This window comes from Haemaphysalis longicornis, unplaced genomic scaffold (genome assembly GCF_048455015.1).
Source record: "Haemaphysalis longicornis isolate Haplotype H1 unplaced genomic scaffold, Haemaphysalis longicornis Haplotype H1 scaffold_3, whole genome shotgun sequence".
In the NCBI taxonomy this organism is placed as follows: domain Eukaryota; kingdom Metazoa; phylum Arthropoda; class Arachnida; order Ixodida; family Ixodidae; genus Haemaphysalis; species Haemaphysalis longicornis.
Genome location: NW_027526335.1, coordinates 124538689 through 124682867, shown reverse-complemented (window position 1 = coordinate 124682867; position 144179 = coordinate 124538689).

Below are 144179 nucleotides of genomic sequence, written 5' to 3'. Positions count from 1 at the left end.
CCCCGAGAGACCACTGCGCCTTCTATGGATGTGTCTGGGAACCGGCTCCTACACTAGCGCACTGAGTAAGAACAACACAGGAGGAGGGGAAGCGGTGCTTCCAAGTGCGTCCAGGTAACGCCACAAGCGCTTGGCCTCGGTGAAAGCAATAGTGACATAGAAATTTTACATCGCTTTTTATTTCTTGTATCAACGCTTAATGACCTCGCAACCACAAAAGAGCCTTTTAAATAATTCAGCAAGCGATAATTACTTCTAATGAATGGCCTGAATATCGCCCGTTTCCGTTATGCGCGCTTCCAGCCGGAGTACGCGTGTGACAAAACCACGGTATGACCTCCGGTTTTTTGCTAACGTCAAAGCACTGCGGAGACCGGTGGCAGCGTTGTTTCGACCGCCCGGTCGCCGTCTGAGCTGCTGAGCCAGCTAAAGGCGTTTAAGCCTACCATGGTGGCGGATACTTTACGACCGCTTTCAATAAAGGTTATGATAGCGATATCTATTGCGATTCCGGGCTATATTATCTGCTTCTTCTTTGCGTGGGCAACTTAATTTTTGGCAAGAGTGCCTTCCTTGGCAGCAGTTATGCCTGTAGCTCCGTATACGTGCATCAGTTTATGAACATGCCAGCGCCCAGACGCCCCTCGCCGGGCAGCAAGTTTGAAGTGACATCATGAGTTTCTGATAAGCGTTGGAGGCACAAGGCTGCGTCACTTCTTTTTCCTACCACACCGTGATGTCACACCTATGACTCTTTGCTGCGCCTCGCTCCGCGTGCTCTTCCGTCGGCGCGATAACTAAGATAAAATTGAAGTATATTCCATGAGTCGCAAGCCGCTCATGTTTCAGCCATGGTATATTGTTGAATACAGGAAGCGAACCGTGTACTAATATTAAAACCGAAAATTTGTGTCAGTAACCCCATTAGGCTAGCAATCGGCATCTGTCGCAAGAGAAGAAACTGCGCGGCCGCCGCGATCGGCATTTCGCTGCGCAGACTCGGAATGAATTGTGGCCGCCATCATTCCGTCTATCAAATTCCGCTACCCTCTCTTTCGCCGTTGCAGCTACGAAGACTTGTAGTTCGCGTTGGCTTTCATTGTGACATTATCCGCTCGCTCTCCCGCGCTTGCCACAATGGGCTGTTTCGCGTCAATATATGTACATTTGCTTCGCGGCCCAGCGTGACGCACGACCTACAGCAGACGGATGAAAAGGCTCGACCTAAAGAGCTCCGCCTTTAGAAGTTGCAGAGGATCTTTAAAGATAAAAAGGCGAAGGCGTGCGAGCGGTTGAATTTTGAACAATGAAGACTTGGTGGCACCCAGCAACACAGATGCCCATCAGCATGCCCGAGAGCTGAGACCTCGGGCAAGTCAAACATTCGGCGACCAGAGGCAGGTCTGTCAAGTGTTGTTCTTGAAACAAATAATGCATTATATTACATTCGAAACAAGCCGGGCTGTCTGATGGGGTCCTAAAATGAGGACTTTTCACAGGGGTGACAACTTTACAACTACGGTTATTCCTCCTACTACTACTCCTCCTTGTCCTCCATAGCACCAAGAGTCGTGCAACTTTCAGCGTAAAATATTTCATATTTCCAAGATCCAAACAATGCGCATTAAACCACATTGCCGCATTCAAGTAGTCGCCCGCGAAGAACCGTCGAAGCACGTGGAAAAGAGCCATGTTTTAATAACAGAAGTAAAAGTAGAGGTGTGCGACTTTTGGTAGTATTAAGCACCCGCTATGTAGCCAGAACAGGCACCAGCTGAGTGGCTACGGCGTTATGGTGCTGAGCCCAATGGCACTGCGTGTTCGATCAGGGCTGCGGTGGCGGCTTTTCTGACGGAGGCGAAAAGCGAAAACGCCCTAGCGTCGATACTTCGGCCTAATGCGGAGCCCTCCACAACGGCGCGTCTCATAGCGCGGGTGTACCTTCGGCACGTTAAACGCCACAATCAATCAATCAATCAACAAATCAATAAATAAATAAATAAATGAATAAATAAATAAATAAATAAATAAATAAATAAATAAATAAATAAATAAATAAATAAATGAATAAATAAATAAATAAATAGGCAATTATTGATCATTAATTTATTATTTATTATTATTAATAAAAAACCAATGAATCAATAAGTTAATCAATCACCTCCTTTCTTTGAGTTTCTGCTCTCTTTTGGCACCATTTCGTTCATATTTATAGAACATCGAACGCGTCTTCAGCGTAGCGTTGGCGTAGGGTAATGCCTGTCAACGCTGTCAACGCGCTTACCGGGATCGATTACGGTCTGCCCTGCAGCTTTTTAGGTGACGGAAATAGTGTACGCGTTTGCGGACGCCATCTGGATGCGTCATTTCACCAGCTATCTAAATAATGCTGTCCTGCTTAAAACACAGAGTGGCCCCAGCACTAAAGCACTATGGACAGCCGGGGTGTTCACTGACGTTCCCGGGAACAAAAAAAAGTGAGCAGCATCTGTGGAGCTTCTCCTAACTGAGCGCGAGAGAGCCTGCGGGAGGCTTGGGTATAAGTTAGAATAATGGTGGCGGAACCGGTGTGCGACTCTGGTGGATTGCTTCCCGCTAAGCTAACCTTGTTTGGCATGCAACTTCCGGAAACAGCCGATTCCTTTACTCCGAAAGAATTCGGATACTTTGATAGCGATATCATGGGGGCAGTTTGCTCTCTAACCACCTTAGTACCGTGGCTCAGAGAACGGAGCACTTTGTAAAATTTTTTATGCTAGCTCTTCGGTTTTTTTGGGAACCTTAATTTCAGTGAAGCCTGATAAGTCACCCCTGTCAAGTGACACCATCGGGGCTATCCGTGGCTCACTCAGCACTAACTTCTTGACCACAAATCACCAGCGCCCTCTCCCCAACCCGCCACTTATCAAGCCGTTCACACCGGTAGGCTCTTGTAGTAGGATTCGTAGGGAAGCTCGGATTTGCGCGTTATTTTTTACATTGTGCGCCGGTCTTCAGGTAGATTATTCTGGTGAGTATACATGCGTGTCTGTCGTGTTCTTCTGTATGTGTGTACAAAAATGCAATCAGTGTGCGTATTTATTTTCGCCTTGCATTCGGAGCTCGTGTTCGTTGTTCATTGAAGGCATGGATTTTGATGGTTTGTTTTTGTGTGTGTGATCCTGCGGGTAAGTGTCTATGTACGCGGACGTGTGGCGTTCGTAAGTATGGGTGTATACGCGGTGATTTTGGGTGTGTGGTAGATTGTGTTGACTCGTCACCTTGATGTGTTGATGCCAGCATGCGTAGAGTGGCTCTAGTCCTACAGGCACTCATTTTATAACCGCCAGTCATTTGTTCTTCGCACTCTATTGAAATGTTACGCCAAGATAAGCCCGGGTGATTCTCTCTCCTCTTGCATTCCTGATCGCTGGTAATAATGTGGGTCCAGAATTTGAAGAAAAATATGTAGGCTATTTGGGTGGAAACTCACTTTTAGCAAATTGTCATTGAACACGCAGCATTCATTATTTTGTTTTGTTTCACGTTGTTCTGCTCTTATCTCGCCTTTCTTCGTCACCAATTTTATTCCGCAAATTATGTTCTATGTTTTTTTTCCTCGGGAAACACAGTGAGGGCTCCAGATTAGATTTTTAGATGTTTCTCTTTTTTATATTTTAAAGCTTTGGCTTTTTATATTTGTGACTTCATCCCGTCAGGGTAATGGGCGGATAAACATTTGAAACTTTTGTTACTTATTTTTAGGAATCGATTTCCTGAAATTCCCTTCTACAAGTCTCACTTTTTAGTTTTGTGTTGGTAGGTTCACTGTTTTATTGCGTGTCTTGTCTTTTGGTGCACTGTGTTTTTGTCGGAGCGTGTATATGTGTGCGTGTGCGTGTGTATATGTGTACATGCGTGTGTGTCTGTGCGGGCGCGTCTATTCGCGTGTGTGGGTGTGAGTGTCCGCGTGCATCCGCCTTTGTGTGCGAGGGGTAAATTCCACCTGTCGAATGTAACTTCAATGCTTTACGTAATACTGAGCGCTGTTTCTCTGCTTGTCGAAGGATGAGTAATATAAATTACACCGCCCACCGGAAGGGAGGGGGGGGGGGGGGCTAACAGCAGCACCAGCGCTCGTAAACCAAACATTTATTCCTCATTTTCTTATGGTTGGTTTTCTCGTCAACCAAACGTATTTTCTCATTCGTTTTGGCCATCGACCCCAGTGGCCTTCGACAACGTTCTACAAGTGATTCTTTAAGGCCTCATGTGTACGAACTGTGGGGAGCGCACATACAAATACGGTGTTTAATTCTTCATCCAGCCTACGGCAACAGTGGGCTTCGGAAACCTTATATGCGAGAAGTTCCAATCCATACCAAAGCGCACAACACAGGAATCCGTAGTATCCCCACACTCTTGAACATCAGCATAAAATACTTACTCGCTTACTAAAAGCCATCTCGAACCTAAGCATTATGTATACGTGGATGACCTAATGCTTTGTGCATCCACTGGGCCTTCGGGCGACCAGCAAGACTCACTTCAAGCAGCCCTCCAGGTGAGCCACCAATACGTGCTAGCCCGAGGGCCCGAGTGCACACCAGAAAATTCTGCCCTTTTAACCCTGCGCAAGAGCACTCACATGAAACTTGCATATCTTTACCAAATCAAAAACTAAACATTATTGACCAACCTGTCCCCAATGTGCCACACCGACACAGCTCACGCCTCAGCATATCAAAAGATGGTTCAAGTGCGCAGACTCACCTCGCCTTGCAACGGAATCTCAACCAACTCGTGCACCTCATCCGCGGAGTCTCCCATCAACGACTTGGGCGGTAAGGAAGTGACACACTACGCATTATTTACGCCATCCCCATTGAGCAGGTTACGTCCGGACACCGTACTTGGCACTGAAACCTGCGGAGAAAAAAACTAAACATCGCCATACGTACAGCCTACAAGGCCTCCTTTGAACTACCTCCGTAAACAGCTACTCCAAAGCTTCTACAGCTTTATCTCCATATTACGTGGAGGTACTGGAAGAAGCTGATCGCAGCTCCTAATTCACGCGGCTGAAGCTCACGCCACGCGGCAGGGATACACTTACCCGGCTCGGCTGTATCCCCCCACCTCCCCCCCAAATGCGAACAGAAGAACCGCATCTCTGTAGCCATTTGAATCTCCATTAAAGTCGCACCCACTCCTAGATATATCCACCTAATCTATAACAAAGCTCGCCGAGAAGCCAGGATACGAGCCCTTAGAAAACATTTTCCAAACTGCCCTTCACTCGGTACACGGAATCGAGCCCCTCAGTAGCGTCTAGAACTTGCCCATGCCGTGAGCGTAAACGACGCCAACGGCGCTGAACTGACGGGCGCTGCAGTTGCCACGACATCTATAGAGGCAGAGGAACAACTTGCCATTGCTTTAGCCGCTACCACTGGTAACGATTAGCTTACTGTAAATGTAGACTATCAAGCCGCCTGCCGCAACTTCCTGCTAGGTGGCATATCCCCGGTGACCCTCAAAGTTGTTAGGTGTGCGCCATCTCCCGGAAATGCACATCATCCAGACCCCCGGACCGGAATCCTTCCAGGGAAACGGGGCGGCACACGCCGCTCCCCCATTCATACCCACTGGGCAATTTCTCAAAAAGGCGAAGGCATGCAGTCCCTTCGCAATCCGAAGACTATTGCTCTTCCAGTAAGCATACCATTCCTATAGCAGTACCGTCATGAACACCGCCAGTTCCTGCCACCACACGCCCGTCTATACAGAGCAGAGAGGCGACTACCTTTCGCCGATTTCACCGGTACTATACTCCATGACATTCTGACCCCCCCGTACTGCGCTACCTGTATTTTTGTCCCCACCCAGGCACCCGGTTCCAAATGGTATGAGAGTGTCAGCAAGCCCCATCTCTTGCGTCCAGTCCTTATACAACCTACAATAAGTGGGTGGGCCAGCTTGCCAGCACCAGCTTGCCTCCACGTAGCCTGGTGGAGAGGGACAGGGCAGCCAAGGCGGAACAGGGCTTCCCAGACAAAAGGAGGCCCCCCACCAGGCGGGCGACCAACCATCAGCGCCTGAAACTCGTCGCAATAAAGTTTTTCACTCACTCACTCACTCACACATTTTTTGCCACATAAACTACCTGCAACAATGAATATGTTTAGAAAGAAAATATTCTAAAGCTTTGCGTTGGAGGAAATTGCATATTGAAGGTTAATGAAGCCTGTGTGTATTATGAAGGTTTCACTACATTCCCTTGAATTAGCGGGGTTTCAGATCATCAATAATTGAATGGCTGGTCAGGATTATTCTAACCCGATACTTTTCAAGTTACGCAGTGAAACGTGCTTCTGGAAGGTTTATTTCGCAGCTTGGGCATGTCGCGATCTGTGCCAAAATATCGGCGCTATTCAGCCGATAACCTGACAAAGTAAGGATGCTTACGTGGGGGATTGCGTCACTCTCTAAGGGGACTTTGCCCTTAGTGTGTATCACCAAAAGAGTTTTTAATATCCAGCTTGTTATTTTGCGCAACTTTTAGCACTTGTAATGACACCTGGGAGAGCGCCAGTGTTTTTAATTTTGTTACTGATAAACTAAGCACCAGCGCGCTTTGTTTTGTCACCAGGTGCGGTATACCACCGCATAAAAGGTTCTGGCAGCGCAGTGTTCACAAGGTTCGCTGCTTATTTTTTTTCTTTGTTTCGGTTATTTTTGCCCGCAGCGTCAAACTTCAGCTATTCCGCGCCTTTTGTTTGTAGGGGGTTATTGAGCGGGCGCATGAATATTCAGCAGACACCCGCAGCCCACCGTGTTCCTGGAACTCACGCATTTGTCTTTCGGCGCGACAGCGTACTCGCACCCTGTCGGATGTCGTCGTCCCTCCCTTTGTTTCCAGGATCCTGGAATCACCGCACCGGTTCGGGATGCTTTGCATGCATGTTTGCTAAAGAAAATAAAAAAAATGTAGGCGTGTCGTGATAAGCAGACATGGTTGTATGATAAGCCTCGTTGCAGGGAGATGAAAACAAATAAACTTCTGTACAACCTGGTAGAATAGAACAAAAGTTTCGGCCATTTCCGAGTTGCAATATGAATGTGTAGCAAAGTTCGTGTTAGAAGAACTATGCTGACAGAGAAGGGACAGGGGTGCTGGGGCTGTTGCTTCCGTACACATACTTTGGTTATATCCAAATATGACGAAGAGTTCAAAGGCGAATAACAGGATAAATTATGCGGTTGAACGCGCGGACGCTCAACCTGTGCTATGAGGCGTGCCGTAGTGGAAGGCACTGAATTAACTTGGACTACCTGGGGATCTTTAACGTGCACCGAAGTCTCGACACCCTGGCGTTTTCGCTTTTCGCCTCCATCAGAAAAGCAGCCACAGCATCCGGGATTAAACCGGCGTCCCTGTGCTAAGCAGCACAACACTCTAAGCACAAAGCCACGGCGGCGGGTTCAAACGTAAAGAGAAGAAACCATAAACGGTAGCTGTCGGTGTCTTGCTCGAGGATATGCTCATAGGCTTTCTGTTTCTTCAGCAGGCACTGGGCTCCGAGCTACGAGTTTAGTCGAAAGCTTCCACTTGGTAGACTTTTCAAAACACCAGCTTTCGTTCTCGTCATATATATATTGTTTAAATTGTCCTCTCCCAGTAATCCTCGTTCGTAATTTGGAATAAAATTTGGGGAGTTTTAAGAGTTTCTAGGGGGTTTCTTCACAGGACCAAATCGCGTGTGGTAGGTCTGGGTATTAATGGCAAAGACAGACTTGGTTATAGTGCACCTCGGGGTAGCAAAGTGATGGGAGGGCCCGTGTGGAAAGGCGGATGTTGGAAGTTTGCGCCACACTACTGCGTGGCAGCGGAAGAGGGAGGCGCCGGGTGGTGGCAAGCGAGCTCTGGACAGTCGGCAGTGATCGAGTACCGAAGGGTTGGTTAAGAGGGGGTTCCTATTCCAAATTATGAACGGGGAGCAGTGGCAGGGCCGCGCTTCTCAGCACAGATCCTCTGACCCATGCCTGACAAGCCCAGGTGTCCGAAGACGTCGAAGAGATCTTTTTAAATCCTGCCGTCACCGGAAGGACACTGATGTCGACCTGAAAACGGTACCACCCGTGGCAACGGTAAAGTTTTATCTGATACGATCTCACAATAATAGGTCTGCTACCAGTGTCTGCACCAAGAAATTCTTCCACCTTATATTAATTATTGAATTTATAAATAAATTATAATAAATATAATAATAATTTATAAATAAATGAATAAATAAATTGTTGCTCTAGACACCAAAGAAATCTTAACCCGTTTTTTTCTATAATACAATTTACTGATAAATGAGCGTCAGAAGAAACTTAACCAGTCTTAATTCCTGATGCGCTCATTGAAAGATTCACTCGTAAGAAATACAGCGCGAGAAAACTCACATATAGGGTTTGTTTGCCAAAATTTATAGAGAAAGATTCCAATGAAAATCTACTAGGCATTGGGAAAACATTTCCAACAACACCTCCAAACGAATCCAACATGTGTGGAGCCATCATCGAAATGAACTTCTTGAACTAAACCTTTTATTAGCAAAATCGCAGGCTGTCCCGAGATCACTGGTCTGTCCCGGATGTGTTTCAGTGTTCTCGTTCCACCTTACATTCTTATGGCAAGTCCCCGCACCAAAAGGGTGCAATCCTTAGTATGTTTCTATTGCACGGGATACTATTCTTGATGCATCCGAATCGTCTATCATTTTTTCTTGAATTGTAATTTCCTCACTAAAAAAAGTAGTGAAAGCGGACAGTAAAAAGAAAAGTTCTGTCCCGCAAGTCCCAAATTTACCTATGTGTTGAGTTTGGCCGGACTTTTATCCACCATTTGCTTTTACGGCTTTACCGCTGTCACTTCTCAGCAATAAATACAGTTTGCCGATTGAAACTGTAAAGAGTCGCGCTGTGCTGTGGCACCAGACTTGCAGCAGACACTGGCACTGACGTGAGCGTCGTCTGCATTCACCTAGGCTCGCTTATTTAACCACTTGTGTGTGTCAGGAGCTCAAACACCCAACGATTGGTGGTCCCAGCATGTTTTTCCAAAGTCGCTCGTAGAAAAACTGAGTTTTAGCTGAATCAACACTCTAAACAGCTCTTTTTTTTCACGCCTTGAACTAGCGTAATTCACCCAATGGCTGCTGTGTCGTTCCCCCAAGTTTAAAAATTATTTTGCACATGTTCTCATCGGAGTGTCTGAAATGCGCAACACGAAAGTCAATTCTGCTGCTCCGTCTGAACATGTGCCCGATTGCACATTCTGAATCTGGTTTCATTGAATCCTGGTCCTTATTTCGCGGCTATGATGATTTGCATACGTTGAATTGAAAAAAAAAATACATGGAGATTTTTGTAGATTTTTTATCCCAGGTATTATTTGCCTATGCAGGTTGCTGGTGTCCTACAGAAGGTGCGCTGAAGTACGTCAGAAAAACGGCGGGTAACGTTAAGACTCCACACTGACCCTTGCTCCCCCTCTTGTTACTAATACGGGCTGCAACTGTACTTTTCTACCTTATATCTGTTTTGAAACCACTGTAACCTCGTGCCGGGGAATTCCGGGCCTCTACCGAGTCCCAAGGAACTTCGTTATTCTCTCGTATTGCCTGTTTCTTTATTAAAAAAAATTCGTAAATTAATTGCAACCAAACGCAAACGCAGCTTAGCGAAAGATCTAAAATACGAGCTTGGATAGTCTCAAACCACTTTTTCTCTCTGAATAATCGACTCGAGCCATCAAATTGTGGTTTAGGTCATAATGTCACAAGTCACAATATAACAAGACACACGCAGTAACGAAGATTGGAAATTTTATAAAACCCATTTGCTCGTCTTTACGGCAACAGTAGTCAGTAGTTGTGCGAAAATGGGCCCTGTGATGTTCTCTGAGTCCTCTTCTTGATCTAGCCCTCCGATACAGTGAATTGTGCAACATTTTATTTTTTCAAACGTGTGGAATCACTTTTTAGGTAAACAGAATAATTGAAAGGCTTTGAAATATTGGGCTCCGAGGTAGCCGTAATACGCAATACATTGATTGGCCAGGTAACAACAAATATGGTACGCTCTAACGCAGATTCGTTGCTGGTGCTCAAGTAGGCTTCAATTGATTCGTTTTACTGATTACGGGGAAAACAACTATCATGCTCGCTCTTCTTGAGATACGGCCCTCCAACTCGAATCAAATGTCTGCCTATAAGGAGTTGTCCACAGGGTACGCTCCATTGTGTGAGTAACACCATTTTAGGCTTTGCCGTACAGAAACAGATTTATTTAGCATTCATTTATTTCACGAGTGCTACCAGACCTATTGCCAGGCCTTAGGCAGGGCTGGGCATTTGGTACAAACAAAGATCAAACAGTATAGTAGACAACGAACAGAAAATGCACAATAATCATTAGGTCACTGGAATTCTTCTAAACGTGCCTATCGGGATACAAAAGCTTTATTGGCCTATCTAGAAGCCACAAGTCTTTATCAAACTTTATAAATAGTTAAAAACCTACGTGTTCTCCTTCATCACTATGATCATCATTGTCATGTCATTCATCTGGTGTAGTAAGCCATGCGCTTAGCTCGGCTAACATCGCTCGCCTTATTAAAGATTGTTCTCACTCTCTCTAATCAGTACAGAAAATGTTTTTCCTTGCGAATTCGGAACACCAAACGATCAAACAAGAAAGCATGCAATGAACGATACCTGAACAACTTTCCGCACAATTTTGTTTCTTGCCATGATTTGACGAGAAAAGCCGAAAGGTGAAAGCTGTTGTTTATTCCCTAGTGTATAAGTAAGTGATGAAACCGTGGGACAATCAACAATAGGGAAGGGTAGCGCGTTCCATTCGGAAACAGTGCGGGAAAAAACGTTTTTAATGGCGTTGGTCCTCCACAAAAAATCTTTAACCTTTTTATTGTTATAAGAGAGCGTGCATTGGTGGCTATCCGGCTGATTGTATAATGTTTTATCTATTCTGAATTGACGGTTGTAGAGTAAGTAAACATTTTCATTCCATCTCGGTAACGCCTTGTTCTAAGATGATCACGTTCTGCAGCTTTTAAGAGAGGTTACGAGGACGTGCGCCAGCAGTACAAGTTGTAAATAAACCTAGCTTATTTTCTTTGGACTTTCTCAAATTTATTGATGTAAGTTTGAGTATGTGGATCCCAGGCAACCGAAGCGTACTTTAGAATAGTACGGATGATTGTTGTCTTTGCTAAGAATTTAAGTCGACGCGCTTCCGAGAGCTCACCCCAAGAATCCCACTTTATTCATTTCTATATTGTAAATGTATGTTACGTGGTCCTTGAAGTTAGGATCTGATGTAAATATTACTCCCAAGTATTTGTAGGAGGACCCGACAGACTGAAGTGGCTTGTTAATTCAGTAAGTGAAGGCTAAGTGATTCTTTTTTTTGGTAGTGGTAATTAAAACTGTCTTTTTAAAAGAAGAGTAATCTGCCAAATTTAGCACCAAGGTTTTTTCGTTTAGATAGCGATGTGTTTAAGTCCTCCTGATCGATTGAATTGCATACAAAACAGTCCTCTGCGCAAAGCTATATCTTGATGCGTATGTCGCTTACAATGTCATTTATAAAGACGAGAAAGAGAAGCGGTCCTAATCCTTGCGCAATGCCTGGGTCCACATGGTGGGAGGCAACCAACCAACCAACCAACCTGAGTCCACAAGTGCTGATGTCGATGCTGCATCGTTGATGTGAACATATTGTTTCCGTAGCGACAGGTATGGTGTAATCCAGTTAAGTAAGGTATTCTTTATTATAGGTTTTGTTTAAGCAGTAATTAGAAGTCGGGGACGCGGTCGAATGCTTTTTGAAAATTTAGAAATATTACGTGAGTTTGGCTTTGCTCATCTAGAGCGGTCACTATTTTGTGAACTGTTTCCACGAGTAGGGGTACGGTTGAGAATCCTCGCCGGAAGCCATGTTGCCGTCCGTCAATTATTGCGTTCTCGATTAAAAAAGGTGGAAATCAATTTGAAAATTATGTGTTCAAGGACACAGATGAACGGCGGAAGCGAGTCCATGGCCGTGGTTGCCCGAAATGAGGCTGACGAATTTAAAGTCACGCGTGTTTTTTTCGCGATGATGATCATCACTGACGCGTATCCAGCAGGAGATTAGACATGCTCCCGAGCCCGAGATAATCGATAGGTGAACAATAATAGGTCCGCAATCCTTACACCTTGGTTTTCTATCCACAGTCAATCCTTTGAAAGCAGTCGTCGAATTTGTTACTTTTTTCCATTTCCATCTGTGCATGCGCCGGCTTGCAGCTGTCAGCGCAGCCTGTCGTCGCCAAGGTGAAGCAGACGACCCCAAACTCTGCACCCAGCTCGCTCAAACGTATGCAGCCTCGCAGGTCTGTAGAAATCGTAGCAAGAGTGGAGTCATGCCAGGCAATTTTAAAATTTTGTACGCTGCGGGAGCTCTGATGCAGCGATGCGAGTCGTGACCTCAACTGAGTCTTCCGCTTCTCTTGGGCTGTATTTTCTGTAATTGCCGTTCCTAGTGAGCGCATTTCTTTATTTGTGTCTGCTCGCAATGCGGTTGTTCTGCTTCTTCCCTAAGCACCGCTTTCTCCTAGCAATAGCGAGAAGTGGTGAGCAAGGGCGATTCAGCGTTTTTATTTTCAAGAAGACGAAACGACTCATATTTTCGTTTGGCGGAAGCCTCCCGGAGTAGTTCTATTGGTAGTAGCCGGCTTTCAGGAAGGTCCGGTAACGATTCACCTTTCATGAAGTCGGGAACAAAGATGTGCTAGTAACATTAGGGTGGAGCCTCTACCGTTCCCTTAACGTCCTTTACTTCAAGTGTCTCGTCGTCTGCCTGGACGGACGCAGCCGAGTTGGTCTTGCCTGCGGCAGGCTACGGCGCAGGCAAGTCTTTCGGTAGGGCGGTCGATGATACTTTATTGTTTCGGATAGGTCAACCCCTCGTTGACCTATCCGAAGTGCCATCGTTGACAGACACTTTAGAGACTCTAGTACACGAAATGCTCAGGGTATTGGTCGTTATCGTTGTCTCGTGTTCTGGTAAAGGCAACAATCACTTCCCCGCGTCGCACGCGGGGTTGAGCGAAACGTGTTCTTGCTCCGCCTTCCTAGAGCAGTTGACCGACAGACGCGTTCCTGTCGTCGCGTTATCATTGTTCGAGGTTGCTGTCGTCGTGATGTAGGAAAAACTGTACAGTGCGTTTTCGCATCGTTTTCTCTGACTGATGGACGTTATTGTCGACGTATCTGCCCCATTCACGTTGTAAGTACCTAGAACGTTCGGGTGGCTGTGGACTGTCGTCTCGACATGGTACCGACACCTCTTGCCCCCGCATGGCTTATCGTTGATAGTCGAAACCTGCAGCTTCGGCACGACAATTTCCGGGGTTGATGGGCGTGAGCCGCAGTGACAGGGGTCGTCTGGATGGATTGCTGGGCGAACACTGTTCAACGGTTGAGGGTAATCTGGCTTGCCGGCAGTGCCGTTTTCTTATGTCTCATGCCGGCCATTTTTGGACGCTTCAAAGCAGAGCGCAGCTCGTTGATGGCGCGACGTATATTTCATTGGTACGCCAAGGCTTCAAAGTAGTGCTGTTCAAGTTCGTCCCGTTCAAGTAGCTCTATGATTATCCGGTCAGTCTCGCAAAGTTCGCGTCTTTGATCGCAAACAGGTCAATGGCCATTCGCAAACCATGCGAAAATAGAGATGGGGCTTGCAGTAGCTCTGTCGCGGCCTTGAGCAGTCTCGTCCAGCACCACGAATGATGCGTTGCTTCCGGCGGAGCTTATCTATTGCAGACTTACGGTTGGCCATCACTTCATTCGTCGGTGGGCATCCATAATTCGGTTAAGGCCAGCCATGGCGTCCTCCGGCTGAGGGCTGGGCTAGACAGTTCATGGCGGTCAAAAGCGGTCAAAATCACGATGTTCTATGAACCTCACGCCGGAGGTCATGTCGGTGGTCTTCTTCGTAGCGCGCGTTCATTCTCCCGTGCTTAGCGGCACCAAAATATTAACGGAAGAACGACGGAAGCGCGACCGCGGCCATGGCTGTCCCAAATGGGGCTGATGACTTTAATGACACGCCTGGTTTTTTCACAATGATGATCATGACAGGTGCGCACCCAGCGGGAACTTTAACAAGGACCTTTGCGTTGCGCAAACACAGACGAAAGATATGGGCGTGTACGATGCGGGTGGAGACGGATTTTTTGTTTCTGGTATGGGAATGATTTTTGCGTGGTTACATTCAACTGGAAGTCTGCGTATGACAATGAATTCATGAATAAAAAGGGTAGATACTCTGAACAGCACTCGGCACACCGGAAAAGAAACTCATTCGGTATTACATCAGCACTGGGCGATTTTCGTGCGTACAGATAAAAAAAGGACTAGCACACCTTCCATGGAAATTCCGCAATCATCGATCGGTATAATGTGTTCATATTTAGGGAATTGTGGGCTGATATCGTCATCACGTGTGACCCGAGAGCATAAGTACCGATTAAGCGCATCAGGAGTTTTAGCACAGTCGGTTAACAAAGTTTTTTCGATGCTGATTTTGGGTGTTCTTTCCTTTTTAGGCGATAAGTGCTGCCAGAGCTTTCCTGGGGCTGAGACGAGGGAATTCTTTAGTGTTATTTTTGTCTAGTACTCTTTTGCGTTATTTCAATTTATCACCTATTATGTGCGTAAGCCAAGAAACATATCGCTCGTGGGACCATTTTGGCGTTGGTTGTGTTGTTTACTTGCCTTTTTTAGCTTCCAAGCAATTTGCACCATTTCTTTTGTGACCGAAGGATTGTGCTTCCGCAGCGCTTTTCGCTTCACAGGGACAAAATAACGGACGCATTTGATTCATTAATTATGAGGTTTAACGCGACTATGCTGCATAGGCGATGAGGCGTGCCGCAGAGAAGGGCTCCGGATTATTTTTGACCACCTAACAATCCTTAACGCGCGCCCAAAGTTCGAACACACGGATGTTTTCGGTTTTTACCTCTATCTGAAAACGAACGCATTTCAAAACCAGTAACGCGAAGAAACCCCGCAGTTCGTTAATAGAATATTCACTTGATTTACACATTGTATCAGGAAATTCACAAAAAACAGCCATCTAGTGAGTCCAGTATATCAGTCACTTGCAAGCGGGATCACTGGGACCATTCTTTCTTGTTTTTCTGTTTGTGGGGCAAAATTTACTTCGAACCAAAGGTGCACAGTTTCATGGTCTCTTATGCCTTCGAACTCTCAATTTAAAGGTTCCGACGCACGACGGCTGCATTTACAAGGAAAATGTTCAGAATTCATAGCGTATTGTTTCGAATGGAGGTAAGTTGTTCACAAATTGTGAGAGGTTGTGAAGTACTACAATATCACCGAAAGGTTCAGAGGCACTTTAAAGGAGACCAGAGAAATGGTTATTCCTGTTCACAGATGGAACATTAAAATCGCCCCCAAAAAACATACCTCAGCGCCTATTTCTATAGGTATACACGAAGTCGTTAGGATTTTCTAAGAAGGTGTTGTCGCTGTTTGTAGGCCGATAGACAACCCTCCTAGTCGTAGGTTGAACTCATCAACAAAAATTTTTACAACGACCCATTCAACTCCTGTAATTTCAGGCAGCCAAGCAACACGCAACGTTTCTTGAAGAGAATTGCAACGCCGCTGCCAAGCGAGTCCCTGTCACGTCTTCAGAATGCGTAACCGCGAGGAACTATTCCAGAGCCGGTGATATCACTATGCAAGCACGTTTCCGTTATTATTACGATGCTGTTACGATGTTGTCTAACTCGCCAATTTAGTTCACTATGCTCCGGGCATTTATGTTATACACCGGAAGTCTTGTTCCTTTTTTAACGCACCAATGGTGTCATTGTTATCTTTGGGGGTTTTAGTGCCGCGAAATTACAGGTATTCTTTCAGTCTCATTACTGTCCCATCAAAAAGATTGAATGTGAACCTTAATTTCGTCGTACTGGAGCCTTACTTTGGCGCCTGCTTTTCTCTCGTCTACCATGCAGTCCCAAAGGTGCTTCTTTGCCTACCGCGTCGCTGCCGAAAAATCTTCCGAGATGGAAATATTCTTCCCTTGAGCTTGTGGCAGGTACTACGCACGTTTGATTTGTCCCGGTGATCAATGAACTTCAGAATGATAAGCGGGTGCTTCTTTGCCTGTTTACGGACTATCCTGTGCAGTCTTTCAACGGGAGATACTTGGACGCCTAAATGTTTAACAAATACGTCTTCATTTAGCGTAGACAATAATCTACCCGGTGTTTCGTCCGCAGGTTCTTTAATGCCACAGACTATTAGTTAATTTGGTCGGCTTCTGTCTTGGAAATCAATTAGCTTCTTTTCTAGATTCTTTATTATTAACTAGTCGTACATGTTGTGGAAGCGTTCTCCGAGTAACGCTTGCTTTGCTGCTATAACTCCTGCATTCGCAAGTTTGAACTGAGTGGTATATAATCGCTTCATCAAGTACTTTTGGTCACCAAGAAGTTCCTCAGCATCTTTTCAGTAATGTCCACACAAACAGCAATGAGAGCAAATTTTTTAGCGTACAAGCGGGACCTTGAAAGGGGGGCAGGGCACGCCAGCTGGACAAGGCAGCGGTTAGTGGGTTTAACCGAAGAGTACGTGTCATTAACCTGCGTGAGTAATTACAACGGTGCTGTCATGGCTCGCACGGGGGACCAGCTTTCGTGCTCACTGAAGGTATCCCGGGGAGGCGGCTGTTGAAGCAGTCGGGTGGAACGGAGGATGAGTGTCATTGTTTCCGGTGGAGGCTTGTCAAAGAACCCAAGAGCGGCAGCGGTCGCACTGCGTAGTATCCACAGGTCAACGAAGCGGGGAGTGCGGGGATGACGCTGCTGGTCGTGTAATGAAGGGCGCCGGCAACCGCAGTCCCCGATTGAAGAATCTGCATGAACAACCAGAACGGTATTGTCATGGCTAAGGCGTGTGACCAGCTGGCGTGGCCTTGATGTCTGGTTTTCGACTCTTCTAGTGTTCGTGAAATTGTTTGTTCAATGATTGATTGTTTCATTCATTGCCTTCTTAAATGACTCCAATAATAGGGTTTACTAGCCATTTTATCAAGGGTTGATCTAATACACCTCTGGAAACAAGCGATACTCTTTGAGTACATAACACGATATTAGCCCTCACCATATGTGCACAGATATCTTGTGGTTCACCGTCCTAGGGATTCTACTCTGGTATCCCTTACGCATACAGCCTTTCAACATTTATTTTTGTTTTATTTTGCCCCAGCCCTTCACTCCCACCGAAATACAGTGCGATATAGAAAAAAAGAACATTATTGCTTGAAGCCCAATCTACTCGCCCTGATGACGTAAAATTTTTGCGTACATATTATTGCGTCCAGGCACGGTTCCTATTTCCGCGAAACGAACACCTTCACTTTAGAATGGCCTTTTGCGTATTGAATTTGCCATATTTCAATTTACTTGTTCTTCGATTTGTTCTTCCAGTCTCGTATTTGTGATATGGCTGTACCGGTTCTTCAAGAGGACGCTGTGCATGGCCTACATCATGATACGGCACGCAGCGAGGCCTCGCGTGGGTGTTCTTTCCGCCTCATAAGAATATGGGGTCCCAGCGATTTGTATGCTATCAATCCTGCAAGCGCGCCTCAATGCATTAACAAAAGCGGGGCAGCGTTATGAACGTGGCACATGGCCACGCTGTGGATCGCATCATAAATATTTATGGCTATCCTGACAAGAAAGGCAACGCGGCACTTTCTAAATTTCCATTTGGAATTTCGAGTAGGGTTGCTGGGTTGCTGGTGTGCGCTTCTTGTTTCGATCGGGTGGCGTTCTTTTCATAGCTTCGTCTGGTGCCCTATATTTTTATACTCCCATTTAATTTTTTTCTCTTCGATATGTCACGGCGGTATGATATCCCACTGTTGTTCTGTTTGAAAGCTGTATCACAAAGCTTTATTTAGTCTCTGTGCCCCCAAAATATCGCTTTTGCTTTTAGTCGTTTATGCTTTTGAGATGAATATTACGTTTGCATTAAACTTTAATTTGCTCTTCGTGCATTTTTGGGAAAATAGACTCGATATCCCCTTTCATATGCCAGAAGGTAGGCGCGTTAGAGATTTTACGTAAGCTCCCCTTGTGATTTTTTTAAAGCTAAGAGTAACTTGTTTTATCGTCAGCTGTTGTTGTCGGCGGATATATATTTGATGAGTTTCGGATATCGTTAGTGAGGATCAAGCTACACCACTAAAAAGCAGAAGTATGATAATACTTTGCGGAGCTGGTTTGAACATGTGTACCAGACAATCCATGAAAGGCGTCAATATTGTAGCGAAGCTAGTTTTTAATTCCGCCATTGCTTTGTCAGAGATATGACATCCTTACCTACTTCGAAGAAATATTGTTTCTGCCGTTTCTGTTAGTAAATTTTCCGTAAACGCTACTCAATTGCAGAGTCAAAGGAATTCAATGTGGTGACTACGTTTCCGGCCACCAACCTGCGTTGTATTATTTAAGTGCGGGATGTTACGTACACACACATTTTAGAACGAACAGTATTCTTTCTGTTGAACTACATGAACCTTTACTACTTCAGATATGCATGACGTCACAATGTCTACAGTGATGTCCTTGTGTCGCAGTTGCCATAAATATTGTCAAATGCTGTTTACAAACCTATCCCCAGAGTGCAACAATCACTCGAAACTCCACAGAATTGTGCGCTTTTCTCCCGGTTCCGAGAGTAATCAGCATTCTGTGTGGTAAAGCAGTGGAAACTGGCGTCGTCCTTCACTTTTGCATTCATTGCGTCAATTTTGTCGCCTTCGCTCATGTGAGTGGATGAACCCTGTGTGTGCTTGGGCTACTGAGTTCACCCCAGGGTATTCTTTTTTCATCATCGGGGCTGTAAACTTCCGAGTTCGTTTTTAAACTGAATTACGCTAAGCGTCGTTGGCCGCTAGCGGCAATACAGGCCGGACAGCTGGCTAAACCAAAACAATCCATAAACTTTCCTTGAGTGGTCACACAGACTTTCCTTTCTTCGTTTGGTTGTGTCTTTCTTTCGTTTTCTTTCTGTTTCCTTCTTTTTCCTTTCCTTCTTTTTTTTTCTTTCTTCTTTCGTTCTTCATTTCCTCCTCTCCCCTGCTTGACCCCACAGCTGAACGACAGCTAAGACAAACCCGCCGGACAGCCTACCTCGCGGCTATGGCAAAACTTTTCTGTGATCCCTACCGTCCCTTCGCACAAGTTCTGGAGGCGGTAAACTTTAACAATACGACGAATTAAGACGGGGCGGTGCATTCAGTTTTTTAAAGCAAAGATCTAGACCAGCGGGTTCACAGTCGCGGAAGATATGACCTTCATTTGACCGCAGCTGCACTGTTCTGTTGGAAGCGCACCACGTGACTCGCCTCGCGTAGCTCCGTCGACGGTCACTTCGGCAATCGCGTTCGCTAGCCACCCTCCGCCGCACCCGCTGCCAATGCTAGTGTGCCGCATGCGCTCTCCCCAGCTGGTTCGCCGCCTGACCACGTGAGTCGCCGCTTGCACGAGCGTGACTATGGATGAGAGCGATGCCGGTCCTCCGCTCTGAGCGTCGCGCTTGAGCTGGCATCGCGCAGTAGCTGGCTTTGAGCGGTCTTCGGCAAGCGCGTCTCACCACAACTCGATACCGCCCGGCGAGCTGCTTCACTGGAGGAAAGCCAAGCGCGCGAAGGAACACGCATTAAGCCGCCTTCTCCCTTACCTTTCGTGTATTGAGGGTTATGTCAATATTAGTTTATATTGCGGTCGGCAGCATCTGATTTAAAATCTGATGCAGAAGACCTGAAACTGATGGCTAATTTGAAACGGTTCCCTTTTCCTAATGACCTAGAGTGATTCTGCAGTGCAGTGTTGAAGCCTACACGTGTGCGCCGCCTGCAACCACGCGTCCACACAGAAACAGAACAGGAGCAAACTTCACTGAATTCCGGCAAAGCGATTTACCCATGGCTCATGTCTATAATGGTTTTACACGCACAGAAGTCGTTTACGAATATGGAAAAAGTGATTTTTAATGCTTCTTAACCTTGGTTCGACAGTTCTGCGTTTCCTTTTGAGATTTAACATCATTTGTTTCCCGCCAGTAGTGGCTCCATCACAAGAAATAGTCGAATTTACGAAAGTAACGCCATCATTTGTGGCAGTTCCTGTGATGACTTCACTACCCCTGGCAGAAAAGTGATTTAATCGTGTTCGATTAACAGGAAGGTGGTAGGAAAACGTGGGGCAAGCTGTACTTTTAAATAAGGCTCCACCACATTTTCTATAGCTTGAGGTCCATTCTGTGTTTTTCGATATTTTCTTGTGCAATCCTAAATTTTTGCGACGAAGTTCGCATGTAGAAGCACAAAAAAAGCTGTTTGGGAAGCAATAAGGTATTTTGAGTAGAGTAAAAGCTGCACTGTCTGCATCGCATTATTTGTGTGTTCCTTTAGGCGTCTATATTAAATATTACTGAGCCTATTTAGGGAATCTTTTATTTAAAAAAACAGCCAGTCATGGGTGCGACAATGTTATCAAGCTCCGAATCACGTAGTAGGTATTGGTGTCTGTTACTGACGCTAAACTCAAATTTAAAATTTTGGGACACCAACCAGCAAAGGCGTACTTGTTTCAAAAATTCAACTTTGTTATTGTTATTCTGATTTTCGCGGGGAGGCGAGTTTACCAAAGCAATATAGAACGAATAGGTAGCAATTGGTGCTGCACCATTTTAAAAGTTCTGAAGGTGAAGTCTCTATTATAGCAGGCGTACAACAACGCAAAGTCAATAAAAGCCAAACCGTCTTAGACGTCACAGACGCTGAGAAAGTAGCCCCGTTCTGTTGTTCCTGGCTCCCCAGTGCCAGGAAATTCACTAAGCTTACCCAGCTGAGACGGAGCATATATGCCATTAAACATATTATCGGTTAATCACTAAAACCTCTTTTCCCGTGTTTCTGTAGCTGTGTGGGCTGATTACGTTCAAACAGCAGGACGTCCCGTCATGGAGGTTTTTTATGAAGCTGGAATACCAGGGGCGGCGAGGATTCCTTTCTCCTAAGAATAGCAAATGAAAAGTACACGCTTACAAAAAGACAAACCACTTCCTTCGCTGCTTTAATTTGTTACGCAGCCTTGTACGCAGCGAGCGCCAAAGGCGGATGGGTTCATGGGGCAGAGACTGCTTCTAACGGGGGGCTCACATCACGCTCTGCAACGCACGATGGCTCTTTATCTGTTTTAATAAAGGCTGTAGAGGATACGTTTTGTATACGCCATCTTTAATATGTTCGTGACGAAGTTGGTTGAGAAACTTTCGAGGGGAGAATGCAAGAGAAAATGTATCACAGCAATGAGGTTTAGATGCAGGAGTGGATCCTTATTCCAGAAAGCCATCAGGCGACCGCATCTTCATGGCCCCGGTTACCAAGAACGTTTGACCATCTAGGCTACCGGTGGTCATCAGTACTTCCGCTGCTCAGGGGAGGGGAAATTACTAACAGGTGGTTGTTTGGGGTTTTTTCTGCATTACACAATGATGCGTCTGACTGTGTCGAATTGGTTACCGTAATTACAGCTGGTATAAATAACGTTAACGCAACGCTGTCGGGCATGCCAACTATTATACCATGCTTATATAGCATTTGCTCTGCTGCTATAGGAATTCTACGAAAGACAGGTTTTTCGATATTTGTCCAAAGACGTGCTTTTGAAAGAGAGCAAAACTCCCCCTTTTGGTCCAGGGGCTACCAAAACACGCCGTGCTAAATAAAGGGTGCCAGAATTTTGGCACAAAACGGCAGGCACAAAACCCGTCCTCCTAAAATTGATGCCGCACAGGTGGACTGGAAGTCGCTGTTTGCTTCAATCCGTGGCGAAAGCAATGTAACAAATAACAAATACCGGTATTGTAACAACTGTGACCACTAAGGCAGCAACTGTACAATGTGTTGCATCCAACTTCACAAAAAAAACATTCATACGAAGCAAATTTTCGAATATCTACTGGCGTTGCTCTCAAGATACCATATGACAAATTAATACAAATCTGAAAAACATTCACATTCCGAATATTTTTGCTTCTCGGATAGCAGCCCGCCTATTGAACCGCCAACAGCTTTTAAAAACTAACTGCGACCAATGTCAATGTCTTTCTGTCTCCTCAGGGTTTTCCCCAGGGTAGTGTTTTGGGACCATTGCTTTTTCTGTTGTATAATGACAATTTAGTAACAGTTGATGAACCTAATGTTCAGTTTATATCGTTCGCTGACAACTATGTATTGTTTCGAGAAGCCACAAGTACTAATGGTAAGATCTAACTCAACAAAATCATTGATGACGTGTGTAAGTGTTGTGTAGAATGGGTTATGAAATTGAATTTGGAAACAAAGTTTATATCTTTGTGTGACGAAAAAGAAAAACCGCAGTCAACATGTGTGTAAACTAGGATCGTCTTCACTCATACCGGTTCACAGCTATAAGTACCTAGGCGCTACACTCACAATCAACTTATCATAAAACTTGCACATAGATAAAAATTTTGCTTATCTGCCTTCCGGAAACTATGCTTCTTAGGATACAAGCAACGAAAGTCCCCTCCAAACGTTAAGCTCCTTAACTGTTTTTGTTTTATTGGACGGAAAGTGGGACAATGCGAGTATCGTGTGGAACCCCCATACCAAACAAAACATTAAAGAACTTGATAGGATTCAACTAAAGGCCATTCGGCAGCAGTCTATTCTAAGTTTTTTGACCAGAGTCTCCTTCAGACCTAATGCTAGCTAATAATACTTCTAGCCTTCAGGATCGAAGAAAGAAGTCCCGCCTTGATTTTCTGTCTCCCTTATATAATCGCAAACATGACCTTGATCCAGACCTTTTTCTTTTTCTCCGACCAACTTTTTTTCAACAACCAACCAACCAGACATGACCAACGAAACGCAGTAACTCTGTACTACGCGAGAACGGGCACATTGAAATATTCCTTTCTACCGCGAAGTATTTCAGACTAGAACCATGCAGATAACTAAATCATGTCCTTCCGGTACTGGATGACTGTGTGTATGTTTTATGGTATTGCTCTTTGCGTTGTACCACGCCCTCGTGCTTGGACCGATCTGAAGAAACAAATTGAAGAAACAAATTCAATTCAAGATTTCACTAATTCATGCAGGCACTACGTTATAACGCCATCTGTTGAAGATAGAAATTACTTCTTGTGCTGCAAGGTCTTCAGGCAGTTTACTCGTGCATTCGTCGCATGCAAATGTAGTCGTCATACCCGCCAGGCAGAGTTAATTGAAACGCTTAGCCTATCTGGGTATATGAGTTTACGCACGCGCGTAGGGGGGGGGGGGGAAGGGGAGGGGGCATACGAAACTGGGTAATACACAAATTGTTAGGTGATGATACATTGCCTTGTATGTCAAGATTGCAGCAGTGGCGAGTTTAAACAACGTGCTGTAAAAAGTTTTTCGGGCCGTAAGACCAAAAAGGTTCAGATGCAGTGAAGCGGAGATTTAAGCAGAAATGCTGCGTCTCGAAACGGAATGTGTAGAAACTCCAAGCATGGATATTGGGAAACGTTTTCGCCTTCAAACTACCACTTTATTTCTCAAGATGTAATTAATGTCCAAAAGAGGTATTTGACTGATTGAGAGAAAAAAAGAAAAATTAGTACCCTGCTTCGAACTTTTCTCCTAGCCCTTACTCAATATTCCCCGCCCACGTCTTATTCGTGGGACCAAAAGACGAGTAGCGTGGGTGGCACCGAAAGTTAAATGCTCATTTCAAGAAATATCGAAATTAGTGCCGCAGTTTTCCGTAAAGAATGGCGTTGAAAAAGTGGAATGGCCAATTCACCAATCTTCGCCTCTACAGTACTAATTACTCCTTCCAAGCGTTTGCCCGACGTAGATTACAACAGGCCACGCAGTTATATCGATTGTATACGCCTTGCTGATTTCTGATACGTAGGACGTCTGTTTGAAGAGTGGCTCAGGCGTGAGCCGCCTTCATTATAGACATTGCCAGACTGCCGTTCGCTCTTCTCCACCCTAGAGGGTAACAGGGTCTTCCATGTGAAGGCGACCTAAAAACGTCATATAGCAGAGTCGGAGTGTTTCCACTGTAGAGTGTAAATAAAACTTGTTCTGTAATGGATTCACTCTAAAGGTTCCCCCGCATTCGGAAGAATCTGTTAGCTGACCAAACAAGCCCTGGTTCCAATTTAGACCCCTCGATCAGCTGCCGAGACGCCAAGCAGTGTGTGCGCTGGCCCAGCGGGTGTTCTCTTAGATTTGCCGGAGGCACACTCATTGATCGTCTGCAAGTTCGACGAATTATATCAGTACGCGCCCAGGCCAACGTTACATAGAATAAATATCTTTCGCTCAAGCAAGCAGGATATCCTAGAACAGCTGTTCTCCTTGGGAAGGCTGGAAACTTTTGCAAGTACTTGGGAAAAAAAAGCGACGGGGATGGCATGCAAGAAAAGGGAGGAGAAAGTGGAAAAAGTGTAAATTTGACAGAAACTTTGCAATCAACATATTATAAATGCTCAATTGAAACCACAGCGGGGACAGAAGTTCGTATCTGGAGGAAATTGATGCACACAGGCGCAGCCCGTTTATAGTACTTCCTACCTGTAATAAATAATGACTTCACGGCCAAGGGCAGGAGTACGGGCAACAATACGCAGACTTCTGAACCAAGATAAAGTAATGATTACTCACGGCGTAGTTTTTTGTCTATTTATAAATCAAGTACTTCGCACCTGATGAGCAACGCACTGCGTAACGTTCAATTTCTATTTATTCTGTTTTATATCCCAGTTATTATTATTAATATGGTACAATCACTTCTTCCATCTATACATATATTTACATGCTCCTACTGCTGTTACTATAGCCTCGAACTTTCTCGATGAAAAAGGACAGAGCGAAATAAGCAAAAAAAAAACGCGAAAGATGTTGGGAAAGTGGCGTCAGGGGCTCTGTTCGAGAAAGTACCGACTGCAGAATTAGACCTAGCTTGAGAAATTGCCTCTCGTTACTACAAATGTTGAATGCGGTAAATCTTATTATAACATTGACAGTTTTCGCAAAGCGTTTAGCGGTTCTCGTAAAACAGATTTGATGCATATAAATTCATGGAGCATGACAAACAAGCTGGATGACATGAATATCTTCTTTGAAATAATTAGGCCTGAACTTCACCTGGTGTTTTTTCTGAAACTTGGTTAAGTAAAACTGATACGAATCTATTCTTTAACGGATACCGATTCAACCACCTTTTCAAACAGGCCAGGAGCGGGGATGGAGTGGCAATTTACCTTAAAGAATTTATAGTGCATACGGTCATTGACGATTTTTGTACGAGTAATACCGATGTTGAATGCTTAACAATTCGTTTGTGAAAGACCAGAGCGTCAGTGGTTTATAGAACCCTAAATGGTCACAGGCAACATTTTAGTATTTTTATTGAACGACTCCTTCAGTTTAGTAGCAGGAATAACAGCTCTTTTGCAGTTATGTGAGGCATCAATATAGACATGAGTTCGGCGGATACGTGGTCTCTGGAAATAAAAAAAGTGTATGGGCATGTCATGCATATAGAAATTTCGTAGAACTACCGACGAGGGTATTTTATGGTAGTCCTACCCTGCTAATATCTGTCTTTTTAATATCAACATCGATGAGGTTCAGGCTGGCGTGCTTTCTTTTGATTTCAGTGATCATTTGCCTCAAACATTAAAATTTCAGCTTGTTTGACTTTGCTTCTTTATTGTACTGTACCAAAGACGGCTGCATCGTCTGTCAGGCTTGGACTGCTTTAATACCAACCTGCGTCCTCGTACTACTGAGAAAACAAAAAAATCTTTGAATCTTTGAATCTTTATTTGGTTGAGTTGGCGAAGAAAGCAGCGTCTCAAGATTCATGTGTCCATAACACATATAAAAATCTGAACAAATTCCGGTTGGTTGCCTTTCACCACTATACTTCTCATTGAAATTTCTGCTGCCCGCTTTAGCGGTTAGGTGCGATCAAACGTCTCCATTAGCGGCGAAGCATCATGTGGCTGCGAACAAATGTAAGAGTCGGCGCACCACTTATTGATGTGCGATACGGCTGTGGTTCGATATCTATCGATGTCAACAGGTACTCCCAGATTTACGTACAATGAGTTCGTCGGGGCTTGCCACGTCATTAACATAAACCATATGGTCACCAATATCTAAGAATATAGACCTAAAATTATACCCAGGCCGGTGGATCCGCCACTGGCGATGACAACAGCCATCAGAAGTTCAAGGCTGATTGAGCCCTTCCGTTTTGGCGGCGACGACAATATATCGATACCTAATTCTCTCATACATTCCTAACTAGTTGGAAACGCGGCAATGAAAGCTGCCGTGCAAGCTCAAGGTTAATGCCCAACACGAACGTTTTTGTGACGTTTATATACTGACCTCCTCTGGAACCCCCTTCCCCCAGCCCCCTTGCGGTCCTGGTGAAGAATATGTTTGAAGGCTGGGAAAGACTAGTGTCACTTCATGGAGCAGTTCTTGCTCGAGGCACCGCGCCAATGCGTCAGGCTAGTCAAGACCCAGCATTTGCTGCAAGAGAAGCCGAACGCAAGCGACAAGGCCGCCGAGACGACGAGAAACATTTCATCCCCTCCCCCATCAGCATTTGTAGTGGTTTACAACGCTCCGCTGGAAATCCACTTTCCAGGGCAGGATGGCGACCATTTTGTTTTATTTTCTAGTAAAGAGAGAGATGACTTTATTTGATGCCCGAGATGGGTTCTGAAGGGTGGACGACTTGGACTGTCTCCCTCCTTCTTCCGGCAGCCAGGATTCCTTACACTTAGAAGGAACAAAATTAAGACTGCAGAACAATGGGAGACTGTTCTGCTCAGCTCCACACCGGAGGAACAACAGACAGCAGTCCAGATGGCCGAATCGAATCCGCCGCGAGGTTTTCTAGTAAAAAGTTAAAAAAAAAATGATCCCCCAAAAAAAGCATAGGACCCCCTCCAGCCGAAGTACCGTAAAAGGTGAACCCTGGAAGCCTCCTGAAATGGGGGTAGTAAAGCAAGTATCTCCAAAAAATGTAGTGAAAAACTATCATGCAATACAAACATCAAAATAGATATCAGGAATGGAGGAAGGCCAGTGCTTTCGCTGTGGGTATGTTCAGCAAGATTTGCGTATTTTTCGTATGGAGCCATTCACCTGGGAAATCTCGTTCGACGTAATGGGATTCGAGGCTGGATCCTGGCTTAGCCGTCGCCGAACCTAGACATTGCTCGAACTGAAAATTCCTGACTACGCTGTACCTGAGCCCGTCTGCTACTTTTTAGTTTTCTTCGTCAGAGTTTCCCTATCTATTGCTATTACTCAGCCCTTGTCATGCTATTTTGCCATCAGCCGAGATCGGTACCTTTTTTTTACAACTTTCACGGTAGTTTAGACACAATATTTTGCGTTTGAAAGGCGCTCGGTTGTGTTGTCTTTTTATTACTGTCGTCTTTTATCTTGTTCATGAGGAAGAGAAAAACATTACAAAAGGCACGAAAAAATTGAAAACAACCTAAGCGCTTAAAAGTGTTCTCGTTGCAAGAGTTCGCGTGTGTTCATTATGCCTCCTATTTTGAACGTTGTTCCAGTCGGCGTTTCAGAGTTTGCCTGGGATATTAAGGCCATCATGCGGGAAAGGCACCATTTTGATAAACGACCTTGAGGCGTGTATTTGCGCCGGGATTGGCTATATACCTGAGGGTTTATTTTCTACCCTTCAGAAAACATGTTCGGTGCACCCAGGACGCACAAATTCGGTCTAACCGTCTCTACGCCTAATGGAGATTGATTTATTTGTTTCGTTCATTTGCAACATGCTCATGGTTGATGCAGAAGTTGAATAATACATAAATAGGAGTAATACGATAATTCAGTAGGTTGAAATAACGTTGGAGATAAAAAAAAACAGCCAAAATTAGCTGCAAGAAAAGAATATATTTCCGAAAACTAAAGGGTTGCCGCAATTTGGGACAGCAAATATAATATAAAACAGAAGATTGGTTGCAGAGGGGGTTCGGTGAAGGAAAGTAATTATAACAGGTGAAAATCAAGTGTGATGCAACATAACCCCGTCAAATGATCGAAATAAGGGGCTCTTGTCAGAAGAGTTTCGATTTCTTAATCCTGGGTATTGCGTATGGCTCTCAGCACAGGTGCGGTTGGGTGCAGCAGATTGCCGACGAGACCGGCAGCGAAAGGATTTTAAAAAGTGTCACTGTGGCAAAAGATAGAAATGTACATATACTAAGCCAAACGTGCGCTTGCGACACGGCAACGTTTCCCCGGGCGGCGTTCTTGAGCTCGGGATAAGTGGTTTCGGCAAATTCGGTGAGATTCTCAACGGCCTTTTTACACTTCGTTCAAAGGCAACCACCACAGCAGTTAATACCCGTTTAGTGTTTGCCGCTAAGAATAATCTAAAGAATTATAAGTACGCCTTTTTACTGCTGAAATTATCAGCATATAAATCTTCAAAACCCGCAGGCAGGTACAATATGTTAAAACAGGAAACGCTTTAATACACTCCTGCTTTTTTTATAGATGGCGTTATTTACCATTCCTTTATTAATAGAACCAACCACTTAGAGCTTACTGAACCAAAATATATTATTCGCGTAATAGAGCAGGATTTGTGAATATTCATTTTCAATATCGATGAATCAGCAATTCATTAGGAGCAAAATTGGTGTGCCCTTACTGCAGGGTTGTGGTCTCCATCTATTCGTTTTGGGCGATATATAGTGATTATTTTCCCTGAATATTTTAGTGATCAATATTATAATTGATTGGTTCGGTCAGCCTACACACTCTGTGTCCCAAACCCGAGCGTACGACGCCTAAAAGTACCATATAGTTTTTTTCATTATATTGTACAGCGCCAAATTCGTGTTAAAGTCGTCCGATTCATTCAGTTCGGTTCTATTCGCCCCGAGAACATTCTGGACCTCTCTTGAACGAAGAGGCGGTAACGCGATCACCCGCCAGCTCGCCGGCAAGAAAATACCAAAATAAAAACTCCGCCGCTCAGCTTTCACCGAACCTTCGAGTTCTTTCGAGGGGGCATGCGTGGTCTTGCCAGTGCTAAAGCGGGCCGATGATTCCAGAAGAGAGAAAGAAGGAAGCTGTTCGGACGACGGCGGCGGGCACGTTGTGTGTTGTGCCCCCTCTCTCTCCGTGCCGGCACAGTTATAAAAAGAGAAGCCGCGCTTAAGCGAACCAGCTACGTTTGGACGTCGTGATGTGACAACGGCTTCTGACAATTTGTGCACCACACCATCGGCGACCCGAGTCCTGGAGGACTCCAACCTACTCCCGGGCCTAGAATCACCGTGATCGTCTCGGACGGCCTGGCCTACAACGAAGCCACGCTTCCCAGGTAGCCGAATCGGCTCCGACCGCGGTGCATCGTCCGGCCCGGTCGGAGAATATTGTGGGACTCTATCTCTCATATGCATCAAACTGTTCGTCTCCTTTTTAGTTAACTGCTCTACTTCGTAATATCTATTTGTTAACGCTCCTCATTGTATCAATGAACTGCTTCTTGCATTTGTATTTGATCTAAGTTGTCTCTCATTAACGTTATCTTACGTCGTGCTTGTGCAGTGTGTTGCCCGTCTATGTATAAATCTTTGTGCTATTTTCGTTCAAGACTCTCATTCTTGCCGCTCTAGTCGGCGGAAGCCGCACATCAGACGGCCACCCCCTTCGTCACCTGTGCCCTGTAGATTCGGTGGGGTTGTTTGATCACTTTGGTCGACTCCCCACATCTTCTATTAGCGCACCCGAGTAAGGAAACGGTGACAATTTAGGTCGCCAGAAATTGTCACCGGATACATGAATTAGGCACTGTACAATAAAATGAAAAAAATTATACGGTACTTTTAGGCGTCGTACGCTCGAGTTTGTGACACTCTGCAACAATCATCATCATTGTCTTCTAAACAACTGAAGTATTACTCGTAGGCATTCCTGTAACAGATAGCTTGGTGTGGGTTTGTGCACAGCAGAGCAAAAGAAAGTGCGTACTTCCTTGTCTGAGCCCACCGAAAAACTTTCCTATACTAGAATGACAGGTACACTCGTGTTGGGACGGAAAATTGCTGCCAAAGATCCCATACACTAAGTCTCTCTGTAATCCATTTGCATTTTCGCAGCGTTTGTTTGTGCGAAACCAATAAATGCAGTAGATGCCCCATTATGCAAAAATTCTTGTGTTTAGGTACAAAGAGGATTGGGAGGAAGCCCTCGAAAGTGGCGAACTCTCTGTCCACCTTCTGGCCGTCCAGAGGGCCTGCGAAAGGGCGGAGGGCCACGGCCTTCCTGTCCCTACGTGGGAGCGGCCCGCAACTGCAACCCCAACGTAGTTCCTCAGGACCAAAAATAAAAGTTTTTGTCTGTCTGTTGGTCTATCTTCGGGGCCCTGAAGTTTGCTTATGTGCTTTCTAGGCGAACGCTTGGCAATACTTATTCAAGCCTGTTTGCATAACTATTCTCGGTTTTGTTTATTTGTGTTTTGGCGCGAATTACTCCACGGAGCTTCTTTTCTGATAACCAAAGTATGAGTCCGCTTCTTCTCTTTCATTTCTTCGTAGTACGGCACGATCTAAGCCGAGTAGCAGAATGGAACATGCCACAGCTTCTATAGAATCAGGGTTCTGCACGGCTGATGCGATCCTGTTCTACCCACGTGCTACCGCGTTCAGGTGTCACGCGGCACGCTCTATTCTGCAGCCTTTGAATTTCCATGTCATATTTTTGGGAGTTTTGTGAAGCGAGCACATTGTCCCTCAAAGCAGCCGATTCCTCAAAGCTGCCCCAGTGTGCTTGTGCCGCGATAAAAAACGGCAACTTTTCTTCTATCCTGGCAACGCGCAGAGATATTAGAGAGTTTTCGCACTCCGTATGCTCCGTCTGTACCGTGGTTACCGTGTTCACCGCAACCCGTCGAGGCACTTATGCATTCGTCGCGGTCGAGTGGACTAGTTCCGCGGGCCGGCCCTCGCCATACCCGTGCATTAGTCATGGTGGGGTGCGCCTCCTCGCTCTTTACGCGCGTGCAGGTGCACTCGGGGCCCCGTCAACGCGGTGACTACGAAACAGACGGAGCATATAGACTGCTAAAATTCTCTATTAAAATAGCTAAACATGAACCTGCTGTTGTTAACGTGTGTTAGTGAATGTGATACTATCCTGCCACTATCGTACATAGCCTGTGATTTTTACTTTTGAGGGGAAGTTTTTTATTAAATCAAGAAAAAGAAAGAAACAGCACACTCAGTAGAACATTAGGCTGCTATTGTGCCGACTGGGGCTCAAATCGACCTGATCTTAGATTTTTTTTTGTATTTGCTACAGCGGCTGCAATTTTCTTGACCGCATCCCTCGAACAGCAACTAAAACAGCGCTTCATAGCACGATGTGGCAGTTAAGGTTCTGGCCTCAAGATGCAGCGCCCGATGATCCTAAAAATAGCAAACTACAGAAACAGAATAAAAGAATAAAAAACATGACGCAAGCTTGGGCCTCGTTTGTACCCGTGTTCTACAGAAACCAATTCAAATACACATATACGCGCCAACACTGAGCCTTGGCTCTTTCTAACAAGATGTGGGCCTAGCCGACGCACTGTGGCCTTCCATGTCGAAAGGGTTATGGGAGACATGTTGAGGACTTTGGGAGTAGCTTGAGTTGCTAGTTACAGAGGTTGAAAATATAAGGGTGCCGAAGAACAAAATAATAGAGAAGGAGAAAATGCCGCAAAGAAAAAATTATCACGATGATGTTATTGAGAATGCACGATCACACCAATAAAGGACCACTACAGTAATTGCATAAAGCTAATCACAAGAGTAGCAAGGCATGTTTATCCAAATAGCGTACATGCAGGCGTCACAAGAAATATTGATCGAACCTCTCAGCCATAGTAACAAAGAGGAGAAAACGACACATTCGGAAATAGGTTATGGCGATGATTATGAAAAAACACAGTCGCACAGCTGCAAATGATTTCACATCTCGGTACCGTCTCTACTGAGATAGACCCTGAAGCATCGGCACCATCGCAGCTGTGAAACCTGGTCGTCCACAGAAGTACAGCGGAGAAGATGCAAGGAACAAAAAATTTCGCATGGCAAGCAAACAGGCAACCGCTCGGTATAGGTAAACCTCCACGAGCTGGCACCACCAGCTTGTTACGACACAAAAATTGCGCGCCAGATTTATGTCCCTTTTTCAGTTTCTACAGTGCCTTTCCGTAACAGAAGGTCACATAATCACGACAGTCCAACGATTACACATAAGGATTGAATAGCTTCAAATAGCGTATAATATATTACAATTCCCCCATCAACGCCTTCTTAATTGTCTTCCTGGATTATCTTTCCAGCGTCAGTTGTTTAGGGTGAAACTGAGACAAGGCACCCCAGCCTGAAAATGTGCATTTTTGGTATGGATGGTTAATTTAAAAAAAACTTGCTTCCTATAGCTCTATAGGAACCCCACTAATCTATTTCATACTACAATCCCGATGCTGCCAGAATGCCTGGAAATTTTTACAAATTCCTTTTTTAGCGCTTCTTTGAAGTAGTTTATTTTCGAAGACCCAAATAATTGCTGGTTTGGCCCAGCAGGCCACCTTTGAAAAACGCCTGTAAGAATACCATCCTTAATAACATTCATTAAGAATAAACCTTGAGGGAAAAATTACCAAATAACTAGTAAAACCGACGACGCGTAGTATGAGGACAAAGGCCACCTATTAGGTTATTTATTATTTTAAGAGCATGGGTTCCCTCGCCTTCTCTGCTTCCGGTAAAAAAAAGCCAACACGCCATAAATGCCTTTCGTGGTAATGAGCCAGTTCTCCTTATATTGTTACTTTTTCTTTCATCCCGTCTCTTTTTTCGTCCTTCGTCTAAGCACTTTTAGTCGCCTCCGTGCTCTCCTCTTACCCAGCGGCACAGCTCCACTGCTGGTCTTTTTTTTTTTTCTCATAAGGATCGCTCCCTGAAAAGGAGACGCTGGCTAACGTCAAATGACACTGGGGCTCCTCCCGCACTCTGCGCACTCTCGCACCCGGCCTCCATCTCTTCTGCGGCTGGTCAAGTGCCATTCAGCGCACTGCACTATCCCAACACGCGTACGGAAGAAAATACGAAGCGAAATAGCGGCAGGCTATGTCCATATTGAAAATTAAGTCAGCACACGAGGCGAAAATTAACAGGGCCTTTTCATTAACGCCACCAACCGGGTACTCAGCAGGCACAGAGACTGCCGGGTTTTGTGGCCCCGTGCGGTCAGATGAGACATTCCGTATGCAATTGCTAAACGCTGGGGGCGATCAGCGAAAGCCGACCTAGGAAAGATAAACTGGATATCCCAAGAGAGAGAAATTGTCTGCTGGATGTGTTTCGTGGTGGAGCCCACGACGGTATTTTTCTTGGCTGTGAGGTCTTCTGTACAGCGCAAGTCTTGACAGCGAAATCCTCTCGGTGTAAATTTCTTGTTGGTTGGTATTTCCAGCGCAACAGATATTCGTGTCTTGTTTGTGGTGAGGGTTGGAAATTAAATTAAATTGTCTCGGTTGATGTACTTGACGGAGGACAATGATGCGTGTGCGAAAATGCTTTTTTATGCTTAGGCGCGAATAATTTGTTGACAATTTTCGTTTATTTCCTGTTCTGTTCGGGCATTATGTACAGGGCCATCATAGGCTAGATAACAGGTGGAACGGAAATCGTTTTAAGATGCTTTTTAATGGGAATACGTCCCTTCTACTTCCCTAGTGGTTAAGAATCTCTGTGAGATAATCTTCGGTTACTTCCGTACATTGCGAATGCCCAAAAGAACCATGCAAATACCTGCATGACTCAGTTTGCTATACGTTAAGAATATGTAGGTGTACCCGAGCAGGAAGCAGCTGCGATTTCTCATCCGCCCTGCTTCCCATAGTTGACGTTACACTAAGGCGCGTTTGTAATCATAACAAGTTTACATTCGTAAGATAACAATCGTATTGCTTGTGAGAAACACATTGTCGATATGGTCTTCTCGAAATAGTCGGATACATTCGTGATCTTTAAAAGGTAGCATGTGTTATTTCCCCTCCCAACCCCTTCCTCCATCTTATCACATACGGAGTTTTTCTGAAACGCATGTCGGTAAAGTTGAAGTTAATTCCGCAAGACACCTTTCAGCACGGCAGAATAAAATAGGGATTTTATAAGTAACTGGGACAAGTGAAGTTTAATTGTCCAAATAATATGAACTTGGGCGCGAATTGGGTGAGTGACTATGACCAGCATGTGATTTGACTTTGAAATTGGAATCGCGCCTTTCTCAATTGTCACGTGTTCACAAATCATTTGTTGGCCATCGCCATTTGCACAATTTGCGTACCTTGCAGCCCTATTCGTCCGTTGAGGAGTGTTCTGGTCGAAGCCAACACTTTGGGAACTTCTTACTGTGTTCAAGCACTTCGACAACAGCTTTCAGACCCCAAGTAAACTGAACAAAACAATGAAGCTAGGTTATTTTTGGCGGTCGTTTTAAAGTTGGCATTTGGTGATAGATCAAACTAATACTTACGGGATCTTTCTGCATTATTATTGACCTTGTTTGTCGGTGTCCCGCTCCGCTCCGCGGCTTCCGTTGCTATTATACCACAGCAAAACGCATCGAATGGGAAAAACAATCCTGAGGGAATGTTCTCCCTGGTGCACTATATGAACGTTCACCTCAAAATTCTCATGCATGTGGTCGCTACCTCGTGTGGGGTTCTTGTCTCCAAACTTCCGTTTCGCATCGTTTCAGATTGTCTGCATTAGTTCAGTTTTTTATTTACGCAGTTCACTGAATCCGCCAAATAAATATGTAACACTTGGTTTGCGAGCGAAATAACATATTGATTGCCCCCTCTGTTTCTTACTGTACAGAACACCTTGCGTGACCTAACCGAATGTCTTTCAACATATCTTCAAGGAACTGAGATATCATGGTAAAGAATTACGATGCTATCACGTCATCCAAAAACCTAAACTTTCGTGTTGTTCCCCCAACCGGCCAATGTGCTGTGAGAAGTTGCCTCGCCACGAAACGTACATCTGTGACGCTGCTAAATAGTGTGAACAGTAAAGTTTTTTGAGTACCTAGAAAAAACTCCCTGGGTGCACTTTCTTCCCGCAGTGCTACTGAAAACGAAAAAGAAAACGACACACAGGCTAATTGGTTCCTGTCAAAACAATGAGCTGTCAATTTCTAATATCTGGTGCAAAATCAATTTCTGGTATCAAATATTTGAAATCGCCCAGAAAAGTCAGCATGCTTTTCCACTGCCGGATGTCTAATGGAACGCGGGCTTGGTCGGTTGAATCTCGTCGCTGCCAAGGGTTCTCGTTAAATGCGTAACTATTTTATTAATAATAATGAGTTATTATACACTCATTTCCGAGCAACTGAAACCTGGTCTCGCAAGGAAGAAGCAGATGGTGCAAGTTCGCTCAAAGCAGGTTATTAATATGAGGTACAAGTTTAAATTGACGCATAAACAGGCAAACGAGGTAATTTCAGCCGGCTTTTGTCATTCGGGCACAAACACTCCGGCGCAGTCTTATACAAAGCTGTATAAAAAGAATAAAGATTCCAGCGAATTCCTTAAATATGACTATACGCCTGATTTAATCTTTTTTTCTGGGTTAGGCTAAAAATTGTTCCTTCTAGATTGCCTTGATGTTATTAAGATTAACGATAAATTCCCCTATAAGGCACACTACGCACCCAACTGACAGAAAAAGACAGTAACGTTAAGTCGTTTACGGTGGGCCAGGTTTCCGTGTGTTGAACTACCATTCAAACGCTATCTAAAAATGTTACCAGGAGCTGGGAATTATTTCGTTAAGTCGAGAATTTTGTGAAATCGGGACTGCCATTTTATCAGCAGTTGAATTCATAAATTCGATGTCCAAAGGGAGTGTATCCCAGCAGCTACCATGGCAGCGTAATTGCGGCAGCCGCGGCGTTCGCCTGCCGATAATTTCGCAATGGGATAAAAGTACTTGGTAAAAATAATAATTTGGCTGGGGCTTGCCCTAAATTTGTCGCACTCCAGCAAAGGCGTGAAAACAGTGCTTTTAAAGCAAAGCTTTTTACCTCTTACAGCCAAGGGTTCTTCCGTGGCCTGCAGGACAAGAAACTTCTAACGCGGCTGGGGAGGCGGTCGGCGCTTTTCACTCACGGAGCACACTGTAGATGGCGCGGCGATAAGGCGCTATTAGCGTTTGCCATGCTCACCCCGGCGTGCGCGTCGGGCGGGACCCTTCCGCCGGCTTTGTCGTCTGCTTTAGAGACGGTGTTGGCCCTGTTTTGGCGTAGCTTCACGTACATTGCACGCTTACTTCTCACGGCTTAATTAATTTGTTCGACAGCCCCTCTTGGGTAACCCGGATCCGATGAAATTAGGTGTTTGTGCGGCAAAGGCACATTTAGGATTGGTTGTCAGGGCGAGAAAACAAAATATAGAGACCACACACAGACATCTGGCCGCTAGAAAAACGCTACCTTTTGCGCACTGCTTGCCAAGAATGGGACTCCGTTCTCTAAATTGGTGAATACCAATTCGCCTGTGTTTCAAGAAGTATTACAAAAGGCGAAAGGAGCAATAGGTTCTAATAAATAGTGATTATAAAAGTTCGTCAGCTTTCTCGCAATTCTCAAACCTACTAAACCAACCAGTTTTAATCGGCATAAATGGGAATCAAAAAAGCTCACATGCCGGATTGTTTCGGTGTCTGTGCTTGTGTCGCGCGGTCGTGTACCCCCAAACTAGCCCATCAGGATGGCTAGGTTCTGCTGTGTCACCCTTCGAACCACCCTCCTCTCCGTTTTCTTTCTGCCTACGCACGGCCGGGATACAGCGGCGGCGTCCGCCGCTGGAGCCCGGCCGAGACCTACGCTGCGGTGTTCAGGACAGCGCCCCCGTGAATCTCAGGTAACGGATGGCAGAATCTTTGGTTTCGTTCTTTCTAGAGCCGAAGTGTGAATTCAAGTGACGTCACATGTGGAATTGTTGTGGCGGTCGTTCACAGCTTTGGTTTTCAACCACCTTCACAGCGTGGATTGGAGCCAATTTTTTGTCACACTTCATCGCTGAGCGGGATATTTTAGGGACCAAGCCCCTAAGGGGCTGGGCCCTATGTGCTATGTCGGCATCCAATGTCGTCGTCGTAACCGTCGTCTCACGTAGTGACGGCACTAAAACACCGGGACACTCGTTTACACCTCTTGCTTTTAGGTACGCGTGCTAAAAATTACACCATCTTCCCACGTGGGAATCCTGAGGGGATGCAAAGCCGTGGAGTAGTAGCGTATTAAATGTCTTCTTTATTTATCGAGTAGTGGGGAACGTTTTGCGGCTTCTTGTTCTCGATGCGACGAATCCGCTGTTCGACGCTGGGGTTTCGAAGCGTTTTCACGTTTCCGAACGCCATCTGGATCAGCTACTCGCCGCTGGCGTTTCAAAGCGGCGTCTCGATCTCGAAGCGAGGAATCCGCTGCTCGATGCTGCCGTTTACGTTCGACGTTCCGAGCTCTCATCTGTGCAGCCTTGTCTTCGGAGGTGCTCGCGGTTCTGACAGTGTGCTGGCTGGCGCTAGTTGAAGGTGTGCCAGCCAGTTCGCTGACGGAATCGTTGGCGTGTATTTCCTGTCATCGGACGGCGCAGTACCGAAGAAGCAACTGAGCGGAGCGCGGACCGGGTTTATTTTCAGAGCAGAGGTTGTAGAGAGGAGGAGCAGCGCGCATGCGCGTGATTGGAAAGCTGGTGTAGAGAGGAGGAGCAGCGCGCGTAGCGCACAGGTGGTGTGGAGAGATGGAGGGGAGAGAGAGCGGCGTTATCACAGCTGTTGTGGAGAGGAGGAGAGGTGCGGACACCGGACCGCAGACGACGGAGGGTCGACTAAGAGATGCTTTGCATCTAAAACACCGGGGGACTAGCTTACGCCTTGCTCAGGAACGATTCGTAACGCCTACTAAAAAAACACCCGGACACTCGTTTACGCCTCGCGCTAGAATGATTCGTGCTTCAAAGACGCGAGACTTCTTTACAAAAGCTGTATACCTCTACCACCACGGGTTCTTCTCCGTTGGAGAAAACGCCAATGCGCCAAGAATACTCTTATACAATGCATGCTTCGCCCCTCCCAAGGTTTTACGTTGGTGGAGATGGCGTGGAATTTTTTTTTTACCTTCCATAACCTTGAATGACGTAAACGAAGCTTCCTCCAACTTCTCGTGCGGGGTAGTCTTGAGGGTAATGTAGGGGCGAAGCACCTTAGTGGCTAGGGCTGTCGGCATCGTAAGCGTCGACTCATGTAGTCACGCCACTAATACACGGGGAAACTGGTTTGCGCCTTCTGCTAGAACGTAACGCGTACAAAAGAACTCCAGAACACTCGTTTAGGCCTTGCGCTAGAGAACTTCGTGCTTCAAACACAAGATACTTTTACAGCAAAGCTGTGTACATCTACCCTCGAACGGTTTCATCACCGTTGCCAAAAACGCCGACGCGCCAAGAATACACTTATATACTGCATGCTTCACCCGTCCCCTAGTTTCACGTTAGTGGTGAAGGCCCGGGATTTTTTCTTCGACGTAATTTCAGCCTCAACGACATGGCTGATGGCGTCCTGTTTCTTCAAGATAGTGGAAAGCATTTGGGCGAGACGCCCTAATATGCGGATGCGGGGCTACTGTGTTTATGTCGTAATTCTCCGTAAAATACGAAACTAGATGCCTAATTTTTTGTCTGACTTGGCGCAATAATTTTCGCGGCGTTCGGACGAAACACGTTCGAAATTTCCCCGTTATACATGAGTCTCGTTCTCCAAATACTTAGTTAAAGCAGGAATTGTGCTGATTCCATTTCGCTAGTCCGAGTTCATAAAAGCCCTGAGACGTATAGACACTTCCGGGCGAATCCCAATTTGTTCGTTAGATTGGAAAATCCGTAAGAGCAAGTCTCGTTAGATCGAGTTTTGACTTGCATATCCTTTTAACTTTTCATTCACTCCTTACCTAAGTCCCGTGGGAGGGTGAAATACAGTCTCAGGGTGACCTGCCCACCGCATCTTTTATCGACACGGCTTGAAATGCGAAGTGCTCTCTCTTTGTTTACTTTGCGATTTCCTAATAATTCCAGTATATAACTCATTCATACAAATTTCTTTTCACAAGACTTCTATGATATTCGAGTTCCAACGTCCTGCCTTTCTCACAACAGCAAAACAGCAACCAATGATTACGTTGATCAAAGAATCCCTGCTATTTACCGCAACAAGAAACAGAAGACCGGTACTCGTTACGAAAGGGTCAACTAGGAGCCGGGAGACCGACAGGAGAGAAGGCGCTAGACTTCCGTCCACCATCACCGAAGTAACCCTCTTTCCTTGCTTCATCCTCGTAATCTTTGCCGCCCTTTTGCTTGCCTTTCCGGTTCCACCATCCTCTTCTCGGCCAGTTTCTCATCCGGTTAGTCTGTCTCCTTCACGGGATGCGTCGATCTGCGCGTGGCCTGGAGGTGTTTGCTTTGGCTCACTTCATCCTCGGCCACATCGCAAATCCCCGCTCCCCCCAACGACAACTAACCTCATTCGTTCGTCATTTGCTCCTGCCCTGCGGGAGGAGAGAACTGGCAGGGGCGGGCAAGCAAAATACCGTAATTACCCGATTCTAACACGCACCTTTTTTCCGGAAAAATAGGTCGAAAAATCGAATGCGCGTTAGAATCGGATACGAAACCGAAACTGCCGAAACAATGAAAATTTTGTTCCGCCCATCGCCATCGCCATCTCAAGATGGCGCCAAAGCTTTCAGCAACGATTTTTCGCACGCAGGAAGCCTAGGCGCCCAGGCTTTTCTATCGACGTTCACACAAATCGTCGAATCGTTCCACTTGCGTACTTGATGACAGCAATGGCAGCAGCGGCTCTCACGCGTTCAAAACGAGTGGTCGGCTGAAGCGTGCGCCTCTGAAGAAGTTCGCAGGATGGGCGTGCGAGGCGTGGGCCACGATCCCATCGATCATGTTCGAACGTCCGTTGTGAAGTGTGGCATCGCGAACGCGCTTGACGGCACCAAAGACGAGATGTTGTGGTCAGCGGAGAGCGACGAGGAGTGAGATGAGTGAGATTACTTCGAGAAATAAATCGCCCGTTTCTCTCGCATTTGTTTTTCTTGCTCACAAAGTTCCGTGCGCGTTACAATCGGAAGCGCAAGTTTTTTCGTTTTTTTTTTGCCAGGAAATTCGGGTGCGCGTTAGAATCGGGGGCGCGTTAGAATCGGGTAATTACGGTAACTGGCATGGGCGGGCAAGGAGAAATCGCCCAGAACAAAAGACCCTGTCGCCACCCAATTTGTTTCTTCGATGCTTCCACGCATGTCGCATGATGCAACAGAACGATGAATAGATGCGAAGAGAAGAGCATCGGTGGTATAGCGCAGACCGTTAACCTCGCTGTACTATATTTGATCTCTTCCCGCTGTGCGGCGGTTCTTCTTGAGGACGCTGGTGTCGTTGCGATATAGTAAACCTGGAGCATCCATATTTACGTCTACAATCACGCAGCAGGAAGCAAGCAGTGCGAAAACACCATTGTGAATTTTTGTGCTCCGCAAAGATCAGCCCAAAAATGTTCATTTTTGTGCTGATATAGGTGAAGATGCTTTAAAACTGTTCTGCCGCTCTTTGGCAATCAGTGCCCTTGCACCATTACAGCCAGTCTATTGATACTGCTAGCATTAACTGCGCTCTTCATAATCTTATCCAACTGGGTTACGTGAAATGCCGCCCGAAAAACCGTAAAAGTAAAAGTTATGTTTTGGCATGTATGGCGTGGTAGAACCCAGGTTTTCGCTGCTTTTTCTAACTTGGAATATTTATTTATAATGTTGTTACTGTAAGAAACCGCAACATCTTTTGTGGCATCTCCTGCTTCTTCCTTTTCCCTCAACGCTGCTTTACAACAGTTGATTAATCCTTTCCTTGGCTTACACAGGAAAAGGGCACAACAGTAGGTTTCCCCCTTTTCTCTTTTTTATACATAGGGGCATAGGAGTATTTGTTGAACATTCTGCGCTTCTGTCCACGCGCACCTGAATTCAATTTTAGCAATCTTGCTGGCTGGTCAGTTGTGGAGGGTCTATCTCCGTGTCTCCCACAAAGCAAACGGAATCAAAACGGAGATCGCATAAATAGAAGAAAGGAAACAGAAAACACAATTTCCGAAACCATCCCAATCCCAGCGTTCGATGACCTCAATCCGGCCCCGAATGCACCGGAGCACACGCTTTTATTTATTAAAGGGTCCGTTTTTTCAACCCTGGTTTGCATTTTGTTTCGTTCTACTTTCCCGCAACCTCGTCACTTGTGTGCCCCGGATACAAGAGTTCTTGACGAAATTGGAAACGCAGCCATAAGGGCCACCTTATGAATGTGTGTCCGCCTTTGCGTGTGCTCCTGTGTATGTTTTTTTCGCGTGCTTTAGAACGCCTGTGTGCGCTGGGGGGCTTTCGTGTGGCTGTTTGTGTGTGTGGTTTTCTCGTTTCCATGATCTGTTGCACAAGGCAACAGGAGTAAGCTTCCAGAGGCCTCAAACCAAAGCATCGGTGGGCTTGGAAGAAAATGGGACTATATAAACAACTAATAGAAATCGAAATTAAACTAGTTAGGATAAGTACCCAGAATACGAGTCTTTTAGACTCACAAAGTGTTCAAGAAATTCCTACTTCCAAATAATAACTCGCATTATTATTTTTAATAGATATTGGTTGAAAGAGTGGTTTAAAAGAAATAATTTTTGCTTGATTTTTTCTAAGAAAAGCAAATAATTGCATGAAATACAAAAAACAGACCTCACAGAAGAGAAGACCAGCAATTAAAAGTGATCGAGTAAGCAAACAGGGTGGCAAGCAGTCACACAGCCGAAAATTACGACATAATTAAAGTTCCGTGTAAGGGGGGTGGTATAGTCACGAAGTGAAAAATTAGGATACCCTAATAGTGTGGAGAGCATTGGGGACTAACAGACGCATTCCTAATAGCTGGAAGCTGGGCTTCTGGGAATGATCAAAGAGAAAAACGCCACGAGACGGACTGCGGATAAGTTCCCGCTGGCGGAGCTATTGGCTTGGAGGCTTTGGAGCGTTGGGGAAGATGCTGCAAGGAGGAGGTAAAGTGTTCGAGCTTTCTAACTTCCTGGTGGGCACATAAGCAGTAAGGAGAACGCTAGTCGTCCAGTATTTTCTCTTACTGCCATAAAACATAACTGATACGGATCCTGAGGACCACATGCAATGACACAAACACTTTGAATTTCTTGTACGCCAGGGTGCCCGGAGAAACATTTCAGATGTTTATCGATTCTGTGGTGTCGGTGCATGTTTATGTCGATTTTTCCTTGAATGATGAGTGCGTAGTATCCTCGTTTCAAGATCACATAGTACAGTATGCCCTAGCCAGGATGACGATTCTCTTCTTGGCTGTGGAAAGTCGCATCAGTGCACGAAATGACATGCAAATGTCCCTTGAGGCTGACAGTGCTGACAGTTCTTTCTTGTCTTACATGGCGCGGTAATCAGGTGTACTGTTGCATGAAGTACCAAATTATACTTAGGACGAGCTCAGTTATACGTGGGAGATCGTAGGTGTGATAACTTGTAGTCTCAGGGATAGCCTCGCTCTTCTGGGACGTTGTTAGGGCACAATGCTGAGCCGCTTGATGGGTTGCGTTCTCTTCTTCCAGAGTAGTAACTCGTGAGCATTGCCCGATAATTACTAGGCCCACTTGGCGAAACTAAAGCGGCATTCCATGTCCCTGCAGCTGAAAAATCTATGCGAAATACCCGTTTTCTGCGGAACCTGTCAGCAAAATTCTAATTGGTCTGAACCCCTTATCCCAATTCTCATTTGCTTCGATGGCCTTGCATACACATTCAGGTTGATTAGCCAGAGATAGTTCACAGGAGTTGTGGGAAGCTGATGATTCAACAATACCTCTGATTCAGCAATACCTCTGTGGCTATTACAAGGGCTCACAAGGGAGGAGGAGTCACGTTAGGAGCAGAGTAGCAGGCACTACTTAGCCCCACAGTACGCCTCCTCTTTACCGTCGTTTGCTGCAATCGTGGTGACGCAACCATAGCTCGCATTTCTCAGGTACATAGCTCAGTGGAATACCTTGCTATCATAATTAATGCTTACCCAAGCAACGAGTGAGATAACAATACGGCGACCATTCCACTCTGCTACTTCGTCTACCTTGGGCATTCTTTCTTTGGGCCAACCTTATTCTTTCTTTGGGCTTTCTTTGGCCTGCCTACTCCACCACACGCAAGGTAACCACGTGTGAAGCACGGTACGAGCACGAAAAAAACAGCACGTACGAATGTACCTAAGAAAGGGTTCTAGTTACCATGTCACAAAGAACAAGGAACACCTATGAACACCTACGGAAGGGTTGCTGCGGCTGCGCAGTCTCTGGCCATCAGGCATAACATTTACAGTAGACGTGCTGAAGAGGTACCAGCGGATGAAACAAAAAAAGAGAGAAACTACCGGCACGAAACAGGTTACAGCTATAAGGCTGGCAAAGACAAGTCACATTGGAAAAGCGCTGCTCACCAGCTACCTCTTCTACGGGGTAACAGCTACGCTGTAAACATTAGTCCATTAACACTTTAATTATTTGATTTCAGTATACCTGCTGTCAGGCCTGGAGGTTGCTGACATGGTGCCAGTGCACTCACAGGGGCAAACTAAAACGTTGAGGACAGCTTATGTTCAATCATCTTCTCTGTTCCCTCTTGCAAGATTTGGCAAGTTCAGAGTAAGCTTGGTGCTACAACACTAGTGCACAAAATGTGCAGCGTACGTCTGTACGTAGTGAGACTATTCGATTACAGCGTACAGCATGGCTAGATACCACACCTGTAGCATTAGGAAAGTAGAATAATTAGTAGCTAATGCATAGTATGTACTTTGAGAACAGTGGCGCGATTATTCGCAATCTAAACTTTCATACTGAAAATAACTAAAAATTTCTGGAATATTTTTTTATAGCCTGGAAGGATCGTTCGCGTTGTTTTTGCAGGAATTCAGAAATAGTCGATAAACAGAGGGCCACTTCCTTCAGTAGCACAAAGCTTTACTCCCTTCCGGAGTGCTGCCGAGTTGGCCGTAAGTTGTTTAAACTGAACAATGGCACCACACAGAAGTCGCATTCAATGAAATTGATTGCAACAGTACGCATCCCCACATTTCAGACGCCGACGTTTGAAATAGAACTCGCTGTTGCAGACAAATGTGTTGCGCGCGGTACCTACCCGTAAAAGCTGCACGTGTCGACGCTTTCAATTTACATCTGGGGCATGTCGTTCGCGCACAAATTAATGCTCTCGGTGACCGGGCGCTGTGACAGCGTAGCACCCCCAAGGACGTCACACCCTTGAGATGAAAAGAAATCATGGTTACCGGCTCAATGGTCGGATTTCAGATCATGACTGAACCAGGTCGCAAAAGAACTTCAGAAAACATCCCCATACCGAGGTCGACGCAGTGCGTGTCTCTGCGGTCCCATGGTGAAGAGCACAATGGTCCTAGGTTATCATGCTTTCTATTCATGGACGAGTGGTTCAATTGGACAGTCAACGTTACCTGGTGGGTAGAAACGCACGCTGCGGAACGCGCGACGGTTGGACCGCTGTGACAGGTGTCCCTTCACACGCCGATACAAAGCCTACGCTGTCGCACAAAGTTCCCTAGCTTTCAGCCTGTCTGCTTAACTGCATTTTCTTTAACAGAAACTATTGGACATGCCGCGGATAAATTCCAGTCGAGACCACGGAGTCCCTGACAGCTAGTGCGCTCGTCGAATACCGAAGAGTGTTAGTTTTATTAAGGTCGTTAGGTTCACTAATCTCGTTTAGGCCAATAAGTAGAAATGCACAAACACAGAATGTGGGAATTGGGTACATCTTCAGATATAGTTCTTTCCACCAGTTTTGCCATCAGCTGGACCATTTTGCAGGTTGTTGCCATAGCAAACAAGCAGTGGCAAGTATTATGCCTGACAGGACACAGGATTTCAGAATAGTTTTCGACCCACGGTGAACTAATTATGAGAAAAATGTTAAAACAATCCCTCCCGAACTCACGTCTACACGCCCACGCCACCGAGAGAGAGAGAGAAAGAGAGTAGACACAGACAGAGACTGACTTCAAATACGTTTTCGTTGAGGCAATATTCACAGAAGACCCATCGAGGAATATCTCTGTGCAGTGCATAGTTCTGTAGACCCAGACAATATTGACAGTGTTTTCACGGAATGGTTGGTTCCAAGCTCTAAAATTAACGGCGTTGACAGGGACATAAACGGCAGCTCAAAATACTATCAACGATCAACACTGACGCGAGAATGCCTGAAAAAGCCAGATATACAGTACGCGTTCGATATACATGGCTCTGGTAAGGCGCCGTTTGTGAAGTAATCAAGCCCTTTGGCTGAAGAAAGCTCCGATTCACCATTTGTTTCGTGGCATTTTTTGCCTGCGGGAGGGTTCATAAACCGGACTGGATGTATTGTAACGAATTCAAGGCTAACGAAATGCTTTAGTAGAATACAGTCACGCATAAAGCCGTTCTACATGGTACGAGTTTTCCTGAGAATTTGCAGATGCGGCGCCGCTCGTTCGGCAAAACGACCTGTTTTAGATGCGGAGCATCTCATGCTCGGGCCTGTGTCCCTCCCTCCCTTGTCGTCGTTGTCCGCCGCCCGCACACCCACTGCGCATGCCTGGCCAGGCACCGCTGAGTATGATTGTGGCAGGATGCCCCTAGCGATTGGCCAACCAAAAAATCCATCAAGAGATAGCTTGGCGTTCAACCACCATCGTCTTCTTACCGTACCGCCGACACTCATCTCCTCTCCGGCATTCCTCCTCTCCTCTCCGAAGCTCCTCTCCTCTCCAGCATTGCGCAACGAATGACTACACCTGCGGCTCCGCGCGTGATAATGCGAAGCAGCTTAGGGTTAGAGACGCGACGGTAGCCGTTGCATACCCCGCTGGGGGCGCCTCTGTAGCTCCGCGGTATAAATGACGCGCGCGCTCCGCTCCCCTCATTCTCCTCCCGCGACGCCGTAATCGAACTGAAAACTAAGGGAACTTGAATCGACCCCATGGCTGCTTCGCACACTACTCAGGGCCCCCTACGGGAAGATGGTGAAATTTTTTCTTTGCTGCGGCAAAGTGCCAAATGTTCGGAACGGTCCATCATCCTCGACGAGCGCCGCTAGGACGGCGTAGAGGGGCCGTACCTGCGGCCAATAGGAACACAGCTAGGTGACTTCACGGTATCATTTGTACGCTGAGCAACCATATGACGTTGCTTGAGTAAACGCGGCATATATGCGGCCGCACCAAAACAAACGCAGGTGTGTTCACAACACAATGTCACGCGCCGTTTTCAACGAAGGCATATTAATCGGTGTACGGGCAATCCGCGGACATCAGAGCAGCTTGTAAGTACATAAGAAACCAAGAATAACCGTCCGAGGTACACCACAATAGGCTAGGCATGCACAACAAGCCCAACAAGTGAACCCAAGGTTGCTTTCTGTGCTTGTCTTCTCTTCTATGTATGCGTATGATGATAAATATTTGGCGATTTTTGTATGAAGCCGCAAATCAAGTCATATTTACGGCAAAACGGTCTGAAACAGCTTCCCGGAGAGTAAGATAAAACCTATTTGATAAAATCACAATAAGCTTTGCTCGTGGCCCACTTAATTCGTTCTGCAAACAGTGTCTCTCTGAAATGCGAAATATGCGTCGTTCCCAGGCCATGTATACGACATTTTTAGGCATTGCGAAGTTCGCAAGTGCGAATGCTCATTCCACCGAATTCGCAAGCGAGAACGCACCATGTAGAACGGGCTATAAGGCTTATCTATGCCGACATGATCATAGCGGCACTGTCAACGCGGTTGGCAGTTCAAACCAAGTGAGAACTTGATTGTCTTTGAAAAAGCGGCTTGTTTTGTTGTTTGCCCAATTCATTGCAACAGGAAGGGCCCTCCAGTTTAATTTTTTTAATAGCGGAGCTGCTGCGCAAATGGTTTGTGTATGGTGTCCGCACTTAAAAGTACCAAGAAAAAAAAGGCCGAGCGCTCTTGCGCGCGTGCCTCGAGCGCACGTTCGGCAAACAAGGCATACCCACTTGGGCTGATTGGCCAATATTGGCAAAAAAATTGCAGCGTCCGCCGAGTGCCTTAACTGCACGTTCGTCAATCCACGCATACCCATTTAGGAAGATTCAGCAACGTTGGCCGCAAAATAAAACTCCAGTGTTCGCCTTATCGTGGCAAGTCCTCGAAAGGAAAAAGGCACGTGATAGCATACACCCTTCGTTTGTTCGTCCTCGTGTCGTCATGCGCATTCGCATGCGCTCTGTACCGTAGAAGAGCCTCTACTTGAATGTCGAAGCTGCACTAGGTGTTCATTGACGCCACATGGAGAAGGAGGAATAAACGTCTCTGTAAAGCCGTCAGCCCCAGGAAAGAGTCCTCATTTCAGGGACCGTCGAGTCCGTCCGGCTTCTTGGACTCTCTGCAACAGATGAAGCTGGTCGTCAGGGTCAGAGCTCAAGTGCTCTCTCGCAGTGCTCTGTGAGGAAAATGGCAGGGAGGTACGGGTCGGTTCTTATCACAGCCACATATGATCTAGTAGAGGGTTCCCGGAACCTCGCAGAGGCGGCATTGCGAGGAGTACTGGTTAGGGGTTGGCATCTGGGCTCCAGTGTGGTTGGGAAAGGTTTTGGTTTGAATTCCTCGGAGGAGGCGTTCTTGTTTTAAATGCAGAGCATTTCAGTAACTCACGATGTCACCCGCGTTGACGTCCGTAGTCGTAGTCCGAACCCCTCCCCCTACACTATATAAAAAAAATACTATCCTACGCCTGGTTTTGATCTCTCGACCCTGCGGGCGGGACGCAATGTACATTGTGCTCTACCCACTGCGCCACAAAGCCGACACAGAATGGGAGGCTACGAAAGCGCCTTATATCCTTGACTTATTCAAACTACGTCAAGAAGCTGCTGATACAACGCATTCACTACCAGCAACTCTCCAAACACTAAACGTTAACGCAATACACCCACCCCCTATGCGACGCATTTACTCGAGTCCCCCTCGCGGGGAGATGGGCCCAATTTTTAGTGAGACGTTTTTGCGAATGGGATTATAGTGGTCGTTCTAGACAGTAATTCTGGGTTATGTCTTTTAACGGCAAAAGGGGAAGACCCTCCACTGCTCGCCGAACTTCTGGCTTGCCGGGTGGGTCAGCTTTCAGGCACGCTCACGGGCAGCTTCCTTGCCAAACTCGGCGGAGCGGGCTGAAGCACAAATAATTTTCAAGGGATGCCCAGGAGCATGGTAGAAAAAAATTTTTCTGTCGGGCCGTGGTATGGAACCGCTGGAGAAGGTTCTATATGCTTCTTGGTTCTATGTGATGACTCTTTCCGCAGAGGTGTGTGCAATGGCTAGGGAGATGGCCGCTTCTTCTGCCTGTAAAGTGTGAATGGTGGGAATTCTTCCGCATGTAAGGACGCCATGGGTAGTAAACACCACAGCTGTCATACCTCTTCGCCCGGGAGGCGACTTTGGCTTCGCACAGCGTGTTGTTGGGCTAGTTGGTACTGCATTTCATGTGTAAAAATTGCGAGTCAAAGAGAAGATAATAAGGAAGGGAGAGGAGGGGCGTAGACTCAGAACTGGGTTTATTTAAAAAACAAACATGACTATATACCATCTATTGCACATGCACGCAAAGCAGCCAGTTTTTTTCCTTTTCTTTTCCAGGATAGTGCATTGATAAGGCAAAAAAGAAAAGAGAAACAAAACTGGCTGCTCTCTGCGCATGTGCAGTATATAGTCATGTTAGCTTTTTCAATAAAGATAGTTGTGAGTCTGCGGCACTCCTCTCCCGGCCTTATTGTCTTGTCTTTGACGGGCAGTTTTTTTTTACTCTTGAAGAGAAGCGGGCTTCTATACGTAACTCGTGATGTGTCGAAAGCGTGTTGCGTGGCAGTGGGACCACATCAATGAACTTGCGAATGTCAAGGAGAAGCTTACTCGCGTAGGCCTGGGGGTGCTGCAGAGGAGAGCGCAAGTGCAGCTGACACATGCCCGGCCGCGTACAGTTCGCACGGCGGAAGAAGAGGCTACGCTTGGTAAGGCTCTGGGGGGAAACGCATCTCCTGAAGATCATAATTCGTGCTTGCAGATTGGCGTACGAAAACGTCGACCAAAACGACGATCTCATTCTGGCCTTGGTCAACATAAAGTTATTGAAATGCCACGCCACCAACGTCAACCACGACAATACTAAAACTCAACCTGGTGTCCGTCAGTAATCACCTACAAAAGCTTCGCAATTCACGTCTTCGCGGGAGTGTAAGCTTCACTGAATTTTTTAAGTGCGAATGCACTTTATAAGCGACCCCAAACCATCCACCGCCGGCGGCGGCGGCGGCGGCGTCCGCAGTGCTCCTCTAGATTTAAAAAAGAAACAGCATCCGGCGCCAGGTTTCGATCCGAGGACTTTGCGGCCGCAGCGCGACGCTCTACCGACCAAACCACGGACGCGACGCTGATATCAGTGTTAGTGACGCGCCTTATATCTTTAACGCATTCAAACTACGTCGTCAGCGGCGTGCGTTGGCGACTCAGCGGCGTTATAGCGGCTTGATAACTGCGTGGTGTACACGTGATACTACAAACCCGATGGAAGAGATGGAAGAGAAGGCGGCGAGGCGATGGGCTGCGGGGGCCGAGCGCAAGCGCCGCAAGCGGGCCGACAACCGTGCATTCGCACTTTCACATTCTCCCCCTCGGGGAAATGCGGGGGAATTTTTCACAACGCTCACCATGTAATATCGTGCGAAATATCGTGAAAACATGTAGGCCTCGTGAAATACTTTTCTAACGCTTCTAAATTTATCTCGGAGCAAATATTTGAAACGTGTTAATTGTAGAGGGGGGCGTGGTTCCTTGACAAATTAGGCATGGAACTACGAAGGCGTGGCCCCAGCTAGACTTCTACTTCTTTACTAATAAATCGGATACAATCACCGTACAACGTACGCAGACCATAATTGCAGGAAAAGCAGGTGCGTGTTCCCAACAGTACGAAGCAGTTTTCTCATTGCTTCTAATTCGCTTGTTTAGGGATGACCACCTAAACGGGCGCGTATTTTAAATTACCCATCCTCCAGTTATGCGTGCATGTAAATACATCTACGTTCTGCCTCATCCGTGGTGTCGCCTCTTTCGCTTTCAGGCAGGTGTCAATGGAGAAATCAATTCATCAAAACTTGAAAAGTGTTTCGTACCGCTTGTATCCGGAGAAATAACTTTTTTTCACGGGGAAGGCGGTAGGGGGACTAGGGCACGCCCAATCTGCATTGTGAGAAATATTGCAATTGCAGGCTGGGTTAACAAGTAGCAGCGCATTGTGCGAAACACGCAAAAAGGTTTATGGGACGAGAACAGGGCCAACGGTACAGCAGTCGTCCCGTCCGGCCTTCTGCATTTCTGAAACGGTGATACAAAATTGTCTCCAAGATCAGGGGATAGACCTTTGGATTTTTTCCATTCGAGAAAAATTGCTGTCTATATGATGAGTTTACGACCCGCTTTATCTCTTATCAGATCTACTTCTAGGTGCCCTAAAAATTGATAATTATACGAGGCACTACGGGGATCAATACCTGCGCCATGACGGAACGTTCAGTTTTGCAAAAACTTAGAACAAGAAAGATTGACTGAATGGAAACTGGTGTTACGGTTCTTGACCAATAACTCCGGTGACCGTTCCTTCCCCTTTGGTCTTGCCGTAAGGATGTCAAGAACCGATATCGCTTGAGCGCCTGCGTGTACCGGTGGTCAATCGTAAGAATTTGAAGCTCATGGGGAAATTTCTTTTTTGAGGGAGGGGTAGAAGAGAAAGGACACAGAAGTTTTAAACACTTTTCAGGATCATTGCGTACAAACAGAACAATTGGCAGTTCGAACTCTTGTGGCATCTGTAAAAGCATCTTGCGTTTTTGATTATGGTTGAGTTTAACGCAACCCATCCATCCTCGATATGATCAAAGTTTTCCCCAGTGAGCGCCGTTCAAGAACTATATGTTTCTTTCGTTTCATTTTATGGCGGAAATGTGTCATGTAAGTAACAACTGATTTCGCCAAATTTTCACATTCGAGGAATATTTTAATACTGGAGCACCGTACACTCCCTGAGTAGCAAGAATAAAGAACAGGAAAAGCAAGAACTTGATTCCCCCGTGGTCCTTGCCTTCACGGTGACCGTTCAAATATATCCTGCTGAGCTATCAACCCCTACATTGCAAAATAAACGCATTACAAAACTATCGTAACTGTAAATACCGAAATTAAAAGTAACGTTGACTTGCTAAATAAAAAAAAAATTCAACTGCAGTAACATTAATTAAGTAGTTGCAGTACTCACAAATCGAATATTGCATGATCGCCTGTCAGGAGTTTGTGCAGGCATGAAGGCTATTGCCATATGTAGTTCGGTTTCCTACCTCGCAATATGTTTTGCCGTCGGATTGCGTGCGCCAGAATCTGCTTCACCCGTCGCTTATGCGGGGGCACCTGCCGCCTGGGTCTTTGCCGCATGCTTTCGGCGAGGTCCAGCGCTTGGTTGCTCTCATCTCTCAGAGCGTAGTGATCGCTCACCGGTGACGTCGTCTGGGGGTCGTCTAGGACGGAAACACACGCTTGACCTGTTCGCTTGCTTTCTGCTTCTTTCTACGAGTTGTCACAGTGAGAGCACGGGAAAGGAGCGGCGGCTTCCGCGTAGGCGTTGATGCCCGCACTGAGCCGAGGCGGAAAGGGATCGCCTTGACGCTTGACCTATGCCGGCTGTGGTGCCCGGTTAAGAGCAACGCTACGTTAAAGCAACGTTGTACAGTCGCGACTTTAAAACTAATTTTAAAGCGAGAGCTTTTATGGCTAAGGTTGCACGTATTTTTGAAGTCCTAGAACAAAACTTCAGGGGTTCTACATGTTCTTGAAGTGCAACGCAATCAATTGCGTTATGCGTTGGAAGACAAACGTACTGGTGTGCGTGCTGTTGTTAGCACGTGGTCAGCACTAAAGTCGTACGTCGTTCCATACATAACTAGAACTTCAAGTGCATACGTATAATCACCTAGATCTGCATCTTAAATAAATTAGTTAAATATGTGCATACTTTCCAAAGCAGAAACATGACTTGTTCCGTATGTTAAATGCCTCCTCCACTCAAATCTCCAGTTAGGAGTTCTTTAAAAGAAATTTTCGAATGTAAAAGCTTTGTGGGATGCTCCAATTAGCCGAGTCGAGCAAAAACGTGCAGTGGAGGACAGACTCAGAATACAATCTTTAGACAACTAGTCTGTGCTTTTCGTCATTTAGGAAGGAATTGGATGTGGATTAGTTACAAAGATTAGATTCTATGATTTGCAAAATAGGCTGATAGCGTTTTAACCAGATAGCTTTGCAAATTTATATATCTAAGCGGCCACAAAATTTACAATCCAGCCTAATTTAATATGAAATGTTGCATATAATTTATTGGCAATGTACTACCACTACACAACCATTTCCAGCAAAGGCTGCCAGCAATTATTTACCGCATAGTTAAGAACCAAAATATAAACCCTTGGTACCTTAACACAGTCTAACCTGCATAACCTGCTCAACCCCATGAGATTCTCTGAAAATAACAATCTGCTATTACCAAAAGTTAAAACGACTATGGAACATTTACGGTGTGTTTTATGGGAATTACACTCTGGGATGAAATACCTGCTAATATTAAAACCTCTACTTCATCTTATTCATTTATAAAGCATGTCAAACACCACACAGTTGCCTTACTTATTGATTCATCAATTATATGAACGCTCCCTAAATAAGTACATATTCCTCATATCGCTATTCTATATTAATGATGTAAATATTAGCAATGTGTTTTGATGATCCTTGGCGTGCAGAATTCTTTTTGCAGTACATTTATTTATACGATTTCTTTTTCGTGTCTTATATTCTCACTCATGCTGTGTTAGCATGCGTTCACACTTGAATTTATTCTAATTTACTAACGCATTATTTCCACTCCCTGTAAATTTGTACTTTTCATCTGTTTGATGTAATATTAGGAGGTCCCCCTGACAGTATTGTAACTTTGGGACCTTCTTCTGTGTTAAATGTTGTTGCAATGTTGTTGTTGTTGTTGTTGCAATAAAGGTTTAATGGTTTAATAATGGACAGAAGTATTTTTGTTTGCTGCTGCCAAGCCTAAAATGCCCCAGCTGTAGAAAGCAATGTACTGGAACGTCAGAACTTACGCGAAAGCAATTGTGCAAAAGCAATGTATTTTCAGATTTCGTCCAAATGAGCTGCCATGGTCATCACCTCATTTTTGAAAAAAAGCACCCAAAATCTCGAAAAACTTAGGTTACAAGGAAGTAAAACAGTACACTGAAATTTGCAGGGACGGGAAGCAAATGGATATATGCTTCGTGCGCAGAACAACGCCACAACCGCACCGAGCTTAAGTGAAATCAAATATATAGAAAAGCAAAAAACTTGCGACATGTGTGGGCATAGAAAGCGCTCAAAGATTATACTAACCAGAATTATTGCTTTTTAAGAACGTCAGAAAAGAGGAACAATACGTGTTTTATCTGAAAGCGACGCCGATGCGAGGCATTACCCCATCTCTGCAAGTGTACGCGCCGAAGCGAAGAATGGTAGCGTCAGGGTTAAGAAGAAAAGTATACGTCAAGAACAACAACGAGGCAAACGCAGGCGACAAGACTGCAAGTCGTTAATTTCCGTGCGGCTTCAAGCGTCGGAATCGCGGGCCTGAAAGGATGAAATGGTAACGAATGAACCCGTGGGATTCGGAAATACCGCCAATGGTGGACTACCCGGAGGAATGCAGCCGAGCTCAAAGGGTAACTTTTAGTCTCAAAACGAGTGCATGGAGAAAGTCGTGCGAGTATGGTAAGCGGGTTGGGAATAGGAAGGTATGGGCGACAGCGCGAACAATGAAAGGCAGATACGGTGCATCTAAAGGAACAAAAATCACGCTTCCTGATCGGTAATTGCAAGCCGGGAAGCCGCAGAGTAAGTACGCAGTAGATACCAATGCGAAAGCAACCGTAATATTCTTTGCAGTCGGCAGTAGTGATGGTAACAGCGCATTGCCAGGATTTTTTTGCGTAAAAATAAAAGGATTCTCTGTTGGAGAAATGGTTCCGTATGTCTGTGCGGGTCATTGCAATGAAGTAAGTTTTGGAACACTTAATCACTTCTTATTTGTAGTGGATCCGAAACAAAATATGCCAAATGGAGCATGGCAGACGCGTTGTTTGTGTCTGGTGTTATCGAAAGGCTTCGTAATTTTGCCGTTGGATACGATGTGCTTCGCAAATCGGTTTAATGATTTCGAATTGCTCGGATGTGCGTTCCTGGCGCCCTGTAATAGGAATTTACGTGTAGGCAGCTGAGTAGGTTGTGTGGTAGAGCCCACTTTTATTTAGGTTCCGTGTGGACTTGGAGCCTAAAGCAGGGTGCCGCTCCAGGATGAGTGCCAAGTGTGTTCTAAGCACTAGTCGGTTGATTACGAGTATAGCAATGCTGATAAAGAAGAAGTTTATCGTGTCGCTACAAACGAAAAAACTGCACCATCTTCCCACGTGGGAACCCTGAGGGGATGGAAAGCCGGGGAGTAGTAGCGTGGTAATTTGTTGTTAGAGTAAAGACACGTGTAGTAGCGTATTAAATGTCTTCTTTATTTATCGAGTAGTGGGGAACGTTCTGCGGCTTCTCGTTCTTGAAGCGAGGAATCCGCTGTTCGACGCTGGCGTTTCGAAGCGTTGTCACGTTGCCGAACGCCATCTGGATCAGCTACTCGCCGCTGGCGTTTCAAAGCGGCTTCTCGTTCTCGAAGCGAGGAATCCGCTGCTCGACGCTGCCGTTTACGTTCGGCGTCGCGAGCTCTCCTCTGTGCAGCCTTCTCTTCGGAGGTGCTCGCGGGTCTGACAGTGTGCTGGCTGGCGCTAGTTGAAGGTGTGCAAGCCAGTTTGCTGACGGAATCATTGGCTTCCATTCGCAGTCATCGGACGCCTCAGTACCGAAGAAGCAACTGAGCGGAGCGCGGACGAGTTTATTTGCCGAGCAGAGGGAGTGAAGAGGAGGAGCAGCGCGCATGCGCGTGATTGAACAGCTGGTGTGAAGAGGGTAGAGGAGGAGCAGCGCGCGCTAGCGCACAGGTGGTGCGGAGAGGAGGAGGGGAGAGAGTGGCGTTATCACAGCTGTTGTGGAGAGGAGGAGCGGTGCGGACGCCGGAAGACGGAGGGTCGACTAAGAGATGCTTTGCATCTAAAACTAAATTTTGAAGGTTGCCTGTCCGTTCGCTCACTTTTTTGCAGTTGTCCTCTCTCTTACTTATTACTCGGTGTGCTGGCGTGTGCAACCACTTATCGTTACCGCCTGTTTAAGATCACGAAATGGAATGCCTCACGCAATGAAATGCTCCCCGTGAAGCCATCTCACCGCTCAATGAACCATTTCACGTTTTCGCAACACTAACAGACCAATTATCCACCATGATTCCTGGTTTTGTGATTTTTCCTGATCGACCATGGTCAATCCTGGACATTTTTTTTCTGTCACTGTGTGCGAACAAAGGTCACAGAGTAGTCAGAAACAGTCATATTTTCTCAATTCTGTGGAAGTTTCTGGTGGAGAAAGAGCGGTAATAAGGCTAATCTGCCTACCCGTGTGCGGATCAGGCTGTTTTTCGCTAGTTTAACGCCCGTAATAACTTGCGCCAGCACATAGCTCAGACATCAGTGTAAAGGGGCCGTGAAGACAAACAACCAGTATGTTTTTTCAAAAGGTTTGTTCTTCAAATACGGCAATTGTACGAAACATCTGCAACCAAGTCAGTCTTCTCTTCAGGAAAACAGATGAAGCGGCGGCGATTCCCAAACCGGTTTCTCCCTGCGTTCATGTGATGTCACAGGGACTCGTTTGTGGGGTTGACGGCGGCTGGCGAATGCCTCTGCCTCTAAACAGGACTCTGTACATGTGAGGGTGCTTCTACATTCGTTTGATGATATCCCGTGTACGCGAGCACGCAGTTCAGAAGGGATGACCCTGTTTTTGGCAGTCATGTGTAAAGCTCAAATTTAAATGTTTAAAAGGCTGTAGCTATCGGGTAGACCATTTATTGTTTAAATTAAAAGGCAATAAATGACTCATTGAACGGAAAAGCCGACGTCTGGCGTCTGCAGCTGCGAAACCACTCATAAAATGAACGGCGCTGCAAAGAGAATGGAAGGATGAAATCGAGACTAAAATAAAATGAGGTAAGTTTGGGCGTAGGTGGGAGTCAAACCCAGGCCTCCGGAATGAAATAAAGCATGCGCCCCCACTCCACTTCGGCTCAATGGCTCTAGCTAACTAAAGGATGATCTAGTAAATGCGTTGCAGAGATCGCTTTAAAGTGCGGACCATCAGCACACACAGCTCGATGTTCAAAGTGTCGCTTGGCGGGTCGTTAGGCTAAAGATAAGGGTAAAGTAGCACTAATAGTATGAATAGGCATAACAACACACTCTCGAAGTGTCGCTTGGCGGGTCGTTAGGCTAAAGATTAGGGTGAAGTAGCACTAATAGTATGTATAGGCAGGACAACACACACCCTCAGGTGAATTGGCCAGTGACGGTGTGAGCTGCCGGCATACGCTCACGGCAGTTTCCCGAATCCTCGTTTTGTTGTGACGTCAACATAGCCACCGACAATTGCCGCATACCTACTCAGTGGGATTGGCCAATGACAATGACAGCGTCCGTCAGGGGATCACGGCAAAGCCATCAATCCTCTTCGGCTGCAAAGTCAACCTACCCAGTCCAGCAAGAACTTAGCGGTGTTCTACTTTAAATTAGTGCTTTCACGTTCAAAACTCATCAGAAGCGATTGGGCGTCCTCAGACCTTTTTAACGTAGGGGGAACACACCCAAAGTTAGCGAGATAAGTTCTTCAAACGTTCCCTTAGCATAGGCTTTCTCTCCGTCGGTCAATAAACGATTCAAACTGAAACAAAAACTTCTATTGCTGTTATCCCAAACTTAAAGAATTTTAAGTAATAGTGATCCGAGTACACACCTAGCAATAACGCAATTTCTTTCGTTTGGCAAAGCTACCTCTGTTGTCCCTCATAGAAGCCTCCAGCCCTTCTATTTTTAATACCAGTAGCACCCACTGCGCATCTTCTCGGTGGGGAACACGTGCTAATGACTGCAGTCTGTACCGCAATATTTTGGGAACACTCAGCAGAAAACTTTCTGATTTGTATTCGGCACACGGTACGCAGTCTCGCAATCGCTAATGACTTGGAAGCATAAGGAATATAAGCTGATACAATTTGTTCATTCATTCTTAGAAGCCTTACTTTGGAAAGAGCGTTAGGCTTCAATCTTTTCGGCGTGAGATAAGTGCATTTAAAGTGAAATTAATTCTGTTACTGTATTTCCTTTGAAATCTCAACAAGTACACGTTTCATTGGTTACTTTAAAAACACCAGGAGCTGGCAGCTCTGTGCCAGATCCCGTAAAGCGACTTCAAAGAGTAGCGCTTATTGCTTTTTTACCTCCAGAAAGTTTGCTTGAAACCAACAATCTCAAAAATAAAGTGTGCGGGTCGTCTTATAACGTAGACTCCGCCTTCTCCTTACCATGAATAAGCCAGGGGAGAAGAGACAAGCGGGCGTAAGACAAACATTGGGCCCCTAAGCACCCGCGTTATTGCAGACAGGATTAATATTGACTGCGGTGTCTACGTTGCTTACTAATTTTACTGGTTGATTGCTTTATTTTCGGCTTACTGGTACCGTAATGGCAGAAGCCCATCATGCTGTTCCAGTAGTTTAAGTTTAACAGAGTGTGGGTTTTGGCTAGTAGGTAACTGTGATCCATAGCTTCACCTAACACTTGTGACTGTTGCGTGTTTCTGGGGCTGTCCGTTCCTCGCGCAGTACGACTCTAGATTAGGTTATGGGGGCCGTACGAAGTGGGAATTTGCAAGTTTCTATGGAGAAAAGCGGATCGGTCTCGTTACGCGGAAATGTTAGGTAAATACGGAATTTGACTTGTGCTTGGATTCGATAATATTAAAACCGACGGGTATCAACCTGCCAATTCTCCTACACTTACAACAACAACAAAACAAAAAAACATGTGGGCGTCAGACTGCACAGAAATGTTTCCACTGCAATAACCTACAGTTGGGCACGCCACATTATTTGTAAAAATTCGTATTGTTTTTATAAAAAATTCAACGATATTCTTTAAAGGGTTTAGGAGAGTTTTATATAAAATCTCCCAATGTGCTGACCGCATTTGTCTACAAAGAGGGTACTATAGCCGGCTTGCGTTTCACGTCCTTTTTAAACACAATTCGAAACAAGACTTGTTGGATCGATAGAAAGATCTCATTTTCTCTAACGTAAGGTCTTACGTGTAAAAGTAAAGTTTGCTATCATGGCCCTTACTATAGTTTAAATGTAAAATCATGCGCAGACAACTTATGCCTAGTAATGGCACTAAAACTACTTTGTAGTCGGGGCGCACTTGTTCTTTGCACTACTATAGGTGATTATAGGTAGCAGGATTAAGAATACGTAAATGACGTCAGAATTTTTACACCCATTACATTTGAAAGGCAACCTGGGTTAAACGATGAAATTTGAATACCCGGTGGAAACAGCAAGACAAAATCACGTGCTGAAAACAAGGCCTTGGCGGCTATGAAGCTGTGTTAATTTACCGAAGGTGTATCCCAAAGAACCATTAAACCGCAATCGTAATTTTATATCGCGCAAAAATGACGTCGGGAAGAAATGATGGCATGCTTCTCAACTTGGCCCCCAATCATACCGTTCCTAACAAATAGACGCAGCTGACAAAGCTCAAAATTTGGCCCTCGCTATCGGTGTCTTCTAACTTGTGTTTACGCGTTTTCACGGTAGCGCAAACGCAGTGCGGCGAGTTCTCATGCGATAACGCAAAGGGCGATGATTCCTCTGCTATAGCTTGTTCGCTAAACGTGATGCGTCATTTGGAGTGGGAGAAAGTGGTACTGGGCGTACAGTGTCTCGTCTTACGCTGGTTCTCTCGCTCCGTGCAAGTCAGCAACAACACCTTACGTGAGTCTATTGTAACCGTATTGAGCTATGGGGTTCTCTTTTGGTCTCAGCCAATAGTTTTCTGGAACTTTTTCTAACTTGGACTTTTTTCGAACGTGTCCCTATTTCTAGCCCCATATGCCAGCTGCTTTGTCGTGTGCCGTTTGTAAAACTTGTTCTCAATTTGTTTCTGACTGCTAGGTATTGCGGTGATCTTAAAATCACCAGTAAACGCGCACTTATATGTGGTTTTTAATAGATTTGGTTCTAATAGTTTTAAATTGATAATTTAGCGCTTACTATCTGTAATGACTTCTACACTGAAGCTTTCTTGCGATCTAAGTTTATTGATCTTGACAGCCTAACAAGCCCACAGGTATTTACAAGCTGTGTTCTACGAGTCCTCAGGATTGCGGGGCCAGCCCCGGATTAATTGGGGCTGTGTCATGTGAACATGACACAGCTATTTTTTTTCCTATCACCTCTTTTAAAAGCGGCGAAGGTATTTCATACGTATTAGTGAATATCATGGCGAGAACGAAATTGGATGCCGATAGAAAATCGCAATTGGGCTAATTCCATCGGATACCCTACTTCAACCTTTATTAAAAATTACATGCGGAGCAAAATGCAATAATGTCTTTTATGAGGTCCCGGAAAGGTGGCTGTGGTAGCAGCTAAAGGAAATATGCCGGCAAGTACTAAAGGCGACACTTGTGCGGCCAGTTGAATTCGTTTTCTATATAGCAAACGACTTCAACTGTAATCCCGACCGCATTGCATAACACATGACGATGGATTTGCTAGCACTAACGCAGAACGGGCAATTTATTGTGGCTGCACGCGTACAATAAACGCACAAAAATGAAGATAAAGCGATGCCTCATATTCTGCTCCAAATAAAAAATGAAGCATTAAAAAAAAAAACCAGCTGCTTCTTACTCCTTGGGTAAAATATGCCGGTGGGCCGACCTTTTTGAAACCAAAATTTAATCACACTAGGCAGGCTGCCGTTCTTAATGACGACTTTCATTAAACAAAAAAAATAGCAAGCGGAATATTTTAGAAATTGGGGAGATACAAACGTGATTTATATTGACTGTAACAAAACACATACGACAAGATAAGCCGCTCCGATAAATCAAGATGAACCAGAAAATGACCATCTGCCGTAAATGGCAAAGAAATGGAATGCCAAAACAAAACTAAGCGTGGAAAGCAAACACTACCGCAAACGTAAGGACTTACATTGCGGTTGAGTTTGAATAACTTTGAACCGAGCTCGAACCTTCAGTGGAGTTGGGAATATATAATTGCCTGCGCAGCGATGTACTTCCCGAAGAGTCTAAATCCGGCTTATCATCAAAGGGCCCACATAAAACGCATCGTTGAAGCTCCGCCTGAGCGAAAATAAATTTATCAGATTTAGCCAAGGAGAAACAGCTTCAGTATATATTCTAAATTCACGCAGGCGGGCCTACCCAAAGCAGCCTATTGAAGCATGTCTTCTTCCGCGCTTAGCGTGCCATTGCTTGTGAAGTGTCCTGATTGTGTTTAGCGGGTTGAAGGTATGCTGCGCCAGGAAGGTACGCTTTGGCAAAGATTGTTCACACTAAGTAACGTTACGCGAGCGTGAAATCTCGCAGACAGAAGCGCTTTTGGATATCTTTTTTTTTCTGTATAAAAACGCATTACAGTGGAAATAGAGCCCGTATACACTGAACAACATACGTTCAGCTGCTGAAAATCTGCGTCACGAAACATTTATTCCACTATAAAGTAATGCCTCCAATTATGCATTGTAAAAGACAGCAAATAAAATTCATTTACAATGACTTTATCGTGTTGGTAACATCGAAATTTACGTTTTAAAGTTTTCATATTATACGTGCGAATATTTGCAACGCCCTATAAGCATTGTTTTTGTGCTTGCTTGCAGAGCTCAGTAGTTTCATGTTTCGATATGAATTAGCTCGTATAGACGCCAAGAAGTATAATAGCGTGAGATTCCCAAAAAAGGGCCCGGAGTACATAACACCACCGTATCTTACTTGAAATGTACGCGTGAACACTGGACTGCATAAGGTTTTTAGTACGGTGTCCGTGTGTGTGGGTGTGTTTTCTGCTATCTCTTCCCAGGGTAATGTACATTTGTTTGGACACTGTTTCTTCGGTTGTTCATAATTGGCTTTTCAAAATTCCGGATTCCTAATCGACAAGTTACATTCGGGAGTTGAACTCTCGCAAACACGCAAACTTACATATGAACATTTTTTGTAGTGAAAAAATGAAAGCGGAGCTTGTTCTTTAAAGACAACTAGCGCCCTTCTAACAACGTTTGTGCTGGGAATACCGGCTGTTACTGGGCACAACAGAGCTATAGTATCATGCACCTTATGCCGAAAACCTGAATTGAAGTTATCATCAACGAAACCAGAACGGCGAGTTCAAGAAAAAGGAGCCCTTCTTGCCTTTTATTTATGTGTTTCCAGTAGAGTTGAGGCATTATTCGTAGCCAGGAATAGCTCGTCCGCAAGCAGCCAATGCACCTATGGCGGCTACGGTGATTCACGTACACGCGCATACACGGTGAATTGATGCTAGAGTATTTGTAAATCTAAGCGCACCAAGTTTTCGCTCGCACCTTCGTGGAGATCAAGGCGTCAAAAGTGCTCGGCTTACAGAGGTCGGCCGTTTATTTTATTGGGCTCTAAGCGTACGCGGAGACAGAAAACGGGAAGTTGAGTATTGGAGTTCCTCTTCCGCTTGAAGAAAAGTGCTACATTTGTCTTGTAGCTCGGCGTATAGTAGGAAATGCTATCAAGGGGATGGTATTCGCGGACCAATCCGTTGGGACCACAGTTCATTTGCTACAGCAATACTCGTCACAGTAGATCAGCCGGCTTGGACAAACAAACGCTTCGACGTGCACGCTCTGCCACGACCAAATCGATGTAAGGGTCGTCGCGCACAGGCATCTACCCACGTACTGGTGTCCGCCTTGGAGTTCCCGCAGCTATTTACTTCTGCTTTCGACTTCTCCGTATATGACGGCTTTGGCATGGCAGCCATGATGTCCGCCATTTGTTTCTTCTATGGGAACGCTCTAAGAGCCAGGAGCCAAGATATAACTCGCAGTATCACGTCGTAAAGCCGGAGCTGGTGGGCTAGTTGGTAGCGCCTTGAGGGGATGTACAAACCACCATACGTCTAAGTTATAAAAACATTGGCGTGAAAAATTCAATGCAAATAAACTCGAAGAAGAATGCAGGCAAGTCTTGTGGTGTAAGTGGTGAGGCACGATTACTTATTTTGGTCAAATACAATATTTACTAAGTTGTCTTTCAATTTTTCTTTATTTGTTTGTTTTCTGGTAATTCATTACATCAATAAATAATTGACAAATAAATAAGCATTGATAAAATTATTATTTATTATATATGTAATGAACTAATCAATAATTATTTAATTATTTATAGCGGCAAAGGGCACTGTTGCGCAACGTTAGCTGAAGGATGCGAGCGTAGAGGTGCTACGTGCGTTTGCTCCCATTAAAGTAGTTTCTTGACAGAATAAGCTTGTGAACTCAGCCGTGCCAGTCGGTGCGTAATGCTACTTGAAACAGCTGAAACGGTACAGATTGCGGGAAAGAACTGCGCCGTGCGGACTGCCAAGAAATTTCTATTTTGAAGAACAAAAATTTAATTCTTGTCTGGCGAAAACATGAGAGAAAGAATAACGGACAAAAGTGTTGGTTTTAGAGTTTAAAATACTGAGAGATAAATTGTAGATTTTAATTTCCAATCCTTGTCCTAGTTCTCGAATAAATCCAGGGTAATGTGCTTAAACACTGCTTTCTCATTGCGTGCATGGCCATCATACGTTGCTGGTGATAGCTCGTCAACATGATGGCGCCCCCAAAGGTCGGCGAGCCGAATCATTTAGCATAGAAAGTGACTTCATTGTTACCTGTGCCTGTCGTGAAAAAGTTTGTGCGCTCCCTGTACCTGTCGCGATTCAGAGGTGCGTTGATTTCGCGTAGCTTCTGCTACAGGAAAACTAACTCTCATAAACCCACCCTGCGCGTATTTTCTAGATAAATTGGCACGCGTGTTGAAGCATTTTTTGCTGTTAGTCGCCATGCTATCGCGACAATTCAAGCGCCATTGGACACCTTATGTGTGATAAGGACCACGTTCTCTCGCACTGCTTTTTAAAGCAAAAGCATCCTTGGCTGTCCTTCCGGTTCTTCTGGGGCTACTGCTGCTGCTGCTGCTTTCTGGCAAGGCCATGCCAGTGGGGTTTATCTTAGAGCAGATAGCTCTGGCCTTCGCCTATCGTACCCGCGGTGCCAGTAACCGAATAGCGCCATGGAAGCCCGAGTTCATGCTTGTACCACGTTATCCGCGTTTAGATCTGGTAATGCCTAACAAAGAGCTGGCCAGCAGAGGGTATTCAAACTGCAAATCGAGAATGTGGACATGCCTGTCTAGGTGTACTACACTGTTACAGACATTCCCCGCGATGTTTCCAACGAAGAGTTATTCTTCGCACACCTCAAAAACCTTGAAGAGAATGATGTCTGTTGACTGGCATCAAGTGCCATCTATATCTGGTATCCTCCAATTATGGGGAGCTGTGTGATAGCGGACGTGCACAGGGTATTACTGTTATTTCACGGAAAATAAGATGTCTATTTACACTTCGTGTGCGGAGCTTGTGAATTTGGGATAATAAGTACTGTTCCAGAGGAAGCAGCAGCTCGCGCGATAGACTTAAAATACTTAGACATCCAAACTGGTGTAGAAGCGTTCTTTCAAACTGCGAGGGACGAACACTGAAGAGAACTTCAGATTACCTAGAATGCCACGTTTTCCTGACTTGACGTGGCAGGGGAAAACAATAGACGACTCTTTTGGGAACCCGGTGCGTGTTACGAACTGGCCACTCAAGAACCGAGAATCCGACTTGATAACCTAATGGAAGCTTTTTCGACGAGATGAAATTGCGAAGGGTGTGTGCGAACGTGGAGGCTATTCCACGGGACCGCCGTTAAAACAGGGCTAGCAAGAACAAAAGCCGACTTCTAAGGTCATCCCCATATTGGGGGACGTGAACATATCAGACAGCACAAGGTCTCACCTGGAGAGCAAAAGGTCATCTAATACGGCTGTTAAGCCGGACCGTATCCACCAACCTGTTTTTGACATGACGGTAGCCGCAAGGTTCAAGCAAGGAAGAACGTATGTGAAAGACCCCCCCCCCCCCCTCTACGCCCCCTCCCCCCAGAACGCACTACTGCTGATCCCACAAGAAATCTAGAACCATACGCCGCCAAACTCGCACACGCCTTCTCGGACCCACATCCATGATTTCTTCATGGGAAAGCGAATCGAACAGGGATGGCGCTGACACACCGGCAGGCACAACTCTTCAACAAACAAGAAGCCTCCGCAGGCATTATGGGAACAAACAGTTGATTCGAGGGCATCGCACATATATACACCTGCAGGAAAGTTCGTGCTGCCCAGCCGTTGCCAAGCACCTTTCAAAAAGGAAACGGAGGGAAAAGGACGCCCCTATAGGTCTTCGCGGAGGAAAAGTTGCTTAAACAAACATTTTTTGTCTTCTCAACTTATTCTGTCATCCTTTCAGGCTCGCTGAATTCCCAAAGGCCTATGGCTTCCTCCTTTACGCGAGAACCTTAAGCTGACACCGTGAAAGTTGTTCTCAGCAGCGACAGTGGTTCAGTGCTCCTGAGCGCGAAAAGCCGGATGCAGTCTGGCCGCGGCAGTTGTTATTCTGGTAAAAGGGAAAGACAAAACATTTCTGAGTCGAGATTTTGGCGCACTGCTGCAGTCCCAAAATTGCCTAAATTATTCTAGAGCTTCGGTACCTAATTAATCTCTAAATATTCGAACAAACTTTTCATACAATGTTCGGGAATCAATTCTGCCGGCATTATTTTTGTTTCGCTGTAGTTATTTCTGCGCATCTGAAAGGCTATAGTTTATGCATCCTTAAATGCCAGTCATTTTGTCGGGGCTACAAGTCCGGGGTTTTCATTGGTGTTTTTTCTTCGTACTTTATGCCTGTATTGCCACTTGGCTCCTAACGGTACCGTATTATTTGGCAGAAATAAATAATAGGGTTGGTGTGACACTACGTTTGGGTGTATTATTTAGCGAGTTAATGATTATCGCCCAGCTTAAGCCGTGAAACGCGCCCCCGCCTCACCCCTGCAAATACGCATATTGCAATTTTGTCTATGGTTAAACATCATCACCACCAGTGTTAATTTTATCGTTGGCGTCATCATGTTTATACCGTTTATGAAGACCACGAAAAAATAACGACGGGTGCTGTTAATCACTTAATCAAAAGGTTTTAATAATTGAGCACTTCCCACAAATCTTGAAAAAAAAAACAGCTTTACAGCACCGTATTAACATGATCTACGTACACTTACAAAGAATAGCAAATTTCCATACACATAAATATTTATATTACATACACACTGACTTTCACAAAATGTATCTCACGCCCAAAAACTGCCGACGTAAGAGTATGTTGCTTGACTACAAGTTACCTTGTAGGACTGGATAAGAAACTCGGAAACCTTTTTTGGGCCTAGCAGACATGACAAGGAAAAGTTGAATGTAGTTGTCACAAACTCGAGCGTACGACGTCTAAAAGTACCGTTTAAATTTTTCATTTTATTGTACAGCGCCTAATTCTTCTTTCAGTCGTCCGATTCATTCCATTCGGTTCTATTCGCCCGAGACAAGGCTGGAAGTTTCTCGAACGAAGAGACAGTAACACGATCATTCGCCGGCTCGCCGGCGAGAAAAACAACAAAAATAAAACCTCCGCCGCTCCGGTTTCGTCGAAGCTTCCAGTACTTTCGAGGAGGTGCGCGTGGCCTTGCCAGTTCTAAAGAGCGTCGATCATTCTAGAATGGAGAAGAGGGAAGTTATTCGCTCACGGCGGCGGGCGCGTTGTGTGTTGTGCTCTCCCTCTCCGCACCGGCGCGCCTATAAAAAGAGAAGCCGCGCCTAAGCAAACCAGCTACGTTTGGACGTCGTGATTGACAACTGCACCTGCCAGTTTGTACATCACACCATCGGCGACCCGCGCCCTGGAGGACTCCAACGTGCTCCCGGGCCTCGAATGACCGTGATCGTCTCGGACGGCCTGGCCTACAGCGAAGCCACGCTTCCCAGGTAGCCGACTGGCCTCCGACAGCGGTGCATCGTCCGGCCCGGTCGGTGAATATGCTGGGACTCTGTCTCTCATATGCATCGAACTGTTCGTTTCTTTTTAGTTAACTGCTCCGATTCGTAATATTCATTTGTTAGCGCTCCTGTTTGTATCACTTTGTCTAATTGGACTGTTTCTTGTATTTGAATTCCATCTAAGTTGCCTGTAATTATCGATCTGCTACCTCGTGCTTGTATTTGTGACTTGCCTGTCTAAATATAAGTCTTTGTGCTGTTTTTCGTTCAGGGCTCTTGCTCATTCTTGCCGCTCTGGTCGGCGAAAGCCGCACATCAGACGGCCACCCCCTTTGTCACCTGTGCCCTGTGGATTCGGTGGGGTTTGTTGGCTCTCTTGAGTAGACTCCCCATATCTTCTGGCAGTGCACCCTAATTTAAAGGAAACGGGTGACAGTAGTGTAATGTAAGATTAAGACAAAGTAAACCGATTTGGTGGCTCAGGATATCAATGCTTCTAAAGCCGAAGACTGCGCCGGTTCGCACTCCTCTAGATTGTACGGCCCACCTATTTCTCCATACACTGTAAACGCAAACTAGCCGGAAATGGAGTTTTAATCAAGTAATGTGCCCTGAAAAGTACCTATAGCAAAAAATGTACTCCCTAGGCATGATCTAAAGAAGTGGACGAACCTCCATGGTAGTACCGTTGCCCATCCGGGTAGCAAAAGGGAGGATTTAGAACTACTTACCACAATTTGTGAGATGGCGTTCCGTTCCTTGTATACTACCACGTCCACAATTAACGCCCTATCTGAGGTAATCATCTCAAGCGGGCGGTCGCCATGTTAGTCTTCTGTTGCCTCCGTGCACCAGCACTTCAACCGTGGCCTAATGCTAATTAGAACGAGTGAGCAGGACGCGACGGTTGCACGCAGCTACAAAACCAATACCGTACGTATACCCGTATAGATGCTTCAACCAGCGCGATCACAGGCAGAGAGCGCGGCTGTGTTGTCTCAATCTGTTTATTTTGGCGATAGGTGTTGTCAAACTCTGCTGCTAACGAAGAGGCAGTTCTCGCCGTTGCAAACAATTGCAATGTTCATCTGCTTCGCTTGCTTGCGCATGCATATACGATTTAAATTCTCGTGCCAGCGCGCCAATGCACCCGACTGCAGCGACTCAACTTGCCCTGGCGGCACGACTGGCTGCCCGGATGTAAACAACCTCTGTGCTATCAACGCAGCGCGGCCGGTGACTCGGCGCGGCGGCGCGGCCGGAGCTTCAAGCCTCGCCTTGGGCCGTCGTTTTTTCTTATTTGTGAAGGACTAGTAGTGCCATTTGGTGGAAAGATTTTCATGTGCCCCTGTCATACGAGGAACGGCCGCAAACAGCATTTGGATACGGCGACAGGTGTGGACAGCTCGCTGGTAAGTGGTCTTTCATCAGTCGATGCGTTTGTCAAACGTTTGGATAGGGTTAACAGCGAACTACCCGGGTACCCGTGCCGCTCACAGCTCGTACACGCACGGGCAACGAAAAAAGCGCACACTCGTATTATTTTACTTCTTTGTGGGTTTTGGGGTATGCGTTCGCATTCTTTCGTAGGCCGGTTTGTAACAGGGCATTCGAGATAAAATCGTTTGTCGCGCGCGTCGTCGTTTCAAAGCAACGTGACGGTTACTTCGTGCTGGCGAAAATCAGCGCATTCAGACGGAAGCGGGAAGGAAGGTAGAGAGATCGGGAAAGAGGGCGCTAATATATAAAAGAAAGCGTAATGCAAGACGAGAAATATAACACAACCCGCCTGCATTTCTCCGAACTTCAGGACAGAACCGCACACGGGTACGTTGTCACAAACTCGAGCGTACGACGTCTAAAAGTACCGTATATTTTTTTTTCATTTTTCAACGTGACCTGAGCCACTTATCTTCTCATTACCGTGCATGTAGACCTGATTGTGTCCCTGTGTTTGAGCGCACAGCCATCCTTTTGCGACATAAAAACCAGAAAACGCGAGAAATTGTAGAAGCCAGCCACATCAGAAAAGCTGGTTCCGAATGTATCAGTCATCCCTCTATCGCCCTGCTTAATCGAGAAGTCGCATATTTAGCCGCACATTGAGCGCTATTTCGGTGCTTCTTCTGGGAATGCGTGTTGGGTGTGGGAGGGGGGTCTTAATCCATGTATGATGCGGTTATCATTGCTGATTTTTCGCCTTTCGTGCGCCTCAAAGTTCGTTTTGTGGTTTTGTTGTTACGGTTTTTTAGTATTTTCGGCTGAGTGCGCCGAGAACTGTGACGCATTGGGGGCGCGGCAATTGGGCGCTTGGGCATATAAAGCTTTGAATTGTGCAATAATAAACTAGTTGCGAGTGTGCGCTTGTGCCGTCTTCATGTGTTCTTGTCCTCGTTAATTTGCGCGCAGTTTATTTTTCGCAATGCATAATTACCAACTCGCCCAACTCGCAACCCTTTTACAGATCCTATACTCCGTAAAAATGAGTTGCCTGTCCTTTTAGGTACGGCAAAATCTCGCGCAGCGCGTCATTCTGCCAGGGGGCCATATCCTAACGTCAATGCACACACTATGAAAGCAGCTTGCACTTAATGCGTCACATTGTCTGCTGATAAGCATTTTAGATTCGCCCCTCTCATCATCATTCACTTCGTGGAGATGGCGGGATTTTCTTTCATAGCTTGTTGTCACGGCAGTAATTAATAGCAGAATCAGTCCTACAAATCACAGAAACGGTTCGTTTCACGTTGAAAATAATCACAGTAACACACTTTGCACCACACGGAGGAACAATCGGTTGCAGTGATGAGGCATAAGGGTAACTTGTTGTTAAAGGGTCATTGAAGACAACCAGCAAGTTGATTTCAAACGGAAGTCGGACCTCCGCATAGCCATTTCAGCATTGATTTAGTGCCAAGATGCCTAAGTGCTGAGAAATCGCTGTTCAACTGCTCATCAAACGTGACGCAAACACGACTGCAGTCGCTGTTTGCATCAGGATAAACCGGAAGCAAGTGAAGCAGCGGTGAATAATAGCAGTATACAAGCAACTGAATACAACATTACCACGTACCAAGCAGTTTGGTCAGTTCCGGTCAAATCGCTCATGCTTCCCCAAACTCCCCTGTCATTTGCCGTTCGAGACCACTAAGCAAAATGTTTCTCCATTGGACCTGTGATCAGTATTTACGCTTCACTGAAGAAAAACATTGGCCTTTTGAGGCCCCGCAAGTTTTGGCGTCGAACGATTTTCTCATGCGTAGCTCGCATGCTCCCTTGGAAAGCGGTACTGCCACCCCAAGTATGGACGAGTAGCACCATCCAGCGGCAGCCAAGAAAGAAGTTGTGCGCGTCAGGCCACTTAAGCCCTTCCGGTGAAAACGTGTTTTTGCTAGTTTCAACCTTATTTTAAAAAAAATGCCAGGTGTAAGAGGGTTATAATAGTGTTCTCCGTGAGCTAATCTATCAACCTAGAGAGACTTGCATTTTAACTTCACTGTCATTTAAAGTTGTGCTCGAGTATATTGTGCGGAAGTAATATCTTTTTTATTGCTGCAAAAGCCACGATGGTTAATGTACTGGCACTCGGTTTTATGAAGCCTTTGCATTCCTAATTTAAGTACTGAATCTTCGCAGGGAACCTGGCATAACAATTTTATTACTGTACCGAATTATTAAGTTCATTTAACCATAGTGTCTGTTTTGAATTTTACATGTAGGGCTTTTTTTTTCTTTTTTGCTTTTTCAGGTAGATGTTCCTTTGACTCCCTGCCTGCATTCCGCGAACGGGGAAATTAGCCTCCGCATCGATGGCCAGAGTGTCTTGACTGCATCATCTTTACTGGGAGGACTGTATAATCTGTTTGCATCGTTCTGGGTTTTCAACATTCAATATCCCAAGAAGGCACACAGAGCTCTAACGTTTGTGGAACATGCCTTTTTGGACCTTGCCAGCACCAAACCACGTGTGAAGGATTTAGAACTAATTAACTTTTATCGCATCAATATCCCTCACCAATATTTTATTTGTTTTCAATCCTGTAATCATTGGATAGTAGTTTAAAGAATTTCGTATTATGTTTCTGACGTTTTCTTTTTTTTACTGAACAGGGGATATTTGATGGGCCCTTCTGTATGCTGATAATACAGCTATCTTTTAGTGAAGCAATAATATTAACCAACTAATATAACTTGAAACAATTATCTAAATAATGTTGGCAACTGGTGCCAAATGAATCAACTCAAAATTATCGGAAAAACACGAATTACATGGCTTTTTCTTCTCACTCTGAAGAAGCTGTCGCGATACCACCCATTCTGTTCTATATCCTTGCAATTAACCCCTCAGACTGGGTCACTTTTCTTGGCGAATTTGTGTCTTTATCAAAACGCACTGGTATTTTCCGCAGCATATTTCTCGTTCTTTATATTACTCATTTATCCATAGCCATCTCATTGCTGTCTGTCTCCTACATCATTTATCTCTTGTGCATTTACCATCTACAAAATGCTCGTTACCTTTCAATATCAAATCGTTACACAGCTCTCGCTCATTTCACCACCAATTGAAAAAACTTTTTGTTGTTTTAAACCACTGCAACCATTTTTTTCACTTTGTGTACTGAGTACTGATGCGTACTGATAAGTACTCACGCGTTCTCAATCCTCTAGTATTATATAATGATGTCACTTCCCTAGAGAAAATGTAGCTTTTCCCTGCTGGTTTATGGCCAAATTCCCAGCTAGGCACTGCTGGTCCCAGTTTGGACCAGCTGGGACCAGCAGCACTCCGCTGGGAATTTGGCCATAAACCAGCTGGGACCAGCTACCCTTTTCTCTAGGGAAACCATGCCGTTGTGTTTGTGCCTATATGTTTTTCGCGTATTTCCAGTTCTTGTAGTAATATTGTTTCTACAGTTTGTTCAACTAGCACACAGATCGCTCATTTCACCACCAACTGAAAATTTTTTGTTGTTGTAAACCACTGCAACCATTTTTTTCACTTTGTGTACTGAGTGCTGATGCGTTGTGATAAGGTCTGATAAGTACTGACGCGTTCTCGATCCGCTATTATTATATAATGATTTCACTTACCATGTGGTTGTGTTTGCGCCTATCTTTGTTTTTCGCGTATTTCCAGTTCTTGTAGTAATATTAATTATACGGTTTGTTCAACTAGCATTCTATTGCTGTCTTCCATTCCTAACTGGCGTGTTTTTAGCAATTTACCATTTTTGCTTTCTTATAGGAGGTCGCCCTAAGTTTTTATTTCGGAGCCTCCTTGTGTACACCATGTACCATGTAAACTTGTATGCGAAAGTTCGTTTGAAATAAACCTGAAACCGAGAAAAACCGTGTGAAATCAGTACTCCCGCAGGGAACTAGAAACTCTCCCTTGTGGCCTTGAAAAAACTCCTTTCGGAAGGCCTACAAAAACGCCCCAACTTTGCAAAACTCCATTCAAAAGAAATATATGCTTCCCTTGAACCTCCTAAAAACGCCCCTAAAATAACATAAGTACTTCCCAAGGGAGCCATAATAGGCTCATATTTAACCGCCTAAAAAGTCCATAAACATCACTTAAAAACGCCTTGAGGAAGTAAAGAATACTCCATTTTGATCTCCTTAAATTCTCCCTAACATTTCTTAACCCTCCCTAACTACCTCCTTTCTATCACCTAAAAACACCTTGTTTTGAGGAGGTAAACAAAACCTCCCTGTTCCATGTAGTAAAAAAACTCCTACAAGGAGGATCACTAGAGGACAGGCGAAAAAGAACCTCTAGGGAGTATATGGGTGGAAAAAAAGTTTAGAGTGTAGTGAAAGAAGGTGCGTGAATAAACTTTATTTCGACGAGCTTGAGAAGCTGATGGTCCTGAAAAATGTGGCGGTCCTTTTTGCATCCATGAAGCCCTCGTCCGCGCTGGATGCCCAGGCGCTCTTCAACATGCTACGGTGGGTTGAGGGCAGAGATGTGCCGTAGTGGAAGAAAAACTCCCTTATTAGGTACGAAAATTCCTCATTTTTAGCCCCCCCCCCCCCTCCCCGAATGTTTCGCAAAGAATTTGTGCAAATTTCCCTGCATTATCTTTTTGCAGCTGATAGATATTTTCCTGAATTCCTCTTTGGTTTCACAGGTTAGGCAGTGCCACCAATGTCTAATTTAGGTAGCCTTGCTGACGGAGACGCTGTTCCACGAATGAGAGTTTCAGCGTGAACTTAACTCCACTATACCTGCCGCTTAGTAACATGCGACTGTGCATTTCACATTTTGTACCAAACAGCAGGCTAACTTTGCATGGTAAAGCTCCAAGTTATACTGTAGGAAAAAATTCTAAACCATCCCCAGTAACTTTACACCTGGGGAGGGGCGTAGCATAGAGAGTAAATTTGTAATCTTGGCGTCTTCGCCTTCTTGCAAACGGAGGAGGAGGAGCAGGAATAAACGTGTCGCTAAAGCAGTCCGCCCTGGGGAGGAGACGTCATTCCAGGACCCCTTGAGTCCGTCCGGCTTCTTGGGCTCGCTGCTCCAGCCTAAGCTGGTACTCAGGGTCCTAGCTGGACAGTGCTTTCTCCCAGTGCTCAGGGCAGGGGAAAGGCCGGGGTGTAGGTGGCGGTTCTTATCACAGCCCCACATGATATGGTAGAGGGTGTCCTGAGCCTCGCAGAAGCGGTATTGCGGGGAGTACAGGGTGGGGGTGACAATGTGGGCTCTAGTGGGGTGGGGCAATGTGTTTGTTTTAATGCCTCGGAGGTGACGCTCGTGTGCTTTGGTGAGGCTTTTGTGCGCAAGAGGATAGAACATTCGCTCCATACGGTAATTCTGAGTGATTTCGTGGTACGACCAGAGAGTGGAGACCTGCCACTGTTCGCCGAACTCCTGGCATGGCCAGTGGGTCATTTCTCGGGCACGCTCATGGGCAGCTTCGTGGCCAGACACGGCGGAGAGGGCTGGAGCCCAAATGCGTTGGTGATCGATGTATACAGCTTTGTTGTAAAAGTCTCCTGCCTTTCCAGCACGAAGCTCTCCAGCGCGAGGCCTAATCGAGTGTCCCGGTGTTTTTTGCTTTTTTTGTACGCGTTACGAAGCTCTCCAACGCGAGGCGTAAACGAGTGTTCAGGTACCTTTTTTACACGCGTTAGGTTCCTACGCGAGACGTAAATGAGTGTCCCGGTGTTTCAGTACCGTGACTACGTGACACGACGATTATGACGACGATGATGATGACGACGACGACGGGAGACGCCAACAGCCCCAGCCCCTAGGGGCCTTCACCCCTAAACGAACGAGACATTGTTGAGTCGGTGAGGTAATTTCAGCTCAGCGACGGACAGCTCGCGCCCTCTCTTATGGAGGGCCCCCGGATTAGGGTGCACCCGAAGTACTTTTTTGTATATTGCGCAGGCATAAATGTGAACAGGCTTGAGCCCTTCATCAGCCGCCGCTTCTCGCTTCCCTAGCATTTGCAAGTGGAGTATTCCTTCCACTATGCTCCATCCTATTATGGTGCACCAGAAGAGAGAGGCGTATCGTTCGGGGCTGGTCGGGTGGTTCCTTTCGCGATGAAAATTTCTGCTGAGGAAGTCCGGTTGTAAACAGCGCCCCTGGCGGCCGTTTCCTACAGAATGGGTTTATAAGTGCGCTTGTTAAATCAATCATTATTTATCACCTTAACTAATCCTATTTTATATCTTATGTCATAATTGCCTATAAAACACTGGAATAACTGTAGAGTGTGGTTTAAAAACCTTTAGTTGGCGCTGACTGCAACAGGAGTTTGCTGGTGAACGCCTGCGCTCCATACTACTTTTCGTCGTAAAAGGGACCGGCGCTCTCCATTGGTTTTTCCCCTTCTAGTACACTGTAATCCTGTTTATGAAATGTATTGGAAGCTGTCTTGGATGCTGAAGGCTTGCGCGAACACGACTGCGTATATTTGAACATAAATCTGCGAAGTGGGAAGAAGAGGGGGAATAAATATTTAATTGAGAAGTCAATGTTGTTGGGTTGACCGCCAGGTGGGGGACCTCCTTAGTCTAGGAAGCCCTGGCTTTTGGCAGCCTGTCTCGCCCGGTCTACCAGATGTTGCTGGTGATCCGGGTTAAGAGAAATGTTTAAAGGAAAACAAAGTAATAAATGGTGCGAGATAGGGGTCTCTGATATTTTTTTTAGTTTACTCAACGACTCCTAAAACTCCCTGTATGTATCAAGGTTTCCCCTTTTCCCTTTTGGCGAAAATTACTGCCAAATATTCTCAGACAAAGAAAATTCCCCGCATGGAACATCACTGCTGGAGAGAGAGAGAGTTGGGGTTAGGAAATGGGGTTTGCTGGCACTCTCATAGAATGTGGTAGGGGGTGCTAGTTTGTGAACAGAAGTTACAGGTAGCGCAGTAGAAGGTGGGGTGCGTGGGGGAGAGTTTGTCTGGCACAGAAGCCGATGAAAGGTGGCCGCATCGGTTCTGGATACATTGAACTGCAGCGTGAGGGTCTGTCGTTCCTGACAGATTAGGCGAGGTTTTCTCTGCTTCAAGCTAGAGTAATGGCCTTCAGAGAGCAAATGAAATGCGTGTCTTTGCCCTCATAATAAATGGACTCCTGGGTACGAACGCGAGCGGCAGCGCCTGCCGCTTCGCTTCCATCGAAGGACTGTCGTCCAAGGGTCGAGGCAAAATTAAATTTAAAAGAATTACTTTCGCTACAAGACACGAAGAAACGCGTGTTGAACAAATGAGCTCGTGAGCTGTCTGGAAGGGTTCTATCGTTGACGCCATGGGTAAGAGGTTTCGAAAAACACCGCAAAACGTCTGTGAACGTAACAAGTTACGAGGGGGTCATAAAAGTACTATTCCTGCGCATACCAAGAAGCAATTATAATTATACAAAAGTGACAAGGGGGTACAATTCTCCGGGCGTTGCCATGTGTTACATCTTTGTAAGTTCTAGTGCGTCGCACAATGAAGAACAGAGGCCGCAGGCGTTCTCAGTCGTGCAATAAAAAAGAGGCGAGAAACAATGTGCAAACATGTGACTTAACCTAGTCCGCCCAATATTTGAGTTGGGGCATTGTCTTGTCCGGCTCTATTCTGCAAGTCATTCGGTTATGATTGAGGCACATGCGTTTTCTCTATACATAGTGTCACCCATGTCTTAGCCGGATACTTTCGTTCTCAAGCTTTTGCGTTTCGTATGTTGCCCTCATTGTTTTTTTTTTTTGCATGGACTTCCCCCAAAATGAACGAGGAAACATTGGCTAGAAAATCACAATTATTGAACGGATCCGTCTCCGTGACACATTTATTATTTCCACGGTGACAGTTACTATGAAGAAGAAGATGCTATACGAAGAATTAAACTTGCATGCTGTCATCTTGATGAAACAATTTTACATTTGGGACACACAACTTGTAACCTTATAAATATTACCTGATGATTCGACCGCTATAGGACGCCTACAAAAGCAAGCCCAGTGGTACTTTCATTTATTTATTTTTTTATTTATTTACTTGTTTACTTACTTACTTTTATTTATTTATTTATTTATTATACCGTCAAGGCCATGGACATTGAACATTGAAGAGGGGTTCGCGTATAACAAGGTGTGCAAACATAAAAACAGTGCATGTGTTCAAATGCAAAAACATAGATTATCCTGATTATACAATGTTAGCTAATGCTTGATAAAACAGGTGATTATCGCGTATGGAAACAGTATCGGCGGGAAGGTGGTTACACTCATGGAATGTTTTGGGAATGAAAGACTCACCAAAATATTTTGTGTTCGATGAATCAACTCCAACTTTATGATTATGGCCAATTCGACATGATATGTACTGAGGCTGTGAAAGCAGTTCAGCATGGAGAGAGGCATGGTAATAAACCTTATGAAATAAAGTTAAGCGAAAAATGCGACGTCGTGATGCCAAAGATGGGACGTCAATACTACTTTTCATTGTAGTTACAATTGCAGTCCTGTTATATTTTGATAGAATGAAACGCGCTGAATTATTTTGAACAAGTTCAAGTGCGGTAAGTAGATTTTCATCCCATACTGGCGTGGCGTACTCTAGTTGTGATCTGATTAGTGTTTTTTATAGAAGAAGTTTTAAAGAAGACGGGGCGAGGAAAAGTTTCGACGTAAATTACCTAGCATGCGGTTTGCCTTGTTAATACTGCATTCGATGTGTTGCGTCCAAGTTTAGCTCTTAGTAATATGGACATCTAAGTACTTATAAGAGGAAACGATTTCAAGTGGTATATTGTTCAAGCAATATACGGGCATACAACTAGTAGTTCTCGATACACGCATTACATTACATTTAGTGACATTAGGTTCCATTAACCATTCTTTGCACCAGTTACTTACACTAGTTAGATATGATTGGAGAGAGTAGGAGTCGTTTTTAGTAGTTATTTCTCGAAAAATTATGCAGTCGTCTGCAAACAAATGAACATTGTAGGATATGAGAGAAGGCAGATCATTAATGTATATAAAAACAAAGAGGTCCCAGAACAGATCCCTGTGGGACCCCACAGGAAGCCTGGCTGAGTGGAGAGTTATGATCATTAGCTGAAACAAACTGCGAGCGATTTTAAAAGAAAAAGTCAATCCACTTCATGATGGCGTCATGAAGTTGGAGTTTGCTTAGTTTGTGCAGTAGCAGTTTGTGGCACACCTTGTCAAAGGCTTTGGAATAATCTAAAAAAACACAGACTTTGGTGATTGGTTTAAAATGCGATGTAACTTGTGAGCAAAAGCTATTAACTGTGTTTCGCATGACAGTGATTGGCGAAAACCGTGCTGCGCTGATGTAAAAAACGAATTTGATTCAAGGAAACTGGCACAATTTGTGAATATCATATGTTCCAGTAATTTCCAGCAGGTACTAGTTAAGGAAATAGGGCGGTAATTGGCGGGTGATGTTTTTTGGCCAGATTTGAAGAGTGGAACCACCTTCCCTATTTTTCATTGTATAGGCCGCGTATATGTGTTAAGTGATTGCTGGAATATTTTTGTTAAAATATTAGAACTAAATTAACTAGTATTCTTCAAAATATTTGAGTCTATTAAATCGTAAACTGGGGAAGAGTGGTATTTAAGTCGAGAAAATAACTTAGCCACACCTGGCGCTTCAATAAAGATGGAGGACATTACAGGGAAATTGTCTGTGCACAAGGCGCATTAGGTTTAGAAGCAACAGAAAATGCTTTTGTGAATGCATCATTCACCACAGCCGCACAATCACTCAACGGAATGTAGTTACCCGATGCGTCTTGTAAGTAGACGCTGTTATCATGTGACCGATGTATGACTTTCCAAAACTTTCTAACGTTAGTATTAAGCTGGATGGCAAGGTTTGCGATAGAAATAAAGATTTAGCAGCTTTTAGTGCAGATATATAAGCCTTCGATGCTAATCTAAGCGTCCTTTCGTGAATCAGTTGGCGATTATCAGGCAGAAGGATAAAGGCGCTTTTTACGGTTAGACAGCGTTTTAAGGTGGGCGTTGTACCACGGGGCGCGAGGATTACACGTGATAGTGCGTTTCGGTATAAATGTTTCTACAAGATCGTGAACTTTACAAGCAAAGATGTCCCAATTAGTTTGAACAGAACGCTCATCAAAGTTTGCCAGAAAAGTATAAAGAAAGACGGATATGTCATGATTAATAGTCTGAAAGCTGGCCTTTTTGTAGTCACGAATTACTTTTTTCTTGTTTGAAACTTTTAGGAACGATGCATTAATAGAAAAACTGAGGAGAAGGATCGCTAATGCCAGGAACGTACGTTATATTGGAAGTAAAATCGGGCTGTGTAGTTAGGATTAAGTCAAGCGTGTTTGCTGCGTGGGATGATATTCGAGTGGCTTCATCTACTAATTATGTTAAAGAGAAGGTAGAGCAAAAGTTAAGCAACTCGACGACGAAGGGGAACGATAGCATGCGCCTAGGACGATTTTTTGTTGACCGATAGTGAGCGAAGCCCAGATAGTTTCAAGGGTAGTGTTAATGTGTATGCAAGACGAAGATATGTTTTTCGATATCGCTAACAGAACACCGCCTCCCCGATGCGCAGTTCGATCACAACGATAGACCTGACATGCTTCATGAAAAATTTCTGAGTCCTGCAGATGTGCGCGGAGCCATGTTTCAGTCAACACAATTATTTGTGCATCGCAGGTATTTATTGCGGAAGATGAAGAATCATATTTGTTAAGAAGGCTTCTGATGTTAGTGAACAGAACCGAAATTCTTGAGTTAGATCCGGGACCACTACCCCTCGCGCGTTCCTAGGAAGGGACACCTGCCTGGTTGTTATCATTTTCAAAACCTCGACCATGCCGATCTACTTCATTAACCTGGCTAGCGGTAGTATCAAACATGTTGCATTTTTTGTTAACATATAGCTTATTGTAACGTAGGTTAAATTGTGGGGATACTGGCAGATTTTTTGCGAAGTCAATAAGCTTTTTTTCGGGTGATACGCGTGGCGGGAGAGAAGTCTTCGCTAATGCCAATGTCTTTTTCTTTAAACTAGGAGCGTGCAGACAATATTTTATCTTTAGTTTTTGTGTCACTAAACTTCATAATGATAATTGGACGGCATCGGTTTTGCGAAAATGAGCCAAGTCGGTGTGTGCGAGGAATCTAGTTTGGCAAAAATGAAGCTATGACGGACGTAATTTCAGTGACCACCTATACTTCAGTTTCTTCCCAGGATTCTTTGACATCTGTAAGCCCATCTGAAATTAAATTGTCACGTCGAGACCTATCTTCAAGCTCGTCCAGGGGAGCCTGTAGCAAGCTATTTTGAGCAGTAGTTTCTAATACCATATTATGCATGCTTGATAGCTCGCTTTTGAGGTTTTCGGCAATTTTGTATTTGTTTTCTGGTTCAACTAGTCTTTTTAGCATTCCGGTTACTGTCGTCTCGACATCTTCTTGACCGTTTTTTATGGCTTTTACGGCAGCAGCTAGATCAGCGTGTTTCTTCGAACTTTGCACAGAGCGTGCATGAACGCCTTTAAGGAGCTGAAATAGTACACTCATTTGTTCACCGGGGTCCTCTGGTAGCGTTTCAAGTTGTAATAGCGCTTCAGAACATGTTGTTGGCCCGGGATTAGCTTCAATATCTCCGCAACACGATAATAGGCAAGCAGTCGAAAAGCACTCGCAAATGGTATCCAACAAGACCCGTGGGCACGGGAACAGCAGAAGGCAGCTATTATTCGATTTTGTAGCGTGAAGAGAATATTTTCTGCATACCTGCATTGGAAAAACACGTAGATCAGGCATCATGTTTGATGCGCTGCTTCCGTGCCCACTGAAGAGCGAATTGGTCCGCAAGCTGCTTTTGTCGTTTCCGGGGAGCTATGTCATCGTCGATGGGGCTGGTAGATGAAAGTCGAGCCTCACCGATGAAGTTACGTTGAATAATACGCCGCTGCTTGTGGTTTTGACGCCTGAAGAATGCACCTGCCAGAGCAGATGCGAACACGCCGAGTCAAAAGAGACCGCGGGTAGCCAGACCACCGACACCGCAGACGCAGCCTGCATTGGAAAAACACGTATATCAGGCATCATGTTTTATGCGCTGCTCCCATGCACGTTATGAAGAAAGACAAATGACGAATAAATGCAACTATCAGGTCAAGATAATGAACACCGAGCACCTGTCTTTTTCCGTACCAGTAAATTTTCAAGGGCCAAACATACGTCTGTAATATGAAGTCCCAAACCCGCACCGAAGTGCGACAAGTCTACACTCTAAGAAAAAAGGGTAGAAAAGGGCAGGAAATCGAGGCTTTTCTCCCCCGGACCCGCGAGATTCTCCCTTTAGGTAATTACACATAGCGCCCTCTGTACGGGCTCTACGAAACACTGAAACGGGGGAGGAAATATTCACCCCTGTCGTCTGCAATCTGCTGTCGGCGCCGACGCCGAAAACGAAACCGTTCACCGTTGCGTGGTGGCTTTCGTCGATCAGGGCGCATACGACGACTACGAGCCACACCGCCCCTGCGATGTGCTGCGTGCTTGTTTTCTCGCTGTCTTTCTTTTTATTATTACCATTTGCCCGCCACGCTAACGCACGGCTCGCCAGCCGTGTGTTTGAAGCACATTCTGTGGGCACCGCTGCATGCTTGCTGCGGGCGACTCGCCTGCGCCCGGTTCAACGTCACCACTGCGTTTGTGGACGTTGTATACTGACGCCTAAGGGTAAAAGAGGTCAGCCATTATAGCAAACTGCCCCTTTTTTCGTCAACGAGCACGGACCGCAGCATATTGACGCATCAGTCACCAACAACAAAAGGCCCCCATTTGGTAACATCTTGGCTGAATGGTTGCCAGACCAGTTGTGCGCTCTACGCTAAAAGAGCGAAGGCGAGAAAATGAGTGTCATTACACAAACATACCTGCCATACTGTTTCGTGAAACGTTTTATGCAGAAATGCATTATAGTCGGGGGTTATCGTGCGTCCCTTGGCCGGCGTGCGCAGCGCGTCTCATGATGATTATCGCATGATGCCCCTAGGGATTGGCCAACCAAACAATCCATCACGAGATAGCTTCGCGTTCAACCACCATCGTCATCTTCCCGTAGGGGAACCGCTGAAGAAGAAGAAGGAGAAGAAGACAAAGCTACGAAGAGGAGGGCTGCGTGAGTTTTGGCTACCGTTATCCTCCTCGGCCGGCGCATCTTCCCGATCTGAACCCGGTCGAAGAGCGGCGCATCGCGTCTGATGATGATTGTGGCATGATGCCCCTAGGGATTGGCCAACCAAACAATCCATCACGAGATAGCTTCGCGTTCAACCACCATCGTCCTCTTCCCGTAGGGGAACCGCTGAAGAAGAAGGAGAAGAAGACAAAGCTGCGAAGAGGAGGGCTGCGTGAGTTTTGGCTACCGTTATCCTCCTTGGCCGGCGCATGTTCCCGATCTGTACCCGGTCGAAGAGCGGCTCATCGCGCCTCGACTCCCCTTCATGAGCATCAGGCGGCTGACTCGAGGCAACGGGCAGTTTGGAATCAAGGGACAGGCGGTGAACGTGCCCATCGACGTATCGAAGGTTGTGCGGTGCCTTCCTCGCATGGTACCCGAGGACGTTGCGTTCGACGTTCGCATTTCTGCATTCTCACAATCCCCCTCGGGGAGGTGCGGGGCAATTTTTTTTTTCTTCTTTGAGCTATTTTACTACTTCTTACAAAACCTCAAATTAATAAAAGTTTGCAATTGCACGGGTTACATTTGATGAAATAACAAAACCCACCGAAGGCTTACGCACTGCCGTGGGTTATCGAAACAAGCAACAATCTCACTGTTCCTACCTGCATTCTCGGCGATCAGGGTTATAAATACTTTGTCGCCGTTTCAATGTTTACTTGTGGCTTGTGATCATGCGGACATGTGAAAAGTGTACTATATGTTGTGGTGTATATGTGTATTATACTTGCGATGTTGTGTATTGCGTGTATTGTGCGTTGGCAGAGCCTTTAATGAAGTGTATGTCGCTGTGTTGTGCTATGTGTCTTCCAATATGTGCCCGCCCACATGCGGCCTCCGTGATGTTGGCTATAATAATATACGTTATCCATAAAGGAAACCAAGAAAATGCCTTGATGTAAGTGCCCACTGATGGTGATGCTTAGTAGCTGCCTCTCGCCACCCCTACTTTTTTTTTTGCGTCATCTATGGGTCATTTTAAAACGTTTACGATTGCTTTACTTCGAGAACTCTAGAGGGCGAGCATTGTCGAGGATGCGACAGCGACGGATACGTTTTTCGTGGTGTCTGCGTTGCCTTTACGATGAGATTTACGATTGCAGACGATCCGCGTTTTGATGCATCGGTTGTAGCAATGTAAGGCGACTAACAACAACTGGTTGTTCTCAAACGGCCGCATTGGATGCTTGTGATCTCGTGTGCGTTGAACGGCGGGGTTACGAGCCTTTCGGAAAAAAAGGCGGCATTTTGAAAGCAATCGGTATGACTTCTACTGTGTTTACGGCGGCGCGTTCGCTCTGAACGCGTAGGCGGGGCGCGCAGCGAGAGAATGCAAATCGCGCATATACAACTGGCGACATCGCTTGCTAACCGCAGTTCTGGTGCTCGGTAGGTAATTTCTTGGTTATTTTAGCGCATTTTAAGCGCACACAACCACAGTAACCTACTTATTTGTACTTCCTCGATCCTCAAACCGATCAGCTCGCTAGGCCTTTATCGCATGACAAGACTTGCTTGGGTGACGTTGCCAAGGGAGGAACGCTCCTCCATTAGCTCACGAAAGGGGGAAATCTTCCTCCACTCCTAGGGGTAGAAACGCGCTCCTCCCTCTTAAAGGGAGAATCTTTCTACCTTTTAGGGAGCAATATATGATATATTCCTGTTTCACCCTCAAGGGAGAAACTATCACACTTTTTTTTCTTGGAGTGTACGATCATACCGAACAAAAACTAATCTTCCAAGAATATCCAGAAGATCTCACCACAGGGAGCCGAAAATGCTGTCCTCGGACGGATATCGTGCGCGTGACACACCCACTCAACGGAGTGCAACCTGCCCGCCCTAAGACACCAATCACTCTCTCCCTTAACACACAAGGTGGCAGCCTCTCGATGACATTGGGAGGTGCAATGCAGCTTGGCCATCTGCGCGGCGTGAATGCGTCGTGCGAGCGGGCACCATGATCGTCAGATATGCACAGACGTCTTTTGCAGGACTTATACTGCGAATAAACCGCTGTTCGCTGCAATAAGGGAAGTAGCGGTATCACGCCATCATCTAAAGTTCCCCGTTGTAGGTTCAGTTTCCCCGCGGTGGCCTAAAATAACTTCTATTCTTAATTTGCGCGCTCAGAGCGCGCACAGACAGATCTGTACACGCAGTGACCCAATATTTTGCAGTGAGTGGATTTCTTGGTGGCAGCTCATGCCTGCAACCGTGGAACAAAAATAAAATCTGCACCCCTCCGTCTAACGACGACGATGGTTTATCCTGAAGCATTTTCCTGAAGGATTCTTTTATGTTAGTCTGAGTTTTCCAAACCGCTTCTACGATGCCAAAATGGAGCAGTCGGATAGACGCCGGATATTTAACGCGCAGGATCCATGTGCGATTACGGCCACCACAAGGGTTTTTTTTTTCCTTTCACCAAAGACGACTTAGCGGAATCTTCAGAGAAAGTTGGCTTTCCTTCAGGGAGTTTTCGCATTACAGACGCACCAGTGAGAAACCTAGAGCTTCGCTTTAAAATGTGTTGCTGCTTCTGTTCGCGAGGAAACTGAGCATAGCAAAGAGATGTAGTGGCAAATAAACCATATCCGTATACCTTCCAGCGAAAAATGCGCCGCAGGACGCATCTCAATAGTACGCATAGACAAACGGTTACCCACGGCCTTTGCAAAAAGGTAAACAAAGGGGTGAGAAAGGACATCACCGACAAGCCGTTGGTAGGAAGCCTGGGGGAAAATAAGCAAATACAGTAGCCCATCAAAGAAACCGCTGTTCATGCCCTCTAAAGCGTCCCAAATTGATGATTTTTGATTGTAGGGTTTAACGCGCAAACGCAACACAGGCGATGAGGCGCGCCGTAGGAGGGCTACGCATTAATTTTGACCACCGGGGGATCTTTACCGTGCACCGAAATTTAGTACACACGGGTGTTTTTGCTTTTCGCCTCCATCAGAAAAGGGGCTGCCGCGGCCGTGAATCGAACCCACGACCTCATGCTCAGCATGGCAACGCCTTAGCCACTGAGCCACCGCGGCGAGTAAAGCGTCCCAACTTAAAATCTCAACTTTGGATGCTGCCACTAGAAAAAACCGCGTCAAAAAGCTACCCTCGCGTAGAATAATAAACAAAGACTGAAAGTTCCGAAAACACGCACCTCATCACACTGCTGTCATATTACATATACAAAACGTGGGACAGTGTTTAACCAAAGCTGTCACGTTGAGAATGAGCCGGAATATGTGAAGCAAAAATAAAAAAAAATGTTTGGGGAAAACGAAAAGGGGACTGAAATAGAAGACGTCAATTTACAACATGAAGTAATCTCGTCTTCTCACGACTGCACGCCGGCACCGCTGTGATGGAACGAGTGGCGTGCTGTGGACGTCCCATTAGGACGCCGGTTGAAAAAAGGTTTTGGATTAGTCCAAGAACAACGTAGAATGGTCTACTTCACTGATATATAGCCATGGTAAAATATAATTTTAAAACAGTAAAATTTTTGCCTGAAGAATCAAGGTGTGCGAATTTCTCTTTAAGGTGCTATTTTTATCTTCCCATTGTAGCAACAGAACGATGAGAATATTAACGTTGTATAAAAACAAATCATACTACTGTTGGGTTTTACTGTGATTTGTCTACGACTGCACATCTTTGCAAAGCTAGCATGGGGGTTTGTGTGGGCCACCAAACGATGTCTCGTAGGATGACTTTGTTTTCTTATAGTTCTGGCATAATATTTGAGAAACTGTTTCCGGCTCTAAACCAGTAGAAACTTCACGGCTTTGTCTACACCTAAACTCGGGTATAGCTTAACCGGGGCTAATATAATCACACTGTGTCTATGCAGCCCTGAGAGCACCCGGTACATTTCAGTTTTTGTACCTGTAGGTTGCCTTATATATCACCTTGTTCTTTAGAACTTCGTGGACCCACTTGCTTGTAAAAATATGAGACAAACGGATAATCAGATTTTCTAAAGGAACCCTGCGATTTCGCTTGTCCCAACCAAGGGCAAAGAAATGATTCCAGCGCAATCTCGCAACAAAAATACCATCCTAAACAGCGCTTAACAACACAACGACGAGAAAGAGCGGACACAAGACGGCGGCTGTTACCCCCCCCCCCCTCTCTTCCTTTTCCTGTCCCCTCTTCCTCGTCCTTGTGTTATTAAGCGCTGTTTAGGATGGACGGATACCATCTAGTCCAGCGGTTGATTCTGTTGAAAAAATAAAGAAATTCGAGTCGGGCTTTGTTTGCGGACACATTGCAGAAAAGTAAGTATCTTACCGCCGACACAGCCATACCATAGAGACCTGCGTTGAATTGTCCATTTTAAGAGTTTCAAGTCCACTTGCCAATTAAGAAGCATAAGCCAAGACGGTGTCCAGTGCATGCATTGGGGTAACATAAAATTTGGGTTTCTTAACGGGATTTCGGAAGTGTTATTAGGTACATCGATGCAGCTCTCGTCCTGTCTGGTTTCTTTCGTCGTGTAAATTTCGTCCTACCACGCTGTTTTTACATCATGTCGACGTACCAACTCGCCCAACTTTCCATGCTGATGCAGAGCATTCGGCGCTTTGAAATCCGAAAAATGAAGTCAGTTTCAATCTTTATTTGCATGCTAACATTTTACATGGCCAGATAATATACATATAATGCATTTAATGGTCTGACGTTCACCAAGACTATGACATTCCCCATCAGTATGATATTCACCGTTGGCTTAGCTAAGCCGCAGCCATATTTTTACGTTTCATTTCCTGTGACACTTCCATAGATTGTATTCATGAAAAACCGCACGTGAATGATAGCCTTTATCGTATTTGTTCTAAGTTCGTTTAGAGGTTTTGTTGCCAACTGATGCAGGCAGTAGTTTAAACCGTTTGAATTATTTTAATTATTAGCAGGTTTAGGTGTGTTTCTAAAATTGCTAATTTGTTGAAAGGACCAAAACATTTGGGCGCCCGTCAATGCTTATATGTAAACATTGAGCTCGAAAGTACCTCGAATAAAATATTGCTATTACAACACAGAGCTATGTGCCATGCAGATGTAACAGGGATATTGTCACTTTGAAGGTTTTTGTGTTTGTGCGTTGTCTTTGGCAGAAAAAAGGGGGTCACAGTTAAATTGTATTAGGTGGAGACGGTTACTATTTATGGTTCTCTCTCTTGCGCCGACAAAAAAAGAGATAGTACATGGTGCCGCTTTCCAAATTCTTAGGCAATAAAAGTAAACATACAATACCAATTGTAATTACCTAAGAAACCGCTAACATTCCACCGAGGCTAACAAACGCCAAAACCAGAAGTACATTCTTTTTAAAATTCTCCAAGGCACCCCGATGTTTATATTCACCAAAAATTATTGATTGAAAAAAGAGTAGGAGTCGAAGGCGGGACATGCTATTAAGCCGGCATTCTACTACAATAATGTCGGGAAAACTCGGTCACAGCTATAAACGTAACAACCTAGGCGCGAATACGCAACGTCACTCGTCACTGCGACAAAAAGGATGAAAAGCGTGTAGTATTGAATGATGCCGCAACGAACATTTGATGCTTAAAAAACAAAGCCGGTGATGACGCTTTTGGAAAGAGAAAATAAACAAAACGCCTCAAAAAACAAAAAAAACAAAGAAGAAAAAGTGTTTTCTCAACGCAAAATCGTTGCTGTTGCAGCACAAATGCCGCGAATGGTGCTGTTGTCCCTCTAAATAAAACAAGAACACTCGTACAATGCGAAGGGCAACACAGCAGTGAAAAAGAATATGATGACGCATAAAGAAATAACAAAGAAGAACTGGAAACCACTAGCAAAAACAAATGAGACGGGGCATGTGATCGCGTGCGCGACGTACCGTAATTACCCGATTCTAACGTGCCCCCGATTCTAACGCGCACCCGATTTTCCCGGCAAAAAACCCGACAAAACTTGCACCTCCGATTGTAACGCGCACGGAACTTCGTGAGCAAGAAAAACGAATGCGAGAGAAACGGGCCATTTATTTCTCGAAGTAATCTCACTCATCTCACTCCTCGTCGCTCTCCGCTGACCACAACATATCGTCCTTGGTGGCGTCAAGCGCGTTCGCGATGCCACACTTCATAACGGACGTTCAACCATGGTCGATGGGATAGTGGCCCACGCCTCGCACGCCCATCCTAGGAGCTTCTCTAGAGGCGCACGCTTCAGCTGACCGCTCGTTTTGAACGCGTGAGAGCTGCTGCTGCCACTGCTGTTGTCAAGCGCGCAAGTGGAACGATTTGACGGTTTGTGTGAACGCCGATAGAAAATCCTAGCCGCCTATGCTTCCTTCGTCCGAAAAATCGTTGCCAAAAGCTTTGGCGCCATTTTGAGATGGCGACGGCGATGGGCGGGACGAAATTTCCGTTTTTTCGGCAGCTTCCGCTTCGTATTCGACTCTAACGCGCATGCGATTTTTCGGCCTATTTTTCCGGAAAAAAAGTGCGCGTTAGAATTGGGTAATTACGGTATATGTACCATAGCTTCCAAGCGGATACAGAGTGTTTGCAACCAGAAACCGAACAAGAACTCGCCACAAGATGTGGCAGTCGCGCCTTCATCTGTCATTGTTTACCGCCTCCACTGTGGGAGAACCGCCGCGGAAACGAAAAACTTCTGCTTTCTTTCACCGAAAATAGAGCTCTTTTCATTGCAAATGTCGACAAAAGACGATAGTGGACTGGCGCCCATGCTACGTAAATGCTTCCCTTCGTCTTCCCCGCTCACCTGTCATGCTGTTCTTCTCCCGTCGTGTTCCATCAATATAACAGGCTTGAGGTTTGCTAAAGTGAACTTACATTTACCGCGTTCCATCGCTCCAAGTGAGGTGCCTCGATGCCAGCGCTGCCGGGCGGAGGAGATGCACATGAATCGAGGAACACTACTACAGCGTTTATATAACCACGTTTCCCTACTCCACGAGCGTTTAAAGTGGAACGTGGAACCTATCTAGTGGAACATTTCATTGGTTTGGCCGCATGAGGTCTTGAATGCCGCCAGGAGCGCGGCCAACAGCTTGCAACGGGTTTCCGCAGTTGAAGTATATTTCAGTTCCTATCGCAAAAACCCAGCATCCATAATTTTTTTAATAAAGGAGCACTGCAAATATCACTTATGAATTCATTTTCTGCCTTATGTTAGCGTAATGTCCAGTTCTTGTTCAACAATGTTGACCGGTTTGAACATTGACACCGGACGTAGTCGTTCAGATGTGGCTGTAAGTATTTAAGACTACTGCGCAGATTTTGTTTCGCTTTGACCGGCTGGCTGAATTAAGTCACATACAGACAAACAGACATACAGACAGACCAAACCTTCTGCGTACAAGTAGCCCAAGAAAGACTATCGTCTTTAAAAACCAACTCAATAAGGAGACATCGGCCGTGAGCTCTCCGCTTGACTCAAACCGCGTTTATGTTTTGTGTTCATATTTTTCTTCATCTTAATGCTTCACTTCCCGGCTTTCTTCTCTTTATTCTTCGTCTTCTTGTCTTCGCTTCTAAATAAGTGTTCTCGCTGCCAGTACATTTTTTCTGCAACATCCAGTTACCTGTAATTTCATTTCGCTCAGTTTTTTTCTTCACAAACACGACCACTGAATTCTAATTTTGTTTATGCATTGATCTTCATTCCCTTTCTTTTTCTGTTCCTAAAGACCACTGGCTGAGTACTTTCTATAGTGCGGTTTTGCTGTCTTTGTGCCCGAAACTGGTATTCTACTGGTCGGCGCACAGACATTACGGGGAAAAGGAAACTACAGCTCCACCCATCTCACAGGACGGCACCAGATGGCACCGCATCTTTCGGTCCAAATGGTCTTCCTAGAATCATTCTTGTACAGCAAAACAGCGAGTAAAAAAATGAAGAAAGCTGACACTAACGCATAAGACTTGAAGGTAGCGAAGCTCTACGCAACCGTCATGGCCATCACGACGGTTTAAGTCCACGATTGCAGCCGATTTGCTTCATATTCGGAGCCGCAACGACCTTTACTCCATCATTGTTGCTATAAGTGTGAACTTCCTTGCTGTCTTTGGAAGTGATGATCATTGGGCATCACCTTGGAGGGGCGTACGCTACGACGTGTTTTCGTCGTTCGGTGCAAGTGTTCTCACTATTTACCGCGAACAATGGAGTTTTTTTTTTGTTAATCTTGGTGAATCTCCCAACTTGGTATGCTTGGCTTGCAGACGCGCGTCGAACACGCTAGGGGGTCGCCGCGAGGCACGCACACACGAGCGCTCGACATTTTCTTGTTTTGTTTTTTTAACTACTGGGCAGTCTCCGCAATCTTAGCCAATCTCTCTAAGTGAGTATGCTTGGCTTGACAATCGTGCGCACGGGAAGCTGGGCAGTCGCCGCGAGAGAGAGAGAGAGAAAAAGAACTTTTATTGAGCGACTGGGGTTAGGGAAGCGTGGTGGCCGCCGGTTGGAGGTCGGTGGCAACGATAGCAGCTTGTTCCACCAAGGCGATCTGAACGCCCGGGTCGGAACTACACAGCGCACCCTCCCATTGATCGTAATCGCTGATTCAAAAACGGCCGTAGAAAATTTCGCTCGTGGTCTCATTTCGCCACTGTAAGTCGTCGCGAGGCACGCACACACGAGCACTCGGCATTTCTTGGTTTTTTAACTACTGGGCAGGTTCCGCAATTTTGGCCAATCTCTCTAAGTGGGTATGCTTGGCTTGACAATCGTGCGCAGGGGAAGCTGGGCAGTCGTCGCGAGGCACGCACACACGATCGCTCGGAATTTTCTTGGTTTGGTTAAGGGCCGGGTGGTCGCCGCGAAACCCGCGCTCCCGTTCGTGCGCTCGGCAATTTCTCTTTATTTTTAACTGCCGGTACGAAAAATTATGATTTGCTAAGGAGCTTTCCTCTTAAAAAGTAACACACCCACCTCGATGACTCATTGGCTAAGGCGTTGTGCCTCTGAGCCCGAGGACGCGAATTCGATTCCTGGCCGCACCGGCTGCTTTTCTAATGGAGGTAAAAATCGAAAACGACAGTGCGTTCACGATTTCGGCGCATGGAAAGATCCCCAGGTGGCCAAAATAATCCGGAGGCCTCCACTACAGCACGCCTAATAGCCTGTTTAACGTTGGGCGTGAAACGTCATAATAAATTAAAACTTACCCTTATGCCACAAGCCAAAGACGCCACCATGGCACTAAGGAACATAAAAAAGGCGAAAATATCAGGTCGCCTATCCTGAGACTTTCAGCGGACCCTTGCATTGCGGAGTGAGCATGGAAGTTTCTTTCGCGGTGTCCTTTTGCTGATACAACGAACGCTTTGCACCTTTGTCAGCTGGTCTGGTGCAACGGTAAGGCGCCGTCATATAAACTCGACTGGGTTCCCTCCAACTCAACGACCTCAGTCAGTAAGCGTCCTCCACGGCACACGAAGAGGCTGAGTGACGCGAAAAAAACCAGTAATATAGGCTGTAGAAAATTTATTGTCGAAACTCACACGTTAAAAAAATACAATTGTAATTGTCCACAATACAGTAATGTCGCCAATACCTTCGCGCTGTCAGGGCGAGAAATATTCAACAACGTTATGTTCATAAACCCTTCACGTACTTTGAGCCTCTTCTTCCAACGTTACATTAGTATGATTAGAAATTGCTGCCCTGTAATTATGACAGCTACGCATATACTGAATGGTTCCGACTGGTGGTTAACATTTTGTCAAAGTGAATGAAAGAATCACGCAGTGCACGACGACACCAGCGATGCCACTGCAAGTTTCTGCACTTAAGTTAGGCCGAACGAAGCAGGATGTGGTTAATTACACAAGTACTATGCAGTTCAATATGGCTCTTTCTATTCAAACAGTAACGAACAGCCATTAGCTAAATGTGTCACTTGACCCTTTTTAAAATCCTGTACAACGGGTGGATGATTGGGCCTGCCACTACAAAAAAAAAATGGGGCAGTCGAACGAACGGATTCTTGGTCCTGAAGATACGGTGAACGGTACCCTCAATCAGCAGGGAGATAAGAAAGTGTAGCTTAAGAAAGAGTGCCGGTTAAAAGGAAGTAAAGAGTGTCAATAAAAGAAAAAAAAATCCACAGTTGCAGAAACCGCGGCGCAGTGCTCAATACAGGTGACACCATACTACGATTACATGGTTGTGAATTAGGAACGATAGATTGAACTCTGCTCGTGACAGTGACGAGGAGGTGGTGAGGTGCCCGACGCCGATAGTTGCCTCTGACTGGCTTCCTGCCGCTGTACAACTTACCAACTGCCCTCTTCTACTGCTCTGACAGAGCGAGTCGCTGTTTTAGCGCGGCAGCCATAACTGTTGCTTTACGTGCAAATGCCCCGTGGGCATGGGAGATCCGCAGCTCCGGGAAGGAGTGACAGCGCATACATATAGAATTGAAGTAAACAAAACAAATAAGCTTACTTAAATTGCAGCCGAAAAGTTCAGCGCGGGACCTACAAATCACAAGTGAAATCCACATCCCTGAGTCAAAACCGATTTTTGGTGCTATTTCCCTAAACATGGGCTTAGTGAATGCATTGTGCCTGTCCTCATATAAACGTGTATGTAGGAATGTGTTGAGTCATATGCGAGTTTTTGAGCATGCCAATTATAAGTGGCAAAGTACATGTATGCTTATAGAGTAAAATGCAGCGCTTAACAGGTCGAGGAGAACGACGCAAACCGGAAAGTACGGGAAGGGGGGGATCAAAGGTTGCACTTAACGTGACCATATTGGGTAAACAAAAATTAATAAGTAACAATATCCCTCGTTATATTGCAATGGTAATGAATATTTTTCTAACACACCAAAAAAAACGCTACTGGTGACACCGCTACTGTTAACGCAAAACAAGCAACACTGGAATTGGGCCCATACATCACTCCCACGTAGCAACACGTGTTGGCCGCGTGGATTTATTTGTCTGTAGAAATGACGCGGGCACCACGCATCGATCCCTTTATGTTATTGGATCTGGCGGTGGTCTTATGCAGCCGTTCTGATTCTCTTAGGTCGAACCGAAAAGAAGAACCCTTCAACACATGTGACATGAGTTCCCGCATAACCTGTGCGGAGATAATACCTAATCGATGATGTGAATGGTCAAATGTGGGCAAGAGGATGCTTTCTTGGTTTCAGTGAGCAATGCTAGCAAAGAGGTTTATATCGCAGGAATAAGTACAGGTGGTACAGTTGAATAAAAATGCTTAGCGCAAACAAAGCAACCTTCAAAAATTTCGACAAAACCCACAAACTACACCAATAAATGCCACTTTCCCATAGAGGTGTCCTTCAGGGTCGTGTACCATTGCCTTAACAAGGTTGAAATATTTTCGTTCTCACATATTTCCCCGCCTGCCCACCAAGAGAACACTTGAAGGGAAGTGCACTAATTCACCTATTATATGTCCGTAAAGAGACAGAGAAAGCTGTAGAGTTGGCCTTCGAAATGAATGCAGGTATTTTGCATGCCTGTATGCATACATAGTTATTTTTAAGCTCTGTCTAAGTGGCATGTCTGTTCCCAACAGCCCCCCTTTTCATGGGGTTTGACAATCACTTATTCAATGGTATCTTACAGCGCATTTAGCACACCTACCGAACCCGATTTAGCGTGTCCGACCACCGTCCACAGACAGCGCAGTAACTTTTCTACGGGTGCACGGGCTGACATAGTAAGGTCAGCTATGGCTGACTATAGTGGCTGGGTAGCAGCGCGCTGGAATTTGGCCGCAAGGAGATTTCTTCCCGCGAGATTCCCCCCAGCGAATACGTCGTCCCAGCTTAGAGATGTCTAGCAGCGACACACACTCGAAGTACATATGTTTTCAGCTTCTTCATTTCAGAAGCCGATTTTTCATTACTACTCTGTGCTAGCGGCGAATCAATTGGCGCTGTAGATAGGATTGTCGTACGGTGCAAGACAGTGGAGTGCAGAACGTGTTATCAGTTCATAAATTACGCAAAGTCTATTGTAAAGAGTTCGAGTATGATCAAACTCTTCGTGAATAAAAGGTGTGTTACTACCATCGCACATGCTACAACTCATTGCCAAAACGGCCGCCGTTGTCATAGAGAACCACGGCAACACACGAGCAGCATTCCTCAAGCTCCAGCATTATTCTGCCTACAGCAGCAGGCGGTCTGAAGCGAATACAGAGAATTTGGTTGGCCCACCGAACTGACTTTGTGCTGGTTCGTGACTTCGCACAGCTGCCAATGATCGCATACTTTGCTAAGCTTTTTTTAAATCGCTGAGATTGTCAGATAGCAAGCTTCAAAACGTTGTACCAGAGCATCCACATCGCATATTTGAACATGGCAACTTCCAACGGTACATTTCCAGCGAAAACTGGCGCTCCCCTGAGAGTCAATTTCTGAGTGCGGGGACGTGCCTAAAACCTCTGGCTTTTCTTTATAATTTCTCATGGAGCTACCCACTCCAATTTTTAGGTGGAAGCCTAACCTGAACTTAGGTCCCTTCCGCGTCTTCTAGAGGGCACTCTTTGCGGACGCGGATGTTTGAAACGTGATGAGGCCCAACGCTGCAGTTTTTTTTTATTTATAGCCTTCTACAAACTCTAAGCTATCGCATTTTTTATGCTTATCGAATTCCGCTCGACGTACCAGTCCTAATGATTATTCTCAAAGAATAAGGCCGGGTTCAGACTGTTGCCGCAACTGTAGTAATAGCTTTAAAGAATGACGTCATTTCACGTCTCAGCCAACCGAACTGCGAAAGAGACCGTTTTTACGCCCATAGATCACGATATGGCTTTTGCTTAGGTAGTCGGAACATAGTATAACTTTACATACTGGCCGGCACCCGGAAAGAACGTGGTGTTGCTAAATAGTCTCCCAATAGGGATTTGGACATGACGCGTTTTATTTATGAGTCTTTTTGTGATCACACACTTTATTTCTCCTCGAATGACGTGGTCGCTCGAAGATCGCATCTACACATCTGCGCAGCGAAATAACGAGTAACTTGCTTATACAGGTTTGGTGCCAGTAGACCAAATTTGGAACATCTGGGCTTATCGGTTGAGAATATTGATTCGTACCTAATATGATTGGCCAAGCGTGAGCAAAATAAGGGGCAGAGGGCCTTGCACACCACATAAATAAAACATTGCTCTCAATAGTTTTGAACACAACACAAGGTACGCAGGCCATTTTTGAAAACATTTTTTTAAAGATCCGCGTGCGCTTGCCGGAATTTGTTTCCGCAAGCTGAGCCTTTGCTGAAACTACATATTTTGGAGTAACTAATCCAATCAAGGCGTATTTATGCAACATTGTCCTCCGAGAAGCATGGAGCGTGGACAAAAATCCTTGGAGGGGTAGGCTTGAGTCGGTCCCGATGTTGAAATATCCTACCATTTGAAAGCAATCGGCCTGAAAACATGCTCGCACACGTTTTTTGGCACTCAACCAGATAGTGATATAATAGTTTTGCATGCCTTCGTAAAGAAAGTTGAAAGAAGCCTGAAAGCTAATTGTCTGTTCAGCCTTCGCCGAACGTGCGCCCAATCGAGTAGTACTAGTAGTAGTAGTAGAAACTTCATTTTGAGCTCGATATGGCGGTGTCTTCAGACGCTGGACGGGGCGGTTCCCTTGTCTCGGGACCCGTATGCAGCCAGCAACCCCTGGCCTTTGGCCGCCAGAGCAAGCTGGGTTGGCAGGGCGGGGCGGGACCGCAAGGTCTCCCATCGCTCGTGGAGTGGGGTTGGGGGGAAGAGGGGTGGGAGGTACGGGTGTCTTGAGTTTAGTGCACTCTGCGATAATGTGTGCAAGAGTTCCAACGTTCTCTGCGCAGAATAGGCATTAGTCTTCCTCTCGTTCTGGATAGAATTTGTGTAGTAGGACGGGGTGTGCAAGCGACCCCGTATGAATTCGCCTGATTATCGTTTGCTGGTCCCTGGTCAGGGCGTGATGCGGCTCAGGGAGGGTACACCGCTGTTCTCTGTACTCGCGCGTTATCCCTTTGTATGTGAGCATCGGGGTTGGGGTGCCGGTGTCCTGCCCTGCCCGGAGGGCCATTGATCGGGCGTGGTAGTCGGCGATAACGTTGCCGGCCACCTTTGTATGGGCAGGCACCCACGTGAGCTCTATGGCTCGCCCCTGTGCCCTACTCTTTGATATAATTGCGGCTGCCTCTGAGGCAATCACCCCTTTCCTGAAGCGGCAGTACGCCCTTTTCGAGTCGGTAACCACTACCTCGACGCCCGGTTGGACGAGCGCCAGGGCTATGGCGACCTCCTCGGCCGTCGTTGTGTGCTTGGTCTTCACCGCAGGGCTGGTGACCACCATCACCGCGCGTTTTCTTCCTTTCGCAAGTGAGGCATCCACAGAGAGCACTCCAGGGCCTAGACGTAATCGCTGGGACATCGCCTTGGCACGAGCTTGTCTCCTTCCGTCATACTTTCCCGGGGCCATGTTCCGGGGTAGGGCCTTGGTGTTTATAGACGTCTCCCACTCTGTTGGTATGGGGACCTTTATCGTGGCTTGTTCCTTGCCCCAGCCTACCTTGTCCAGCACCGCGCGGCCGTGGATTGTTTGGCTCAGGCGGAGACGCTGGCTGGACAGATGGGCCTCGATGAGTTCGTCAACCGGGTCGTGCATGCCCATGGCCTGTAAGCGCTGGGTCGACGAGTATATTGGTATAACTAGGGTTTGTTTGGTGGCCTTTCGGATGATGGTGTCGAGTGTAGACTTCTGGGTCTTATTGAGGTTAAAATATGGGGCAGAGTATGTTATTCTGGATATAATGAACGCTTGCACCAGCCGTAGGGCATGACCAGACTAACTGCACGCAGTCGTACGCGTCCAGAGTGAAGCAGAGAGCGCCCGCGAGGAATTTCGAGGAATACATGGACGCCGATGATCGATCTTCAAACACTCGAAGCCCCAAACTCCGATCGAAGAATGAACGTACGCGAGGATATTGCGTGCGCTAAGAAATCCCACCTACGAACAATATAAATGTATCCCGATACGTGGTTTACGAGATAAAGGTGTACTATCCCACTCCTTCTTCATGAATAATGTGGGTGCTGTCTAATCTAGAACCGCTCCTTTTTCGCTATTTTGAAGTGATCGTTTCGACGGTATGAAAGCTTGGTTTCACGCACGCGCCGTGTGTTCAGATATCTTACCAGAGCTTTTCTGCTGACAAACAGGTCTATGGGGAAATGCATTATTTTTGTAGTGTGAGCTACATTGGCTGAGGTTGAGCCGTTTGCGTGGCTCCTGCAGAGCCGTACTGCGCATGCGCGAAGATAAGTGACGTCACTTGGCGGCGCACAGAATGTTGCTCGCTACCCGGCGTCTCTCACACACCCCATGCTCCCAGCGTCTTCGCCGACCTGCGTTCCGTACGTGGCGGCCTGGTCCACTTGATGATCATGCGAGGGTTGGCCGGGTGTGGAACCGATGGCTCGTGCGTTGCAGCAACACCGGCGTGCGCCTATTTAACCAGCTCAGCTCTGGGGCGATTGGTGACGCTGCACCGGAGCCGCTTGATAAATATACATGTGTCCCATAATGCGTATACCGTGTATGTGTCATTGAAGCAGAAGTAAGCATAATAATCAAGCGAATCTTAGACAACCAGGAACGCTAAGATTATCCAGCTGAACCTTAGCTAACACTACTGCGTATATCCTGGCATAGCCGCCCTAAGCCACCCCTAATCTTTTTTGACAGAATGCCATCGGTCTCACTACAAAAGCTGTCGCTTTAATTAGCCTTTGCTGCTATTGGTGTGCTAAATTTCGCGCTTAGGTTTCCTACATCGCGTGCGCATATGTACACAGAGGTTCGGTTTGGAGATTCAAGCCTGGCAGAAGGTTCGGTTCTCGTTGACCGCGATTATCAACGCAAGTTTCCTACTTCCTCAAGGGGACGCGGTTAGTCTGACCAGCGAATTTGGGGAAACAATTCCTACTTTATTTAACGCCATTTAATTGCTTTGAGCGCAAAAGGTTAGCGTTGTTCAGATATCTTCACTGCTTCATTGTGTTTGCATCTCCTCCTTAGATTTTATTTCTTTCTCTGCCGAAATCAATGGTGAGATCAACAAACTCTTTCAACACGAAAGTGTTATAATGTCGGTACGGCAAGCCCTCACCGACGTCATATCCACCGCGGAAATGACATCTCCAGAAAAAGTCTCACTGACACGGCGGTGCTAGGTTTCGAGCCCACGATCACTCTGGCCGCATCGGGAGGTCTGAGACGCTGTGCCAACTGGGCTATGACTCACGTCTGTTTGGCTCAACGAACCCGTCTTATATCCTTCGTTATAAGAATGTTTATTCAGATGGTGCTGTTGTCTAGGATAGATGAAGTGAAGTAGTGCATTGTGATGCTAATGAGCGCCGATAGTTGGCGCTACTACTGTGGGCAGCGAACTCTGCCTCTCGCATTCCACAAGACCAGCTCTTAGCAACTCTACCATAGAGAAAGAAAAACATTTTTTTCTGTATGAGTCAACCGTTGCCGTACACACCACGCAGAACGACTGAAGTGGTCGCACCTTTGCCGATTTGACCCGACAGCAGGACTTCGGTCTCCAAGCACACCCATAAGACAGCTCTCGACCCGCAAAGCAACCTCCTTTCGCTGCAGCAGACCGTGACTTCACCAAATGATTCGCTGACAATCAGTTCGGTTTCGTTCGCACCATTTGCGAGCGCCTGTGGTTTCATTCGGATTTACGCAATGCTCCGGCACGCGTAATACAGTACCTAGTGTTGATGCGTCTAACGCTTCCATACCGATGAAATGTAAATAGCGATGTGCAAGGTCACATCTATGCACAATAAACATTAAACTGCTCTTGTGAAGGAACATTTCACTTTCGTGTTGTACCGATGGCATAATGCCTATTAAAAGGAATCAGCCCCGTTTTTTCGCGCAGCGTGGTGCATACGGGACCAAATTTATTGATAGTTTGCATGGGGAGACCGGAACGTCGTTTTGTACAATACGCTCAACAGGCCGTGAGCTTTATACTCGCGAATGAATTGTTGAATCAATGACACGCGTATAAGTAACAGGTCTTTCCTACCTGTACAACGCTCCAACTTCGGTCTATAACCTGCGTTGTTTATTTTTGCGTTCGAGACTGGCGACATCTGAGCAAGTACCCTATGATATTTAGACACATGGTAGTTTGGTGGGCCAATGTACACAGTCATTTTTGAAAGGCCTTCTCTTGTTAAACTTGTGGTCACACCATTTTTTACCAAACCAACACCTAAAAGCTACGCCAAGTACGTTGCCAGGCTTCTACAAGATATAAAGACAACCTAACATCTGCCATCTCTGCTGAATATACAAAAACCTTCAAGAGATAACTGTGCCTGTCGGTATATTTGCCTCCGTGTAAGCCCGCTTTCGCACACTATAAAGAAAATCCCTCACTGCAGAATTAGTTTGTCTGTCCGAGATTAGTTTGTCTGTCCGAGAATTAGTTTGTCGGTCCGAGGAGGAGGAAGAAAAAGTGAATGCGAAGGCAGATAGAATAGCCAGGTACAGAGCCAGGTTTGCTACTCGGCACTCAGGGAGGGATTCTAATTTCACGGAATCCAACTTCAGGCTTTTCGCATTTGTTTAGCCCATTCTTTTCTGTATTCTTAGCGCCGGGCCATTTTCGGTGCGGTTAGGGATTTCACTCTGTTACTAAAAAAGCGGCACGAAGCGCGTGTTCCAGACAAGCGAAATGTGCCTTATTAGTCACATAGTAACAGTGCCTCCACGCAGAAAGCTACATGCGTTTCTGGTGTCGTTGTGCCCGTTGAATTACCTGATATCTGTTCCTGTCCAGGACACTCGACTGAATATTTCCTAATTCCCCTTGTGGTAGTATTTGACAGTTTAACCCGCGTAATCATTCTTTGCACTGCTTTCGGGAAGTCTAGATGCTTAGTTTATTTGTAACTGGTTGCTGAAAACGAAGACGTTTACTTGGACATGTAAGGACTTCTGTAAAGCAGCAAGTGTAAAGACATCAGTATCGAACTGCTGAACATGTCCTCTCTTTATCCCCATCATAGTTCCCCAGCACATTTCTTGTCTCCGCTTGAATGTGTGAGAGCGTCGGGGAATCGCCATTGTTAGGTCTGCATTTGGTCTGAACCTTGCTCAGCCGTTACGCCTGCTATTAGGACTTCCCCGCTAACGCCAAAATCATTGCCCGTCAAGCTGGGGGGGGGCGGCTTGCCTTTGACTACCTTACAGCTGAAAGAGTTCCGTGCAATGCCAGAACATACTCGAGGTCGCACAACTCGCACGAGATATTTTGAGGCCCCGCCGCACGATCTCTGGTTCTCACACAGTTATGGTACGCTTGATCAGTTGGAAAAAAATAGCATCTACAAAGCAATATTCGTTACCGTTTGCTCCTTTGACGAGTTGCCTCTATTCAGTATTATTGTACTGCCGTAACGCGTCCTAGTCATTTAAGGGCAACATGTTTGTAAACTTAGTTCTGTAACGCCTTCAGAACGCCTTGAAACCCCTTCCGCCCGTTATTTGCAGTATTTTGTAACGCTTTCATGTAACGCTCCGTGTAACGCTTTCATGGAAAACTCGGCAGATTGAGGCAGGTGATCGCATGTTTGTCGTGCCACGCATGCAGTATTGTGTACATAGAGGAGGTTGCCAACTGTGTTTTAACATCTTTACATTTAGCGACGACTTTGAATAATGTCGACAACGCTAACAACGAATGCAGGCTGGACCACCACGTCACTCACAGAAGCGTTTGTATCAGTGGATATGACCGGAAACTTGCAAATCAGGCTATACGCCTTTATCGCATGACGCACATCCGAGTAGATGGAGCTAAGACCCTTCCATTCATGGGCAACCAAAAATCAAGACCCGGAACTTCGTTCTTGTGCAAGACAGAAACCACAGCCTTACATGTTGGTAGCCATGTAAGAGCTGACAGAGCTAGTAATACCTAGAGGATTGTAGGGTGTGCTGTTGCAGGCTTGTGGATTCTTTTACGCAAAAAATTCACGTTTTAATTCTTCCTACTGGTGGAAAAAACCTCTGATGTCGAAGCTAGAGATGCTATCATCGCTGAGACCATCGATTGCATTGGACACTTAACGCAGTCACTTTATCAATATAGACTACCTTTTTACGTACTGGTCCAAAAAACTTTTCTTCATTCAGTCGTTCCACAAAACTCCTAATGATATCCTTGAAGAAGGCTGAAGGATTGCTAGCTAATATTTAAATTAGGATGTCTCCGAGATCATTTGGATTGAATCGATTGCCCAGGGCACCAGCGATTCTAAAACAAGGTGATAATCAAATTCAATGAAAGCACGCAGTGCAAGAAGGAAGCACATTTGTCATCGGGCATATTTTAATGTTTCAACCTGAATGCCTACATTAGTAGTATTTTTATTTGTTGGCCAATTATGGCGACCAAAAGCGGAGTTGTTGAGATGTTTAGATCCAATAACCCCTCCGTTCATGGCTGGTCTAGCCGGTAGAAATAAATTATAAAAGTAGGTGCTGGATGCAAACGTTGTCTTTTAGATGTCAAAAAAAAGATTAATGACGCATCGCGAGAAATTTGCTTGGAAAGGCAGACCATTCAGGAACCTGGAAGAGCAATTGTAGAAATGTGGTATTGGGTCAAAATCAACGCGTATATTTGAAAAGAGAAATGCCTTTTGTGTGAATCGGCTTCAAACGTACTGCGCGTAAGTTCACGGCAGATTGCGTCATGTATCTGGTAGCTGGCAGACCGATCTAAACTTGCCACTTCACACAAAGCAATATGCCGTAATGAATTAGAGCTTCACTATACTTCGCATGGCACTTAGAAACTCTCAAGGAAAAAGTTATGAAGGAAATGTTGCTAGCCCGAATAGCTGCACTTTTTTCTTAGCCCTGTCCGGTGAATCATTCGTTTTGTTGCTATTAATTCCACACCTGCTGAAACTAACAAATCAAGTCTTGCAATAAGTGTTTCGTGTACCGCCGGAAGGGCTCTTGCCATTGTAAAATAGGATGTGAATGTTAGGCTCTCCAACAATCTTGCGTTTGTTTCGCGTCTTTATCGCGTACCGACTGGCTGCTACCGACTGGCTGCTCTCCCCGTGCCCCAAAATACCTGCGGCGTTATAGAAGCACCCTTTTCACGGAACGCCGTGTCACGAAAAAACCCCTGTGCACCGCTGGGAAATGACTCTCAGACTCCAGAACAACGCTTGCGCCGGGAGCGACACAGGAATCTCTTTTCCCCTTTTAGATGTTCTTCCCACCACCGTGCAAGCACGCTGTGAGAACACAGCCTCGCAAGGGAGCGACTATTGATCCCTGAACTGCTGGCGTTTTTATCTCGAACGGCGTGTACATTTGGTGTTGCGGGGATCACTCCTTTGGAAACTACGGCGGCTAGACTACGCATTTTGTTCTTGCGGCTGGAAACCACAGGCTTCTGTATTTGTTTCTTTTCTGGAGCCATAATCGTTGCACCTACACGCACTTCAATATAAAGTGTGTGGTCCTTTTTATATTTATTGTATTAAACAAGGCGGTACTGCAAAAGTTGCTTTGTTGCATGCCTTGTTCGCTTTTCGCCCTTGTGTTTAAAAGCTTGACGGTGGAAGCGCTGAGGGAGACCTTCCCCTTCCCGGTTGGAGGTTTTTTTCTGCACAGGGAGCTGGGTGGGCAAAAAGTATCGAACAAGAAGAATAAAATTCAGAAAGGCACGGCATGTGGGACATCATGAGAAACGACCATTTATCAGGAGACACCCTCGGTCGGAACGTGTATTTGTGCCGGCGCACCATATTGCAACTGCGTAAACATCACGTTCGATAGCTAAAGCGATGTTCGGGAAGGAAACTCAAGAAGCGAAACATGGGAAGGCGTGCTTGATAAACGACGTACGCAGATTTTACGGCAGGCACATGCGTCTGCTGCTCTGGAAAGGACAGTGAAGGGAATTGTAAACCTTGCCTAATTGCCTCACCAGAATCAATGTTGGAATTCGTATGCTATGTTTTGAGTTCTCGCTGCCTATTTATACGAACTTTTTAACAAAGCTTGGCGCCTTCATCAACGACCGGAAAGAAAACACAGGTTGGCTCAACTGGCCTTCAAACGAATTATGAGGGCAGTAACTCTTCGGGACTGGAAATGAACATCTTGGCTAATAGAGCAAACTGCAGTAGAAGATATCATAGTTAAAATTAGGAAAAAAAAAACGGACTCGGGCTGGCCATTCAGTCAGACAAAATTAAAATAAGTGGTCCACCAGGGCCACAGAGTGGGTACCGACAGATGGGTTTAGAAGACGCGGAATGCCCCTAAATCGATGAACGGACGGAAAGAGGAATTTCGGGGCAATAAATGTGCTCGAGCAGCTCAGGACAGGATCGGTTGGGGGTCAATGGGAAAGGCTTTCGTCCTGCAGCGGAACTAAATAGGTTGCTGTTGATGATGGTGGCGATGATTACAGTGACTTTAACGAAAAACGTGGCTTTAAGGTATCTCATCCCTCGAAGCTTCGGGAATGAAGTTGCACTGATACATCTGCAAAGGTAAAGTGTATTGCCAGCAGTTTAGGTCTCTGCAGCTTGTGGGGGAGGAAACGAAAAGTGTATATGCATTAAAATGAAATACGTGAGAAGGAGGGGGAAATTTAATTGAAACCCGGGATGCTAAATAGCTGTAGAGCCCGGTTTGCTTCTTTTCGCTGAAGAAGTGGTATTCATGGGCTAAAAGAGCGGGCAAGCAGAAATGAAGCAAGTGTTGGACGGGCGCTCACCAATGTTCCTTATGGTAGGGGCCATATAAATTTGTGTAAACCTGTGTCGTTAGGAATACGGGAATGTGCTTTGGTCGGCTTCTGTGAGCTTTATGGGAGTACCCGAAGTCTTAGGATTGCCTCTACCATGAATTTCCAATCATCCAATCTGTTGCGCTCGCTGCCACGCTCGCTTCTACTAGGATGTAACGGTAAAGAACGTGTCCTATTGTCTGTATGGCGACATAGGCGTCGCACTGGACGTGGCAGTTCATTTAAATCAGGAAGGAGTAGGCATTTGTAAAGGGTACTCCCAACCATACCCTCAAAATAAAGCAGAATAAGATTCAGACATCATACACCAAAGTCTGAGCTTTAGTTGAGGTTCCTGCAGGTAGAGCGGGAGTTCCCAAGTCCACTGTATTCCATTGCTTCATAGTAATCATACGTAATGAAGAACCATTGTCCTCACGGTGTCGGTCTTTCAGAGCGCAAACAAGATGATGCGCTCGCTGACGCCGCCTGTCCGGGAACTCCGTCAGCGAAAACGTTGCGGACAATTTCTCAATCACTTGACAGCCACCAGATCTCATGTCTTCAATTTTTATAACAGCCTCAGAAAAATTAAAAAAAATTATCACCAGTTGGTGGAAAAGACCATAGCTTAGGGCTGCTCGCAAACTTTGTAGGGCTCCATTAGAGTCTCAAAAGACGCATTACCTTTGGGGAGTAGATTAAATAATGTAATAAGAGCCCAACGAATGGTTTGAAGTTCAGTAGCGATAGAGATCGTTGAATGAACAACAGAAACTTTGATTGTGGGTAAATTTGTGGTAATTGTTTCTGATGTCATAAAAATATCTAATGTACCACCACGGCAAGTGCGGTGGTCATCATGTCATCTGCGAAAGTGGCAAAATTTAAGCTTAACAATATGAAGGTTCGGGCAAGTTGGTATATCCTACTTGAATATTCAAAGGGCAAACGACACGAGGAAGAAGAAAGACGACGAGACGAGACAAGAAGAGACAACATTGTCTCATCTTCTTTCTTCGTCCTCTTGTCGTTTTCGCTTTGAATATTCAAGCAAAATTTGAGACTGAGATAGTCGGAAAAGGCGTACACACAAATGTAATTGCGGATGCCATGCACAGGTTCGGCCACCGTTAGAGGTAACAAGGAGCGCGTGGCCGCGCTCGGTGGAGCGTTACGACGGGCGGCGCGGCAATCTTGCGTCACATGCGGAATCAGTGCCAGAGGCGAAGATAGCTGAGAGTCGTCTGCTACGGTTCCTTCCTATGCGCGGCGCGCGGCGAAACTACACAATCTAGCCACGGTGCAGTAACAAAACGTAGTCGTAAACCCATGATCACATTGTTTAGAAGACTAATTGCAAGACATTTAAAATTTCGGGGTGCATCTTGCACGCCTTCTTCGATAACTCAGTTGCAAAATTTTAAGGGAGCACCACGGCTGCAGTGCTTTCGTATTTGAGCATGTGCGGCGAAGTGGAAGGAACCGTAGGAGGCGACCTCGCAGCTATCTCCGCCACTGGGACTGACTGCGCATGTGCCGCGAGATTCCAGCAGCGCCCTTCGCCGCGCTCCCCCTAGAGCTCCCACGCGCGCCGTGTTACTTCTAACAATGGCCGAGCCTGTACAGTACACATTTTAAAGTGAAGCTTATATGGCTAGGTTTGCGTTATTATCTTCAGGCTGGCGAACAAAGCGTCAGGTGTCTTCGAAGCAGAAGGCGTTCTATAGCGTGTCACTGTTCATGCCGAAACGAACACTCATAACCCCGCTCCTCACCTTGTTCTTCGCGTGGGTGAGAAGCAAAATGATGCGATTTTGTGGCGTTGTTAAACCAACGGGCAGACGGTAGCCACTTCCCGCCGGACTGCCCCAGTTCTTCAACCTTAGGAATTGCAGCGGCCGTCCGCTATCTTAAGATCCGAGTCCTCGTTTTCGCTATGATGCCACGCTTATTTCGTGTGGTGTTTTGGGTTATCGGCACGTCTTTGTCTTTATTGTGCGAGTTGGTTCATTTCTGTTTACGCAAATGTGCCAGCGTAAGCGCAGTCAAAGTTTTGTGATGCCATTGTTTCAAGCACGCCACTTAGACTCGTGGCAGTGAACCAACTGTCTGGATTTCGCAACGATTTCGCATAACTCGTGATTAAACCAATGTTATCCGCAGTTTCCACGTTATCTAAGTTAGGCCTAGACGACTACATTTTTGTTGCTTTTTTTCAAGCATGACCCCTTGAAGTATCCGTAAGCCAATATTTTTATTTAACAGCAGTGCTCCTATCCCCTTTACTGCATGTGTCCCCTGATAAGCAGGCCTTGAAGAACCGCAACACACGAGCAATGATGGTGCCTGATGCTCCGAGGGTAGGGTCAGCGGTACGGGATTACTTCTGAATGCGTTCTGGCATTCACACTTTTATCGTCAGTGAGTGCGTGTGTTACGTATTTCTCACGCAAAGGGCACCTCTGCGTAGGAATCACACTCCAATGTTTCCACGAGATTGTCACATTAGCACCAGGTTTGATCGCACAGAACTGAGTATAAAGAGAGAGAACGGTGATGGTTGTGTCAGTTTGATTTTGAAGGCTTCCGAAAAAATCTCGGGCCGGCTCCACTAACATGAAACCTGGTGAGGGCGAAGCGAGCAGTGTATATGTGTATTCTTGGCACCATGGCGTTTTTGCCAACGGAGATGAAACTAGGGGGGGGGGGGGGTAGAGGTATACAGATTTGCTGTAAACGTCTCGTGTTTTTGAAGCACGAAGACTTCTATTGCAAGGCGTAAACGAGTGCCACGGTGTTTGTTAGCACGCTTTACGAAGCGTTCCAGCGCGAGGCCTGAACGAATGTCCAGGTGGGGTTTTGGGCGCCTTACGTTCTAGCGCGACATGTAAGCGAGTGTCCCGGTGTATTAGTGCCATACCTACTAGACACAACGGTTGCGACGACGATATGAGTCGACAACAGCCCGAGCCCCTAAAGGGAATAGCCATTAAAACTCCGAAATCTGAGATGTCATTGATCATTGTCAGCTCTGCAGCTCAAGTCGGATGAAGCAAGTGTTTTTGCTACAGGAATGGGCCTCTATGTGTCTTCGATTTCACGGAAGACAGTTTGCGAAATTTCGGCGCGTCGCATAAAAATTCTGCAGATACCATTTTTGATATCACTCCAGTAGAGAGGTGACACATGATCTCCATGGATTCTCGATATCGCAATAAGGCCAATATTGTTTACAAGAGCACTGTCGCCCCAATATGTTACATTTTACGATGTAAAAATCGTCAATGCGTTCCTCCGCACTCTTTATGGGCGATTGCAATAAATCCCAGTCAGTTCGCTACTGTTTTTAGTGATTTGAGTGGCTGCGTACCAAGGAACTCGTCAAAGAAAATTTTTGAGAACTTTTTTGGTATTTCTGTTTGTTTTGCTTTGGAGTTTTCTTTTCCCGAAGTTTTTAAGAGCTGCTGAAAAACTTTATAATTCAATAACGTCGTCCGGGGAGGTGAAGTAGGCTCAAAAGATATTCTGACAAATATATGAGTGTAATATAAGCTAATAAGAAGTTTCGGGCGCCTTTGCGACTGGACTTTGTAACTTCCAGTCGTGGAGCAAATTTTGTGAACCAAATGGCCACTAAGACGGCAGTCGTATTTTCCATAACAGGTCATATGTTTTGCCAGCCTAGGTGTCATCTGCTGACAACGGCAGTGTGCGAATTCCTAAGCAGACTTAGGTATGCCGTTTCTCTACAGTGCTTTATGCTATTTCAAAGTCAAAGCATTGCCAATAAGTAGCGTAGTACGTCGTAACAGGGGCGTTATACCATTAGCAGCACGGATGGCCACACAACACTCCATGAACATTCCAACGCAGAGCCACGATCATTGCGCAAAGAAATTAAACGAACGTTTTGATTGATTTGTGTGTGCTTTGAAGGGTCATTCGATATAAACCCAACTCACAAAATACACAATACTTCCAAAACATGCGATGCCACCGCATGGTAAAACGTGGTCTAGAGACCAGATTTTATCACGTTAACAGGGAAAATGCGTTTTCTAGTCAGTGTGACCCCTTCCATGGCTCACATCAGCTGTGTATTCATAGCGAAGCAATATATAAACGACGAAATTAACCCCAGCAAGAAATATGAGCCCTTGTTCGATGACGCGACTTGAAATGTGAATGTCACTCATCCCCCGTAATATTTTCATTTGTCAAAGAATTAATGAATTTCTTTTTGCAATATATTAGTCAATCACATGTCACTTCCGCTCCATGTCTCTTCTAAATTATGAATCTTGAGAAAGAAATTTGAAAATCCCATGTATTGTGGCTATAGTGCCGTTCAGTCCCTATCAAATCGGCAACAAAAAAAATGAGGCGGCGGTTGGGGGCCGAAATCGGAAATAAAATGACGGACCGTTTGGGTACGGCTGCAACGGCATATTGTTGGGCAGATTTTCGTGAGGACATTTTGGCAAGAGTATTTGGCCATTCATTGAACTGTTGCTGACTAAATGCTTTGCAGTCGTGATGAACCTGGAGCGCGCGCATCTGCCATAATTTCCAATGTGGGTACGCGTATGAGCGCAGGTGTTCTTACAGATACCGTATATGCCATTTTTGGTGTACCTTCCGTGTGAAAGCGCCGGGTATATATTCATGGTCCTGGTGGGCTGAATCACTTCAGCTATTTCCGATTACCATATAGGTTAACCGTTCATATATACTTCGAACAGATGCGAGCGAGCGCCCTTACGCGCAATGCAAATCTTCAGGTTCTTCCACGACGGACGCTACTCCGACAGCATGCCCGATGTTTTGCTCATACAGTACCATCACCTTGCGTTGCATAGTTGGTATAGAATAGGATTCGCCGCTTCGAAAACGCACGTTGAATAGAATCTTAAGCAGCGCCAGCGACACTGGGTTAGAATAGGCATCGCACAGACAGAGACACAATCCATTTTGTTAGGCTACTTGAGGTTTCGCTTAAAACTATGCTTGCAGTAGTACGCAGTGATGCATAGGGTTTGGGGGTAACCGCCAACCAAAGAGATAGGCGGGGCATTATGCAAACTCTACAGAACTAAACATGCTTAGGCAGCGTAAAGGGAAACTATAATTTCTAGTTACGACGCAAGTAGTCTTTATCAGCCCGCGTAAAGAAAGGATCACGACCCGCAGGTGCGCAGAGCGGGCGACCCCGAAGTTATATGACGTTCTTTTATTTCTCCTTCCAACACCGAACCTCCCTGTGCCGCGCAAAGCCGGAGATAACAGGTAAACAGAAAGACAAACAGGCAGCGCAACCTCGGATAGAAAACAATTTTCCCTAGAGAAAAAAACAGCTAACTTCTATCTGCCCACCTAAACACCAGGGTCACGACCATCTGGCACCATGCACCCGTGGATGGGAGCCATTTGAGGTTCCTTTATTTTTCCCTTGATACCACTGGCCTCTCTGAGTTTGCGAAAAATCGATATAACAACTTACCGGAAAGACAAACACACAGTAAAACCACAGATATTGCTAACAAAGCGAGCTTACTTTCTTCGGAACCTCGTTCGCTGCAAACCTAAAAAAGCAACAACTTAAAAAAAGCTTCCATACAATGAACAAACAAGACCGTATGGCCCCTTCAGCACTACACGGACGTGTAATGAAACGAAAACGGCGTTCCGGTGCTCCTGTCTGAACTCAATTAGCAGCTGGCGGCACTGATTACCTTCGATGGTTGTAAACAGGGAGCAGCCGCAATGTTACCAAGAAGGGAAGAAGAGATAGCAATATTGTAATCATTGCTTTCACCATCAACAGCTACCTCGAAAAAGAAGGAAATAAAGCAATTGAAAGAACACGGCAATGCAAGTTAATAGGATTATCGGAAGGGGATTATTGGAGCGGCTTTTTTGTTCCCTTAGCCTTTTGTTTTACACGTTGAGAGTCCCCTTGGTTGAAGTACCGTGTTCATATGAGCCTCGTCAGGCTAGGCTGCGTCTACCATAAATGAACCGAGCTGCTATCCCCTGACGTATTGCATGAATGCCTCCTTGTGCTGGAAACGTGTGCCCATATTAACAGCCTAAATAGAGGGGATGAAATATTCAACGGTATATCGGAGTGTAAGGAATATAGCAACTTTGATTCCTGCACGCTAATAGTGGGTCTGTGAGGTTTTATTTTGACCAATAAAGGCCACTCCCCATGCGAATTTGTTACCCCAATCCTGTATCAAAAAATGAGAGTATATCAAGTCCGAAAATGGCGCACGACTGGGTATTTCTTTAAATATGAAAAATGAGGAAAAAAAGGGCAATGCCAGCATTCCAGATTAGGAATTCAATTTTGTTGCTTTTGTCTATACCAAACAAGGCAATGGGAGGAACTATACGAGGAAGTACGTTCCGGAGGGTAAACATGCTGTAACCCCTGGGGAAAAACGACACCAAATACACACAAAAAATCAATTAGTCCTCCATTGACCTCCAGCCGCTCCTATCCTGCGGTGCCCGTCGATGAGAGAGACCTTCTCGTCAGGAAGCAGACTTCAGTAGACTGGTGATGATGATGATGATGATGATGATGATGATGATTTGAGTTCTCTAGGCCAAGTCTCGCAAAGACGACACGAAGGGAGATAAAGCCGTTGTTATACGAGGAGAAGAATGTCAATACGACACAAATGCGCACGAAAGCACCAGACACGCACATTCTTGAGGTGGAATTCAGGTCTGAAGGAGATACTTACATCGCCACTTTCGCTAGATAACGAAAGTCTGCATTGCAAAATAAAGACGCTGCTGAGCACGAGGTCGCGGGTTCGATTCCCGGCCGCGGCGGCCGCTTTTCTGATGGAGGCGAAAAGCAAAAACGCCCGTGTGTACGAGATTTCGGCGCACGTTAAAGATCCCCAGGTGGTCAAAATTAATCCGGAGCCCTCCACTACGGCGCGCCTCATCGCCTGCGTTGCGTCGGCGCGTTAAACCCCGCAATCAATCAATCAAGCAAAATAAAGAGCTGCTCCATTCAACAAACAAAATACACAACTGTACGACACATCATCATGGAGCCACAGATATCCCTGACCTGTGTTTTGGAATTTATTCCCGACCGTTACATTGCGCGAATATTTAAGGCGTATGCTTAAAGGATAGCTACGGCTTCAAACCCCTGAAAATGAAGCTCCACTTTTTCAGACCCCAGCTGAACTATACCGAACTCTGTAGTAAACGGAAAACAATTATTCAACGTACATGGGGATATTCAACGTGCGCTGATGTTTGAACAGAATAGCTTGACCATTTCTCGTCTTCACTGGAGAAAAGAGCAGTCGCATCCGCTAAATGCCTGACCTAAATCAGCCTGAAAAAGTGACTGACTGACTGACTGAAAAATCCGCTAAATCAGCCTGAAAAAGTGACTGACCTTTTGCCACAAATTTTGCCCTCACGTATGTTTTGAACGGTGAGTGGATTAGAAGTGGAGCATAAGGAATAAAATACCATACTCTATACCCAATCTATTTTCGAACTTTTTATATGCATACCTTGTGCCTGGCCTATTTTAAAGCATATTTGAGAATTAAGGCACACGTGTGTGAACTGCGTATACAACACAGGCACTACGGGTACCAGGAAAGGCATGAGAAGCAACAGACCAAAACCTCGGCTGTTTGGTGTGCTGTCCCTACTTTTTTTTTCATTACGGTTTACCATGTCTCTCACATCTCATTTTTGCTACATAACACATATCTCCGTTTCATATAATGCACCGCGATAGAAACAAAACTTAGAGTGCAATTGTGGGGTTTTATATTAAAGGTTTAGGTCGTAAAGGTGCAGCGTTATTCACAATGGACGTCAAGTGTCTGCAACAATTATGATAGCCAACGTTACCAGAGATTCAAAACATTCAATGAATGTTTAGGAGTTTCGAAGCACATAAAGTAATAATTATTGCGTAAAAGCCCTGAGTGGTCGTTAGGTTGCTTAGAGTAGTTGTTCGCGGGAAATAACTAGTGTTACGAACCGGGGTAGCGCGGTCGAAGTGGACCATTGTTGGGGTCATTCCGGGATTTCATAAGGACCAAGTTGATGGAGAATGAAAAAAGCTTTGTACAACTATTTAAACTTCGATCTTAGTGAACGGGCATTGCGTTCCGCTGCGCGCCAGATGAAATAAGCAAGTGGGGTCCGCCGGCGCTCTCCAATTTTTCTTCGGTGCTGTCAGGAACACACCAATCGCAAAAATTCATGGCACTGAAATTGACGCTTGCGCATTTACATAGAGAGCGTACGTTTATCTCACACAACAAGTGAATGCCAGGTTGGCTCCGCTGACGCAATCTGCCTGCGGTCGAAGCCTTCGGACTACCGAAGTTGAAGCGTCGGATGGACATCTGGTATCCCCCTCTGATAATCCGGTGTAGGGCGGCTCGTTAATGTATGGCATCTTCAGCGTCGTCATGAGGGCAGGGCAACGATGCGCGGCACGCCACCGAAGAACACAGGAACACTAAGCCTGCCGTTGAAAGGCAGGCGCCACGCGGCGCTCTTGTAAGTACCTCGGTTGAACGTGTGCAGTAAATAAATTGGCCTGGCCGGTCGGCCCGTGAGAGTGCTCGTCGCCGAAAGAAGCTTATGTCCTGCGGCAGCATACTTATAACTCGTCGCCGCGTCATTGTGTATTTGCCGGGTCGTTTCCCGTAGATGAGGGAGACCCGCCACGGTGGCTCACTGGATAAGGCGTTGCGCTGCTTAGTACAAGGACGCCGGTTCGATTCCCGGTCGTGGCAGCCGCTTTTATGATGGAGGCGAAAAGCAAAAATGCCCGTGTGTACGAGGTTTCTTAGCCCGATAAAGATCCCCAGGCGGTCAAAATTAATCTGGAGCCCTCCACTACGGCGCGGCTCATCGCCTGCGTTTCGTCAGCGCGTTAAACCCTACAAACGTTAAACCCTACGTCCGATTGCAGGCTTGGGCGGTCGATCTGGCAATGTTGAATACAAAACTAGCAACACTGTTAACACTGTTTATTCAAACAAGCCTCACCTGAAGTCGACGCATCTTTTCTCCAGGCTAACGAGGTCGCATGGTAAAGTTCCTTAGTCAAACGGGGGACTGGCCGTAGCTACCAGAAACTCCGAACCGCGGTACGTGCCCAATAGCAGCAATGCTTCGGGGCACGTTGGCTTCATCCTAAACCCAGACCGAATACTTCGTCGTGGAGGATGGCCCAGCCGGCCGCTCTGACCATATCAGAGAGTGACTTGATCAAAGAGGCTATTTGATCAAATTAACACTAGACGGCACCACCATAGCAAGAAAAGTAGAAATTCGAGTGCTCGGCTTTTGGCTTCACCAACACGGCAAAGCGGACACTTGGGTTAAAAAAATCACGACTCAGATCAATCAGATCACGCACATGATGAAACGGATTTCAAGGAAGCGACATGGGTAAAAGAACATGAACTACTACGAATTTTCGAGGCGTTCATCATTCCCCGCATCATGTATGCAGCCCCTTACATGCGGCTAACACGCACTCAGATAAACAAATTAGAAACGCAACTACGCAAACCTATTCGTGTTTCCTTAGGACTCCCAAATTACACCCCACTCCATGAGATTCGAGAATGGGAGTTCACACTCCAATATCACTCCGCATAGACATCAACAAAGAAGCACAAGAGTCTCGGCTGTGCGCCTCTAGAAAGGGACGAGCTATACTCCATTCCCTAGGGGCAGAAATTGAGGAACCAGAAGGTTACATTACAGAACGCCCTCTTTGGGAACACCTGCCGAGGGCGATTGTACATCCTATCCCCCACCACATGAGTGTGGGAAACGACCACGAGTGCAGAACCCACAGAGCGTGTGCCACCCGCCATTAATTGGCGCAAAAGATAGACCAGGGTTACACTCCGGTCTACACCGACGCCGCCGTATCAGATGACGGTATTGTTGCTACCGCCACGTACTACGGAAACGGACAAACTAGTCGTCGCTTCCTCGTGATTAGTGGTCCCGGTCATGCTGAAGTGTTAGCCATAGCAGATGCCATCACGAACTTCACCGGCCGACAGAAACTGCTTATACTGACTGACAGCCAGGATGCGATCCGCCTCTTCTGCCGCAACAAAATAGCCAGGCACATTCGCAACATTCTCGAAGTGCATCTAACCTCTCAATCAAAGCTTTCGGTTGAACTTCGCTGGATCCCACGTCATCAAGGGATACTAGGAAATGCGGCGGCTCACCAACTCTCGCGCGAAACTCTCTTCCGCGAGTCTGAGCCTCCAATTGCGCTGGTGGAGGAATACGACCGCCACACAAGCCGCGTCGAAGGCAAGCCAGGCACCAAAAGTTGGTAGACTTTCGCGCCGATCACGACACACACTGCGTTCCCCCCTTTTCTTGGCCGCGATCGAAGACAAGTTGCATCCGCCGAGCTCAAGCAAATGTCCTACGCACCCCACATATCATGCACTACGTAGAAAATAAAGCTGGGCACCCTAGCTGCCCCCGCTGAGCTCACGGGTACTCTAACAACCAGCACTACATGTGGGACTGCTTAGAGACCATACAGACAAGAAACATATACACAGACTCCCTTTCGCCTTCTCCTGGCACTTGGGTGGAGTGGCTTTACCCCCCAGAGGATCCCCCAAAACAACTCAAACTCGCTCAAAAGCGCAGTCCGGTACCCACCCTCAGCCCGACAATTGACCGCCTCCTCATTACGACTAACAGAAGAGGAGCACTGTAAGGCCCTCCTCCAACACATTGAGGCAGTTCTTGGGGGCGACTGGTAACAGCAGCTCCTTCCCCCAGCAAAGCATAAGCCTATAAAGAAGGGCAAATAAAGATGTTTCTCCCTCTCTCTCTCTCTCTCTCTCTCTCTCTGTCAGTTGAGTAGGCCGAGTGTTTCCTGCAGCTAGTATCAGAGCTTGGCGATTTGCTTCTTTTTTACGGAAATGAACGTCGGCCGGGTGGAGTCGCCCACATCAGTTCGGTTTATACACGGTTGATGCACCATCAGTGGGTGGTCCTGTGAAGCAAATATTCCTTTGATCGTAGAATTGCGCCAGTTCAATAAGCAAATCATAGCAGCCAACAAGGCTGATTCATCTCCTCCTTCACGTCCTTCCTCTTCTTTTCTGGGTAAAAAGAGAGGCAAACCCTCTTTTCGATACAGACGATACGGTGCCACCCGCTTTGGAATTGACCCTGTTAGCAATCTGGCCACCTGAGCTCCTGTCGACAGTTTCTTACGCGGAAACTGGCGTAAAGCATCGTGTGCGATATCAAAAACATTCAAAGAGACCTGAGTGCGTTCTAACTTTGAGGTGTACAGAGAAATGGCTCCATGCGACCACAAAACTGAAACCTGCATAATTCCTCCCCTGCAGCGGATTGGAAGCATTGCCGTTGCCTGCCTTTTACTGTCCTCCTCAATCAAGCAAGAGGGCGCATGTAGTACGCCATACCATAATACAGAGACCAACATTTATTTTGTCCTCCTCGTAAATTGGGGATCCTGCATATACCACCCCAATTTTCCTCATCACAAACAGCAATTCCGCGAGTGCTCTCCCATTGACTGAGCTTGCCAAGAACAGCACGCTGGAATATAGACAAAAGAATCATGGTCCCACTGTTTACACGTTCTTCACATTTCTAAGATCCTGTTTAAGTGGGGAGCGGAGGTGTGGAAGGCCATAATGCAGCTTCCACATAGCTGCCCATTAAACTACGAAAAGCAAGATCATGGCAACTGTCGCTTTGTGCTACATGCCAACGACTTTCCACCTATGAAACGCACCTTGATCGCGTGAAAAACGTCCACATTAAGCAATTAAAACTCAAGACGCATTTATAAAGTGAACTATACTGAAGAACGTCCATTATAAATAAATATAGTGGGAGATTGACGGTTATTTACTGTTGGATGGATAAGGATCAACGAAAATAATGAAATGTGAAAGAATACGCTGTTGCCACGAGCACTCAATCCTGGTGGCATGGAGTGTGACGTTCAAGAGTCGCAACAAGTCCCACGCCCTTGACACAAGGTAACACAAACATGACCTAATAAATCTATTCTTTCGTTCGTTATAAACCGAAGTGCAAATTTTCGTTTTGAAAGACTACGTGGTGTGGATGGTAACGGCGCGAGTTTTTTTGTCTCTATGCATCCTGCAACTCGCAGGTAACATCTGGTCTTCCTCACCAGCTTTCCCGAACAACAAGGCTTCATCATTCGCACATTTTGACTTAAATGCCTTATGTAACTATACCCGCAAGTATAACGTGGCTGCAGGCATGACGTGGCCAATTTTTGCCGGCATGTTGCACCGCAGAGCCGCAACAGGTACTCAAAACGCCACGCCCGATGAGCCAATTTTCCTTCGCTGGTGGCCAATCGAGCGGAAACACGGGAATGCACGAACGGACCGGGAACATGCCAAGGCGCTTAAGTTGAAGACAGCCCCACCGTACACCCACTACCAAGCATCTTACTAATACCGCTCTCATTCACATCAACCTACGGAAGAATCGGCGGCGTGGAAACGATCGCGAGCCATTCCATCGCTTCCTGGCACATTTCAATCCTGCGCAATTTTCCGAATGACTGCACAGGGACCTCTCGCAGCCGAGATTCTGCTGAGCCATGCGCCATGCCCGGGTGACGCGTACGCCACGGCGAGAAAGGTTTGCCTCCGCGATATCCGCTGCATTGAGTCCCCAAGGAATTCTTCTGCATCGACCTTTGCCGCGGTGGCCTGATTGTGCCAAGACTAAAGTTCTGTACCCTTTGCGTTCTTCTCGCAGTCGCACACGTTCGGTGCGTGGTGCGTGTCACTGCGCTAAGGGCATTCGCTTTCAAAGTTCGCTCCCGGAAGTTGCCTAAAACGCAGTGGATCGTCTCCGTTGGCATCTAGTGTCTAAGTAGGGCCGAATGCACCCAGAATTATTTGGCGAATGCGCTCAAAAGAGGAAGCTTAAGTGCACTTCAGTCATTACTGCCAGTTGTTAATCTAAATCAAACGCCAACGCCGTCTTACGTATTTCGGCTGGAATCCCAAAGGTTAACAGTTTAACAGGTAGTTTATTTTTAATGCGCGAGCGTGCATTTGATGCTCGCTTTCATTACACGTTCTTGAGGGTTTTCAGCTTTCTTAACCGAACTGCCTTAATTCACGCATTATGATAGGCGTGCATCAATACCTATATCTCCTTGTTAAATTCGTTTCGCTTATACCTTTTTCGTTTTACTTACCAATACGGGTTGGTGGGTTTTAGGACATTCTGTTATTATGACCAAAACGAACTGATTGATCTCCATTGTCGCTTCAGGGAGGTCTAAAAACGGTACCCGTACAGATGCTTGTCTGTTTTATTTGAGCTATTCCAATTCAGTCCCTTAATTTAGTCACAAGTATAATGAATAACACAGCCAATGTGGCAGTTAATCCCTTAAAAATTTATTAGCTATCTTGATAGAGTTATCTTCGTATAAGTGCACTGTTTAAAGGTACCATGTCCTTATACACAAATTTTTAGAAATCCAGCAGCACAATAAACGTACCGCCCTGGCCGACTATGATCCGTAGAATCACTATGCAGAAGAACTTTCTTCTATACTTCTTGCGAACCCGTTCATCTCTTCTGGCAAACGAGATATTGCTCGTCCGTCTGCTTGACAGTACAAAATATTTCGAATTGATGTGATGGCCCCGAAGATCAAACTTTGGGTTCTTAAAGGAATTATATTTATTGCTGGAGACAACACACAAAATCACCTACGATGTAGCGGTGCTATCACATAGCTGAATCCATTCAGGACGTCAATAGCAGTAGTTCCAGGAAACATGCGACTTGTGTAGGATAATAATCAAAATGCGGTCATAGAATTTGTTTTAAGACTTCACATTCAAGGCGCATCTCAGCTGAGCTTATTAAGAAAAAAGTCTAATCTAACGAGCGTTTTTCTTCTTTCGTATCCCCTTTAAATTTCGAGGAGACGTGCAGATCTGGTCAAAGAAACTGTGAGCAATTGTTGTGCCAACGTGCAGCGATGCACAGTGAAGAATGTGGCTTAGGTGGTCGAATCTAGATAATCCTAACACCAATTAGCTTAGGGCACTTGTTGCCCACTAGCTCACAGGCAAAACTGCGTACCTATGCAATATATTTTTGATGTTTCGATACGCTTCTAACAAACAGTCCAAATGGCATTAAAAGTCGTGCCACAATTTTCAGGCTTTTGTTCTGTGCCGCTCATTCAGGTTACCAAAAACTGAGAACGCGGTTAGAGTGCATGGCAAAGTTATAATTGGCATGGCACTTAAGTACGCTGAAAGGCTCTCGTGCAAAACATGTAGCATTTCCCCAACACTGCAACATTAAAATGACTTAAATGTATGTAAAAAAGCATAGTATCTACGCAGTAAAAATATTAAAAACATGCCGGCATTGCTGCCCAGTGACGAACACACCTCATCAATTGTAGTTGTATGTAATCGCAATTCTAGTTGTATTTTATGCGAAGATGAGACCACAATTATGTTTGTAGTAGCTAATATCTCCCCCCAATGCTGATGCAGCTACAATCGCACATTGGTTTAGCTATAGTATTCTCAATATCATTGGTACCAAACAATTTGCGATTATTTTCATCCCCTATAAAATATTTCCCGGAAAAACCATGCATAATGTTTGCTCTCAATTTCTTTCATGCCTTTGGCCATGCCCCATTTCTCGGCGTTGAACTCGACAACCATTTAAATTGTACCAATCACATATCCTTATTAACCCGTAAAGCATCCTGTGGTCCAAGGATACGAACCAGAGGTAGTACTTGTTTGAACGTGCGCGTATTATGTTAAACTTTACTGGGCACTTCTTCACTTCATTCTAATATAACCTGCAATCAAACTTAGACAGTATGGTGTACAAAATGGCACATGCCATTAAACTTAACAAAATGCAAATCCCTCTCATTCTCTCGGAAACATGCCATATCTCAACACACCTATAACGTCAACAATATACCGATCAGCTCAGTCCTATCATATAAATACCTAGGGGTTCACATGACGTCATCGCTTTCATGGTCAACGCATATCGACACCATTTGCTCGGAACCCTCACGTACTCTTGGATATCTTCGCCGTAACCTTAAACTTGATTCTCAAGAAATAAAAAGGCTGGCCTAACTAACATTCCTAAGGCCGAAACTGGAATGCGCATTGGCCATCTGGCATCCACCCCAAGTATACCTAACCGTACAACTTGAATCCATTCAAAACCGCGCTGCACGCTTTAACACCTCGCAATATTCAAGTCATGTCAGCGTCACTGCCCTTAAACTATCTCTCTTCCTTCCGACCCTTGAATCACACCGCGCTATTGCTCGCCTATGCCTCCTCCTTAATTTCTTTTATCGACCAGAATCAAGACACACGCTTCTAATGCCGCCTCACAGAATATCACCCCGCTTAAATCACACTTGCCCATTAGCTGCGATAACAGGCAGAACGTCGTCATTTTTTCCTAACGCTATTATTCTGTGGAACGCTTTACCCGCCGACATCTCCACATGCACCAATAACGAACAATTTAGAGATAAGCTTGAAAAGAGGTTCACATGATGCATTAACAATGTAATTCTACTGTTCTGGCTTGATAGTTTTATTGATGCTTCAACTGCATTTCGTATTTTGAATTCTTCACTGTTACCTTTGTACATTTTTGTGTAATTTTTATTTAAGGTATCCTTTGTTTTGTATTTTCCGGCTTTCATGTTCACCTTCTTGCTGTTTTCTTTTTTTTCGTTCGTTCAATAGTACTCCTGCAAACCCTGTTATCCCCCCCTCTTATATAATGCCTCCGGGCCCTTAAGGGTATAATAAATGAAATGAAATTTATATCTCATATTGCCTTTATTCTTGCTGTCACACAGATGAAACTCACTTGGCACCTTTACAGCAAACACAAAACCAAGCCTTATGAATGATCCTATACAGCAATTATTCACAAAATGCGTTGACATTACTTCGCACTCTTCTCGCATTATTATATTTATAAATTGGTGATTTCAATAAATAACTTGCTATCGACGCAACGAATAAATATTTTCAGGGAGAATTGCCCATTTTCTTAATACCAATTGAACATACCTCGCATTTCGCTGCCACTCGCCTTCCTCACCATAATGATTACCTTTCACCAAAAGATTGGAATAAGTACGGCAAACTAACTGCGAAGTTTTGGCGACATCATTCTGGAATTGGACAGCCCCCCTCCGATTATAATCATCTGCTTCAATTCATTTATTTTATAGGCAGCTATTGAGTGTTTATATTATGCGTTATATGATGATGATTATCCCATAGATACACCTTTTTTGTGCAATATTTGATTGTTATTAATAATATTTGACTTGTTTGGGTGTAAAAAGTTTTTTGTTCATTTTTTTCCGGTTGTTACGGCTGTTACCATATTAAGTGTCCTTTTTGTATGTACTTATTTGTAGGAGGTCCCTCCGCAGTCTATGACTATGGGACCTCCTAGAGTTATTTATTTTGTATAACACTTCAAGCAACAACAAACTGAAGTGTAAGTGAAGTTAGCCGCTAAATTACTTGGTTGGGGTTGAATTTATCTGAGTCGCCTTTCTACGCCACAAAGCTACTTAACGGAAGTTAAGTTTGTCTAGCAACGCCGTCAGAAAAGGAGGCCCAAAAACCTCACAGTTGAAAAGGAAGCGAACACACTGGCTACAAAAATCTACGCTAAACAGCTTTGTATGGTGCCGACTTATGCTTCGCTTATAAAAGTGCAGGTGTCGCCAGAGGTAATTGGAATACGGGAGCTGTGGCTGTAGCGTAGCGGGGTGCCGTGTAGCTCCACCGGCGGAAACCAAAAGGAGAAGACCACGTATGCGCGCATGCTTACAGCAATAGCCCGTTTATACCCATTGAGAAAGAAAAAGAAACAGAGGGCACTCGGGTAACTCTAGCCTGAGCAAGTGCGTCAGGACCACGTCAAGGCCTACTGTTAAAACCAACTTCTAATAGGCGCGAGTGGTACAAAAATTGTTTAAAATAAGTTGAAACATAGTGGTATACATTTAAACTGTGTTCCTAATCAGGCAACACTCTTTTTATTTATGTAATAAGGTAATAGTCGTGACTACATTTTCTGGCTTTTTGTGCACCATATAACGCCAAACCTGGCCACGACGTTCCAATCCCTACTGCAGCTACATGGCACTCCGATACGGTTGGGCCATAGCTCCCGTGTTTTGGTCAATTCTGGCAGCACCTGTAAATTTTTAGTTCGCACTTTCCTTGTGGCCATAATCTAAAACTTTCTGGTCATGAGGTAACTATCCAGAACAAAACTTTCATCGACCTAAAGGGAATAACAATAGCTACCGCGGCAATACCTATCACCATGGTATGCACCATTATTGGTTGAGGATGGGTCATGCGGGTAATATATAGAATAGTTCTTAAGACTGTACGACCTGTAGAAGAGTGAAAAATAGCGAAAGTTAAGAAAATCACAAATAAATCGGCGAAATAAAAGCTAGAGATGCGGAACTTACACTGCGCACATGTAAATAACAAACAAAATGTCTAGCGTTGCTTGCCATTGAACACTCTCAAGTCGGCGATTGGCTGGGGCTCATATAGATGTTAATTACCTACCACGATCACCGCACTTCAACAGTTGAAGCATGTAAATTGAAGCCTGTAATTTGTCAGCTCAATTTCAGGTTCCACCTGGATACTGCAGTCACTTGAATTGCCTTCCTTGCTTCGTTTCTGAAAAATGTAAGGCGCTGCGAAGGGCTTTGGAGCAGTTAAAGGGGCACTGAAGGCAACTAGCAACTTGTACTCAGACGAAAGTTCAGCTGCCCCGTATCCCTCTCAGCGTTTATTCGATTCCGAAAGGTGCTTTAATTTTCTAGAAATTAGCAATTTACAAACGCATTTTATCCCTCGCGCCATTTCATGACGTTTCGGATGACGTAAACAGAGGCAGGAAGCGAGTGAGACCGCGGTGTAGTGTAGCAATAAAACTAACACCTATCAAGTTAATCATTGCGGCCGGAGGAGCCACTAGTCGCGCTCTCGGCGCATACGGCATAACAACTCGGCCGGTCTTACATGTCAGCGATGGTTAAACGTTGTGATTGTACCGCGCGTTCCTTTACTTTACGAACAAAACATCCATCGGACAGCGCAACCGCATCGAGAATGGCATCAGGGTCGCTCTTATGCTGTGCAGTTTCGTTATCTGTGGTTTTAGTCGATCCGATGCACTTGGTTTGTTACGTGGTGCAATCTGTTCCACTTGTAACCGCTCCCAACACCTAGTGTGAAGATTAGCCTAGGTACCCTGTTGTACGATCACTTGAATGGTACGTGTGCGTTTTCAGGCTACACTATGCAGGCATGTGCGTGCACATTGACCCGAAAACTCGAAAAAGGCATAAAGAAATTACGGCTCGACAGCCTAGGTATACGTACAGTTCCAGGTGACAGGCATGTCACTATGTTAGACCTGCAATAGGTTTCACAACCGACACCGGCGCCGCGGCTTCGCAGCTGTGGAAGGTCGGCACGGTGTGCATCATACCTGCACATTTATGACCTGCACCTGCATACCTGCACATTTATAAAAGTTTATGACTTAGGAACTTTGACGTGCTAAGAGAGATTTTCTATGTTTATTTGACAGCTTGTGTGCGCTTCTTATTCTTTGGTTCCTCACATAATTCCTGGCACATCTGCTTCGTCACCTTTTACGTCATCTCTGTGGGGCGAGTGATTGCTTCGTTTTTAATTTTTTACGAGGTTATGTTACAGGTACTGCCACAGAGACTGGTATATTGGTTTTAAGGGGATGCTACCATATATTCAGACCAAGTTGGGGTATGCCTTCATTGTCTTTTAATAATTGCTGTCATATTTAGACCTTTGCCTCGACTTAAAGCACTGCAACATTGTCATAGTATTTTGCCGCCGTATGTTGCGTTACTGTTTACGTCACCTTAGTATTTATATTGTGCTCTCCAATACCATGCATTCTCTGGATATTTGTCTTGGAAAATTTCGCAAGGTTAAAAAGAAGTCAATGCTTTTAAGACTTAGAGAGAGAGTGAGAGAGAGAAAGCTTTAATTCATACTGAGGAGGTTAGCCCCACAAACGACGGGGCTTGCTACTTTGGAGGGGGGTGGGGACATAGTGAGGCAAAAAAATAAAAGAAAAGGGGGAAGAAGTACGCAGAAACAATGAATAAGAGGAAGGAGAAAATGTAATTGGTTCGGGGCATAAAAAATATACAGCACAAGGAAAAAAACCCGAGGATCTCTGGTTAAAGAACCTCGGGTAATCCTGAGTCAGACAAAAACCACGCTGACGCGGAGCGAGGCAGAAAGGCTCTAACTTTTTTGTCTTAAGATCGAGGTGATGCATTATGTTCCATGCGGTTTACGTTAACGTGCTATAAATACCAACGCTTTTATAACAAGTAAGAAGCTCTCCCTTAGTAGAACTATTTTATTTCATTCAGGTATTTTGTCCTGTGCTGAGTAGAGTAGCATGCGTTTTCCGAAATATCTTGAACACATGCAGAAATAGTTGCAGAAATCAAGAGAATGCGCTTGAAGTACCTTCTCTGCAACAAGTGCAGTGCCTGGCTAAACGGTTCTCTACCGAGTGCCTCGTTGCGAATATATAGGGCGAACTGCATATATTTATTTATTTCCTCATACGATGAGGCCGATACAGGGTGGGGTTACACAACTCTTGTATTAACGTATAAGCAGAAAAGCACATGCATTATGGCGGAATTTTGTGCACAAGCTACGCACACAAATAATACTATACAATCAAATAAAATACAGGCAAGAGATACAAATATAATCACAAGCTCTATACATATATATACATATGCACACATGCATGCAACTATTCATTCAGTAGTACTAAGAACAAAGTTAGGATACATTTGTACTTGGCACTGCATGCGTGCGGTGCTCAAATTCTAAAACAGTCCGAGGTTGAACGACAGATTCTTGTAATGCATTCCAGTTTCGTATTGTGAGTGGAAAAAAGGAAAATGGATTATTGTTGATGCTGTAGTGGAAGCCTCAATGCACCACCAGGCAGGCCGCTGCCGTCGATGGGGCCTTTCCCTTTCTCTCTTGTCTGCGGCCTGCTTGTCCAGAAGAATGCTCCTTTTGTAGCGGATGATTCTTAGCGACGCTGTCGTCTGCTCACTGCGGAATCATGCCCACTTTCCCACTTCCTCTTCAACAGTCGCCGTTAGTGGGGACGCCTACCTTCGCGTCCGGCTCACTGCTGGTGTCGTGGCCGCCTGCTCGCTGGGGGTGTGGGGGGGGGGTGCTTTTAGGGGCGACGCCCATTAATGCTGAGGCTTGTCCGGCATCCGGCGTGCGTGCTCACGGTATAGCACCGTATAAATCGAAAGATCTGTCAACAGAAGGTTCCCAAAAGTTTAACAATAACAAAATAAAAGGTTCACAGAAGGTTAGAGAGAGAGTGAGAGAAAAAGCGAGATAGGGAGAGAGAGTGCTCCTGAAGAGCCGTGCTGCGCATGTGTGAGGAGCATTGGGCGGGATTTGATTGGATTGGATTGGATTGGCTTGAATTGGGTTGGATGGGATTGGATTGGTATAAACTTAATTGTATTGTATTGGATTGGATTGGAAATCTTTTTAGCAGCAGTAAGCACTCTCACGGGTGATTTACGGTAAGAACAATCCCCAGTGCTTCGCCCACTCGTCATGATTCACTTCGTGGAGATGCGTGAATATTTCTGTTTGCGATCGATTGGTTTCCCCGTTACAACACTATAATCGTTGGCCGAGCACCAAAAGTATAATACTGACGTTTTTTTCCGAATTCAGTTCCTTGAAATGATCAATCATTACCTCCCGCCCCTTCCAGCCGCTAACCACTCCTTTCTTGCGCAGGTCGATTTCAGTATTCAACCCAAATTTTCCGATTTTTTCCTCTTCCTTTTAGGAGATTGCGGGAGTTCTCGTCCTTTCCCTCTTCCGAAGATTCAGTGCACGCACTCTTCTTTTTAAAATAAACAGCCTTGCTTTGAAACGGCAAGCCAGCATAACGTCTCTTTTCTCGTCTCTTTCAGCAGCCGACATCCCAACTGCTTCAAAATCGGTGACCCGCGACACTCTGACGAACACGACGGCATGAGCTCGGACGACAACACTGCTACCTCCACACAGACGAGCACGCATGAAGACACTGGACAACGTGTAAGGGCAGTCCTTTTCCTCAAAATTAGACTCGCGAGAACCTCTCACTAGAATTTTGAACTCAGTAAGTAGCCTACAAGCACCACCAAATCTGCTGCATCTTTTTTGCTACATTGCTATGCGGCAGTACTGCCGTGACGTAAACGTCGCTGAAGATTTCTGCGCCGAATTCACCACCTAGTTGGCTCCCATCTAACCTGCCACCCCGCTAGTGGTCTCCTTGCCCTGTATAACAATGTCATTAATAGACAAGCACTTCACAATGTCAGAACTACTTGCTTTCTTGTTTTCCGCAAACAGCGATTCTGCACCCGGTCCAGACTGCATCAGCTATGCAGCTCTGTCACACCTTGGAGACAAATCTAAGAGCTTCCTTCTCTAAATATATCTCCACAGCTGGGAAATGGACTCATTTAACGAAGTCCGATACGCGGTAGCCTTAATCGTGCACTGAAACCCGGCAAAATCCGTGCTGAAAATGTCTTATTGGCCAATTGCACTATTGAGCTGCGTGGGGAATCTGATGGAGAAAGTGTTCGTGGTTCACTTAGAATGTGACTTGACAAACCGGAACGCGTATGCCCCACAGATCGGTGGATACAGACAGCATCACAGCAAGTGAAAAGCGTGCTTGCCGTTGTCAAGTGCATGAAGGGTGTGAAACCCTAGAGTTGCATCACTGTAGCAGTGTTTATTACCACTAGAGTAGCCTTTGACTGTGTGGCACACAAGGCGATGTTATCTACAATGAAATCGATAGGCATAGGAGGTCACATAAATATATATATATATCCGACTACCTCTCCGACTGATCTGTCTTTGTGCCCACAAAAAAAGGCGAAACACCCTTTCACAATGCCACGCGAGGCGTGCCATACGGTGGTATTTTAAGGGCACTTCAATTGATTATCAGCTTGATTAGAATTGAGAAGTTCGTGTCACACACTATATATATATTGCTCTATGTGGACGACATCCGCATTTTCGGCTCTGGCCGGGAAAAAAGTCTCTGACGAGTTCGCTTTCAAAAAGCCATCAATTCAATAGCGTAGCGGGCTTTGTGGGAAGCAGTGGCCCCAAGATCTCGGCCGGGAATTATGCCTCAATAGCCTTCACCAGGCGCGATGTCTCCCCTTATGAGCTTTCAGCCGCAGGTGTGAAGTCACAGCGATTTTTGGCGCAACTCTTGACAGGTCGTTGACGTGGTGCCCATTGCTTTGTCTTCTTAAGGAGAAGGGGGACCCATTTGCTTAGGTGTCACGCATAATATCGAGCAGCTTAGGAGGCTGTTACGTTGGGCTCCTACATCTGTACTCATCCCTCTGAGAAGTACTGCTCCGATACGCCTTCCCATCACTCGGTCCTCTTTCAAAGACCAACACAAAGCTTTACAGAAAGCATGCCGGCCCGAGCCTTGCGGTTTTGTCTTGGCCTTCCGACGACAACTTCTACGTTGGGCATACTGAGAGAGTCTAGGCGCTGCTCACCCAGTGTACTGGTCACAGAGGAGCAGCCTCACACACATCCCCGGCTCGCGACTAAGGCTCTTCGACACACGTAGAGTTCTAGCACCATCTTAGAGGTAGAAGGTACGCTACCACCCTTGTGTCATAAGTACCCTGCGTCGCTTCATTTTTCACCCTAGATGTACAGTCGGAATCAATTTGAAGGTGATCGCTCGGTTGGCAAATAAAGAAGCAGCAGCACCTTGTTACTACTTGTATCAGGGTTGTATCATGCAAAAGTCAATGAGGGGAAGAAGAGACTGCTACCTGTATATCCATATTTCTAAAAACAGCCGCTGTGTAAGTTTAAAGGCCCACTACTCGATGCTCCCGGGATCACCTTCGAATTGATCCCGACTGTACTTCCAGTGGCGAACGGTCACCCCTATGCCGGTGATGAGTAGCAAATCCAGGGTGCCAATTCAAACCCTAAAGTGCTTTGCCATAAAGCACACTTGTAACTGCTACACAAGCCACACGTGTATTTGCACCGATGTATCGGTGACGGCCACATCATCAACGGCGGAAATCTTGGTTCGATCAACGCAGACAACATTTGCTGCCCGGTTCAGCAACAACACAACGCCGAGAACATAAGAACTCTCTGGGTTGCGCTCTGCCTTTCTGGGGCAACAAGCTTTCATGTGAGTGATTTTTATGGATTCACGAGTGGCGCTTCAATAACTAGCTTCATTTCCGCGGGAACAACTGGCCCACAAAATCCACGCTCTGCACGCACCGGCTACCAGCTTGATCTACGATGGAGGGTTGCAGTGGCTACATGGACATTTTGGTGTGATTGGGGATGCGGTGGCCGACCAAACAGCTTGCGCGGCCATGAAAAAGTCTACCTTCATCATGCCGATTCCATTCACTCGACATCACGCCACGACGCGTACGCTGTGGCGCAGAAATAACAACTATCAATATGAAAAAGAGATCAATACATTAGCAGACACTGTATATAAATGATCACGTTGTACTTTCCAAATGCCGTGTGGCCTGGGGCAGCATGACGAAGGAGTTGTTCACTATATTCGCCTCAACTTTGCTATTACCAATTACCACTTTCACAAGACTTGCCGTGTTTCCTCCCCTTCCTGTCACGCTTGAAGTGTCGATGAGGATACTGAACATGTGCTGTGTGTATGTCCCCGTTTTGACACCCCATGGCTAACCATGAAGACAACCTTCGGGCTGTGTGCTGATGCACCCCTCAGGCTTAGCGATGTCATCTGTGCTTGGCAGTCTACTGCCGTGGTCACACGGACGACAGTAGTTTTGGTGCCATTTCTTCGTCACTCCGAACTGAACAAAACTCCGTGAACGTTTGCTTTAACTTTACTCCTGTGCGTAGGCCACGCGTGCGTCCCTGCGTCTTGCAGTTTCTGTGTGCTTATCTGCGTCTGTTAGTGTTTGAATGCGTTTTGTGCATTCGGGTATTTCGATCATTTTCGCCCTTCCCATGCTCATATAAAGTAGCAAGCGAAGGTAGTGGTCAGGTTTTCTTATTTTTATCAATTGATGCATCCCTCCTATGCTCCTTCTCGCCAACCCCTGTAGTTGTATCGCAGAAAAATACCCACGAATATGCGTACGTGCACACGTACAAAGACACGTGGCTAGAGCAACAATTTACCTGTGACTAGGCATTAACCCAAGTCTGTGATGAATAATAAGATTCTGCAATGTAAAATATTGTTTAAAATGTAACTTGACTTCGGACATGCAGTGCTGTTGCATTTTGGAGCGAAGTGCGAGTAAGATAAGTAACATTTCGAATTTCATGCGGGAAATTGATGCATGCCGTAAAACAACAGGTGGTTTATTCAATTTACACCAAAGAACATGAGCATTTTATGTGTAGGCGAAATATTATGAAGTCGTCCGTTTCCTCTGGGCAACCTTAGTGGAGTGGTCGCGATGCATTTGAAGAACAAAATATTTTTGGGACTTACGTTTTTGCGTCGGCGCATTCAGCTGGTAGTGTTAATTTACAGTACACGTCTTTTCTTTCATATTTCATTTCTTGATAAGAGATTTTGTGCTTAAAATTATCGGCCATGGCAAAGCTGGAGCCGAAACGGATAAAGTGGACTCGTACTGAGGATCTCCACATTTGTCGTCATGCTTCAAAACTTCCTGGCGCAATAGAGGCACCAGCCAAATTAACACAAACGTTTCAAACTGAAAGTTTAGGGAGCGCAAATTCGGTAAGGGGAAGGATAGTACTGCTGCCTACAGGGCCAAATGCCTGGTGTTTGCCAGGGCCAAATGCACTTTCGCGGTGTTTAATGAGTTCGTTACACCGATTTCTTCTTATTTTTGTTTTCGCCGGCAAGTTCATATTGGAGGCGATATTTCGACCTGCAGCTACACTAATTAGTTCACCCTGGGCCTAATCTTCCCCGTTTGAGTTTCTATCGCTTTGCGGGGTGTTACGTCATGCTCCGCCTCAAGAACAAAGCCTTTTTCAAAGACAACATGTAATTCTTATAAAACTGGCCCCCTAAAAGCCGCGTGGAGAAACTAATTATACGGGCACCGAAATGTTCGGAATTTTCTGGCCAAGGTTTGCTCTCTCCACCTAATGTCATAAAACAACCAAACTTATGTTTGCCGTTGCAATAAAGGGCGCGAAGGTTTTCTGGTGTTGCTAATTTAATAGCGTTCTTTCAAGTATTTATTTATTTTCTTGAATGAAATTCTTTGTCCAATAAATTTCTTAAACTGCCGTTCACGTGAGCACTAAGTACACGCGTTGAAAGTAATAAAATTGCTTAAGTAATACCAGCAGCATTCGAAATACCGCCCAGTATATTCAACACAACTTGGAGTTCTCCGGTATATCACTCTAAGCTGGGTAACCCTTAATAGAGGTATACATTTTCGAATTTTTGTAACCTATAATTTATAAGGTACAAATGTAACCTATATCTTCGTAACCTTTATATACGTATACACGTAAGGGTTACTCAGTTATGGGTTACTTTGCAGCTTTCAGCATGTATACCTTTATATAAGTTACATGTACCGCCGTCCAAGGCCACACCTGGAAGGTGCCATGTAGCGCCACGCGCGCTTTCACCGGCGCCGCGGTGGCGACACCCCGAAGGCGCCTTTCCCGCGTGGTAAACAAACATCGCGTTAGTGGAAGACGATATGTGCGACCATGCTGTCCATTGCACCGTTTAAGCTTTTGCGTCAGGTGTCTTTTGTTCGTCCCTTGAATAAACTGCCCGCCACACGGCTGAAGCTAAAAGAGAAGTCACTTCTATAATTCCTAAAATTGCGGTGCCAGGAAGCTTGAAAATCTTCTCTTAATATATCTGCATTGCATTACCTGTTCGATAATCGTTACCCAGGTTGTCACCCAAAAATCTTCGTGAGTATTGGCAACGCTTAAGTCTTATAAACAGGCATAACTAAGTTTGATCTTTGCATCAGCATTGTGCCGTTTAAGAAACCAGTATCAAACAGGCATGATAGGTCTTTTGGCAAATTGCGGGCATGAATTTGAGCTTTAGTTAAACAACATTAGGCTTTAGTGAAAACAAGCCTTAGTGGAAACATGCACTTGATAGCATACTTCAAAAGGACGCCAAAGTTGTGATAACATAGCCTTAAGCCAAAAATTCTTGTGTGACAACTTAGGCCATGATTATCAAAAGATAATTGAAGTGCATGCACACATGTTTGCGCATTTGACAGGAGCACATTTTCAGAAGTTGGTAGTTTTGAACCATCACATTTATTATTATGAAACACCTGTGGGCTATTTATTAACAAGCAAAGCTGCGAACCACCCCAATGTTATTATCGTTCCTTAATGAGTATTAGGCGAGTGCGGATTCCTGGGAGAATTGGTGTTTCCTATATTGCTTTAGTCTTCCAGGTAAAATTGGGTTTATTCATATATCCTTAATAAACCTATTTAATAATGTTGCTTGAACAGCTTCACAAACAAGCCAAATATACAGATTCTTTGCCTCAATATTTGCACGGATTTATGCAAAGTATTTCGAATTGTTTGGATACTGCCATTGAACAATTTCAGACGAATTCGAGTTTGAGCTACATTTATAAGATGGTTCTCAGAGGTGCACTTTCCCAGTACAGTGTTATTGTCATGGTTCCCCACAGAAAACACGCAGAATGTCGGAGAGTAGAAAGAACATTTATTACAAATTCACTGTTTCTTACAAAGCAGTGTTTATGGCTATGTTCCCTGCATTCTCCGTTTCACTCAGAGTCTATAGTACACTTGGAATTCACTCGTCTTTACGAATCCATCTTTACACTTCCCTCTTAGGTTCCTCTTTACAGTTCCACCTGAGTTGTGATTCCCACGTTTTTTATGCTGCACTAACAAGTTTCTAGGTCGATTGCAATCTGTCTTTTGGACAAATTTCAAATGGGATCTATAATTTCTTACATGAAAAACGGCGCTTGGAAAAATTCAGAGATAAGCTTCGCAATTTACGTAGTACACAAGCAGGCACAAAATCAGGGCACGCTGAAGATTTCCCGAGGTCATCTAAATAACTTGTTCCCTCCTGCCGCAGATGGAGGTATTTATGTTAGGGGCCGTCACTTGGATTTCCCCACCTTGAAGAGCCATCTACAGAAAATTTCAGAAAAAGAACAAAATCCAGTGCAACCATAAGCCCCTCAGACCAAACCACAGACATGTGAAGTACGAAAAATATATTGCACGAAAATGAAGGCGGAGACCAGAGAAGGAAATGAAAGGCCACACCAGAGAAGGAGTGATTTACGGCCTTTCAGATAATTTCATATCAGTAATCGGTACACAGAGTAATTTGGTCGCATGGTTCAGAACAACGCGAAGCCACTACAGTCATACCGGCCAACCTTCCCGAATTTTAATCGTGCCGTGTTCCAGTTTATCTCTCGAAATGTTTCTGCATGCTCACCCAGTACAGGTAGAGAGTTTGGGCTACGAGATAAACTGACATACATTTGCAACAGAGAAAACAAAAACATTTCCGCGCCTTCATGTGGGATCACTCGTACACGCAACAGAGCGAACGTCGCACTAAAACCAGGAAACGTGCTTTCATGATGCTGACGCCGTCTGCGTCACATTTTTGGCTGTACTTAAACATCTTCCCCCTCCCCCCCCCCCTCCTGTACTGGCAGTTTCATTTTGAACAAGGATCCCACGTGGAAGCCGAAACGTTTCTCATTTCAGTAAAGTGTTTGTATCGGTGGTTTCTTCCTCGGCTATAAGTAAAAAGGAATCGCCAACTTAAATTTTTTTCTTCGTCCAGAGGTGTTGTGGGAGAGGATACATCTAGAACTTGCACCGATCTTCAAGTGGCATTCCCAGAAGGTGTGTAACTGTAATGACTCGAAGGGTTATTTCGGTTAAAATGTAATAGGCTTTAGAGCTGGGCAGTTGGCATACATTCATAATGAAAGAACACCTCAAACTTGACAAGACGAAGAAAAGAAGCACAAGCACTCACTAACCACTGGAGCTTACTTAAAGAGCTCTTTTCGAAAAAGAGTTCTTCTTATTGGCTCTGCAAAACCACGCATCTTATAGGATAGCTAGAGTTGCTAAAAAACTACAAAGCTCTTGCTGAGGAAATCGTTATGTGAATTCATAACATTCATGTAGTAACGAACTGATAGAAAGAGTCACTAAACATGAGGCAAAATAAGATACGAAATATAACATCATAACACCTCAAGAAGGGCCTCGCATTTTTAGAAGTGAATCATACTTTTGTCTGTGCAGGCCTGGGTGCCATTTTTACAAAGAATATGAATGAATGTGTTTTAGTTATTGCATTTTCATACCGTTGTTCCCACTGAAATCAGACTTCATTTCAACTTGTGTCATACGCAGGGGAGTCCTGGTTGTCAGCTCAAGGAACACTGCCTGCAAGAAAAACAGTAGTGCTGATAAGTCATAGCATAGGTAGCCAGATGCAACCACACTTTTCGAACAGCCAGGAACCGATGAGGGTGCAGTACCAATTTTTACACCTCCACCTGTCTCCGTGTAATTCGTCACAATTTCTGTCATCAAAAAACAACAATCAATCAGCCTGCATGCTGGCTCATACATACCACCATTTTGTAAAGCCGCTTTACTGCACTACACTAGGATCACGCGAGACAACCATTTGCCTTGCAATACCACACGAATAAATAAACGACAGATTTGTGTGAATGAGAATAATAAACCCACTTAACATGGTGAAAATGGCCCGCTGTCTCAAAATAACTAACACCAAATTTACCCAGTCAAGGAAACGAATGACAAAAATGAAGAGTGTTGCACTGTGCGGTAGGGCAAACTTTCACAAAAAAAAAGAGCCTTGTGCTGGACAAAAGTGAGTTTAGAAATTTCGGGCAGCATTTAGTGGAGTACTTTTCTGTAGCACACACCTTGTGTTTATCCGGATATATTACTACAAGGCTAATAAAGTAGACACCATTCCGAATATATGCAGCGAGAAAAATGAACATTTCCCGACGGCTGAAACAAAATGATAATAACCAGAGAATAGCGCGGTAATATAAGATTTTAATGGGAAAAAATTCAATTATTCAAACAGAGCTACCTGACAATTACACGGGCCAATAACTCGTCAAGTGCGCCCGATGCAGCCAACAGCGTAAACAAAACGCTCAACACGTGACGAAGGCGCGCAAGCAGAGCAGAAAGCAGGTCACGAGCGCCGTTATCTGTTACAATGTACGGGCTTTCCCGATCGTCCGCTCTAGTCTGACGCAACCAACGAACGCCCGTGATTTCATTCAATTGCCGTCGCGGACAACAGAAAACGACCAGCGAAGCAACCAGTCAGGTAACGAAAATCCCTCTCTAATGCTGCAATTTCAAATGGAAAAGCCCCCAGCGAAAAGATACATCCAATGAAAACACGGACACCGTTACGGGAATATACTCACCGAGTTTGCTGTCACTGGCGCCGGGGCACTGGCCCAACATGCGAACTTGATACTGGTCGTAGAAGAATGGGCCGTGTAGCGCTGCCACTCACAAATGGGCTTGCCGCAGCCTCCGCGACTCACGCTGACAAATAAGTCTTGTAACAGCAATTCTCGCTTCATGGTAGGGGTATCAGAGCGGTAAAAAGGCTCGAGTGGCGCGAAAACGCGGCCACCGGGCCTGCGGGCGCCGCCATTTCTCTATATCCCGTCATGGAACGGAGAAATCAACGGCCGCCTGGAGAGAAGGCGCGACGAGCATCTCTTATAGGTTACAGGGCGTTTTATAGGTTACAACATAAAGGTTACATGTCATATTTTGTTGATGTAACCTATAAATAATTAATGTAACTTATAAAGCGCTTTTAACTTCACGCTTGTAACCCTTAGAATGAACTGGGATAAAGAAAACATCAAAATGGATTCATTGTAACCTTTATTTTATAGGTTACTTCCGTTTAGAAGTTACATTATGGGTTACAAGGATTAGAGTGAATCTCTGACTTAAACGGCGACTTAGGCACTGCCTCCGCAGAAAACGTACACTATATATAAAAAAAAACAAGATCCGTTGTTGGAGACTGGTCTACATCAGCTTGTACTCGTTCATTTCGTCTGCGGCCGTGCTGGCTTACAGAATTATACTATGGGTCATCTAAGAAAGGAATTATCAAGTGAGTGCCTCAAAACCTCTGACCCATACGCTGAAGCTTCATGGCAAAATTGTGTTATTGCTTGGAAAGGGAAAAAGAACACCGCGACAAGGAACACGGACAAGGAATATGACAGGAGGAGTGCTGAACGCGTACTGTCGTCTTTCTAGTCTTTGTTTCTTGTCGCTCTGTTAGCTGTTTCAATTTGACCTTTTCACTAGACCAACAGTATAGCATCAAAAGTTTTATTTCTAGTCCATCACTCTTTTTTGTAGTTAACCTTGCACCGTTATGTTGTTGTTACACCAATCGCAGTCGCGGTGAGCGCTCGCTCGGTCGTTTTTGTTGTCCGTGTTTTCTTTCGGACTGTTTACCATTTTAATACGGCCAACCATCTAGCCGAACAGTACATTTTGTTCAATCAGCTCCACTTTGTGTTTCTTCGTAATGGTCTAAATCTCCCTACATACTTTTGCTTTTAGACGCCATGCGTTGTTATCGACCCTTATAGCACTTATGCTTTACGTGATTGATTGATTCATCCATTGATTGAAGCATACCACCAGCAATACCTGTAATAAGGCGCTGCAGTAGCGCCACTCATGTGTACACAGAATTGACGAGTACTCTTCTTCAGTATTTTCGACTCCGTCGGATAGTTTTCTCTTGCTAGTCTCACAACAGAAGCTGTCAGGTATGCGCCTGGACACCAGAGATTTATGCCTTATGGTCCGCTTTGAGGTTTACGAGGTTTACGACGTTATTGGTATGCGCAGCGTGAAGTACTTTGAGTGCGATCAGTAAATTTTTCAATAAGTACCGGCTTACAACGTCAACTCTTGAAATGGTGACACACGGGCCAATGTCACGTGTTTAGACCCGACATCACACAACATAGAAATTGAGCCTATTAACACGCAAAACAAATTTCTGCTCTTTGTTCATCGACCTAACGGTACCGTATGACCGCGTTATATCTCGAAGCGTGACGGTTGCGATAACGTCAGGCGCTCACTTACCCACTTCACTCATATTCTGCGCTGCGTGGGTAACTGCTTCGAAGCTAGCATCTAACGCATCTTTTTTGCGAGTGGTTATTAGTGAAGGTTTTCTATCGTGCCGGACCTAATACACCCTCAAATGTAAAACGCAACGGGTTTTCTGTCTTGTAAAGTGCACCTTCTGCGATTGTTGCAACTGGGCCTTGTGCCGACCCCGGGGGAGACCGCGCTCTGAAAATAACGAACAGGCTTCTTAACATCTTGAGCTTCGTCCGGCAGGTTTCGCAAAATGTGTTCACAAACAAAATCCAAGCAAAATACCGACCACATGTGAGCATGCGCCTCTCGAGGAGCGCCCGGCGCCATCCAGGCTTGCGGGTCAACTTGCTCTACGTGAGGAGATCACAAAAAAAACCGACCGCAGGTGAGCACGCGCCTGGATCGCGCGGCGGCTATCGCAAAATGAAAACGAATACGGAGCGCACATCTGCCAAGCCATGCCTTCACAATCCACATGTGGAGACGGCCACCGGACTTGATGACAATCAAGTGGCGGTCTACCGCGGGGAGGCCGTACAAGAGGATGCCCTATGCGGCTGTGCCGCCAAAAGACGGCAGCGAAAAGAATAATAACGATGTCTACAGAATAAAACATTGTACATACTTTAATGGTCTTTGTTTAACAGTGGCATACAAAACGTAGAAGAAGTGACAACTGGGCTAGCTGGTAATGCATGTGGGGCATCATGAAGGTAGCGCAATTAAACACGGATACTCGGGAAAGAATGGTGGTTTGTCAGTTCTTTCCCTAGTGTGCGTGTTTAAGTGCACCACCTTCAAGATGACCCACAAAAGCGGTTTCGAACTGCTGGGTTCCGGCGGCTTCTTCTCTCCAAGCATCCGCTGTCAGTGTATGTAGAAGCTGGGTGGACCCCCCCTCATTGCACCAATAGTGCAGCCTGCGTCAAGTTTTTTTTGTGCCGTCGGTGACACCGTATAACACGGAAACCGACAGGTACGAGTCAACCTAGAATGACGGTGGCCGCTCTTGCCGAGGGTCGGCAGCAGACTGGATTGCCCAATGAGCTGCAAGAATAACGAGGGGAAGCCATGTCGCTTTCCCCCTGATGCCACCACCGCAGCTGTTTATATACCGGGCTGCCCTTCTGCAAAAAGATCTCTGTTTTTCTAAACCCTGTTCGGACAAAAGGCGTAAATAGATGAAATTGAGACTCTATCTTCAGCTGGTCTCCACTTAAGGCCAGCGAGAGTGTAGGGTGCTTCATCAACAAAGCGATCTCCTTTTCTGTGGCGTGCTCCTGCTACGTAAGGGCCTACGGGCAGTCACAAGCCCGCCACAATGAAGCCTTGGCCGTCGTCTATAGTCTGTTCATCCAATCAATCTTTTGCAGATGTCAGATCCTTGCTTGTGATGTCGTCTTTTTCGTCTTTAGTTCATGGGGTCTCAGCGGGCTCCGTTGCTTTGTTGGCTGCCTTGTATTGAATAAAATATCTACCCCATGCTAACTTGGAAGAACGTATATGATCTTTCTTACTTCTTTGTCATTGTCGAAGTCACCGTTATATAGAAAAACAGACCTGTTATGTATATTCTGGACACCTCGACGGGTTTCTTTCAAAGTACTATTATTATTACAACAATGCATCATTAAGCTACCCAGATTTGCTCCAACTGGCGGGCATTTTTTCCGTTGCTTTCTGTCATCTTTCTCTCAAGATTTCTCTCAGCTCATATGTGTATAACCGCTGATGTATAAAATATCCGAACCAGTGAACACGCGGAAGAAAAGGTTGAGTTGGTGGACTTTCACCATTAAAAAAGGCAGACAGGGCAGCACGAAACGATGTTTTTTGATACTGTAGTTGATGGAATTTACTGGAATATCAAGGTAGCGCTACTTTTATTTAATGTGAGTATAGTACGAAGTTTTTAGAATTGTTCCATGCCGTCTGTTTATATTCTTTTATTGTAAGTTCAATTGCTAAAAAGTAATATCCCTGGGTCCTACAAAATGTTCTTCGAAAGTTTCATCGCTTGAAACACAAGAATGAAAAAAATACCCTTTTACAATATTGTCACCGTTGGTTGCCACACAGCTCCTTCAATACTGTATTACTAGTTCTTACGATTAGTTAGAACATCCGCTGTGATCAGGAATCACTTTCAAATACTAAAAATAAGCCACTTTTTTCACAAATAGCATGTCATCTACCAATGCCTAATCCGGTTGGTAACGTTGGAGGTTTAAAGTCACATTTTTCTAACGACGTCGAAGGAAAACGTTGACCATTTCAAAGAAGCATAGAAGGACGCTGATCAAACTAGCATGTACAGCTTGGAAGCGAGAATCATGAACTGCGAGCACGAGTCATATTGAAGTAATACTATACCAAAAAAGGAAACGCGCTGGCGTTGCTGCCCACCGATGTGTCGGAGTAACAACGCTCGAACCCCCAAGTAACAGAAGGGCTACTAAAGAACGACGTTATGAGTATAAAAAGTTAGATAACTCATCTGGACAGACTATGAGAAAATTTGTGGAGCAAATTAGGTTGCGATCACCAATTACAGGAGCGCTCGTAATACTGTGGTAGAGGCCTTCCCCTTGCTGTAGATACGATGAGTCTAATGATGGTGATAATGGTGGCGATGATAATTGTTCTCCTTAAAGCACTGTCTGTTGCCATTTGACTGTGCAGGGGGAAAATGTTCTAAAATAGACCCAAAAGGCGACCATCGCTTCGAATCGACGTCGTTTCGACATGAGACGTGTGTGCTGATTGGTTCGGCTGTCCTAAAGAGGCGAGAAACAGTGGAATTTACTCGGAAGCACCACTCGCAGCTCTGCTAGAAATGACGCTACCGACGTCTGTCGTTTAAATCTGTGCTACAACCTCGTTTCAAGCCGCACTTGCGAGAAAATTCTTTTGTGTTTGCCCGGTCAGGACCTCCGAACGAAGAAATATATAGACTTCTCACGTACGAACGACGTGGTACGTGAGAAGTGCGAGCGAGGAAGCGAAGAATTCGGCAACTTTACAATAAACTACATAGTTAGATTCGCCTTATACCAAAGTTATGCCCATACCATAGTCACGATTTAGTCTTAGTAGCTATGTGAATAAGCCAATCGTTTTTAAAACCTTGTTCCCAGCGCTTAAGGTGAGTATTGTCGGTACCCATTCAAACTACCTGTTAATGGTGTTTTATCAAGCTCTTCCTAATGGTTTTTTAAACACTGCAATACAAAACACTTGCCTTATGCCAATATACCAACACATCTGTGTATAAACATCATGCCCTCTAGTTAAATCAAAAAATAAAATGTTGTAGCGTTTTGTACGTTGGTCCTGGAAATAAACATTTGCCCAAAAATGTATAAAAGCTGTACCTTGTTCAATTAATTTCCCCAAATCCATTCTGTGTCCTAATTTTATTACCGGGAACATTCGTCCTAACGGAAACACCATATCTCTACCACAGCGTATAGTATGCACCGCACAAATGTCGGAAAATAAAATGGATGACTGGTAAGCCTTTAGTCATCTAATACTTCAAATTAGTGCACCCCACTAAATCTCCATGACGTGGACGAAAAAGCAAAAAAATAAATAAAAAACACAAACCATCGGGATGATTATGAAGGGATGAACCACGCCAGATTGTTTCGTGGTCTGTGAGGCCTACAGCGTACGTAACTCTGATACTTTGTGTTGCTTTTTTGACCTGCTACAAATTTTTTTCTTTCAGTTTGGATGTTGTGCAAGTGGCGTTTTTTTAAGCAAGACCCTGAATTCACACCACAGGTTACTATGAAGATTAATATAATTAGGAGTACCATAGTTTACCCATATTTGGGCTTCATACCTGATCATGGTAATGAATGGAAACAAATTTACCATTGTTTGTTGCAGAGCACATAATTGAGAAGGACAGCTGCATTCTTTTTTTCATTCTCAGGAAAAGCTAGCTTGATCTGGAAAGGGCTGCCAACAGTTGTTCTCAGAGCAGTGTAAGCAGTTCTGTATGTTGCGAGTCGGACTGCGGGTCTTTTCGTTTCAAACGGAGGGGCAGCAGCGGTAAACGGTGATGCCGTAGAGGAAGTTTTGTGGAAGAGTAGGTGGCTTCGCCCAGTGTGTATTTTTGAGTAGGCTTGGTGCCTAAACTCTTTATCTTTTGGGTTGTTGCCGGCGAACGCTACCGTTGATTCGAGCGGGGCTACCCTGGAGGGACACCATTATCTCTTCTGCTTGGCGCGAGGCGTCGGGACTTGCGTGGGACGATGCTTGATTTCAGAAAGCACACCTCTTCAAGACGGTTAACAAAGACAAGATTATTTAGGCAGCGGTGTCTGAAGTGAGCACAGTGATGGACCGACTCGCCGCGGTTGCTCAGTGGCTAAAGCGATGTGCTGCTGAGCCCAAGGGCGCGGGTTCCATTCCTGGCCACGGTGTCGGCTTTTATGATCGAGGCGAAAAGCAAAAATGCCCGTGTTTTGCAGATTTTGATCCCCAGGTGGTGAAACTTAACCCGTAGCCATCCACTACGGCGCCCCTCATCGTCGGTGTACCGTCGGCGCGTTAAACACCCATAATCAATAAAACACGGTTGGAACTCGCAATCACGCGTCTTTTCTTTTTCAGGCGGTTTTGACTTCGACATGCTGCTTTTTTTGTCCTTTGCCCTCGAAAAAATGACTCCAATTAATTACTCAGATTCAACTAAGAGCACATGAATTTTTTATAATTCAGCACTGACTGGATCATTTTTGTGGTCGGTGAACGGCTGTGGATTTTTCAGGACGCGGGGTTATGTGAGAGAAATCACGTTGTTAGCCCATGAGAACAGCGAGACTCACTTGTAACGGGCACTGTCCAATTCTAGGGGCTACCCAGGGTGTTGTCACTGGTGTTGCTTTATACGTAAGTGTGAATAACTTGTAATGTACCCATCCTCTTTGTCATTCTGCCGTTGGCCGAAGCGCTATCAAGTAGGTTCCTGGCCTAGCGCGTGTGAGCACCCGCACGCAGAACACTATCATCATCACGCTTGAGCCTGTCCCATCTTATCTAGCTTGAACGATGAAAAAATGGAATCACACTATCGATTGCGGAGACAAAATATTTCCAATAATTTCGGTAACAGGGTCTGGTTTGGACCTGCATGTGTTTATACCGACTCCACGTCCCTTTTTCATACCTATGGAGTGAAGCAGAAAAAAATTGGCAGTGGCTTAGCTCGGCTATGCCAGGATATACGTAGCGTGAGCTAAGGTTCAGCTGGTTATTCTTAGCATTCCTGGTTGTCTAAGATTAGCTTGATTATCATGCTTACGGCTGCTTCAATGACACACACACACGGTATACGCATTATGTGGCACATGTATATTTATCAAGCAGCTCCGGCGCAGCGTCACCAATAGCCCTAGAGCTAAACTGGTTCCACAGGCGCACACCGGTGTTGCTGCAACGCCCGAGCCACCGGTTTTACACCCGGCCACCCCTCGCATGATCATCAAGTGGACCGCGCCACCACGGGCGGAAAAGAAGTCGGCGTAGACGCTGGGCGCATGGAGTGTTGATAGACGCCGGGCAGCCAGCAACGTCCTGTGTGCCGTGTGGCGTCAGCTCGTCGCGAATGGGCAGCACGGCTTCCCAGGAGCCACGCGAAGCTGCTCAACATCGGCCAGTGTAGCTCACGCTATAAAACGTTTGTTCTCCTTAAACCCGTTTGTCCACATTGGACCGCAGTCAAGGTCTGGGTTAACAATTGACTTACCAGATTATTCTCCTTTAAAGTGGAATAAATAGCCAGGAGGTCTTCGTTCCTTTGGCGTCGACCAGAAAGCTGCCACCATGACAAAACGGCACACATCACCAAACATTACCTTTATAAAGTGCACAAAAACATCACGCACCCCTCCCTCTAGCGACGACGATGGTGGAACGCGGAGCATTCTGGTGATGAATTCCTTGGTTGCCCAATCCCACACTGTGATTATGTGCTAATCTCATGGTGTGCACCTCTTTTCTAGAATCATCGCAGAAGCTCTGGGGTATTCACTGCGTAGGCCTAATGTTTAGATTTGGGGTCTACGGCGTGAATCGGTACCTGCTACTTGGCGAACAGTGTGTAGTTGTTTGAGTGGGTGCAGGCTGAAGGGGTTAAACCTGAGAATGTGAAGTTAGGTGCAACGTTGTAAAACTCAAATTTCGATGCTAGGTCCAATGTTGTGGGGCTGACAGCCCTACGGCAGAGCAGAGCACCGTGATTCTCATCGTACAAAGAGCTGTGGGTAACGGTTGTGGAAGTTCATGGCGGAACCTGACGTTAAGCTTCATTTATAAGTGACGTGTGACGCACGCCTTCCGTCACACGCCTGCGTCATTTGCACATCAACACTTCGCGTGGGGGTGGGCAGGGGTGAAGCAGGCTGGGTGGGGGGGGGGGGGGTAACGGAGCTCTTCTCGCCAAGCTTCACAGCGAGCGTTTCATTTTTTCGACAATTATTCCACGATCATCACCGTCATGGTCGAGAAAGTTTTCGCAGTGCGTTTTCGTGTACGGACATCATCAGTGAAAGGCCGAAAGCTTCGCTTTAACTGCACAGAGAACGACACAGCGATACACTCTAATAGCGACAGAACGGCATAAATAGAAATCGGCTCAGCAAAACACGGGCGCAGTGGCTGAATGCACAGCCTTCAGCGACTGCACCCCCAGAAAAGCCCAGCACCCTTAAACTTTCTTTTTTCAATATTCATGAGTATGAACGTTTGACCATGTGCTGTTTTTCAACCTATTCCTTTTTATCAAAGTAAGCTACAAGTTAGGCTTTATTTAGCACTCTACGTTTGTGTTCCTGATGCTTTAAAGTTGCGGAATAATCGTCACCAGACTAGTACTTACAAAAGCGCCTATGTAATACTAGGATAAACAGGTGCACCTGTGAAAGGTATGTAATGTGCAAAATTGAGAACAAGCGGATGGTCAGGGCAGCAGAATGGCTACTGAGGGGCGGGACCATGAGTAGGGAAAGACAGGGAATTCTTCCTGCTCTCCCCACATTTTTTCAAAAAGTACAAGGGAAGTACGTCGATGCCGACTCAAGGCACCGTGGCGTGCAGCTGTTTCAAGGACATCAGCGGCGGCGTGACGCTGACGAGATTTTAATGACAGCGACGGCGGGAAGGATAATCACGGTTGGCTGGATACCGCACTTCCAAACCAACCGGCGCCTCGTTGCCTCAGCATTTGCAAGCTTGTCAAGACAGCTTTTCCGAGACGGTGCTCTTCTGGGCACCATTTAATGACACTTTTCCACGAACGTAATACAAGAAGTCACCATGATTGGCTGCTGGAAAAAGGTTGAAATGAATAAATTGTTATTTGCAGAAGCAGCAAAGCAAATTTTCTCCCCTTGAACAATGTATGAATGGGCGGGTGCACTCGCGCAACGAAAGTGCAGTGGTGGAAATATGAGAACAAAATATGCACGTCCCCCGTATTTAAAAGAACAGAATCGGTTGGAAGATATTTTTTTTGTCTCACCCGCCGCGGTGGCTCAGTGGCTAAGGCGTTGCGCTGCTGAGCACGAGGTCGCGGGTTCGATTCCCGGCCGCGGCGGCCGCTTTTCTGATGGAGGCGAAAAGCAAAAATGCCCGTGTGTACGAGATTTCGGCGCACGTTAAAGATCCCCAGGTGGTCAAAATTAATCCGGAGCCCTCCACTACGGCGCGCCTCATCGCCTGCGTTGCGTCGGCGCGTTAAAACCCCCACAATCAAATATTTTTTGTCTCAGCATACGTTATTTGTACAGCACCTTGTGAGAGCTAACCGACACGATGCCGAGATTTTGTGACGAGCTGATATACCGTGCCAAAACGCAGCCTCTACATGTCGCGAGGCTGAAGAGTTGAGTAGAATATATAGATGTCCAGGAAAGCGGGACAATAGCTTGGAAAGGAAAATGAAGTCAGGAGCGTCGAGGGCTACGGCATCTTCGTTCTATTAGCGGGGAGAAATGCACATCTCACAGTCCCCTCCCACTGCACACACACAAACCCCATTGATAAATTTAAAATGTTCTTCTTGCTGGGTATTTCTTGCGCATCTTGGCACTCGCATTCTAATTTGTTCAGCCAATAATTTCGGGACACGGGCACGTCTCGAATTCTTTTCGACGCCGATACTAAAACAGAGACAAAAACAAACAGGTTCAATCGATGACGGGACGTATAAATTTAATCAAATGAACTAATGAGAAAATAATGATACTTGACTCTGCAAATAATTACGGATGCTGATATGCTGATAATTTCCCGTCAGTCAACATTAACCAATGCTAAATAACATTTCGCAGTGCAATAGTCTACTATCAGTAGCATTCCCCCAATACTTCACCATACGAATAACATTACTTTAGCCTGTTATGAATAGGCTGTCGATAATCTTTGGTTTCATGTACTATTTGTTGTACTGGTCACTCAAATTACAGAGCCGAGAAAGACGTTGCAAGAACCACCTTGCTGGGTATGAGAGAGAGAGCGACCGAGAGAGAGAGAGAGAGAGAGAGACAGAGAGAGAGAGAGAGAGAGAGAGAGAGAGAGAGAGAGAGAGAGAGAGAGAGAGAGAGAGAGAGAGAGAGAGAGAGAGAACTTATATGACCAAAACATTTGCCTAGCAGTTATGTCGGCTTGCTACTCCATGTGAAAATGGAAAGGGCGAAACTGGATGCGCCAACGCGTGTGAAGTGCGAAAATTGCCTGCGTCAACAAGGACTATGGTGATATTTATAATTGTTCGCTTAGAGCTTTCAGACGAATCGCCTCTAAAGATTGCACTGCCGGCTGTCTTGCTACGTGATTGAAGAAGATGGCTACGATTGCGATGATCTACATGTAGTTTCTAGCCAATTTCCTCCCTAGGGGAAGGCTATGACGACAATCAAAGCTGGCTTTAGCGTTCAGTTCTGCACGAGAAGGGTAGCTAGCCTCATATGTTTTGCTGCTAGAGTGGCCATTCTACTGGGATAAAAGAAGTGTAAGAACGTCGACCCGAACATGGGTAAGACCGGTTCCTACAAGTTTACGTAATTTTCCAACGGACTGAACGAGTTCTAAGGAATGCTTAAAAAAAGAACAACAGCAGGCGCCGTTTGTCCATTGTGCGCAGCAAGTTATAAATAAGAAGGGATTAAGACGTACTACTCGTGTCAAGTTACGTTTATGGCCTTTCAGTTCCCTCCTGAGGAACGTAGTAGGGGCTCCCTTCTTCTAGTTTCTAATAGTTGCTTAAAAGGTGGCGGCTATTATGTTTATACTATTTTACTGCTAAGAGGAAGATGATGGTGGTGGACACGTCAGTT